Source organism: Cydia splendana, chromosome 5, assembly GCF_910591565.1.
Source record: "Cydia splendana chromosome 5, ilCydSple1.2, whole genome shotgun sequence".
Taxonomy (NCBI): domain Eukaryota; kingdom Metazoa; phylum Arthropoda; class Insecta; order Lepidoptera; family Tortricidae; genus Cydia; species Cydia splendana.
Genome location: NC_085964.1, coordinates 16,233,647 through 16,377,825, shown reverse-complemented (window position 1 = coordinate 16,377,825; position 144,179 = coordinate 16,233,647). Strand labels below are relative to the sequence as shown.

General features: G+C 36.6%; 5 protein-coding genes across 6 annotated transcripts in view; 2 read left to right on the top strand and 3 right to left on the bottom strand.

The window, feature by feature from the left end:
• Window positions 1-4,478, top strand: part of LOC134790826 (cysteine protease ATG4B) — a 5,565-nt gene extending 1,087 nt beyond the window's left edge. Inside the window, exons 5-9 of the mRNA XM_063761786.1 lie at window positions 537-682; window positions 1,263-1,397; window positions 2,182-2,280; window positions 2,670-2,835; window positions 3,142-4,478. Coding sequence (XP_063617856.1) covers window positions 537-682; window positions 1,263-1,397; window positions 2,182-2,280; window positions 2,670-2,835; window positions 3,142-3,200 — 605 coding nt within the window. The 3' untranslated portion in view covers window positions 3,201-4,478. The remainder of the gene's footprint in view (window positions 1-536; window positions 683-1,262; window positions 1,398-2,181; window positions 2,281-2,669; window positions 2,836-3,141) is intronic.
• A 3,212-nt stretch (window positions 4,479-7,690) lies between these two features.
• LOC134790825 (protein phosphatase 1L) lies at window positions 7,691-9,702 on the bottom strand. Its single transcript, XM_063761785.1, has 2 exons — window positions 8,516-9,702; window positions 7,691-8,409 (listed from the first exon to the last, which is right to left on the bottom strand). Exons 1-2 carry the CDS (start codon window positions 9,521-9,523, stop codon window positions 8,026-8,028), a joined length of 1,392 nt encoding a protein of 463 aa, XP_063617855.1. The 5' UTR covers window positions 9,524-9,702; the 3' UTR covers window positions 7,691-8,025.
• A 5,782-nt stretch (window positions 9,703-15,484) lies between these two features.
• Window positions 15,485-72,465, bottom strand: LOC134790839 (dedicator of cytokinesis protein 9). Its single transcript, XM_063761806.1, has 34 exons — window positions 72,202-72,465; window positions 70,901-71,020; window positions 69,995-70,167; window positions 66,277-66,574; window positions 65,734-65,905; window positions 62,197-62,404; window positions 61,474-61,777; window positions 60,846-61,063; window positions 60,312-60,502; window positions 59,214-59,458; window positions 58,568-58,767; window positions 57,970-58,090; window positions 57,470-57,742; window positions 57,028-57,144; window positions 56,268-56,450; window positions 53,440-53,577; window positions 53,167-53,362; window positions 53,003-53,073; window positions 52,477-52,636; window positions 51,344-51,583; window positions 50,766-50,886; window positions 49,308-49,451; window positions 48,680-48,897; window positions 48,064-48,300; window positions 47,007-47,167; window positions 45,776-45,896; window positions 45,167-45,265; window positions 44,547-44,677; window positions 44,059-44,200; window positions 22,477-22,889; window positions 21,686-21,899; window positions 20,033-20,198; window positions 19,465-19,590; window positions 15,485-18,670 (listed from the first exon to the last, which is right to left on the bottom strand). The coding sequence occupies exons 1-34, from the start codon at window positions 72,247-72,249 to the stop codon at window positions 18,457-18,459; spliced, it is 6,183 nt and encodes a 2,060-aa protein (XP_063617876.1). The 5' UTR covers window positions 72,250-72,465; the 3' UTR covers window positions 15,485-18,456.
• LOC134790345 (uncharacterized) lies at window positions 25,013-43,260 on the top strand. The gene is made up of 18 exons (XM_063761113.1): window positions 25,013-25,215; window positions 26,275-26,382; window positions 26,636-26,875; window positions 27,239-27,421; window positions 27,504-27,624; window positions 28,068-28,279; window positions 29,040-29,195; window positions 30,292-30,346; window positions 31,836-31,923; window positions 32,557-32,672; window positions 33,092-33,159; window positions 34,753-34,860; window positions 36,594-36,675; window positions 36,894-37,051; window positions 37,983-38,165; window positions 40,227-40,347; window positions 41,947-42,170; window positions 43,000-43,260. The coding sequence occupies exons 1-18, from the start codon at window positions 25,087-25,089 to the stop codon at window positions 43,147-43,149; spliced, it is 2,502 nt and encodes an 833-aa protein (XP_063617183.1). The 5' UTR covers window positions 25,013-25,086; the 3' UTR covers window positions 43,150-43,260.
• Window positions 72,466-75,671: 3,206 nt separating the features above from the next.
• LOC134790824 (NT-3 growth factor receptor-like) lies at window positions 75,672-124,617 on the bottom strand. 2 transcript variants are annotated; one of them, XM_063761784.1, is made up of 9 exons: window positions 124,109-124,617; window positions 83,927-84,005; window positions 81,351-81,443; window positions 80,807-80,956; window positions 80,243-80,340; window positions 77,684-77,896; window positions 77,331-77,499; window positions 77,038-77,196; window positions 75,672-76,922 (listed from the first exon to the last, which is right to left on the bottom strand). In XM_063761784.1, exons 1-9 carry the CDS (start codon window positions 124,154-124,156, stop codon window positions 76,162-76,164), a joined length of 1,770 nt encoding a protein of 589 aa, XP_063617854.1. In that variant the 5' UTR covers window positions 124,157-124,617; the 3' UTR covers window positions 75,672-76,161. The 2 variants fall into 2 exon arrangements, with proteins under 2 accessions (XP_063617854.1, XP_063617852.1); XM_063761782.1 differs by having other exon boundaries at window positions 75,673-76,922; window positions 77,331-77,553; window positions 124,109-124,616.
• Between the last annotated feature and the right edge of the window lie 19,562 nt (window positions 124,618-144,179).

Here is a 144,179-nt window from a genome sequence, read left to right as displayed (position 1 = left end):
GACACAAGTGAAAATGAACAGTAACAATCCTGTTACAATCTTATCAGTTCTGACCTTATTGTAAACTAGACCATGTGTTTGGCAAATGTTATCATCATAAATGTTACAATTAATGCATTGCTAACATTTATTCTAAAATTGCAAGTAAGTGTAAGTTTATATGAATATAATTCACATAAACATAATATTTAAATAAGTTTGTTTCTAATAAAAATCATATATTTCATTACAAATCAGTATCTGACTGTATAAAACAGCACACTTCTGTTAAATTTTGTATTTTTTCTAACAATCATAAGTTTATAATTATGGATAGAGAAACAATATTTTCAAAGACTTATTAACATTGTATATGTTAATTGTACAAGTTATTTTTCTTACTTTTTATTAGTGTTCAAATTATTGTTGTAAATTGCTCATTTTCTATCTATTTAACTAGAATTTGTAATAAAATTCTACATGCATCATCATCCCAATAATACATTTTCTTATTTTTCAAATAGTATTTAAGTATTGATATTGAGTTACTTTTGCAGTACAACAATGTGTAGTCAAGAATGACAGAGGGGACTGCTCAAGCTCTCCGGACAGTGTAGTTACCGACTGGATGCCTTTGTTATTGATTGTGCCTTTAAGACTTGGCCTCAGTGAAATAAACCCAGTTTATATTGAAGGACTGAAGGTAGGTTCTGTGCAAATGAAAAATGGGTTAAACACATGGTAGTTTTTTTGCAATTAAAAGCATAACTGTAGTCTGTAATCTCCCAACTATGATCCAAATTGCTCCAAATATGGTCCTTGATTAAAATGTCTCCAGAAAATATTATAAAGAACAATGCTACCATACTAAATAAAGCATGAAACTTGACGGCCATTGTTGTAGTATTGGACAATAATTAGGTAAGTTAGGTGGTTTTACCACAGCTATTTTTGTAGTTTTATGATAATATTGAAGGTGCCAACCATTGGTGGAATGTTGATAATATGGTAGATTACCATGCATCTTATTTTAAAAACATTGAAACCTTTTATACAAGAAACTTGCACTTCCATTTTAGAAGATGACCAAGGTGACTCTATTCTTAAATGAATCTGATTCAAAGTTCCTTGAAAACTGTTTGTACAAATTTTTGAGCACTCTTGTACTTGTACATATGTAGGTACCTATGTATAAATTATGCTTTGTAATCTGACCATCATCCCATCTTGTGAGTGATTCCTTTTTCATGTTCAGTTTAATAAATGTAAGCTTTTATTTCCAGATATGCTTCCAATCACCACAGTCTATTGGTGTGATAGGTGGCAAACCCAACCAAGCTCTGTACCTGATAGGATGTGTGGCAGATGAAGTGATATACTTAGACCCACACACTACCCAGCGCTCAGGACTAGTTGAAGTAAGTACGATGTTTTGATTTGTAATTTTATTTGACTTTACTGTGTGTCAAGATAATATTTTTTGTTAGGAAATCGTATAAGGTTTCCTTGTTGTTAGGTAAAGGCTTTAGTTTAAATGAAGTAGTTGTGGAAAAATAGTTCTGTATAACCTTCCATCTCACTGTTTATCATTTCTAATCATCGACCACCCAGTGCCACTACAAGAACCCTTTACATAGATAAGATAAGATAAAAGATAAAAAATAGTTTATTCAAGTAGGCATATTACAATGCGCTTATGAACGTCAAATAAAACTATACCTGCTCCAACCCTACACCTCTGCCTCGAGAAGATTTAAATCCCCCCTCAATTGGAGGAGGGATTTAAATCTTCTCTAAACTCGGCGGGACACATCTTTTCAAAACATTATTACATCTTATAATTAACATGCATTACAAGTAAATAAGAAAAATACATAACCTCCTAAGACCCAGCCATGCAAATGAATGCTAGTGAAATTTGAACCTATAGTCAATGAATTATAGTTCGAATTGAAAATGATTTATATTTCAAAGAACTGATAAGTCTATTAGGACTCTATCTCTCTCTCTCTCTCTCTCTCTCTCTCTCTCTAGGACTAGGAGGGTCTATTAGGACTAAGTCTTAGGAGGATAAAAGAATGTTGTGAAACTGAGCAGAATTTATCAAACCTTGAGTTTTAACACTCCATTGATCCCCATTGTTACATTAGATGGTTACTGGTTACATTAGATGTGTAACAACATTTTAATTGTCTTTTTCAGACCAAAATTACTGATGACCAAAAAGAGATGGACTGCTCTTACCACTGCAAATATGCATCGCGTATCCCAATGCTTGCAATGGATCCTTCAGTGGCCGTGGTAAATATTTCGTTTACATTATGAGTTAGCCTACCTATAAAAAAACGACATAAACAGAAAAAACTTGATGCCAGATGGCATTGATACCTCTAAACCGCCACTACCATTTTATACAACGAGGGGTCGTTCCTTAACCTAATCTTAGTGACCTTGTTGGAAGGTCTTTAGGGGTTTTTTCTACGCATTGTAACAAAAAATATGAGATTTTAAACTTCCCTTCCATGTTTTACAACACCATCTAGTAAAGTATTTATTGAACGAGTTAATCTTTTAACAAATATTTCACTGATATTTGTTTATTTTTCTTTTTACAATTTAGACTACTTATTATATGTAAGTAATTAGTATTCTCACATACTTGAGTTAAAAATATGTATACATATTTTCAGTGTTTCCTGTGTAGAACAAGAAGTGACTTTGATGAATTGTGTGCCACAATACAGCAAAAGCTGATGAAGGAGACTCAACCCCTTTTCGAATTATGTGAGAAGAGACCGTCACACTGGGGCCCCAGCACTGCTGATATAGATTTACAAAACACAAGCCTATTTACTGGTAAATACATATTCCATATTAATTTTATATACTGGTATGCCACGCAGGTTAAAAATGTAACCACTTTTGATACCTGAACTAGATGACTCCTTACGGAGCCATACCTAGCGTATGACAATCTAGTTCCGGGAAGCGCCATTTGGTTTAGCTGCCAACGATCCACAATATATTTTTCGACTGTGTTTGTTTACTTTATTCTCTACTATACATCACATAAATCACATTCTTATAGGATATAAGGTATTAAGCGGTGGTCGTCCGACCCCAAAGACCTTGTTTTTTGCTTAAATGTATTTTTCTTTCCAGAATTTGAAGATGTGGACCGTCAATTTGATGATTCAGATGAAGAATTTGAAATTCTATGAGAGGAGTCTGATATACATGTAGAAGAATATAATACTTGGAGTTTTACAAGAATAAAATCACAAGGACTTGATATTACTATGGTAGAGTAATAATAGGCTAGTTATATTGTCGCCATCTAGCGTAAGCTTTTTAAGTTTTTATAAACTTAGCTTAGTTCCCAGAAAGCCGCATAATTTATTTGTAATAAATGAATTCATAATTATGAAGTTTGGATTCGCGTATTGCAGTGCCTTGAATTTTTTTTCTGTAAAATTGTAAAATATTGCAAACTTGTCATATGTACTGCCATTCCTTGAAACATTTATTTTACAGAACGCATTTCAATTAGAAGCACTACCATCAGTTTTAACATTGACATATTCACTCACGTTTAAGTAACTTACTTTCTATGCATCTCGCTCGTACTCGCATATTAGTGCAAGCGAGATGTATAGAAAGTAATTTACGTAGACGCGAGTTAATCTGTCAATGTCAAAACTGGTGGTAGCCGTATAGGTAGGGTAAACTTTACAGTCCACCCCGCCTCCCTCACTCTTAATGACCCCTTAATTATTTTAAGTGGGCGTTCAGACGAGACAATCAAAATTGGCGTCAATCTCGTCAAGCATCCACACGCACACAATTTAATCACCAATTTGAGATTTATGTGGATATTCGAGCGCTCTAAATTTTAATGCCATATACCCCTCCTCCCATACTAGCTTCGAAAATTGGTATTTTTGCGTCCGTCCTTCCTTCCGACCTTCATTTGATCAGTTATAATCTTATATACAATCGAATCAAGTGGAATCGATAAACCCTCCACACTACCTGATTAAGTTGACAAATTATTCAGATTGTGCGACATATTGACCTGTCTGAACACCGCTTAAGGCTAAAGTTGTTACTTTCCTACAAACATAGGGGCCAATGCCTTCTCCATTGGATAGGCATTTGTATTGAGTACTGATGATAAAGTGAAATTAATTCAGTTATAGTTTTCTAGTCATGTGTTGAGATACTGGTACTGTAGATGGCAAGCTTTTGTGGATGTTATATATACTTATGGAATATGTTTTAGGGCACCAAGCAACTGAAGTTCAGTTCGAAGCGGTTGTTAAATTTAATAAAGTTGCAGCTTTAAATACAAAGAATTATGTAAGTAGTTGGCGAAACAATAAAATATGCACTTACTCATTTTATATGGAGATGTTTTTTGCGTTTAACATAATTGTGTCACATTTAAGTTAACGCTTGTCAATGATATTAATAAATAGGTACCTATTTTTATACAATGAGTAGAATTTTTTATTTGTCCAAGATGTATGAATAATTGAATATTACCTACTTGTAATGTGTTATCAAAATATTTTTATAATATCGTGTATTTTGTTGGAAGGTTAACCAACAACATTTATTTATTTATTGTATGTATTGCTTCTCATAATTTGAATTGAATAAATGTTTTAATTACATATATCCTTAATTTTCTTTACAATTTCGCTAAAAGTAAATGTGTGCGCGGCAGTGGCGCCTGTAGACACATTAGTTTTATCAGATAGTTGCAATATAAAATCACTCCTGCTCCATGTCTCTGTTTGACTCGATTGAAAATACCTAGAGAGAGAGAGAGAGATCTTTATTTTGCATACCAGGTATTTTACTATTTTATACATAAACATATGTATGTTTATGTATAACCAGCCTGAAAAGGGTGTAGCAAAACAGGAAGTTTATAATATCACAAGTTCACTTAATAAGTATGTCTAAGCACTGATCATTGCGAACGAATTTAAACCTATTGTATTAAACAATAGTTATTTGTTTTACAAGGGGGCAAAGTTGTTGTTTAACCGCTCGTGCTAATATTGATACCCGAGCAAGCGAAAGATTCCAAAATTGAATCACGAGCGTAGCGAGTGGTTCGAAAAATGGAATCTTGAGCGTTGCGAGGGTTTCAAAGCACGAGGGTTAAACAAAATTTGCCCCCGAGTGTAACACAAAATTTTTCACCACACCAACCCGAACCAAATATTAAACGTAAAATATCAAACAAAATCAAACCAAATCAAATCCAAATGAATGTTATTAAACATTTATCATCCAAAATTTTCATTTAAAAGTCAATTCTACCAGCTCAAATAACATAACAACTCAAAATTTGCATTTGATTACTTTGCCTCACATGTGAATAAAATGCAACTTTGCTATCAGTTTTTGAAGCGCAAAGTAAGCCTTTCCGAGCTGGTGTGGTGAAAAGGATTTTAATTCGTGCGCACTAATCAGTGCTTAGACAGACGAAAGGTTAATAAGCTCTAATTTATAAAATAATTAAAAACTATAATCTATGTATACCAGTCTTGCATTTCACCCACATGTCGATCCTTGTTGAAATAGGTAGAATAATGTCTTTGTTTGAATGTCTATCTACAATTTGCGCATTTAAATCTATTGTTAGAATATTGAGACATCCAACTCATTGAACGAGTTTAGTTAGAGAAATGTTGACATCTACATTAAAGTAAAACGCACATTTTATTAATACATATTTATTTACGTACAATTATTACACTTTGGTAGATGGGCAAATCACAACACTAATTCAAACTTACTCACCAAATTATATACATTAAAAAATGTTTAGAATGAACAGGTAACGGTGGCAAGAATATATAACACTCCTGCGAGTCAACAGGGGGCCAACCGCGAAAAGCGAAGTTCGCAAATTCGAGGGCATCTTTTAAGGCGTAATAGAGTGACAGAGAAAGAAGCCCGCAACTTCGGTTTTCGCGGTTATAGCTCAGGGCCGAATTAGGTCAGAAAAGCAATGAGTAAGCGGAGACGAATTAATCTCATGTCGACATCGTACATTCCCGTTGGTGCTAATTTTGTAGCTAGCAGCAGTTCATTTTAGCAAGACTAGGCTTAAGTGCCAATGCGATACTTCGCTTTTTAGCCCCGCAGAACTATATCCTCCCTTAACCTACCTACAGTCAGCCAAAGAGAGCAGTATGCACCCCTAGGTAAAAATATACGGGAACCTACTTTTTTCTGCAGCTGACTGTACCGCAATCCATTTACGTTAATTATGGACATTCAAGAATACTGTTTGGCACTTTTATCACTTTTCCATAAGATGTCACTGTAAATTTTCTCATGCCACATTTTCAATGAGTTAATTTGCGAACGTGAATTTTGGCCCCTATTTAACATGATCTCAAAAAGGACTTAATCTTGATATTTTAGGTTGACAAAATATTGTACTTGTTAGTTATGTGGGCTACATTAAATTGTTATATTTAGTAAGAAACAACGTACAAAAATATTTTATAGTAATATCTACACACTGTATTTTATACAATGTTATTGCACAAAGTATTGAAAAAGCTGCATTAAAGTCGAAGAACAATAGGTATAGCGCCGTTTACATGCTGGTTTCACTAGATGGAGCTGTCACAGCAATCAACATTACTAAATATATAATACATATTAATATATATACATATTAATTAATGTTAGTAAACCTTACTGTGGCGATATGACAATGCAATGTTATGAAATTGCTACAAAGTTAAGACAGTAGATAGCATCTTATTATAAAGTTCTCTGAGATGTAGCTAAACATATTTTAACTGTTACTGAAACTAACATAAGTAAGAAATGATGACTAGCACCAGAAGCAAAAACTCGGTAACAGCTTCCAAGTTTATCAAACTAAAACATGAGTCACTTCAAATGCAACATTTTTTTAAATATTACAGTCTGAACACAATTTAATATTATGCAAGGATAAAAAATATATTTGTTTGCACAGCAAATTAAGATCACTAATACTTGGTACTATTTAAATACTAATAAGCAATTATACGATTTGATACTAAAAACATCCCAAAAATCTTACAAATCATAACTATTCTATACTATAACAGGACAAATAGATAATAGGGTATTATACTGTATTTAAAATAAATTATTTTACACCATGCATGAAATAAAGCACCAGATAATTATTAGAAAAATACAGGTAGGAGTTATTTTAAACACAAGTTCTATTTAATAAATCGGATAGAAATATAAAAATTAGGTGAGTTGACCGTGACGTCACGTAATGTTTCATATAAATTCCATATTAGCAAATCGTTTTGAGATACATAAAAAAGTAACTGATTTGACTAGTAGGAAAATACCCTATTACTCAAACAAGATTTATCTTTTTTTACTTATTTTTAACAAACATTTCTGTGACCATCACAACCATGCATAAATTCAAAAATTTCCTTTTTACACGACAATATATGTTCAACATTCAAAAATATTATACATTCTTTGTTAAAGCAATTTAACTACTGGACAAAGTATGGACATATGAATATGTTATCATAATCACATACTGAAGTTGTTTCAACTAGAAATGTTAGGTATATACAAATAGAATACATAATTACATATTATGACTTATCAAATAGACATCAAGGACTATATATCAGCAAATCTTTACAGTACATTGAAATGCATGCTATGTCATTATATTTATTTACTTCTCACGCCAGTTCCCATTTATTATATTTGAAGTAAAGACAATCTGGCAAGTTGCTTGTATTAGGCCACATTTCTATTTTATAGGAAAATGTGTAGGGAACCAAAATAGATATAATTAGGAACTTGTTACAACAAAAAAGTAAGGTCCAACAAAATTGTGTACCAAACATCTGTATATTTGTACCAATGGCTTGCCATATCATATGCAGTTCCAAGCCACTGAACCACACAGTGCCAGCCTGTGTGGGGGTTGCATCCTTGTCTTTCATTAATACAGATATAATGCAGTTTTCTATTGAGATACAGTTACTGTGTGGCAGAAGACGCAACTTTGTTGTCCAGGAAATTGATTACTAGCACTGTTATGTTGTCAACAGAACCCCTGTAGTAAGCCTGGAGAGTCAGACTTTTTGCTCCATAGTCAGGTTCATCCAATCGTTCCTTAATAAATTTAACTGCTTCTTCATTGGAAAAGGTATCCCATAAACCATCAGAGGCCAGAACAAGGAACATAGGCTTGTGATCATTGAGGTTGAACGTGAGAATGTCTGGGTCCGCAATAACAAACTTTTTGTCCTTCAGTGGGTAGTCTCCCATCGCCCGAGAAGTTGCCAGGATGCCCGCGACACGCCAAACACCATTAAATGCTATGTAGCCTCCAGCTGCTTCTATTCTTTTCTGTTCCCTTACCTGTTAAGAAAATAAATATTGCATTACACATGTTATTCCATGTATTTAGATAAGGGGAATGAGATAGTTTGAACAAGGAGTTAAAGGTAGTTGTAAAAAAAATTACCTGTTGAGGTTTATGGTCAAAAGATACAGGAATGGCATTTCCTCTTGAGTCGCACATGACACCCCTGGAGTCTCCCACATTGGCAACTATCAGGTGGTTGCCCTCCATGATAGCGAGCAGTGCAGTGGTTCCGGCAACATTCATGGACCTCTTTGCTGCCTCCACCAACAGTCTATCTGCGGCCAAAACCTCATCTGTCAGCAACTTGCCAAAGTTAATTTTCCCTTTATCTAAATAACTGCTCAATGGTACAGGAACATTTTTAATTGGTTTTGTTGGTCTCACTTCCCTTGTTATTATTGGTCTGGCCTTTGAGAGCTGTGCCAGCAATTCTGGGTCCGTTACTTCCTTTTTAGATGTGTCATCAGCAGTGCTCACTGATTTCTTAAAGCTAATTTTTCGTTCAACACTTGTATTGCTTTCTGGTTCTTGTGGTTTATCCTCTGCATTATCTTTAGTAGGAGTGCTAATGATTTTCCCCTCCTTGAAAGCATCTATTTCTACTATTTTGTTGTAAAGATTTTGTATTAGATGGTCTTTGGCGTAGTTTGCAGCAAATTCTCCACCATGCCCATCAAATATGGCAAACAGGGAGATACCTGTATTGTTGATGTTCTCATTAATGATGAATCTGTCTTCCATATGCATCCTCCTTCCTTTGATTGCATAAGCTGCACTGAGAGAACCTTTAAGTTCCCAGCTTTGTTTATCAGCCTCAGACCCTTCCATAAACTTCATACGCTGAACAGAACTGATAGGGCTCATGGCCTGTGAGAGTCGACTTAGTAACGTGCGACTCCACTGTTCAATTGTTTGCAGATACATAATAAACAATATTATACCCAGAGTGATCACTGCTACCTCAGACCGCAAAAAATAAAGACGCACCATCTTCCATAAATAGCTCACCGGAGTATCATGCGGAGCACTGCTCGTGAGGCGCGTCACGATTTTCATAAAAGAAAGATACGTTTGATGCAAAACTCTATCCTCTAACTCGTCTTCCATGTCCTTGGCGCGAGTGTGAGGTGTGTGGAAACAAAAGTCTTATGACTATTTCACAATTTTTTTTATTTTTAACTGTATTTTCCTTGCGTTGGCACCCACATCACGCATATCTACATGTTTTGGACTGTCTGAAAGCACTGAAACGAATCTGAATTAGGTAGAAAATACTTTGCTTTGACAGTAATAAAAACGTCAATTACGTCAATTAGGCTTGTATCGGTCATGAACTAAGAACTGTTAAGAATGAAATCCCATCAAGGACCGAAAGGAACTAAATCTTTTTGTACGCTCTTAATCGGTCTTTAGGTCCTTTAGTTCAGTGGGATTGGTGAGCGCTTGACATGAGTGAAACAGAAAATAGACTGAACGAAATGGTTCACAATGACGCTGGCACGAGTGCGAACGAGAAAAAAGAGTGACAAACAGTCCTAAACCTGAAAAGTATGAAGAAAAATCAAATATTTTTTTCTGTATTTTTTATATTATTTTATTATGTCTAGCTTTTTGATGTTTAATCGTCATATAGTATCGTACAACTTGAATCGTAATTCAGTTGCCAAAGATTTAGGAAAAAACTACTGTAAAATCGATTCATATAGTGCGTCAAGCAAATCTTGTCAGTAGCAATGTAAAGCAAACTAAAGTAGGGCAACACTCAAAGAGCAGTATTGCGCTAAGAAAAGCAGCAATGTACGTCGAACCAAAACGAATATGATTTTTTTTCCACTGAGCGCGCCCTACGTACGTCAATTCAAATTGTCACTTGCGACTTATTGAAAATTTTAGAAATTGTTATTTAATATGGACGGACAATTTAAAAGCCATGTTAGTCAAAATGATTAACAATTTTGAAGATATCAAATTACAATTAGAGGCGGACTATGCCATTAAACCATTCTGAGAGAAGTCAAAATCAACAATCTGCCAGGAGAGGGCTCTTAGATTCTTTTGGCACATAATGCGGTCGCCACACCACAGCCTCGAACGTGACATCATACTGGGGCAAGTTCAAGGCAAGCGCGCTAGAGGAAGAGCCCGTGCAAGATGGTCGGATTCCATAAAACAAGCATGTGGTTCCATGCAGAGGGCAGCCCACATAGCCCTTGTTCGCGATAAATGGAGGGACATAGTTATTGGTCACGATCCTCAGTCATGAGGGAACGACATAGAAGAAGAGATGCCCTTAAACTAGAATGTATGAATAAAATCATTGCTTCCGCAGGTAGATGTCCTACTGGATTTTAATATTTTATTAGATTTCTCAGTTGGAATTTAATTTTAATCATAGCAAAATGGAAATTGTGGAATATTTGATACTTACAATATAATATGCCACTTGTTAATGTAAATTAGTGTACTTTTCTGGATCAATATCACATACCTACCTGTGTAATATTTTGATTGGTATATATTGTACAATATACATAATAAAAATAAAAAAAACAAATGATATTTGGGTGCTTATTTAATTTGAATGTAAGAGAAGATAAGGGTCACTTTAACTTACCTACACTTTAATTCAGGGCATTCATTGAAAAAATATGAAGTTACCAAGGTTACCTGGTCACTTCAACCAAGCATCATAATACTCTGTAGTCATCTATTGCATCTTAAGCATAAAACAGATTTGTTACAAAATGTGTAATTTAAGTTTCCAAACATAAGGAGTTAACTCCTTTATCTTCCATAAATAACTTTAATTAACTTACAATAAACATTTCTTGGGTAAACTAAATATTTTTAGTTTAGTTTAACAGTAATTTGTCTAATTTAACCCTTGGTACCTATTCTATTTCATGGTGCTAAGAAATTCTATTCTTCTATTCAATTTATAATTTGTAGGGTTCTGTGGCAGGCATAAAATAGATTCTTTATGTAGTTTGGCCCAGGACTGACTGTCTAAAGACAGAGGGAATCATACTCTTTGTCTTATGCTAAAGCTATGAGTATATTTTTTTTGGATCTGTCTAACTGGCTAGTTGTATTTGCCAGGCTAAAGTTTAGGAAATATGTTTGAGAAATATAACACAATTATAATATTGTTATGTTGTATTTAGTATGTATAATTATAGTTCAGGGATACTCTTTACATGCTAGTTTGGTAACATTTTGCTCATGCTGCTGTTTTGTGTATGAGCTAAAAATGTTACACATATCGGCTAAATTATATTTGGTATGCTGATAATTAAACAAGGCAAAATTTTAGGAAATTTTATTAACTTGCGCATTAGGCTATACAAGACTTGTCATTTTGGAAATATGAAAATACTTTTCTAAAATTATACCTACACTGCGTCTGGTGCTCCATATGAATGCCGACTACATTATTTTCTTTTATTGAACAAACAGGTATGTAAAGCGTCAAAACATCTTTTAAAAAGATACATAGGTACAGTCAGCAGCAAAAGTTGCTAAGCGGGCCAGGTATTCAAAATTACCTTGACACACTCTTATTCTCTTAATAATAAAGTCGCGTCAAGATCATTTTGAACACCTGGCCCGCTTAGTAACTTTTGCTGCTGACTGTACCTGTTTCAGCAAGTATAAACTAGGATTTCCCATAGGAATATATGTGCAGTAGCTGAGCAATAGCCTAAATAACATATTTTCTTGATGACTAACATAAGGACAACTTATACAAGAATAATCTATTCCATCAATATTTAAGCTCTCTATATTTTTGTTACATTTTTAAATAATAAATTTATTTTTCGTCTTGGTTGCGCTGTACACGTATATAAACCGGCGTAGGTAAGTATTGTCTGACTGAACTTCTGAAGAGAAACTACCTACTACGAACGCCTCATATTGAGCGAGATTTAATCCTGCAACAAACATATGTAAGGATTAGGTAATGTTGCGAAAGAACGGCGATATAATCAAAGTACTTAATTAATACTGTTTTAAAAGTTTACCTTTGTAAATTATGTAGTCGAATCAGTCGCTGAAAATATTAAGATATGTGGGCCTATGGACGGTTTCCAGGACACAATGTGTGGTCTTATTGGATAGATTTAGGCATACGTTTTAATTTTATTTATGCCTTTTAACCCTAAAACAAAAAAAACTGCACATAATCTTAAAAGTTCCCAAGTTCTTCCCATGTTCTTCCAGTACTTGTCATAACCTAAAATTTTAGTAATGTTTACTATCAACGAGTATGATTATACATTGCAGGCTTAGCTTTGCTTAAGGTAATGCACAATCTTATTAAATATCAGAAAATATCACATGTCACAGCAGAAATATCTCTTGGAGATCTCTTGAAATAAAAACGATTCAGAATGTCAACAAACAAGTTGGCCACAGATAAAACACAGATGACACGCGATTTTGGAATTATTCGAACACAGTGTTGCTAGCCCGCGATTTTTCAAATTTGCCGCCTTTTTCTACTGACAAGATTTGCTTGACGCAGTATACATTCCCAGCTCTCAAAGACCGAACTGAACTAAAGGAACTAAAAGACCGAACTAGTTCGTTTGACCGATTGACCGAGAGCGAAGCGCTCTCTGTAGTGACCGAGCAGGGCTATAACCGCGAAAATCGAAGTTCGTCAAATGCGGGCATTTTTCTCTGTCACTCTAATTACGTCTTAATGAGAGTAAAAGAGAAAGATCCCCGCAATTGACGAATTTCGGTTTTGGCGGTAGCCCCTCAGGCACAAGCCTAACCAGGGGTGCGAAACTCCTGACTTCGGTCAAACTCGGCTCCGCTCGGCTCAGCATTGCTCCGAGCAATTATTAGGGTTGGCACCACTTGACTTCCTTTTGCGTGCACGACCACAGATAAGATAATCACTTGATTTTTGACAACCCTAAATAGCCGAAAGGGATAGTGCCATCTATTAGAAAGGGACAGCATTATTCGACCCTGAACCGCTGTCAAACTTCGTTTTTGTAGGAAGTTTCCTTTCTGTACGGTAGTACTATTAATTATTCTGTGGCCTAACGTCAATCATTTTTAGGTGCGTTCAGTACGGTTACCATCAGTTTGTCACTGACATAAACGCCGTCGAGAACGTAATTTACTTTCTATACATCTCGCTCGCACTCGCATATTAGCGCAAACGGGATGTATAGAAAGTAAATTACGTTCTCGACGGCGTTTATGTCAGTGACAAACTGATGGTAACCGTACAGATACTTGAGTAGGGGGGTATCGCAATTTCAAATTGAACGCATGAAAATATTCCGTTGCGTTACTTTCATTTGACATATTGTGGAAAGAGATGCAAATAGCGCAAACCGATAACAAACCACGAAGTGAATGTGTATATAAATATAGCCGGTCAAACAAGTATGTCAGTATACAGTTATAGTCTGTCAAGCTATTTCCGTCAGTAGAAAAAAGCGGCAAATTTAAAAAAAATTGGCGATAAGGGTAAGGTTTACTCGGGTAATTCCGAATGTCGAAAACTGTCGGATAATTCCGAAAGAGACTTTTATTATGATGGAATTAAGGGTGATTTTCATCTGAATTTCGGAATTATCCGACATTCGGTAATACCCGAATACACCTTAATCGTACCATAGAAAATTTTAATTTCGCACCATTTTTACTGACTCAGTTGTCTGACAGACTATAATATAGACGGTCAAGCAAATCTTGTCAGTAAAAAAAAGGCGCGAAGTTCATATTTTCTATGGGACGATATCCCTTCGCGCCTACATTTTTCAAATTTGCCGCCTTTTTCTACTGACAAGATCTGCTTGACCAAGTATAGTACTTTTTTTACTGTTAGGCCTCATACTAACGAGCACTTTTTCAGCGCGCTTTAAAAAAGTGCTCGAATTAAATAAAAAATATTAAAGAATTAAAAGTGCGTTAAATTCGATTTAACGACCAACGCTTAAAGTCAAAAATCCAACAACGCTTGATAAAAACTCATATTATCGCAGTGCGCGCGGGGCCATACAACTCCGCATGCTGCAATTCACTTTGCGACAATCGGGTCGCGAGCAGTCGCGGAAAAATGTGACAAATCACAATTTTAAAATCGCTGCGATTTTTTTGTCGCATATGCGCGCACTGCCATATAAACACATATGTTACATTTCTGCGACTAAATTATCGCGCGACAAAAAATCGTGGTGCGCGCTTGGCCTTAAGCCCCCTCCAGACTATACGCGTGAATCGCGGGCGAAGCCGCGAACGTGAGTGTGGAGTCGATTTCGCTGTCTGCGACAGCCCCCTCGGCTTTACAGCCTGGCAAAAAAGAGTAGAAATTAAAAAGTGGCAATACTGTAGTGTCGTCCCGTTCTCTTATATAAATTGATTTGAAAGGGACGACACTACAGTGTTGCCACTTTTTAATTTCTACTCTTTTTTTGCCAGGCACTTGTTTAGTTCCAAGTTAATAGACTTTAATAGTTATTTGTTCTACAAAGATGCAATGTTGTTAATATTGATACCCGAGTAAGTGAAAGATTCCAAAATTAAACCAAAGTAGAATCTTGAGCGTTGCGAGTGTTAAGCAAACTTTGCTACCAAGTGAAACACAATATATTGTCAAGGGTGGTATTCCATCTGTCCAACATCTTGGTCCAATGTCATTGCGTCTCACTCTAATCTGAGACAAAATACACATTGCACAATGATATTGGTAAGGGTGGTAATGGTAACATACAGAATTTTTGGATTATCTATTTCTATATTATGATGATGGCAAACAGCATTCAACTACTACAACTACACTACGATTTATTGTCGTGCGATAATTTTGTCGCAGAAATGCAACGTAATGTGTTTATATGTCGGTGCGCGCACATGCGACAAGAAAATATGTATGACAGCGCGATTTTAAAATCGCGTCGCAAAAATTTCAATCGCAGTGCGCGGAGGCTCTAACCACATACCAGTGGACAGGAGAGGAGACGTTAGTCCCCGGCTTTTTGATGTTTATCTTAGTTAACTTTATATTTTTGGTAATATTATAATATCGGTTAAAATTAAACTCAATTTTTGGTTTTATAAAATGTATTAAAACAGTAAAATTCTGATTATTTTTATAGGAAGATACAATAGTTTGTGCATAAATTGTTACAAGTAATAATGACAAGATAATCTTATTTAATAGTAATAATTTAATGGGATGCGTGTACGCATGACGCGGAGGGATTATTGCTATAAAATAAATCAATACATTGTTCAATTGTAATAAATACGATCTGCAAAAATCTAAGGTGATTCCTTTCACTATATTAATGACTTCTCGTAATAATGAACAAAAACAACATATATATACTATGGAATGAACAGTAGTGATAAAGTGAGAAAATCAGTCACATATATACAACATAACATTCTTCATCTCACTATGTGAAAGATTTATTCATATAAATCTTGAATAGGATATTGTTACAAAAAAAGGAAATAATAATATATTATATTCTAGAAACATAGAAATAATTACTATTTGTTCAATGAGTTATGTAGACAGAAATAAATGAATTCAGCCTTAAGTTACTAACAAAATAAATTAAACATGCATAAATCTTTGTTTAAAATTAAGTCCATAATATAATAACGTGTCGCAAAATACCACCTACCCACTGCAATGTGTTTACCTGTGATTGACAGATGATTTTCTACCTTATTACAATAATTATAATGTCAATATTACAAGCATCGTGCTATTCGGCAGCGTGATTTAAATGTAGTCTTTATTTGATTTGAGTCAAGGTTGAAAATTTATTAAAACCATCTGCCAATCACTTACTGGCTCTATAACTCTTATATTTTGATTGATCGTTTAAACAAGAGGAAATTTTTACAAGATCACAGAATAAATAATAGTACTAGGTAAGTACAGAAGACTCACTCTCTAACAAAACGCGTCTGTTACGATTAGGACAGATATGACCGCTAGGTGGCGACAGCGCCACGCGCGGCCTATGGCTAGCCACCAAAATTGGAGTGGAACGGATGTACTTGTAGCTACTTGTTACGACGCGACGAAATCGCGGAGTGAGCCAGGCCTGACAATATTAAAAAAAAAAGAACTATTACAATCTGGATATATTATCATTATCACACTGTTTTTATAAGTATTACGCTGTTATAAAATCGTCGTTACATATATTTTGTAGTTAAATTACATCCATATTTTGCTACAGTACCTACTGTACTCTGTAGCTACCTACAGATATAAGACGTAGCCGTTATTCAAAAATGTGGAAAAGAGTCGTAGTGTTAGAAATATTGACATGTCTTCTTCGGAAGTAATATTCAGTCTGATCATTTTGAGCTTACATAGCAGTATTTAGAGCGAAAAGACGCTTCTAGGATATTAAAAATCATCGTCATTCCTGTGTACCTATTGCATATTCTCTCACTACAGAGTACAACATTTTCCGTTTGAATTTCATCTTAAGTTATAGTTCAGCTGTTATCAAACCTATGTAGATATATGGGATTGCATTGTAAGTACGGTACTTGACAATTCAGAGTGTTATTCAGGTTCGGATAAAATATTGACGTGTGTTTCTTTGGCATAAAGTTTGCCAGCGACAGCAGAAATGTATCTAGGGACATTGTAACTCTTCCATACTGCCTCCAGCAGACCTATGATGGACGCTGTCATCCACGTGGAAAAGCAACTGTCACTTTTTAACACCGTTAGATAGAAAAAGGCAAACGCCATCATTATCGCTATCACGAGGACAACTCCGACCATCATATCCGTACAGATTTACTAAGATAGGGACATATACAAAATTACTAACTACGGACGTACCTAGCTGTGATAATCACTTCAGGGCTCAGCCCCATTTTAAAAGTATGAAATGCGTGTATTTCGTTTGTGTTCAAGTTTGGATTTTATGACTATAAAATGGACTAATGGCACTTATTGAAATATTATTGCTAGCACTGCGGGCTAGCTTTCATAATGTACTAGCCTAGCCTAATGAAAAGACTGCAACTTCTGTGGTCAAGATTGTCATTATATTAACTTTTTGTAGCAAAAATGCTAAAGTTTTATTTATGGCGTCAATTACGGGATAAAGGATGGAATTTTTAATTGACTATATATGAGGTTGATTATATGAGCAGGTCATTTATATTATTTTTGGTAAATAAATAAATATAAGTGCAAACTAACACGGTGGACATACGTAACACGAAATAAATTGCAAAACAATATCTAGAATATAAATGTCCATTTACACCTAGAATCTAGAATAAAATTTTGTTCGAAGTACATAGAGTATCGCTAACTAAGAGGGGCTTGATTATCCATATCTAGAATAAATAATAGTTATAAGAATATTAAATATAATTTCGACTATAATCACCCGAAACATTACCATTAAAACTCGAAAGTCTATATAAAATTTTAACTAAATATCCTGACCAGATCACCACCAGCATTTGTCACTTATATCTAACATCTCACTCCCTTACCTTGATTTTCGCTGCCTAATCTAACACATTCAGTGCCGAAAACCCGACTATCGGATATTTTATGATTTCGTTCCCAGGCCGGACGACCCGATAGATCGGGATCGTGGTACTACTGCTTTATATGGCGAAATTGTTGTTGCCTGGCGCGGACGTCTTGTTTGGCTGGGTGGCAATGAATGTGTTAAACAACATTCAATAATTATTTCATCACTCCTTTTGAAACCATAATCATTTGACCACCAAAGACGTCAACCGTCAGTGCCCAATATCAACCTTCGTGGATTCCGACAAGGTTTCCGATGGCACCCAAAGGGTTAACCTTTTGAACGCCAGACGGTGAAGGAATATGCTGAGCCCCGGAGGCCATGCGATCGCGAATATTTAAGCGAAATTGAACTTTACGGAGTCTCGCGTAAGTCCCTATTGCATTGCCGAAGCTGTCGGCTGTAGTCGTCCTTGGGACGAGTTTCCGATGACGGCCACAGCCGTCTGGGGCGGTCAAAAGGTTAAAGATTCAAATGTATTTTTTAGGCATTGCTGGAATCCAATTCGACACCAGTGACAGTGGTACTAAGGTTTCCGTTGACGAGTATATCGTGTAGCGGCTGTCCCAGTACAGCGGCAAGAGAGTCGCTAAGTTTCAAGTAGTTGGCTTCTAAAGCCTCGTGATACGAGACTTGGTCGGAGCTGATGAGCTTTGCGTTCAGCTGGAGGGCTGCGTGACAGACTGTCAGGAATTCCCTGAAAAGAAAGTGACACGTTGACTCATTTTGGTAGCTGTAGATACCAGCCTTCATCCTTATTGCCTAGGCAATAAGAGTTCAATGGAAAAAATTAAGTGACAGTCTACAAAGTTACGAATTTCTTCATAACCTTGTCTTATGTAAGCTGACAAAAGTTTACTGGGACCACAGAGAGTTCTTATAGGCGTATCGGTATTTTTTTTGCAAGAAAGTACAATAGATTAGTTCCATCGAGTTGTCATCGAGAAGCCAGAAGGTACACAGTAGAAATCTTCAGTGGCTACTAGCAAACACCTCGAGTTTGGACTGGATAGATTCGTTTTGACCATAGAGGTACATTGTACAATAATATAGAGAGGAAACGGGGGAGGGGCCAAATGACCCAACGAGATACACTTATAGAACTTTCAGTAGGAGTAGCAGAGAAAGCGGTATTATTGCTTGTCCTTGTCACAGTCTCACTTTTTGTTTGTTCCCCACCAAAAATTTAGTATGGTTTATGGTGGGCAACAAATAACCTGACCGAATTACGTAGATTGTTTTTGGTATATTGTCAGGAATGTTAAAACGTGTTTTTAATATTGTAGCATTGCGTATGTTTTGTCCCTCACGGAGGGACGCGTATACCACTTCTATAGGATGCTACCTGCTATGGTTTTGACGAGTCCAATACGTTGGGGGCGCAAAGTACAGTCGCCAATAGAAGCGTGTATTTAAAAATTAAATGATTTAATTCGGCAGCTTAAATTCCTTTTCTTTCGAAGTAAATTTTGGATGTAAATGGGTACTTACTTGAAAGTGCCTTTGAGTTTGTCGACTAAATCGTCTGGATACATGGGAGCCAATGTGGGATCAAGGAATGCGTTGGCATAAGCTATCGGACCAGCGTTAACTTGCACGCACACACTGCCTTGCAATCTGAAATGAAAGCACAATTTTAAAGAAAACCAATAAAATAAATAGCGGCTAAAATATATTTAGTGTGAAAACAGGCTAAAATTATACACACAACCTATTCGCACGTATATCGTACAACGTTTTACAGTACATATGGCCCTTTAAACTTTTGACATACGCACGAAAAGTGTTATTTTATGCACTAGTGCGGGAAAATAGGACCATATGTACTGTAATAATTATTTTTATAGGCAAAATACCTACAGATCTAGTCAATTTTCTGTTTGATATGGCGGAAGTGTAATTTCTTTCAAAATTCCACATGAATGGTGTGCAGTGCCGTGCCATTAAAATATGTTTTCGGCGAAATTGTAAAAATACAACGCCAAAGAATTGGCATTGAAGCTTAATAAGCGGGATTCAAAGCTAATAGTTTTGACGTAGTCGTAAAATATAATGTAACCTGAGTTGCAACTTCTTGATATCCGGCGACTTGGCGTTGACGATCTCCGTCAGCTCGAGCACCTGGCCCTCCATCTCGGAGACCGCCACCTCGATGGGACTCTTCTCTTCCACCTGCGTCTCGATCACGGGCACGCGCCGTTTCACGTACGGGAACCAATTTTCAGCTGGAATTGTTAACCAATTATTAATTAGTGATTGTATAGGTGGAATGGCCACACTGAGAGAAAAATCATCACCAGGAATTAATAAACAGTTCTGTACTGGGGGAAAAAATGAAGTTTTAGTAGTAATCATGGAAGTTTCACTATTTCTGTAAAATTTATTTATTCCTACAAACAGCTCAGTAATACTAAATCTAATTTCAGCAAACAGACTTTAGTAAATGGAGCATTAAACAAAGTTCAGTATTTGTTACAATCCATTTTTATTACTACTAAAATTCTCCGATTTTTACTAGTAAAGTTTGTGATTTTTGGAAAAAAGCATCTGTGATTTCAAGTTATGATTTTAGTAAATGTCTCACTTACATAGTTTTGTAATATCTAAAAAACGAGTTCGCGGGAATAACATTACCCCATTTAAAATAACAATTCAGTTGTTACTATAGCGACATTACAAAGTTTACTGGTATTTAGTAGATAAACTTGTTGTGTTTATTTTCATTGTTGTACCAATCACTAAACGAGTTTTGTAATACCAACACAGCGAAACGAATGTTAGTGATTTTAGTAAAATTTACTACTTGCTACGTTCATTTGGTTAGAGTTAGTATTGTGTCGGATGTCGGGCGGGCGTGTCTCGTGTCTTCTTTGTTTAAAACATACTTAAGTTAAATAATAAATTTAGGATATATTGTGGGCCATGGACATATTAACCCGCGACCTACTGTGTAGTTGGGGTCTACAGGAATATATTGTTCTGCAACTTCGAGCTAGCTGTTGTTATTCTAGTGATAATGACATCATAATAGGTAAATCTAAACTGTTTGCAATTCCAACCTCCCTAGCACAGGTGCGCCGCGAGAGCATGTTGCGCGCGTAATAACTACTAGTCTCTTTCTGACTGTATGAATAAGAAAGGAATGGGTAGAATATCTCGACAGGCTTTTATAGTGCCTCTTTAGTACAGAGATCTACTACCAAATGCTTCTTTATTCATACAGACAGAAATAGAGACGGGTAGCTACCACGCGCGCGACATGCTCTCGCGGCGCCCGTTTGCTAGGGGCGGAGGAATTGCAAACAGTTTAGTTTTTGCCTGTGACGTCATTATCTCTAGAATAACAACAGCTAGCTTGGAATCGCAGTACAGTTTAGTAAAACCTATGACGTCGTCGTCTCCGATATTGCTAAAGCACGCTTAGAATTACAAAACGGTTAGTTTTCACCCATGACGTCATCACCTCCGATATTGCTAAAGCACCTCTCGGAATAACAAAACCAAATTTCTGAAATTACTCTAGCATACTTCAAATTACAAATATAGAAGTTGTGTTTCCTACTAAATGGAAATTGCAAAAGTCAATTTGTTCCTATTAGTTGACTCTCCTTGTCCCCGGATTAAGTTTTATTTTTGTAATTCTAAGTGTGTTTTTGTTAGTTTTTTGTCTCAGTGCAACGTCTTAGCGGACTAAATGATGTGCAATAGTGACCGGTAAGCTTGGTGAGCCTCAGCCGCTGGTGGTGCACGGGTCCCCTGGCGGCGCCGTCCCTGGTGAAGGGCGTCTCGAACACGAAGCGCCGGACGTTGTGCGCGCGCTCGAAGCTCTCGCCGCTGCTCGCGCCCAACGCCACGCCCGAGGGCGCCGCGCGCACCCACGTCACTTGGATGTACGCTAGTTTGCTGTCCAGTTCCGATCGGTTTACCTGAGGACAAATATTACATAAGTAATACTGGCGCAGATATACCACACACATATGACGGAAATTTCAATTTTTACTATTTTATCCGTCTGTACAATACTTTGTAAGCAGTATTAACGCCAATAATATAAATGAATAACACAAGGTAAAAATTAGGTTAATAAAGCCCTAATAATGTAGCTCTAGCCCTAATAATAATTAAGCGAATTTCTAGACATTCTAAAGAGAATATCGCTTAGTATGTAAATCGGGGAAGTGTCTGCTGTTACTAAATTGTTTTATTTGTAATGTATCAAAGTATTTTATTACAGCGGTTGACAACACAATTACTTGATGTATATGATAGGTATCATTCTTTGTGAGAATTATGTGCCAAACCACAATGAACAATATCATTAGTTACGGCTCGGTAAATTAGTCTTCGCGCTATTGTATTGTTTTACGGTAATCTATATTTCAAATCCGCTTCGATACACAGCTGGAAATGTCACAATAGAAAATTCACGCCAAAGATACACCGAACTATTTGACGTGAATGTGAACGCATCAAGACTCAATGACAACAAATAATTATACTTACCGGCGCTGAGTCCATAATCATCTTGACATTTTCCGCCCCGTACTTGTGTTCGTAGTAAGTTTGCAACTTCTCCGATATCTCGCTCAGTGAGGTCAGTTTCGGTTCCTTATATATAAACTCCACTCCTTCTTCGTCTTCGCCAAAGTGGGCCTTGCCGAAGAACGCCACCCGGTAGAACCTTCCGAGCATTCGTTTTCCTGAGTTCGTGACTTCTATAACTTTGGCATAAGCTTTGGTGAGGTGCTGGTAGCATGTGAGGAGAGCTTGGTAGTCCTTCCTCCGTTCGTAGATGGGGATGACGAGCCGGTAGAGGGGCCCGAGGAGTTCGTACCTCTCCGCCTTGTCGACGAATTCTGTGCAGATCATCAGCTGATCCAGAAGAGCCTGTTCGTTGTATTGGACGTCGGTCATACCTGCAAAAGAAGGAAATATTTGTGCTTAAATTGATAACATAGGAACTTCATTGGTTTGAGGTTGTTAGCATCGTCTCAATCCGTAGTAGCTAGATGACGATATGAGCTTGAATCAAAAATGAACAATTATATATTAGTTAGTTAAGTAGAAAGTGTAGAAATAGTAAAGAGTTCATTAGGTATGTGAATTTTCGAGGGTCTGTCCAGGTGGAAGTAAAATAATTTGTTTAGTTAATAGTCCGATTTGCCCTAATCTCTCTATTGTACTTTTGCCTTCAACGGTTGTAAAACGACAGCAATATATTATATTATTTACAAAATATATATTTTATTGCGATAAAATCTAGGTATTTTATGCTCCCTCCATGTATGGGAAACTTCCTTTAGAATTGTTTTACTTTGAGGGCCTATTAGCTTAGAAAAGTAAGTTTTGTTGGGCAACCATGGACTTGCGAGCCAGCTATATCAAAAGCAGTATCATAAAAAAAAATAGTAAAAATTTTACATTGTTTGACTGATGTTTTTCCTGCAAACGAATACTAGAGTTTTTATTATCCGGGGGTCAACATAATACCTACATGTCTGTCTCTGTCAGAGGGCTCTAGCTCAACCGTTATAGATAGAGATTGGTAGTTGAATTTTTCTATTGCCGCTGTACTATATATAAATCGTGATTATTTGGCGTTTTAATACCGTTATACTATAACAATCGTGACTTTGTTTTAATGTTTAAGTCCATCGTTCAGAGCACGCTATATTATCACCCATAATAGGTAGATAGTTAAATTTTACACCAACTGTGTACCTATATCTGTTGAATTTATAATAACAAATAATAAACATAAAATAATAAATGAATCTTCTATTACAAGAACCGTATTTTTTACATTACAATTTGTTTAACAGCATATATTTATAACCACTTTTAAAACGGGTATTTACAATATTTATATCTTTTAATAAGTTCCCGATATTGGATTATTCTTCATTTACCCAGTGTCAGATCTCAGTACGCTTGGATCAAGGCCATAGCAGAAAGGAGGTTGGAATTGAATTAATGTGATCTCGGCTCTCCTGCTGGTCGGCCATTGTTCTTGCCCGAAAGTGCGACTTGCTGGAATGCTTTTGGTCTTCGATCTTTGACCCCAACGCAGGGCTTGGACATTCGGACTTCGCGGGGCCCTGCAGTTTTCTTTTATAGATATTTGACAATTAGGTCGTAGGTCCAGGCTTTGCAGCAACTCAGCCTTAAATCTCGAGCAGAATATTTTGAGGATCTGGGCCCAAAAATAGCGCGTCCTTTGGTTTCTCATGGCCTCGAAGCTCATCATCACCTTGGGGTTCGTCAATTTGTTTTTAACATAACTCCTTTTGTTCATCTTCGAGCTCTTCTATCCTGCAATTTGACCAGGCACAAGGTTTTTTCGAGTTTCTTTAGATTAGCTGCCCAGCCTCAATCCCGAAATCGTTCGGTCGAGGTCGGAACACGAGGCCCCCCTAGGCACGCGGTTAATCAACCATTGCGAATATTATACCAGTAGCTATTAAATAAATACTCAGTCAGTATCCACGTGTCAATAACGCATTTTAAATGAGATTTTAAAAACCTTACATTACCTTTGCATTACCAAATCATTAAGCTCACTTCAACTAGTGTTTTAAAAAAAAATATATGTGCAAGGTACATAATTATAAAGTGAGATCTAAGGTGTAAAACTGTAAAAGTAGCAATTTAGCCATAGCCACCGAAAGTAGGACATATCAAGGTAATGGTATCATGGCTTATTATTTATATTAGAATACTTAAATGTATAAAAATTTAAATAAATTTGATTCTAATGTAAATTCATTCGTCGCTTTATCTACAACAAATACCTACATATGCATATAGCGCAAAAGTGCCTGTCATATTTAGGATCATATAATCGTTCAATCGGTAGTTAAACCTCCGGAGGAGGGATAAAAAAATAAGGGTATTCGGAAATAATAAATACAACAGGACACAAAAGGTCTTCTTCCTACTGGCGGCGTTGTTCCGCTATTATTTCGCACGGCAGCAGGAGCGGTGCGATCCTAATCGCTCTTGAATAAACTATTCTATCAGTATATAAATGGAGCAGAGGCTCGGCGCGTTGCAGTCGAAAACAGCTCGCGACCGCGCGACGCTGGCCTCAGTGTTAGGCGGGAAATTAAAAACATGAGTTTAGCGACTGTCGTACTGTTTCTGGTCGCGTTGACGTGTGGTCAGGAGATACACCAGGAGGTGGACCAACCTGTAGAATTAGCGGATGAGTTGGCCGATACCGATGTGGTGCTCGCTTTTGTGGTACGTCGGATGATCGCTATTGTTAGTCACGCTCGCTTTGCGTGTTTCAGACTGCCTGGGTCGTGGTGCGGATTACCGCCAAAAGCTGTATAAATAAGTATATATGTATATGCAAATAGTTTCAGAGCATTTCCTACACCTTTATGAAAAACAAAACAAAAATTTTACAGATCACTATTCTTTGACCTGCCTTAATATTGGAAAATGTTTTCGTTTTAATAAAATCGGATATTATAGAATTACGTATGGCACAGTTCAGAATGATTTGGTACATTTTTCATATTACAAAACCGCGATTTTCGGCAGTAACTATTGTTTGAATAAAATTATCGTATAATTTAGTTCGTAAAAGGTCACACTCAATGGAAACTGAAGGGATATGTCAACGTACGAGTCAAACAAATAAACATGGGTCCTGAAACGCCTGCTTGACATATTAAATACAAAATAAATACTTAAACAAACTTACGTTTTGTTTCTATTTTATACAAATTTAAAAAATATAGTTTTATTTTATTTTTCAACAGGTTATACAAATAGAAACACGATAGCGTTAAGAATATTAGTTGATGTACCCAACCGTTATTAACATGAACGGGCCAACACGTGCGTGAAATTTATCAACCAGCCATGAGATAAACTGATCATGTACTAAATTTACAAGTACATGGAAAGGGTGGAGTTTCCGGAACACAAAGCATTCATAGTATAGTATATTATTTGATTCCAAGATTTGTAACAATAAAGTGGTTTCGAGTGTGTGACATACTCGTTCAATTTCGTACGACACGATTTGCAAAATTCTTGTTTTGGGAAGACACATCACATCAGATCCGGGAAAAATTTAGGAAGTTCTTCAAATATTATAGCAATACCTGCATATAGTGAGTTGGGTATATTTTTATAGTTATCCGTTGATTTGTTCTCGGAAAGCACCAATACTCGAAGTGGATTTAATACCAATAAAGATTCAAAAATGAAGTTACATGTTGTGGGTTCTGTCGCAATGAAGTTGGTTTGTATTTAGTTAAAGTTTATTCAAGTATAATTTTGTTACAGATATTCCGTCACGGCGACCGCACCCCTGACGAGGAGGAGCTGGCGCTCTCAGCGGAGGTCGTCAACAAAAACGTCTTCTTCCCTTACGGTACAAAAGCGCTAACCAATGTAAGTAAGTGGCCTAGTGGTTCAATTTAATTTCCGTACCATTTTCATACCAACGAAAACAATTTATTCGAAGGCCTAGGCAACCTAGGCCTAGGCCTAGTTACGCAAAGATTGATTACCCTTTTTTCTTAAAAAAAAAACGACCCAAAATTATTTAAAGACGAAATATTTACGACTGAAAACAAGTATCTAGTAAAAAATTCGATCCGAATACTAACGTTCACGCTTTTAAATTGAAGTTTTCCCGATATAGCGGGGTAAGCAACGTGCCTATAAAGTCGGGCAGTACATCAGAAGACGCTACGATGGCTTGATATCGAGGCTGTACCTGCCGGACGAGATTGTGATCCGAACAACGGATTACGCGCGGACAAAGATGACGGCGCTTGCTGCGCTGGCCGCGATATACCCGCCGCCGCCTGCGCAGAAATGGAACCCTGCGTTGGACTGGCAACCTGTGCCATACAATATGTTGCCGTACGATGAGGATGACGTGAGTATTAAATGACGGACACTATTAGAATGCGCTTCGACTAGAGCTGACGCCTTATGGCATTAATGAAAATGGTTAAGATCACTACAAATTTTACGCCACCTCCCACTCCCATGTCAACATTTTGTCTTGGTTATAGTCTTCATTTGTCCTAAATTTCAAAACAACTTAGTCCCAAAATGTCTAAATCTAAAATTGTTTCCTTAGTTCCATCATTCAGACATTTTGTTTCACACTGAAGAGTCACTTGTGATAGGTGTAGGTGTCTAGGAATTTTGGTAAATGGGTAACACAAAACCCAATAAAACCAAAGTAACATTTTTAGGGGCAAGATATGTAACATTTTAAAAATTATATTTTCAGCTCCTATACTGGTACAACTGCCCACGCTATCTCTGGCTGCGAGACAGAATATATCAACTACCTGAAGTGGCACCTACTTTGAGACAATACAATGACCTATTCCGATACTTGAGCGAGCACACAGGAACAAACATCACTACACCCGAACAAGTTTTCTTTTTGGATAACCTTTTCCAAGCACTGGTGATTATTTAACGTATGAATAGGGAGTTATTAATATTTTACCTTTAAATAATGCTGGATTAAAATAAATGTTACGTTTCAGAACAATGTTAACCTAGGACCACCTAAATGGGCACAAGACGTAATGCCCCAAATCAAAGCCATGACAAAGATTGAATATGCCATAGAAGTTTTTAATGACGAATTGAAGCGATTGTCGATAGGTAAATATTCATTACGATGGTTACATTATTTTTCAGTATTTTGGTGAGTAAATTCAATTAGAAATATGATGACGAAAAGTTAAAAATGTCGGTGTATGTGAAACATTAACAAGAATTCAAAATGTGTGCTTGTAATTTCAGTAAATTTGCTTGTCTGCTTGTAATTTATTTTTCTTGTATGTATCACGATGCCATGGTAATGCAAACATGTTTTTAACTTGCACACAGGTTGATGCGTACCTATACAAAATGTCATGCGCACATAACGTATGAGTAGAGCTCATAGTACTAAACGGTCAGCTTAATAAATTTCAACTATACTATGATTTGTTCGCCATGTGGTATAGTACAATCCCAGCCACAATGATGGCAATAACGTCAGTAATCTCTTCAGCTGCTTGCCTAAACAAAAAATGTAATAATAATGATAATTAACTTCGTAGGTGTGCTGATGGCCGAAATCGTCAATGCGACGAACGCTGCGATAGCCGGCTTCACCGACCAGCCCAAGTTGCGGCTGTACTCCGCTCACGAGAACAACGTAGCCACCCTGATGGCGGCTGCCAGAGTCTTCGAACCGCACCAGCCTATGTACGGAGCTACATTCTCGTTAGAGCTGCGACGTCATCAACTAACCGGGCAATACGGTTTTACGGTATGGCTAAACAACGTAACGTAACTGACGAAACGTAATTACCCTCATGGTTGTAGCAAGACCCTTTGAAGCGTAAGCCTAACTACGGAGTTGCCTTCTAGATGGATTTAAGCGTCATTAGCTAACCGTAAAATATAGTTAACTATAGCATGACGGTATAGGGTAGGCCGGTGGAACCGGATTGTTAAAGAATTTATATTATCAGTCAATTCTGAATGACAAATACTATTTACATAGTATTTGTCATTCAGACACATCATCATAGTGTAGACACATCATCACAATAATTACTTAATCCAAAGTCATATTTAATTTGCCGCCTCGCCTTGTCTACGACTCTACATTGTTATCTCAGTTATCTGTAATGTTTGTTATGAACAGATTTATATATTATCCCATCACTACAACTTATATACTTCAAACAAAGTCCCCCGCCGCGTCTGTCTGTTTGTGTGTATGTATGTTCGCGATAAACTCAAAAACTACTCAACGGATTTTCATGCGGTTTTCACCTGTCAATAGAGTGATTCTTAAGGAAGGTTTTGGTGTATAATATGTTACGGTTTGTGTAACCCGTGCGAAGCCGGGGTGGGTAATAGCTAGTTGCCAATAATTTAAATTTCTACGCTTTCTGCGTATCTGTACTACATACCTATATGTGAACTTTCGAAAGATTTTATTATCAGCAATCTATCAACATATGTATGCTTTATTGTTCGTTTTTTTATGAAAATTAATATGTCATATAATTATTTGACAGGCCGTGTACGCGCCGGTCGCCGGCGAGCCGGAACAATACCTGAAGATAAACGGATGCGGCGGCACAACGTTTTGCTACTACACCAACTTCCTCGAACTGACGCAGAACGTTTTGTGGTCCCGGCAAGATTTCCAAAACCAATGTCCGAGAAGAAATTGATAGTCATAATAGCTACAAATGTTTTTTTTTTCAATTCAGTACTGTTGAAAAGCGAATGTTTTTTTTAACTTGTATAACAAAAGTAATATGCCATATATTTGTTTTAGTTATTATGGCTATCGACATTCGTTTGATATTTTTTAAAGTCAAAATTATGAGGCCATCAATGCACTGAGGTTTTCAGGCTACGATGTGTCGACTGCTCGAAGTACAAACTATATTTTATAGTAGCTGAAATAGCGAGAAATAAAGAGGCTGTGATTTATACATACTTTGTTTGTTTTTTTCCCCGAGTATTTTGATTTATACAGGATCTAATTACTAAAGAAAAGTATTGTGACGTAACCCTACAACATAGTCATCATAGTGCAAATTAACTAAGAACTAATCAAACTAATTTAATTAAATATTTTGATTGGATCTCGACTGCCGATGACTGAGTAACTTTTTTCAGTAAGTATACAGTTTTTTTCTTTCATTGGGGCACTGAGGGCAGCTACCCGATCCCGTGCTGCTATGTAGGTAGCTAAAAAAGGTCTTATGGGAACCTTATGTCGATTATATATACCCATATCAAAGAGAATTGATTGTAATAGAGAGGTAAAGTCTAAGAAAAAAACGTACCAGAGTTACCGCAAAATATATGGATCTGTACAGCGCCATCTCGTTTACCTGTCAAATTCGAATTCGAAGCACGAAATTGTCTAAGATTTTAGGCATCTTATTCAATCAATGTGTCTTTGCCCATATGTAATCGGCATTTCTGTCGTGTCGTACGAGGGAGTTAAAAGACTGGCGCAGCAAAAAGAAGAGTGGCGATTACTCCACCGACAAGAGCATAGCTCTTAAATACTGATGATGAATCGGCATAAGGGTGTCAATGTATCTTTGTTACGATGAAATAATAAACACACTGTCCAGGGGAAACTAGGAAAATATACAAGAAGACATCTATGATAGCGTGATGGTCATCGCCATTCTGCCAATTGGTTACGGATGTTACGATCAGTCGGCAGAAGAGAATCTCTAATTCAAATCACTCAGGGTTTCTCAAATTACTACTACTAATTACTATTACTACGTGAACATCCAGGTGTATGTCAGTGGTTATACAAAGATGGTTCACGACGAGACACAGCATGTGACAGGTAAAGGGCAACTGATGGTTCTCTTACGCTTTAAAATACGGCATTGTTAAACATTCTTGAAAAATTAGTTTGCAGATCGTCTCGGAAATTTAATAGGCGTAGGTACGCAGGATTAGACGTTTGAAAAACCCTATATGGCATAAAAATAAACAACATTTAATGAATAAAAAACATTAAATAACAAGGAAACTGGAAAATATGCTCATCACGCTTGATCATATCACATGTACCTATTTATCTTTAAACACATACGGTATACGGTAGAGTATTATTGCCACACTAGCTCAATGTTTGTTAATTACAAAACTACAACCTAAATTACATGTACATATAATAAGGAATGAATTATCTTCCTGTAGTTTAATTACATCTTGATTAGAGATAATGGCAAATACCTGACGTGTCGACGATACATCCTCCGAGATCACAATTATATCATTTCTGTGGCTCATGTTGTGCGCGTGTTATTTATGTTATTATCGTGTGTTAATAGTAAAACAGATTAGAATATCAAATAAGCCAGTAATAATAAAATGTGAAAAATATTAGTACCTGTCTACCAAAGTCATACCACAATCTGTAAATAAATAAGTAGTGTGAGAGTCTAAAATGGTACATTTGTCGAGCATAATCTGTATCAAGTAAGTACGTTAGTTTAGTAGTAAATATCTTAGTTTCAGTAAAAGTGGTTTAAAGCTACCAACCTTACGTTTTAAGAACTTATCGATAGAAACGACATACTCCGTAATATCGCAATTTAAAAATAGTATAAGCTAATCAAAAATAGTGCCTACATGTGTCGAAAGGTAGCATTTTTTTATGTTTACTTGCACCATTTTATTTCAAATTTCTACCGGTCCAAGGTCCAACGAAACTATAGCTGTACAGTTAACTGTAAATAAATATGTAAATCATGAAATGCATTTAGCAACCCTGAGCAGACGGAAGGTATCGCACATTCGCGCGGAACAACCGAGTGCAATTGTTTAATGCTATCTATCAAACAAATCACATCACCCTCGTAGGGTACGGGCTACAGGCCCATTCTCTCTTCCACGATGCTTACGAGGAATGGCTTACATTCATAGCTTTAGACAGGTTCTGTTTATATCGCGTACCTTAATGATGACACAACCGACAGCATGCTTTTCTTTTAAAATAATTAACTGAGCATTTTGAAGTTGGTATAAAGGTTTACCACGTGCATTAATCAGCAAGTTCTACACGTTATTTACTTATTTGGAAGCGATTCGGTATATGGCTGGAATCGTCCAACTGTAACCGTATAGGTCAAAGCGTGCGCATGAGTAAATAGGTGCCGTGGTACAATCGATTGGACAAAGTTAATCATCTGAGCGGACAGGTCGCGGCGACCGTGAATCTGCCTGTCCCGCGCCTCAGTGGGATCTCGGCGGGCGATCCGTGCGCTTCCTGTTACATTACATTGCACCCAATACTGACCACGGACAGTGATATAGTGACATATGACTCTATTGTGAATGTCCCAAAATATTACCGGAAAAACTGACTGCAGCATCAGATTACAATGTAGAAGTGCCTACAAGGCGGAGGAAAATGTGAGTCACGAGTGATGCATAAATCCCTTGCTTAGTTATTCAAAAGGATAACAGCTATTCGTGGCTAGTTAATGTTGTGAAAGACATTGTTATTATGTCATTAACAGTAAATTACGGAAATTTTAAGTGCAGTAGTCATTAGGCTAAGAAGGCACTAATACAAAATTAAATCTCGGCTCTGTAAAAGTCGTTATGGACTAAAGCAGCGGTCGGCAACCTTTTAGCAGCCAAGGGCCAAATAGTAGTTAACAAAGTTGACGCGGGCCGCACTTTGTTAATTATTATAACTTTATCAGACATTGTCGTTTGTCAATATTACATACAAAATAGCCAGGTAGGCTCGCGGGCCGCCTGTTGCCGACCGCTGGACTAAAGACTTGAGTTTACTAAGCAAACTTTTTGGGAGTCGATTAATTGGTATTTGGCATTCATTACACATGTGTAAGTTGTAGAAAGCATCCTAAAAGTTGGAAATGTTCTGAGATTTTTTTGGAAAATTTTAATCTCCATACTAAAATATGAGAAGTTTTCTAAATTTGCTTTGTAGACATTTCGCATTTTGGAAACTTCAGCGGCACATCAGTATTTGGTTTAGTGCAATGGGTGGTTTAGTAAATGGATGCGTTTGCGCAGGAAAGAGGGCGGTCGCGAGGAGGAGCCGACCAACGCGGCGGAAGCGGCACCGGGCCTGCGCACCGAACACACCTGCTGCTGCCTCGGCGTGTTGGTAGGCGTCTCGCTCATCGCCGGTAACTTTCTACCTTATCTAACACCCGCCTCATATTTTTTCAAACTTGACAATCTTAGAATGCGTGCCTGTAATTTTGGCAGTTATCTATGTACCTAATCAGTAGCAGTACGCTGTTGGCTTCAATCACTTGGTTGAGGCGTGTATAGAAGAGAATCTTTTTTTAATAAATGAAGTCCTATTTGAGTTAACACGAAATAAGGTCTTTATCTCAGATTGAACATACTTTATTTATTGGCTGACCGAGTATACATTAAAAATCCTAACAACTTTATTTCATACGGTAAAAAACAACCAAGTTTAATACCACGTATGACACATTATTTCATTTGTTTACAATTGCAACGACCCTCTTTCCGCACTGCTATTGATACTAAAATATTGATTATAGTAATTTAAAATGTTTCTATTTCTATCCAGCCCTCGTAGCCGTGATCCTAATGAAAGATAACAACATAGAAGTAACCGTCTTACGACAAGTACATGTGGTGAGTTCACAAACTTTTTTTTCTCAAAAATGGACGGCAAAGTCGACTTTGCCGTTTAAAAAATAGGTCGCGAAGCGCGTAGTTTACGGTCAGTCAAAAATTAAAAAGTTAAAAAGTCTCGATTTTGGGACTGCAATGTTGCATACAAATTCCATTATTTGTCGAGTTCCAAACTTTTTAAAAGTTGAAATGGCCATATCAAACGAAGGCACAGGCCCATTAAACAGCCAAACAGATGATTAGTACCGCGACTATTTAGCTGTCTCAAATAGGTTGGCGTATTTTCGGCAGAAAAATACATTTCTATTTTTTTATTAAAAAAATAAAAAGGCGGACAAGCAAATTTTTTCAATTGTTTCTACTTTTTTCTGTGAAAATATATACGTAAGAACGTTGCTTTTGTAAAATATTTCTATGATATGTATTTATATTTCTTGCACCATTTTTGAGAAAAGCACTATATATGACTCGGCTGGAAGGCTACTTGCTGGCTTCGGATTCAATTAAACGGACTCCCAAGGTCGTCCGTTTAAAACGAATCCTCAGCCTGCAAGTAGCTACTTCCGAGCCTCGACAATAATGTACTATTACATGATTTTTCATGCAAACAAACTTATTTGTCCATAGGTACAGTCAACAGCAGAAGTTGCTAAGCGGGCGAGGTGTTCAAAATTACCTTGCCACGCTCTTATTCTTTTAACAATAAAGTCGCGTCAAGATCATTTTGAACACCTGGCACGCTTAGCAACTTCTGTTGCTGCCTGTACAGCTCTTAATAGTATCTTGGTAGGTACTAAGAAAGTGGGTAAAGTGGCATGCACTTTCAGGTAATAAGTAATAAAGAAAAAGATAGATAATATCAAGAAATAAATAATAGAAAAAAGACCATATAGTATATGCAATAGAATTCATTCTGTATAGGAGTTAGGTTGATAAACTCATGAACAAATAATTTTAATGGAGGCAATTTCACGTTTTCATTTCTGGGGCGTGATAAAACTGCATTTTGTAGGAGCAATATATGAATATATGCAGCCATTAGGTACATTTAATCTAACTTCATACTTACATTATTGGATATTTGTACATATAATATAATTATAAATATATTGTAAATAATATAATTGCGTTACTTGCATTGCGTGAAGTAGGGCGCGAATGCGCGAATTTATTATAATTTTGTATTGTAACTAGATTCTTATACCATTCTGTATTCATACAGAGAAAACTGCTATTAATTTGGCAGATTACAAGTAAAATTAAAGTATTATGAGATTATGACTGCCTCAAAATTGTAATCGAAAAACGTTCGATTATATACGGTGGCAAAAAAATAACTGCATTCCTGTTGCCATGGAGGTTTTGGGATTATGAGCAACTGAGCAACTTTTACTATGGGACCAACCCCGAAATGGCGTAAAAAAATGTACCCTCTCATAGAAAATGGACCAGCCAAAATGTATGAAACAGGCGAATTCTATGTACCTATAGATTAGTCTTAATTCAGCAAACGATATATTAATTTCTGGTTAAACATTTGTTTGGATTTAGAATAAGGTTGGTATTCAAGTACATATTTGTATAATGTTTCAGCTAATGTCCCATGGTGAACGCACGCCCAGTGAACGTGAGTTGGCGATGCTGGGGACTCCGCCGCCGGACCACGTCTTCGCGCCCTACGGTGCCGGTGCTATTACTAATGTAAGTTTTTCTAAGAATTATGTTTGTTACAATAGAATACGATCTTTCCTAATCTAATAACTCTTTAGCATTCATGAAACTTTAAAATCATTCGCTAATATGAAAGGAGCTAGAAATATGCATAACTTTCCTTGCTCAAGTGGCAAGCGTGTATATGTATAGGTTACAATAATTATGTTGAAAATCAGTCCAACCGTCCGCTTATTTGCCACCATCGTAGTGTTATGTACAAATATGACAATTTGTAGAAACTTTTTATACCGTAATTGTCTCTATAAAGACGGTTCGACCGCTCGAACATGCATAAAAGGATATCAAAGCTTTATTCAGGTACCGTGGGATTTTAATTCCATATCTGCACGATAGCTCCATATTAGTGTCATAGCCACAACCTAATTCAATTATTACTTCGTGGGAATCGCCGGAATAAAGTTTTGACAATACATTTTTATGAGCGTAGTTCCTCGATTCAGGAAAATTGGTTATCCGGCGGCCGTAACCAATCGCTGGCGTCATTCAAAACTTGAGGGAATCGCGAGTTGTTTGAATGATGTTTCTGATGCATTGGTGCTTTATCCCGTGGTGACGCTATGCCATTCAGTCGGGACAAACGACGTGCCGTCCTTGTGGTTAATGCTCTCAGTGCATTACAAAGAATGCAGCTGATATAATGTACCCCTACAATTCTTTTACGGGATGTCAACAATTGGATCAAGTTTATAATATAACTGCGCTGCACGAGTGCACGTGTTATAGCGGTTAGGGATCTGTTTAGTTTTTATTATGCAGAGAATTAGTATAGTTACTTTTTGACCGAACTTTGGGCAAAAATACTTTTCTGTGTCCAGATATTCTTCTACTCTACAAATCTCTTAAAATTTTGCAAGTACATATGTACAAAAATCTACATGAACTAATATTAGGTTCATGTAGATTTTTATCACCTCAGTTTTTTTTCTCAAAATGGCGGAGTCATAGGGTTTGTCTACACTTCTACAGGTTTCTACAGGTAGAGCCATTAGTTTATTTAAGTTATGTATATAATTATATAAGTTATTCAATTAAGTATTAAGCGCCATTAAACTATTGATACAACGGTTTATATCTCTCTATAACGAAAGATTGAAAGAAAGAGAGGAATGCTGGCATAATTTTTATGATTGCACCCCGCGTACTGCAATGATAGCCCGCATCTATTTGCAAGTATCGTAACTACCAGGAAGGGTAAATGTGACGAGACAAAACGGGACAAATGAGTTTGTAACGAAGTGTCAACTTCCCGGTCCGGGAGGGACCTGGCGAAGGTCGTGAGGCTCTAAACGTGCTATTTACAAAGATTATCTAAATTCATCGCCAGCGGAGAACCTGCGATTACGCATAGTTCGAAAGGACCTAGGGATCAGGATATACTAGAGGCAAGCGCACAGTCGAAGCAAAATGTTTTGTGAATGATAGAACAGGAACGTGGTAGCTCAGAAGACGCAGATTACAGCCGACACTAATAATGATATATGACTTGTGGCTCCACGTGACAATGTGTTAAAAAGTGTACGCATATACGAAATGATTTCAAGGTTCTGCGCACGATGATAGACGTTTTATTTCCGCTTCTTTGGATGACCATTAGCTACTAGCTTTACAGGTTCAGTTCCTGGTTCAGTATTTTTCGTAGTTCGTGTTTACGCTCATATCTTAGAACTTTTATTGTGCCTAATTAAGTTTTGCATTTCTAGGAGGGCAAGATGTTGACTTACGAGATGGGCGCATTACTTAGAAAAAGATATAATGACTTCATGGGACCTTATTATGAGCAAGGTAATTTTAGCTTATATTTATTAAATTTTAGTGCCTTTGTGGACCTTTATACACATGTAAGTTGGTTATCGTGACGATGCTATAGTTGTTATGCTATACAGCTGGTCTTATGACAAAAACGGAACGAATTCTCTAATGAAGCATTGTGCTATTGTACGTTTTCATGACAACAGATTTTGGGCACGCTAGAATCGTCACGATATTTAAACATTTTACAGAAAACAGCATCGTAATAGCGTCGAACACGAATCTAAGCAAGATGACAGCTCTCCTGATATCGGCGGGGCTGTGGCCGCCGCCGCAGGAGCAAGAGTGGAACGACACGATCAGCTGGCAGCCGGTGCCGTACAATTACCCACCGAGTGATAAGGATTTTGTAAGCTTAAGTTTTTTTTTACAAATACATAATTAAGTATATATGAATTGAGACGTGCTCCATTTCTGTTCTGGTTGCCGCCAGCCCTTTATTACATTCGTAATGGTAAACCTATGTACGCACTAAATAATATGATGTATTAGAATTATTAATTGGGCATTTTCACTTAAAAGTGTACCATTTACTTTTTTCGAAAATCCATCAACTTCTAGGTTATTTCTACTCAGAATCACGAGGAGTATCGATTTAAAAAAAAAATGTGTTTCAAAAAAAACCGGGCAAGTGCGAGTCGTACTCGCGCACGAAGGGTTCCGTACCATAATGCAAAAAAAAAAACGAAAAAAAAAAGCAAAAAAAAAAACGGTCACCCATCCAAGTACTGACCACTCCCGACGTTGCTTAACTTTGGTCAAAAATCACGTTTGTTGTATGGGAGCCCCATTTAAATCTTTATTTTATTCTGTTTTTAGTATTTGTTGTTATAGCGGCAACAGAAATACATCATCTGTGAAAATTTCAACTGTCTAGCTATCACGGTTCGTGAGATACAGCCTGGTGACAGACAGACGGACGGACGGACGGACGGACGGACGGACAGCGAAGTCTTAGTAATAGGGTCCCGTTTTACCCTTTGGGTACGGAACCCTAAAAAATGACACTTTTGTAACGCATTTGCACATACATTTTGTACCGGACCGTTACAAAAGTGACACCCAAAATTTGTATTAAAAACTGGGGACAATTTTTTTCGTTGTCTCATTCAAGAGTACTCGTGATTCTGAGTCTAAATACCCAAAAGTTGATGGTTTTTCTAAAAAAAGTAAATGGTACCATTTTTTCTGAAAACCCCCATTTATGTTTGTAAAATCATTCTTGATTAAACACTTCTACAATTCAGGCCAATTGTGATAGTTCTTATTTTCTTTCACAGCTTCTGTATGAAGAGAACTGTCCGAGATACAATCAAGAAAAGGGGAGAATTTTAGACGCATACATAAAAGAGGGATTGTTGCTGCCTTACAAAGATCTCTTCTACAAGATCGCGCAGATGACGAACATCAACTACAGCACGCCGCAAGACGCTTACTATTTAAACAATTTGTTCCTAATACAGGTAAACAATTCAGAATAACATACTACGTTTTAACGACACGTCAATTGAAATTAATTCATCTTGTCTACAACAATGCGAAACTCGATTATTTTAACAGCTATACGAATGCTGGGGTGAATAAGTAAACCGATAAGTGCTAGTGTGTAGCTACGTCAAAATGATTATACTTATTAGTATGGGAAAGCTTAATAGTGGCTTATTATAACAGAAAGTCACTGGTACGGTCAGCCAAGAAAGTGGTTTACCACTTTTCGACTCTATCAATCAGATGATAGAGTCGAAAAGTGGTAAACCACCCAACAAACAATTAAGCGACACTTAGCACTTATTTTATCACCTAAAGACATAGAACGGCTGTAGAATAGCTACATATTCTAAGCTTACAGGCTCTGGTGACATCAAGGTCTTTAAGAGGTCCATGTATAGCTTTAAGATCCACAGTAGCCGTTTTGGCCGCTATAATGCATCTTAAGCCGCTAGTGTTATAGCTCAAAGTGAATTCTACCACCTTAATATCTATATGAGTGATAAGCAGCTGCAATTTTCACTTAAGGTTCTAAACAGGCGATAAAAAGTCTTTTATAGCTCCGTGTATCATAATCGCTACTTAACTCTCTTGTATCACTTACAGTCGTTAGAGAAGAGAAGTTATGAGTCACCATTATCGATCATGTAGTCGCAGACGAGCGTTATTCAATACCTTAGTACATCTTATACTGTTATTAGAGTCTTACTTAGAACCTAAGCCTATAGCGCCATGTTAAATTGACCGATGAGTCAATAAGCAAAACAAAAACTATTAATTAGAACGTAAATACTTCATAAAAATCGATACTTTTACTCAATATTGACCTAATGTTAGTATTGTTATATTTAAAACCGGACTTCACGTATATTGAGTAATTTTTCGAAAATTAAATACGGTGGACCACAAATAAAAAAATATTATATTCAGATAAATATGCAAAGGATCAGAGGCCCATTAAAATTTTGTTAGTAATACATATAGTTTTTGACAGTGTAATTAATTTCGCCATCATAAATCCGCAGATAACTCCTGCATCAGTGAACTAAAATAATTATTTGCTTTTAATTATCCGCCATTACATTTCACTTCAAGCTGTCACAGAGCAAGCTTACGAATAATAATACAAAATGGAAACATCTGCAACCAAAGCAGATAAGGCTAAGGAAAAAATGTGCAATTACCTTCTTGAGTGTTACAAATATTGACTTTAAATGCTAATATACCATCTAAAGCTGAAAGTATCATCTATACGGCCCTACACTACTACTCAAATAGTTAGTATTCGCTTATTTCGCACCCTTTTAAATCCTAAGTACTTAATCAACGCTATTACAACACTACTTTAGCGCTCTTCTACTACAACAGTTTGTAGTCACCTATATGCAACCCATCTAGCTCGTAAAGAATTAATTAACACTATTGTACCTCCACTATACCGCTCTTATGTCTCTTTTTTTATTCGCTAACCCTACTGTAGCACTGTTATAAATCTTATGGTGATAAAATTTGTGCCCAATCCGGGGTTAAAACGGGGTTATAGCCGGCTATAACTCCTATTTTTAGAGCACTAACAACACCTAAAGAGTAAATAGGCGCTTATATAAATCTCTTCTAACCCTTAAATTTTGCGCCTAATGTTAGTTGGGCACTTTCTTGGCTGACTATACAATGATACATGTTTTTCGTTTAGTAATTCAATTCAGACGTTCTCTTGCCTACCCCTTATCACTTTGTCGTTTGTCCAGAATTCATTTGCATCTTTATGCGTGTTGCGTATCTTGTAATGGCGGATATAATGGTTTGCCTAAGAATGACACATTGTACTTCAAGCATATGACTAATGCTAAATAGTTGGCACACAACAGAATCTACCGAATTTATAAGATTAGATAAAAAAATAATATAGCCTATTTTGTGTTCCACTGCTGAGCAAAGGCCTCCCCTTTCTTCCGCCACTCATGACGGTTGAATGTATATGTACAAATAAAAATAAATACTCGCTATATTGTATCTGACGTTATTCGCATTTTCAGGACGATATCAAAGTAGCGAACCCGAAATGGGCAAAACATGTGAAAAGAAAATTGATCGCGGCTGCGCACGTGGAGTACCAGATGATGTTTCACGACAATTTGTTGAAGAAGCTCAGTGGTGGTAAGTTATAAACAAACATAACAAGTTACTGGAACATTAGGCTAATTATACGTCAGTAAAATAACTTGTAGTAGAATAAGAAATAGGTATAGGTATCGCCAGGAGAGTTGAGGTGTATGATTACTCACAGTTTGAGTAAGTTTCGCACGGCTACACAGAGTACTAATGGCAAAAACAGTATTGCATAAATGAATAAATGTGCACGATATAAAGCTAAAAAAAATTAAGAAACTTTTTGGTCCATCTTGCAGTTGGCAGTTCAACTCGCTATCAGTACAAAGAAGAACATTTATTTCAAAATCTCGCTGTCATTACATGATTTTGTTGTTGTGTGCGTGACTTCAACTCTAGTGGCGATAGTCATACACGTGTAATATAATTATTAATTATACAAGTAGAATATGTACCTATTTACACTTTTACAACATAACTATGATAAAAGATGGATAGTGTTTGCTGTCGTTTTATATGATATACAAATCGATTATTGTTTTATTTATTATTTGTATTTTTGTATTTTATTTATTTGCGTTAAGTACATGTACATGCAAATACAGTTTTATAGGTACAAAGTAGGTATATACAATTATTTACAATATTTACATTAATTATTATCCATTACAATTTCAATTATGTTTATAATTTAATTGGCACAAAATTAGAAAAACATTGAACATACATTAAAATTAAAATCGATATAAAATAAATTTAAAGTTACACATACACACATAAAACTTACAAATTACAGTCCAAACTATATAATAATTACAACTATTACAGTCATAATATCTTAAATCTAGCTAAAAATATAAATGTATAAAATAATGTCGGATGTTGTATAAATGTCAAGTTATGATGTAAAAATAAATAAAAAAGTCTACGAAGTTACAAATACAGTTCCTAAAATAATTTTAATCAAGTGCGTTGGCAAAATATTCGTCAATTGTGTAGAATGGTCTATTTATGAAATAATCTCTTACCTTTATGTCAAATGTTCTTAGGTCACTACATTGTTTTATGTCGGTACTTAATTTATTAAAAATTTTAATTCCGATATTGTTAAGGCTGTTATTAAAATGGATAAAGTTAGATTTAATTTGAACAATTTTTGATTTGTTTCTGAGATTAAAATGATGGGTTTCTTCAGCCTTTCTATAATTATTTTGATTGACATACATATAAACGCATATTCGATATAAATACAATGCCGTAATTGTAAATATTTTGTGGTCTATAAACATATTGCGATGAGTGACTGGTATGTGTTTAGATCCCACAATAATTCGTAGTGCCTTTTTTTGCAAGAGTAGTATAGAGTTTATGTTCGTTCCGTTACCCCATACTTCTATACAATATCTGATAATACTCTCGAAGTAGGAAAAGTATACAGTTTTAAGTATAGTTACATCAGCTACTTTCGAAAGTGATTTTAAGGAGTAACATGCACTAGCCATCTTTGGATTCAAAAACATACTGAATGATGGTCAGTGTTTTCCGACGCTTCTCCTATTAAAAGTAGTTTAATCTCTCGGAATCCTAAGAAACTCACGAACTTAACGTCTCTATTATAATTTAATTTATTATTTATCCTAATTTCAGGGGCTCTCCTCCAACAAATAATAAAGGAGGCGTCCAACTCCAGTTGGCGTGTGATAGTGCGCACAGGCACCCCGGTAAACGTGGCCGCTCTGCTGGCCGCGTGCGTAGCAGCACCCCCCCGCATGCCCGATCCAGGCGCGGCGCTTCTTTTCGAACTACACGAAAAGCTACCGCAACCGAACGAAAAGAATACATTGACGTATGAGCAGCGGTTTGGTTTTAAGGTTACATTTTTTCTATATGTTATAGAATCTGTGCGGAGAGTCATAGAATGTATTGGTCGAGCTTAGTACACATACACGATGTATATTTGTACATACACCGGTCACTAAAGGGGCCCACAGATTACTAGTCCGCCGGACGATATCAGCCTGTCAGTTGTTCGGAATTGTCACCTTTTGAGCTTAACTGACAGGCCGATTTCGTCCGGCGGACTGGTAATCAGTGGGTCCTTTAACTGCTCTCTTGGTCGGATACGTAATACTACGTATGCCAGATCCGATTATGCCGCTTTCTATATTACAATAAGTTACCACAAGCAAAGATACAAGATTCAAAATATTATTCTGCAAGTAGGCCTCAAGGGCTCTTTCACCTTGTCGTATGAGCGTTTCGGTGTTAAGGTTCGTTTCTGATTAATTAGAATACTCGTTATCGGATATTGTACAAAGGGAGTGTACCCAAATGTGTGTCAGTGTTTATCTCTAACGACGTTGTTTTCCTAGTTGTTTAAATTCGAAGACAGGTTTTTTAAAATTCGGAATATTATCAATGTTCATTAAGTATTTCGCGACTGATAATGATACAATCATTAAACAGGCTCAGATCGCAAAGAATCATTATATTTAGATGGCAAGAATTGGGGTCTTTATCATTTCATTTCCAAAATTACGATTGCCCTCGGTTGGCTCTCTAGGGCTCAATCTTTCTAGATGCCAAATTGATTCAAAATCGGTTCAGAAGTTCAGTTGTGAGGTTACAGATAGATCGAGTTAGGTACTTTTACATACATAAAAACAATGTGTCTTATATTTATCGCATTTTGTTTGGCAGATCTACTATTGGGACGACGATTCGGCCGAACCTCGCCTGATGGAGGTTCCAGGCTGCAACGCTTTCTGCCCCCTAGAGACATTCAAGGAACTAACCGCACTAATGGTGCCGGTCGACTTTACCAAGGAATGTGAACTTGTTGCCACTTGATATATATAGTGAAATAGTGTAGTGTATAGTGTGAAGAAGTGCATAAGGCTGTGGTTTGTATTTAGTATTCGGATTTATGGCTCAGGTAATAAAGCACATTATTGTATTGAGTTTTTGTTTGGTTTAATTAAACCGTATAATCAGCCGGAGAAGTAGCTGCGCGAATACAGTATTAAATATGTGTTAAAACCAACCAAAACAATAAGATTTCTGCTGATTTATACTTTGAAATTATATGGGGCTACTTCTTATGGTGATAACAAATTGGATTGCAAAGAATACAGTACATAGATGGTAAGAGAGGCTGCCTACGCATTGTGTTTGTCTTTGAATTTAGTAATTACGTAAATGGTGACGAAACCATCATTATGAGCTATCTGCCGAGGTTCAAATTTCGTTCACTTTCGGTTTATGTAAGCGCAATTTCTATCTTTCATATCTTTTGTCCACTTCTAATCTCCCGGCTTTACGCCAGCCAGGGGTTTGAAAATTATTCAAGAGGGAATAATTTTCAAACCCCTGGTTTGCTTAGTTATTTCTGCTGTTGGCTGTACCACAATTTTAAAATAAGCTTATTGCCTGAAAAGAAAATTCTGCAACTACAGGGACTTTGAAACGATAAAAAAATCCTTTACAGTACATATGGTCCTATTTTCCCGCACTAGTGCGTAAAATAGCACTTTTCGTGCGTATGTCAAAAGTTTAAAGGGCCATATGTACTGTAAAACGTTGTACGATACACGTGCGAATAGGTAATTCGCAACTCGTGTCGATTTAAAACACTCCCTTCGGTCGTGTTTTAATTTATCGCCACTCGTTTCGAATTTCGTCTTTTCCGCACTTGTATCGTAAATAACTATTTCCTCTCTCTTCTCTTCATTTCATGGTATATTAGCTCGTGGGACTTACCTTCGTCTATTTTGAGCCCGGTCTCGTCTTTGGGGATATTCATGGAGATCTCGGCGAAGGCGTCAGCGCCCCACGCGAGGTTTCCACGCAGCTTCAGGTATTCGGATATCAGTGCTGCGATGTGAAGTTGACAGCACATAGCCTAAAAAAAATTGGTTATGTTAGTTAGATAGGATAAAGTCTTTTGCTCTGAGTCATGAAAAATTAAACATACCTTCCGAATGAGTTTGATACTCAAACGCAACATGTAGCTTTGCAAATTGTAGAAAAATAAAATTGTAGGTACAGTAGAATCCGTTTATTATGACTCCGCTTATACTGACCAACCGCTTACTATGACGTAATTACTGTGGGAAGTTTCGTTTTCTTATAACATTCTTTGTGATAAATTCGGATAAGATGACTTCGCTTATAGTGACAAACCGCTTACTATGACCTAAAATTATCAATAATTTATCTGATGGGGAATGTATACATAAAACAAGTACCTCATCATGGTCGCCCTGCCTTGCGTTGTGTTCAGCCAGTGTGGCCAGCCATGCGTGCCGCAAGCGCGGCGTCGCGCGGCAAGACGCTGCAAGCGCATGCTGTAGCTCCGCTAAATGCACACTGCCCGCTCCTATATAAATAAATAATTGTGGTAGCCTGTCCAAGTTAACTCTGCACACGTTTGGCAAGCGACTAAATATCAAATTCCCATAAAAACATTATGATTATAGTGGTGCTGCCACTATATCATTGCTATGTCGGTGCTGACTCTAGTATACTGATTGTTAATGCGTAGTCTGAATTAAACATCCTTTCCTTTCTCGAAACAATTCAGTGCATTTTCGACTACCTTTTAACTTCATTAAGAACAAAGCTTTAAGCCCGAATTTTCAAGAAGGAGTACCTATAATTTGACGTATGATAAGATTTTTTTGAGCCATGTCTCATTTTTGGGGATATTCACAGAGATCTCAGCGAACGCGTCAACGCCCCACACGAGGTTTTCACACAGTTTTACATTAAGCTATAAGAGATTTTGCAATTTCTGGAAGTTGACACAAACGTAGGCATCAAAGAAGTACACTGGAGCAGCTACAGAAGGCCTATGTAATCAAATTACCCGCCGCGCCTCCACTGCCGCCGACGCCAGCGAGTCTGGCCCGCGCCCCGACCACGGTGCGCACGCGGCGCATCAACTCCGCCACCTCCGTTGACAACCCTGTGAAACCAACATTCTATATTCTGTCTAACGATCAATGTCATACATCTAGTATACTTTGCGAGCAGAATTTATAGGTCACGTGAGCAACTTTGAACCATGGGACCAACCTAGAAATAGCGATAAAAAATATTTAGTACATTTTGGCTGAAAAAATGTCGATGTTTTCTATGGGGAGCCAAAATTTTTTTTGTGATTTCGGGGTTGATCACATAGTAAAAATTACTCAGTATCTATACTATTCGCTAAAAAAAACACTTCGTATTGCCAAGGTATTTTGTAGTTTTTATTAGGTATCATTTTTCCGCGAGTTTCACTCACACTTTACTTTTACAGGACGTAACAATAACATTGACGAATATTATCAAATTTGCCAATGTTTTATTGCAATGACATATAAATATTTAATTATCAGGGACATGCTTTGACCCTTTGAATCAAATATTATAAAAAAGTTCAATGAACAATCTAAACCATGACTATAAAATGCAGAGCATAATACAAACATACCTGTCCCCTTCATCGCCTTGTCGCCGGTGGCGAAACAATTTATCACAGACAAAGATTCTTGAAAACGTTTGCAGTTGAGAGCCGTCGATGTATCGAGTAGCTTAGAGACTGCTATGATGACCTACGGAATAAATAAATTATTTGAGAAGCTTATATAAGTTATATAAATATATCAAGGCTCACTACTCTCACTAGACATCGAAACAAAAAAGCGTGTTTTAAAAATATAATTGAATTACATTATTTATAACCGATAAACAAATTAGAATTTCTTAGAAAATCTTAACGTACTTGTAACTCAATGAAAAGAAGACAACTGAACAATGATCTCGTAAAATATCGGTAGCCGAGTAAAATAAGAGAACTGCTAAAGTACCGTTAGCGCTTGTCATTGTCCCATGCACTGATCGATTTACCGCGTTTTGGTGAGGCTGAGGTCATTGGTCCAATCACAGTTGACGAGGAAAACCGAAACATGTTATTGACAAATGAATCTTAATTGTTGCGAAAACTAGGTAGGTACATATGTTATGTAGTAGGTATATGTATGTCGAGTATTTTGTAATTTGTGTGCCGATACATACGTCCTATATATTTATAGTTTAAGTTTATATGCTACATGTTTATGCCTGTTACACTGTTATTAACATTAACAATTTTGCTTAGATTTATATTATAACAAGCTTAAATAAACAAAAAGCAGTAAGCAGATTTATCATACAAGTACATACATACATGTATATATCAAATTTTAGTTACGGACTATGTAATTCTGCCAACCCAAAAAGGCCTCTAATAACAAATGACATGTTTTTGTAGAAACCTGTGATTATCTTGCGATAGGAGAACAAAGTGGGGTTTATTATAAATAAAGCAAATAAAGCAATTCAAATAAAGCAATCCAAAAACTTTTATTAGTAAATAAATGAATATGAATATGAATAAATAACAAGTTTGACAGTAATGGAGATAGACTATTTCATTCTGACCTGACTTCGTCATAACGAGTATACCTGGGGCCGTTTCTCAAAAGCTTGTAACATGTAATACAAGTGGAAGTCCCTTTCTAACAAAAGCTGCCAAAAAGTGACATCCGCTTGTATTACAAGTTACAAGCTTTTGAGAGACGGGCCCCTGGCGCAAGCCGTATCCACTACATCACTGACAACGCCTGCGTATAGCATTGTCCTTATGGCATCCTCACAACCTCCAACAACAATCCTATATTTACCTGTAAGTGTACGCGGGTGAGACTGCCGCCGCCGCCGTGCTGGTAGTTGGCCCGCATGAGCAGGTACAGCGCGGCCGCTGCCTCGCGCCGCAGCCACGCCGCACGCGCCTCGCACAGCCTCACTACGGCGCTTACAACGCCCGCGCATAATGTGCTGCCACCTGTCAATACAAATTTGAATGTAACTGCTATCTTGTTGATAAGAACTTACACACGAGGAGCACATCTGAGGGGCGAATCTGCCGAGTTCTAGGCAACCGTCGCAGAAAATTAAAAAATCGGGCAAGTGCGAGTCGGACTCGCGCACGAAGGGTTCCGTACCATATTAAAAAAAAAAACAAAAAAAAAAGCAAAAAAAAAACGGTCACCCATCCAAGTACTGACCACTCCCGACGTTGCTTAACTTTGGTCAAAAATCACGTTTGTTGTTGTATGGGAGCCCCATTTAAATCTTTATTTTATTCTGTTTTTAGTATTTGTTGTTATAGCGGCAACAGAAATACATCATCTGTGAAAATTTCAACTGTCTAGCTATCACGGTTCGTGAGATACAGCCTGGTGACAGACGGACGGACGGACGGACGGATGGACGGACGGACGGACGGACGGACAGCGAAGTCTTAGTAATAGGGTCCCGTTTTACCCTTTGGGTACGGAACCCTAAAAAGGCGCGTTTTACCCGAGGCCGAGACCCGAGGTACTTACCTGAGCTTACAAGCGAACTTCAAATGGCTCACAACCAGTTTATTCCTTTTGAGAGAGCCGCTTAATTTTTTTTCTTGTTACAAATCATATGCTCCTTGTGGAAGAATTTTTTAATTTACAAGTACAAGTCCTCCTATATATATGTTACCTTCAACCGAAGTCTCCGAGAACTGATTGATATAAGCCCTAAGGCCACAAACAGGTGCTTAAAAAGCGATTCTTTCTGAGGGAACTGCAGTAGCCTCAGGTTCTTCTTGAAGAGGCAGGTGTGGCCGATTATGGTGAGACCGATTTCCAAGGATTATGTTTAGATATGTGTTGAATACTAAGAAAAAGCGAGGTTATATCTTACCTTCAAACAACGTCTCCGAGAATTGATTGATATAAGCCCTCAGGGCAGCAAACAGGTGCTTATAAAGCGTTTCGCTCTGAGGGAACTGCAGTAGCCTGAGATAAGGCCGGGCCGCGGCCCCTTCGGCCGCGCCCAGGTTCTTCGTGAAGAGACAGGTGCGGTCTATTATGGTGAGGCCGACCTCGGTGGCTAGGCAGCCGGCGGATACTACGGCGTGATCTGCTATGGTTTCTAACTCTGTAGGGGAAAATAAATACAATTCAAAAGTACATTTAACAAAAGTTATACATGACTTCAAGCCAATTGACAAGCCTAACGGGCGACGTTTGAGCTTTGAGCGGCTTCGGTTTGCCGTACAGTTTACTCTATTCATACAGTACGAACATAAGACTAAAAGCACTAAACTAATTCTTACCACAGGTAACGGTCGCAGTAGCAAGATTCTCCCTATTCACGGTATTATTCTTCTCGACGATAATAGGCGGTTCCTTCGAGAAGTCCGGTGGGCTCATCCTAGCCGGCAACGTTCTAGCTTTGAGCGGCTTCGGTTTGCCGTACAGTTTACTCTATACATACACTACGAACATTAGACTAAGAGCACTAAACTAATTCTTACCAGAGGTAACGGTCGCAGTAGCGAGATTCTCCCTATTCACGGTATTATTCTTCTCGACGATAATAGGCGGTTCCTTCGAGAAGTCCGGTGGGCTCATCCTAGCCGGCAACGTTCTAGCTTTGAGCGGCTTCTGCTTGCCGTTGCAGTCGGGCGTGCTCGCCTTTAGTTCGGACAGGATGCGCTTGCGGCCGATGTACTGGAATTGTTCTGCGCATATTCTATAAACAAAAGGGGCTTGTCAGAGTGATATCGCAGGAAGAAAAGAACATATCAAATTATTGCGGATTAGTAAGTATATTTTCATCACACTTGCTCGAAAAGGATCTTATTTCATACGGGTGTACTGAACGACAAAGGCCTATGTTGTTCCCTCGGGAGTTATGGATAAAAAAAACTATAACTCCTCGGGAGGTTCGAATCCTGCCGGAGGTGATTTATTTCCATTTTACCTTTAATTAAAAAAAAATGTAGTATCGCTGACAGACGTTTCTGCTTGATAAAAAAAATAGCCAAGTAGGTTACGAGGCACGAGTTTACGAAGTTTAGGGAGATTTAACGAGCAAACATGTGCGTATATAACTTTCTACAAACTAACTCTAAAAACACATGAGTGATACACAAAACTTACTCTAAAACATTGAAAAACGCTTGCTGCTGCGCCGTGGTATGCGTCTTCCACCACTCCACGAGCCTTTCCTCGTCTAGGTACTTCAACACAAACAGGAAACACAAAAGCACATCGCGCACCTCCTCCGCGGACATCACACCAAATCTGGACACACACAGGACGAATACACGCTTTAGTACGGGGACGTAAGGTTTAATTCAGCTTGATGCAGGTACCATAGGTATCGCAACGTAAGAGACCACGTATATATAGAAAATAAAGTCATGACACAGTTATCTCCATGTAACGTTTAGGGGCTTTCTTTCCCTGTGTGTTCCATAACACTTCTTAAATTGCGAGATCTACATATAACAAAATTGACTTTACTGACTAATATAGACATAATCTCGTTACAAGGCTTGCAAATGGTCAGTTCCCGTATTCTTGATGTTGTGTGGCGGCGGTTGCAGGGAAACGTAGTAGCATGCTTACCTAGTTATATTTACAAAAAAATCTAAAATACTTTTTTTTATAGAAATATAATGTATGGTGTTATTTGGGTAGTTGTAATTATTAGATTTGTACAAGTAAGAAAAGTTTCACTGCAACCGTAAATTTAGATGTGTGCTGTGCCAAACATTTAGTCATCTCTGATGTTAACAACACTCAACACGTGGCCGTATCTTCCCAAATGCATGGCATGAAATAGGTTTTCGTACCGCATACTTATATATAATTGCTTTTTTCTACTCGTCGACTAGACTGTAATTCTTGAATTAAGATTTCTTATACCAAACTGCTATTGGGTATTTTTAATGTATGGGCTCCCAACTCAACTATAATATTCATTTCGATACAGTTTAGTCAACTATAATGAAATTGAGCTCGCCGCGATCAAGAGGACGAAACAAAACCAGAGCTCAAAATAATTATTTATTTTAGGTTGTATAGTAGAAACAATTGCTTCATAAGTCAGAAACGCGCATGTGACACCCTTGATATAGCAACATCCATAGACTACGAAAACCACTTAGCGTTGCTTGTTAGTCTCCATATCTATGGTCTCCATAGGCTACGGTGGCCGAAATCGAGAAAACAACTGTCTATAAATTGAATTTAGCGCGGAGCAAGTACCAGGGCCTCATGAGTTACGAGAAGGTGTTGTTGACCAGCCCGCCGGGCCGCGTACCAGTATGAAGGTATCGCAGCTGCTCGCGTATAGCTTTTGGTTTGATTTGTTTGTATGATTCTACTAGTTTAAAGTATTATTTTTGTTGACGCGTAGAAAAAGTATTGTTTACAATCTCGTACCTTACTTAGACAACTCAGCAAGCTTCGTTGCCTAAACACGGTACTCGACTGAAAAGCTCTCTATTATATCACGATTGTATAAAATACTATTGCGCGAATGCGCGGTGTACCCATGTTCGGAGGCGACTATATGTTTGGTGCGATTCGAATGTGTGTTATTGTGGTTACCTATTGACTTGATCCCCGATATCGCTCAAGTCCAACCGGCCGGCGTTCCTGGGGAGCGAGTCTCCGCCCGACATGGTCGACACGGACTCTAGAGAGCTTTGTGACGCATTGTTTGCGTTATCTACAACACACAAGTGCATACTAGATAGCTTATACAGTGATGTAAATGCACTTGAAGTTAACCCTTTGACCGGTATTCGTCAAGTGGAATGTCAAAATAAATATAAACCTTTATAGCTTTGCTCAATTCCAATGTCATGACAACTTTAGGCAACTTTCACGTTCAAAAGGTTAAGGGTCACGAAGTAGCAGCGGCGAACGATATATGAGAATTCGTCTGAGCGAGACAGCACCGTCCTCTTGTTCATATTCACATCTCACCCTCGCTCGCTGCTGCAATCGTCGCGCAAAAGATTGACTAGTCCGTAAAGGATACATGTGTATATGTAAATATTTACTGAAAATTGTGACACTGACAGTGTGCGTTAGAAACAGGGCGACATTTCCAAAACCATTTTACTAAACATTTGAAGACAAACAAGTGTAGCAAGCAACAAGGAAGTTAGAAACATACTAACCTTTGCCGTAACTGTTAATTTGCACGACCGGCGGATCTTTGAAATGTGCAGAATTCCTTACTGGCGTGTGGTCAAAGTGTAGAGTGAGCCGGTTTCTTCGGGGCGTGCTATTTGCAGACGCAACGTCTTTATTCGTATTGTTGATGATTGGGTTGACGGTCGCGTCTCCATCGACTTTGTCATGGCCATTTTCTAATACTGGACTGGCTAGAGTTTTGGTTACTAGGCGGTGGGCGTTGTCTATAATGGAGAAAGTATTGATGAAGCAAATAAAATTAAACAGGTAAAATAGGAACATGATTTCTCTAGTTGTAATTCTTGAATATGATACGTGATCTAGACTAATCAGTATAAAATCTATTTATGTATTAAGAATAAGAGCTATCGTTCCTAATAAAAAGCTTTAATAAAATCTACGAATACGAGGGATAGAGAGTGAAGTACACCTAGGGTTCGTGCGCAACATCAGAGCGCTTTTCGGTGGAACTACTCCATCAATAATGATCTAAACATGCAATATACTAAAGTCAAGTTGATCTCGAATGATCCAGCACAGCGAGCATTGCCATTATCTAATCACACTTAGTACCGAGCGCCATGTCTGATGCTACTGTCGGGAATTACCCAACCCCAGAGAAAGAGCGAGAAATCCCCATCTGGGCATTTTCACTTAACTGTGTACCATTAACGGCCGGTTAGCAATCGTCACAAAACTGTCGGTCAATGTCAAACCCCATACACTTCATACATGTCAGGAATGTGAAGGTTAGACGTTACTGAAACACGACTTAAGTCGCGTAAAGTACAAGCACAGAATAAATAATAGTACTGCCGTACAGAAAGGAAACTTCCTACAAAACCGAAGTTTGACAGCGGTTCAGGGTCGAATCATGCTGTCCAATTCTAATATAAGGCACTATCCCTTTCGGCTATTTAGGGTTGTCAAAATTCAAGCCATTAACTTATCTGTGGTCGTGCAAGCAAAGGGACGTCAAGTTGTGTCAACCCTAATAATTGCTCGGAGCAATGCTGAGCCGAGCGGAGCCGAGTTTGGCCGAAGTCAGAGGTTTCGCACCCCTGGTACAAGTTAAAATGAAAATGCCCAAACGCATGCACACTAGGACACAACTGACCTCGCACGACAGTGAGCCAGGGCGCGTAGAGCTGCGCGAGGCGTGCGCGGCACTGCCGCGATCGGTAGCGATCGTCGTGTTCGTGCTTGGTGAGTAGGGCGCGAAGCACGCCCAGGGCCGTGCGCCGTTTTTGAGGCGCCTCTCGGAGGGATTGCTCCACCTGAAAACGTTTTTATAAAAATAAAACACCGGACTATTGTTTTCCCTGATATGTTTTCATGAAACTTAATGTGTGAATCGAAATATGAAAATCAAGCATACTTCAAATTTTACGCCCTTATTCATAACATAAAACTATACGGGCCTGATTTAAAAATAGTTAAATTATGTTTTATCCCTTTTTTACAAATAGATAAGTCAAAATGACAGATAAAGACGATTATTAGCTAACTGAAGCTTGTAGCGCGTTTATAGCGCGCGAAGCTGGTAGGTGTTCTAAAAAGAAATTTCGTGTTACATTCGGTAACTAAATACATTTATCGAAGACAATCGATAGAGTATGCATATAATTGTAACGGATGCTTACTTGTTTGAGTAATACTCCTGACAGAAAATGCCTCATAATAAATTCTTCCGAGAGTTTTAACTTTGCTGGGTCTGCAACAAATGTTACAAAACTTAGTCATTCATGTTACAAAAATTATCCTACTGATAAAAAGACATTTAAATTTAGTTGTTATTCGTTATTACCTTCATCCATATCTTTTCCCAGCTTGTTTGAGTGCAATGGCAAGTTGAATGGCACATAGTGTTCGTGCGAACATATCGTTTGGAGGAACGTGAATTTAAACTCGAACAGCGCTTTAGGCTCGCACGCTTTGAACTTGTCTAGGTATCTTTTGACTTGGCGGAATACGAAGCCACGATCCATAAACGACAGGCAAGACTGAAAGGTATAATTTTTTTTTTTAAATTAAATGTGAACTCTAGTGAGATACAATAAGGTGCAATTTTAATACATACCTTAAGAAATAAGGCAAGATTTTTGTTAAATATGTGAGTCTGCAAGGGCTGTTGTAGAATGTATGACGGCTCAACGGTTGTGACCAATTTTTCAATGTTGTCCAAGAGATCAGCGTGAAATCTTTCGTTTCGAGACATCTGTAACGCAAAAAACAATTTATTATAGATTTAAAAATGTATTATTAAAACTAAATGAAATAAACAAAAACAAACATACTAAAACTTAATAGGGTAATTCGCCAGTAACTGGCCACCCCAAACTAAAAATGAATTCTATTCACCTATAAATAGAATTGATTTTAGTATAAGGTGGCCAGTTATTGAAACCTTATACTAAAATGAATTCTGTTTATAGGTGAATAGAATTCATTTTTAGTTTAGGACGGCCAGTTACTAAACGTGGCCTGTTGCTGGCGAATTGCCGTACTAAATACTTAACCTACAGGTAAAAAATTTGGCCTAAATCGCCATTTATTATAGACTAGACGGGCCCGCAGCTCCGCTCGCGTAAATGAAATAAAGAGTCTTATGTTTAGTTAAATACCGATATTATTATGTATTGAACCCTGCCAGGGTTTATAACTGTGATAGGAACTTCTTATTTGTAACCGATATTTGGATAACTTAATTCGCAAATTTCTCAAAAAATGATGTGATTTGATAAAAGGCAAGATTGTATTTTTTCATCTACGTAGGTATTTATTTAAAACTTATTTCAACATAAAATTATGCGGTTGCATTTGAATTACGCATTATAGGGAGGGGGGAGGGAGTAGGAACCCCCCCGAACCCATCCCCAAAGTTAGGAAATCAATAGTTACCACGAAATTTTTATTTTATTTTTTGAGGTTATGTTCAATAAAACAACAAAACGTACGAAAGGGTAACCAATTTGGACTTAGAAAATTTCGTATACATATTTTTGAGCACTTTGTCCGTATATATGTTTTTGAGCACTTTGTCCGTATACATGTCTTTGACCACTGTATTTCTTTTTTGACACCGAGTCGGGTGTGTTGTGAACGCAAGATACCTAACACTCCTCCTCGCTTCGCTCGTCGTCGTACCTAACGGTGACTCTGGCAGTGTATTTCGTTCCGTCACTTCCGTCACACGTAATTTCAAACACTTATAAAAAAAAACTACGCGTCTCCTAGACACAAATCAAACCCCTATAAAATGCCACCCTTCCCCCCGCCGCTCCTTATAATGCGTGATTCAAATGCTAACCCAAAATTATTATTTATTTTTATAAGCCCAATTGCAAAAACGTTCATTAGATTAATTTCCGCCTTAAGACGAATATGTACGACCACCGCCCATAAATCGCATTTTCATACAAACGTAAATAGTCCCCATTTCCCTGTCTGGATATTGATATTACTTACGACGGCTACGGTGACGCAACGACCGAAAATGAGTCCTGGCTTCCGACACCAGATCACACCATGTTTCCCGGTCTTGCGATAGCTCTCGCCAGTCGCCATGACCGAGGTTGAGCAGATCTTGAGCAACCCTTGAGCTCCAAAATATCTGAGCATACACTTTAACTACATTATAATATACATTGTTCAGATATTTGTGAATACCTCGGCCGTTCCGATATATCTGATGGGGACTGTTCAGCAAGAAGAAAAAATCCTACCTGGTCGAGTCGTATCGTATTACGCGAGAAAACAGTTCCCGAATTGGTTATATCTGTAAAGTCATTAAAGTATAATTATCACACACACACATTATTACGGGCACCATCCCTTGGACTGATATTTTTGGCCCATCTTGGCAGCCCGTTCCCCGGACGAATGGTAATGTTTGCCGAAGCCGTGAAAGTCAATCTGAATAATATAACTCAAAAAGAAATTTAAAACAATAAAATACAAATTATTAACACGATAATCATACGATAATACTAATTTGATTGATAAGTCATTTATGGCATTTAAGTCACTCGTATGGTTATAGACTAAGGTTAAGGTTGTCAGCACTTTTTATTTTACTTCGTGTAACAAAACGCCGCAATAACTGTATACCAACATGACAAACATAAACATTGGGTATGTCTGTAGCACCACATCAAATAATTTTGTCTGTACCACCACCGAAACGAAACTAACCGAGAGTTGCCGAAAATGGTCGATCATCGTAAAATGAAGATTGTTATGAAATTTTCTTTTGCTTATTGTAAATTAAATACGCATCGAAAGCGATAGTTTTTATGCTCTAGTTCTATTCTCATATTTAGATAATAGATTTAAACAGTTTTTTCTTATCATACGTGCGTCGTATTCGAGATACGTGTCAAAAACTTTTTTAGAAATTTGTAAGGCGCCATCTCGCTTCTTCGCTCGTTTTTTATCCCGTTCTGGTTTTTCGATTTTATATATATGATAGGTAAGAAGCGCTGGTGGCCTAGCGGTAAGAGCATGCGACTTTCAATCCGGAGGTCGCGGGTTCAAACCCCGGCTCGTATCAATGGGTTTTTCGGAACTTATGTACGAAATATCATTTGATATTTACCAGTTGCTTTTCGGTGAAGGAAAACATCGTGAGGAAACCAGACTAATCCCAATAAGGCCTAGTTTCTCCTCTGGGTTGGAAGGTCAGATGGCAGTCGCTTTCGTAAAAACTAGTGTCTACGTCAATTCTTGGGATTAGTCGTCAAGCGGACCCCAGGTTCCCATGAGCCGTGGCAAAATGCCGGGATAACGCGAGGAAGAAGAAGAAGAAGTATGATAAATAATAACACTCGTTTTTTCCAGGAAGACTTTTAAATTGATTACACATTTTGTATTAATTCGATTAACTATAATAATGCTAATGGAACTAACCTTAATCCTTCCAGTGTTAATAAGATATTGCGCCATGCTTTTGATGATAATATCGAAGAAGAAGCTGGAGTACTGCATGAACTTGTGCCCAAGTAGGAAGTCTTGCTGGTTCGGGTCCACGAACATGTGCAGTGGAGCCGTCAATACTGTGTGCAGTTTGAACTCGACGCAGTTGAACACGTACTGTAAGGGAGTACAATTTTATAAAAAACCGGCCAAGTGCGAGTCGGATTCGCGCACGAAGGTTCCGTACCATTACGCAGAAAACGGCAAAAAAAATCACGTTTGTTGTATGGAAGGGTCACTTAAATATATATTTTATTTTGTTTTTAGTATTTGTTGTTATAGCGGCAACAGAAATACATCATATGTGAAAATTTCAACTGTCTAGATATCACGGTTCTTCATAGTTACGGCCTGGTGACAGACAGACAGACGGAGGGACGGACGGACGGACAGCGGAGTAATAGGGTCCCATTTTTACCCTTTGGGTACGGAACCCTAATAGTACGTTTTCATCATTTTGAGACGTTAATACCGCCATTTTCATGTTTTAATGAAGATAGCAAAAGTAAAAAAATAAATGTTTGTTATTGTTAAAATTGCCAACTGGTTTAGACATTAATAATCAGTTAAAAAGCAGTCTTCCAGCTTAGTTCTTAGTAAATTGTTTTTTTTATTTTTTTTTATCATGCAATAGGTAATAAATATGTACGTACAGTAATGGAAGCTAAATGAAAGTAAACAATTATAAACTTACTTTGACATAGCTATCCAGTAAATCTTTCCGTCCATAATCGTGAACCATATGCACAAAATGCACTATCAACTTCACGATTTGATAGCCCATATCTTGTGTGTAGCTTTTTTCTACCGTCTGAAATAGAAAACCAGCCTTAGATCATAAACTCTGTCCAAATCATAACAATTGGCATATTATAACATATTTAAACGAACGGATTCGCATATTTGCTTGACTATTTGTCACTTACCATCAACTCAAACAGCTGGTTCAATATCGTCGGCAAGAACGCCACTAACGCACTCAGTTTGATCGCATGCGCGGCTTTCAAAGCATTGCAGACGTCATTCCAGGGCGGAGGCGTCGGCGACGTCGGCGGTGAGTTGGTTTTGATCAGTCGCTCCGCTTGCACGAACAAATTATGTAGATGTAGTAGGCTAAGACACTATGTACTACTTACCATCAATTCAAACAGCTGGTTCAATATCGTCGGCAAGAACGCCACTAACGCACTCAGTTTGATCGCATGCGCGGCTTTCAAAGCATTGCAGACGTCATTCCAGGGCGGAGGCGACGGCGAGGTCGCCGGCGAGTTGGTTTTGATCAGTCGCTCCGCTTGCACGAACAGGTTGTGTAGGTGGGTGTCACGGGTTGCTACGGTGGAGTCTAGGACCAGTTGGCAGCGGAAGAGTTGCTTTTCGCCTTCCACCCAGATTACTTCGGGGCCTGCGTTCTGTGAAAATAGTTGTCAGAATATGTTGCTTGAACTTTGAACTAACTAACTTTCTAATGCTAAAAAAAACGAACTATAGAGTTACACAATTCAAGTATATCTATCATACCAGTCCAAGAATTACTTCGAATCTTCGGACGATTATATCCAAACGCCTCTGGTAATCAGAGGATCTTATCCCATTGCAATAAGGTTTCGTTTTCAATTTTAACTAAAATATTACTTACCCCTTTACCAAGTCCGAGTGGTTGGATGGACAGATAGCCCGATGGCAAATGCGTGGCTATAGACAAATTCACGATCTCGTCCACAAACTTGTTGTTCTTCAATAAGGGCACCCACGCGTATCTGTAAAATCAAAATTGCAATTAATTAACGTCTAGACCATCGTGATACATTTAATCGAATTTAATCTGCCGTCACACATGCTAATACTTGCAAGGGCGGTGTGTCGCCAATCCGAACGTGTCTCGGCACTCTAAGTGCTTAAAAATAGAGACCTACATGTTCCAAAACTATCTACCTAGCAATAGAGGGGCTAGAATCCGTATGCATATGTTGTAAAGTATGATCCATTGGTCACTGACAGTTTTAATATTTTGTACACTGCGGCGCACATCCGCAAACCTGTCTAAAAAGGCCTCACGTATGTAAAGGTGGTATTCTACATGTCCAATGTGTATTCTGTTTCACATATTGCTTAATGAGAGAGTGGGACGCTGGGACGCAATGACATTAGATAAACATATTGGACAGATGGAATATCACCCTAACATGCAACAGGAACAGTCTGGTAAAACTTTTGATGAAGTTGAACAGCCTTACCCAATGCATGTCTCAACATTAGCGTCATTCTTCTTAGTCAAGTCGCACGATATGTGGTAGAATGTGAACAGCAGATGGTGGTTTGGGGTGATGGTGGTCGGTAGGCGGATCTTGGCTTCGTCGCTCCATGAGGGGTTGGCGTTGTGGTGCAGCACTGAACATCGGTACTGCGTTGTCATGCCGGCTCGCCCGTATACCACCTTCGAATAATATAACAATTATAACAGCGCAATCTGTTGAGTTCATATACCTGAGAACCATAGATGGTGCACTACAAATCGTTCAGAGAACACCGCAACTCAGGTCGGTCGGTTTTAGAGATACATTTATATGTATCAGCGTCTCACCAAAAAAAGGAAATAAACTTTGAAATAAAATATAATCTGGATACAGTTTTATTGTAACAAAACTTCTGTTTTATTACACCTGTTCTGTTTTACTGCTAATTTCACCAGCTCTAAATTAAAAGTATTGTTCGTTTTAAAGTGACTTGGATGCCTTCCTTAACAACTGGTTGAATGAAGCACTACATTAGTCGTGGAGTACTGGGCAAAAGTACAGACTTACAGTTGAGTAATAAGGTAAGCGAGTTGTAATGAAGATAACTGAAATTGAAACATCTTAAAAATCAGGTAACACCACCAACCTGTAAGGGCTTATTGTCGCCCGTATCACTCTCCCTCAACTCAATAGAACACGCGATATTTCTCGCTCGAGCGAACATTTTCTGCGACTCAAAGTTCAGCGACAGAGGCCTGACGTACAAGTGGTGTATGAAGGCCGCATACGGCTGTTCTGGTTCTATGTTGAGTGTGGCTAGTTCCAGGGTGAGTGGCGAGGTAGGTGGCAGTGGAAATGGCTTGAGTGCCGCGTATGCTGTTGTCATACAGTCTGAAAAGTATAAAGCAATTATTATGTTTTACATCTTGGATATGTCGTGGCCAGATCATAGATTTTGATCATTTCATGAAATGCCATGTTAGAATTCATCACTTGATGATATGGTTAAGTTAGGTTTGACTTTTTAATGATGTCGATTGCCGCCAACCGATCATATAATGAAATGATTGTCACATCATGAAATGATCACTGCTAAGATCTCGCCACGACAGATATGTATGTGTTGCGAGCGAATATTTGTTTTTATTCATTTAATTTTCTACTTTATCGCATTACCACTATGTTCATATTAATCCTTAATATTGGATTGGGTAGCCTGTTTTAAATTTCGCCCTTATTGTGATTCCGCTAGGGTATAAAATTAAATGTATAGAAACACGTGCTATCATAGATTCCGGGAGTGGGCAGTCAACGTGAAAAAATGTTCAATCGCTGGAAAGTGCAGGGGTCAAAATGTCCATACGGAACCGGCTGTCTATGTAACTAGACGTAACGAGACGGAGCCCCGCTTCGCGGGGCTCCTTTTTCTGGGCGGTTTGCCCTTCGGGCATCTGAAGCTACCTAACGAACCTAACCTACCTACTTTTTGCCACATAGACAGCCGGTTCCGTATGGACATTTTGACCCCTGCACTTTCCAGCGTTTGAACATTTTTTCACGTTGACTGCGCACTCCCGGAATGCTATCATATGGCAACCTCGTCATAACTTATGCTGAAATCAGAAATTTTATTTGCTGAATATCATTTTGGTGTCCTTTAATTGTAATTTGGTTTTCTGTTGGTAATTTTATATCTTTTCACCAAATAATCATTTATTATTCATACATACTAGTATTTACTTACTTGGTATTTGTTCGTTGCTATGCGAAATGTTGATATTGAGCCAACCCGGTATTGTACTCAACTTTCCCAACTTTTCCGGCTTCCGGAAATCTGACAGGATCTTTAGCAAATCATCGTCGGACATTTTGTTCGGCTCTTGACGGTAAATGGCGGGAAATTCGGGAGTTGTATCCAAATCGTTGCTGTATAATCTAAAATTTAAAATAAACGAAGCAACTTAGAACTCATGGAATGTTTATCGTCTAACATGTCTTTGACTTGAAAATATCATATAATACCTTTTCTTTGCTTTTTTTTCACTTTTTACTTAATATAGTGATACATTCAGATGTTAACCTTGTAATCGCACACTAAAGTCTAAATTTTATACTTTTTTGTGCGAGATTAAGCATTAGTACATAGGTATGTGGTATGTGTGGACCATTTTATGAAAGCCCTTTTATATAACAAAGTAAAAGGTTTCGCTAGTTTCACAGCTTTTACTCACAGCTAGTAAACGGGCCTAGTTAAACTTTAATAATGCCATATCCTTACTTAAATAACGGCTTCGCAGTCCATGCAAACGGCATCCTATAGGTTCCAACACGATGGGCGTACGACTGCACGGTTTTGTGGACTTTAAGTCCCAGGCGAGGGTCCTTGGTGGCTTTGAGGTAGGGCTCCAGAACTTGACTGACATGACCTTGCAGGATTTTGTCAATTTTCACTACTAAGAATAGGTCTGGGTGGGGATTGTTTATTGACAATAGGGCCTGAAAAAAAAAAAAAATGTTTTTTTTTATTATTCCGGTGTTCGAGAAAGTCGCGGTAAAATAATTAAAACTTTTGGAAAGCGCAACAGGAATTCAAATTCATGTTAGGCCTATTTTCCTTACAAAAACGATCATCTTCTTAGCTACTGACAGCTGAAACAGATGGCGCTGCATGACCCCGTACTTTTAGTCTGTTCAGAATGAGAAGAGTCGTGAAATGTATTGGGCCCCATACATTTCACGACTCTTCTCTTTCCGCACAAACTCTACTAGGTTGTCTTTCTATAAATCGTATGGCGTCGTACAGCGGCATCTATTTCAGCTGACAAGATTTTGTTAGTGCAATACTTTGCAGTATGCGGTATGCGTCTTAGGATACCTTTGCCTATGATAGAAAGTAAACTAATTACCTGTCTCTTTGACTTAAACCATTCCTCAGGGATCAATTTAACATCTAACTTGACGTCGTAGCTAAAATTCTCGACCAGCGAGTGGGTATCCTCGACGTCCTTGACTAGATCCTTCACCGCCGCGTGGTTCAGGTCAAAATGGAAGTTCTCCGTTAACTTCTTGCCGCTCCTTGCGTCGTATAGCGCGAGGTAGGTGAAGTAAGGTTCTACTTGGCATAAGAGCTCTTTATCGCCATCTATTGGCGCTTGTAACCTAAATTTTAAGCTTTCGCATTTGAGCAGTATTTTTTGGCCGAAGTGTTCTCTGAAAAAAGCAATGTCATTGTATTGTAGAGAAAACTACTCCATTGGTGACATATTTAAAGGTTTCGGAATTCGGCCCCAGACCAGGTATCAAAATTCGTTACTCATTTCTTCCCGGGCGAATTCGTAAAGTAGTTAAGGTATGATTACGATAATCATGACGTTTCATGAACATTAGCTGTCGATTCATTGGTAGGTTGAGGAGCGGTAGCGCTCCAAACACGTCGTAAAAACATACCTTTAGTCATGTTTTCCTGATTGAGAATTCATCAAATTACAAATAAGAATATATGTGCCTTAAAGAAAAAATGGTTAGTCACTATAAAGTGGTGGACTATGGACCAGATGGTGGTTAGGTTTTCTATCTACACCTGAAGATTTTTAGCCACTTTTGGCTATAAATCTTGTAAATAAACCTACTTGAATGGTTCCAGCTGTGGTTCAGGCGAGGGCGTCCTTTTATACGGCATGCTGAATATGTTAGCGCGGCACTCGTTGCGCGCCGCCGCTATGGACATGTCCGTCTCTCTGGAGTACCGCATCAGGAGCGGGTTCATGCTGTGCTCGAGGCCTTTCAGCGTTCCGTAGGTCGGAGGTGGCGGTTCTGCTGTCAGTGAGACATCTGCATCTGTAAAGACACCGTTGATATTCGTAAGTATTCCATAAAAACTGCATAGAAATGAGCTTTACACCTTTATGTTGCAAATGAGTAAGCGCCCTTTCGAATAATACCTACATATGGACGTAGTTCAGGGAAAAGGATCGAATCCACAAAAATCTGTTAGTAAAATTTGAACTTTCTGTCAAACGGAAAAGTCATTCATTTAAATGACAAATTTTAGAGGATGGATCCTTTTGGCTAAACTGCGTCCATATATTTACCTCGCTTAGGTATAGGTCTGTTTTTTATTAATTATTTTCAGTACGTATTTTATAGTTTAGATCGGCGGTCGGCAACCTGCGGCCCGCGGGCCGCATGCGGCTCGTGAAACTGTCACTTGCGGCCTGCGAGCCTCTCTGGCTATGTAATATTGAGAAACGACAATGTCTGATAAAGCATAAATATTAACAAAGTGCGGCCCGCGTCAACTTACTCATCGTTAACTACGCTACTAAAACTACGCAAAAAAAGGTTGCCGACCGCTGGTTGAGATGGTTGACGTAAGATGACTGTTAATAAGGGCTGATTAAGACGGCGCGCGAACTCGTATGCGATTTTAGTTACGCTGAGGACTATTGGTAACATCCAATTCAGCCGACCAATCAAATACCGCAATGTAATGAAGCTCGCATGCGCATTCTCGCACCGTCTAAATGAGCCTTAAAAAGTCCGATAAGCGGGTTAATCAGGAGGAAACTTATTCCTCATTGGTAATACTGGAAGTAATTAGCAAACAGACTTGGCCAAGAGGAAAAAGCGGAAAAACGCGACAATAACGTGTAAATTCCTCTCGAGCACGAGGCAAACCTTACAGTTTCAGCTTTAAATTTTTTTCAAACTACATAATATAATACTAAACAATAGGTATTCATGGGCCTTTGATGGGCAAGTACAAAGAGAAATACTCATTACGCATTTGTGGCACGTGGTATTGTTATGTTATGACGATTTGAATGTAACAGAAATACCAATTTAACACGGTTTGCAGATTGCAGAGAATCTATATCCTCTGCAAGCAGTGTTAAACTGATATTTTATATTATATATTATTGTATTATATTAGTTAACATGGACTAAACATTTCGTACTTTCGTCTATTTGCCTTTCTACGAATATTGCCGAAAATGCAAGAGCGGTAGAGAGGGAGATAACGAAATTTCGATTGGACTGACCCCAGTATCTATTTAATTAAAAAAACATTATTATGTTGGAAACTTCATCGATTTGAATTATTTGAACATTTATAAAGCACCCGATTTGATTAGCGCAGCTACGAGCTTATTGTTCATTTGTGTATTATCGGCGTCCTTCGGGAAACTAATGTATTACGCGATAAGATAACACTTCACAGAGTAGCCGTTTTAGATGTTTTTAAGGGTATTCATTTAGTAAAGTTTATTTATGGGTATGATGTTTGTTTTCTTGGTAATTCGTCACTACTATGAAGTATTTGAACAAATTAAATTATTTATTTCAGTTTATAATTCGTCACTACTTTGAGAAAATCTCGTATCTCGTACTGCTACACAAAGTTAAAACGCAGTAACTCTGTATGCATACCATACATAGTTACCACATTTATATTTTTATTGACAGAACAAGATAAGAGTTTTTTTCAAAGTAGTCACGAATTGTTCTCTGTAGTCACTATTTTCGATTCGTAGAATATGGACAATTCCTTTTTAAATAATTTTGAGACAGAGGAAGGTTATAAATTAGGTAAATAAACATTATAGGACAACCTTACACCAAATTGATCCAGTCCCATAGCATAGTTAGTCAATAAGGGTTCATTTAAGGCCCATTTACATGGTACGAGTTTCTCGCCTCGAACGCACGATTATCGTAGCACGAGAAAAAATATAGTATCATGTAAACTAAACATACGATATCGTACTAGAAGGAGCGATAATCGCCTCGCCTTTGCTGATTGGATGTCTCCGTGTAAACAGAATGTTAATGCGAGAATCCCATTTCGAGATTTTCGAGTTCATGTTTGTTGGAGTCCCAATTTTATGCGTTTTTGGGACATTTTAAATGTTTTATTAATAGCCAAAACACACAACAATATTTTTCTTTTCATACAGTGTCTTTTGTGATGTTTGACCATATTTACTCTGAGGGGTGAATTATGTAGGTCATATTGAACAGCTTTTACTGTGGTGTGTGGAGCCAACCCCGAAATCACGAAAAACAAATCTGCTTTTTCCATAGAAAACATTAACGTATTATGACTCTTCAAAATTTATGACAACCTACCTACCTACCATGGAGTAGGTAAAAGTTCTTTTGTATGACCTACATATGTCAGAGTATAGTCAGATATCAGATATCACAGCAACACCGTGTAGGTATACTTATATGTTGTCGTTTCCCGGCAACTTATTTATTCTTAAAAGCAACGTCACGTTATTTCAGCCAATATTAAAGTACTCGTAAATGCAACTTAAAATATATTAAAATTAAAAATAATGTGAGAAACAAGAAATATTTATTAAGAATATTGACAGTATAGTGAAAAAATTAGTAACTAATCACGTAAGTTGACAGGTAAAACTCGTATGAAAATCGGTTCGCACCGATTCGTGCGATACTCGCACGCACGTGAAAAAATGTCATACGAGAACCAGTTTAGACGAGTCGAGAAATCGTATGCAAATATCTCCCTCGAAAGCAGCTCCCCGTGTAAACTATTTCGCCTGGCGATAATCTCCGTTCGAGTATCGCATGACATAATCGTAGGCGAGTTTTTATTTCTCGCATGAGTGTAAACATTTTTATACGATAATCGCCTGACGATTATTGCATACGATAATGTCATACGATTTCTCGCCCCAAAACGTGCGAGAAACTCGGACCATGTAAATGGGCCTTTAGACTGCGCGCGAACTCGCATGCGATTTTAATTACAATGCGGACCATTGAGGTTACAACAATGCAATCGACCAATCAACTAACGCAATGTAATGAAACTCGCATGCGAGTTCTCGCACCGTCTAAATGAGCCCTAAGGCTCTGCTGTGCGAGCGTGTTAACCCTTTGAACGCCGCGCCTAATGTGTGTTGTCGCAATGCACGAAGCTTGATATTCGACTGTAGCCGCGCGCGTCAGTTGACGTCTTTGGAGGTCAAAGTGTTAATACCGTAGCGAATTTACAGCTGACTGTACCTCTTATAGCAGTAATTATAGTTACTAGTAGTAATTATACACTTGCACATCCCGGGTTAGTGGGCTGGTGCAAGTGGTGCTTATAGTTTATCCTGGATAAAACGGTATGTGTAGTTTATACAAATTACCTTTGTCTAATGCCTCATCCTGGTTGATTTCTGGGCAGTCCTGGTTCTTCTTCAAAGCCGCATTAAATGCGGTTATCCACTCATTCATTTCCTCCTCATTATCGGCCGAAAATGTGTAACCTTTTCCTCCGGACATACGTAGCTCGAAACAGTGGCGTCCACGCTTCGGGTTCTGCAAAAAGAAAAAATGTCGTAACACAAATCTTTACTTTAGATAAGGTCAATTACAAAGAACTATTGGTATCTACGACACTAATTACATGGCGCCGAACAACATACATACATGAATGCACGTTAATGTATATTTCTAACGAGTTCTTTTGCGTCTGTACGACTTTTGCGACTACTTTTAAATTTTGTGTTACCGTATTCTCTCAACTATTCCAAAAAATAACCTACGAGGCATACGTGTTACGTGCAACTCGTGCAAGTACGTACCATTGACCAAGAAACCAGTAGATGCCAGTAAGCATGCTATATGCATATGCCAATAAATTCTAGAAGTGGACACTACTAACACCTCAAACAAAAGACATAACTTACTTTGACAACATCGGAGCAAAAATCCATGACGATAGTAAGCTTCGTGTCGGTTTTCTTTTCATCCTTATATACCTCGAGAATGTAAGCACCATCGGCTTCTCTGACCATTGAGCAATAGCGTTTTTTGAATGATTTCGAAGCAAGATTGCTGAATATTCTGTCGGAGCCGATTTCGGGTCCTTTGAGCAGATAGCCTTCTTTGGTGCCAATGTCCACTTTGGCTGCTTGAGCTTCATTGTCGCTTTCCGTTTCAGCGTCTATGTCGTATATTTCTTCTATTAATTTGTTATCTATTGGTCTGATAAAAAAAAACAATTGTTAATTGTTGCTTTAACAAGGTCAAGGGAACAAGTACAGCAAGATACGTGGGTTTCCCCTAACATTATTTGTATTGTACAGGTAATTTGCGCAGCATGGACATATTTCATAATTCTTCAAATTTCTCACTTTCTAAGAAATGTTGATGACCGCATTCCTGAGAATGTTTAGTTTCTTAAACCTCGACAAGCTGATTTTATCACATTATCATTAATTAAAAAGGAATTTAATCGCGTCTTTTAATTACCCCCGACGTTTTGATAATATTGCGGTCGTGGTTCCGTACACTGAGAGAAAAATCATCACCAGGAATTAATAAACAGTTCTGTACTGGGGGAAAAAATGAAGTTTTAGTAGTAATCATGGAAGTTTCACTATTTCTGTAAAATTTATTTATTTCTACAAACAGCTCAGTAATACTAAATCTAATTTCAGCAAACAGACTTTAGTAAATGGAGCATTAAACAAAGTTCAGTATTTGTTACAATCCATTTTTATTACTACTAAAATTCTCCGATTTTTACTAGTAAAGTTTGTGATTTTAGGAAAAAAGCATCTGTGATTTCAAGTTATGATTTTAGTAAATGTCTCACTTACATAGTTTTGTAATATCTAAAAAACGAGTTCGCGGGAATAACATTACCCCATTTAAAATAACAATTCAGTTGTTACTATAGCGACATTACAAAGTTTACTGGTATTTAGTAGATAGACTTGTTGTGTTTATGTTCATTGTTGTACCAATCACTAAACGAGTTTTGTAATACCAACACAGCGAAACGAATGTTAGTGATTTTAGTAAAATTTACTACTTGCTACGTTCATTTGGTTAGAGTTAGTATTATGTCGGATGTCGGGCGGGCGTGTCTCGTGTCTTCTTTGTTTAAAACATACTTAAGTTAAATAATAAATTTAGGATATATTGTGGGCCATGGACATATTAACCCGCGACCTACTGTGTAGTTGGTGTCTACAGGAATATATTGTTCTGCAACTTCGAGCTAGCTGTTGTTATTCTAGTGATAATGACATCATAGGTAAATCTAAACTGTTTGCAATTCCAACCTCCCTAGCACAGGTGCGCCGCGAGAGCATGTTGCGCGCGTAATAAATACTAGTCTCTTTCTGACTGTATGAATAAGAAAGGAATGGGTAGAATATCTCGACAGGCTTTTATAGTGCCTCTTTAGTACAGAGATATACTACCAAACGCTTTTTTATTCATACAGACAGAAATAGAGACGGGTAGCTACCACGCGCGCGACATGCTCTCGCGGCGCCCGTTTGCTAGGGGCGGAGGAATTGCAAACAGTTTAGTTTTTGCCTGTGACGTCATTATCTCTAGAATAACAACAGCTAGCTTGGAATCGCAGTACAGTTTAGTAAAACCTATGACGTCATCGTCTCCGATATTGCTAAAGCACGCTTAGAATTACAAAACGGTTAGTTTTCACCCATGACGTCATCACCTCCGATATTGCTAAAGCACCTCTCGGAATAACAAAACCAAATTTCTGAAATTACTCTAGCATACTTCAAATTACAAATATAGAAGTTGTATTTCCTACTAAATGGAAATTGCAAAAGTCAATTTGTTCCTATTAGTTGACTCTCCTTGTCCCCGGATTAAGTTTTATTTTTGTAATTCTAAGTGTGTTTTTGTTAGTTTTTTTTCTCAGTGTAATTGTGTGAATTTAGTGAAAATTAAAAAAATTGCATAATGCTGAAAACAGTAACTACCTACTTTTTGCATGTTAATTGTAGTTACAAATGTATTCAGGATTGAAGGTCAGGGTTGGAAACTAAACTGAACAGAGGGCCTACCGCCAACATCGTTAAATCGAATTTTGCCTCTTTATCTCTCTTGCATGTTCGAGTGATAGAGAGTTAGATAACGATTTTCTATTGTTCGATGTTGGCGGTTGTCTCTTAGTACCTATATGGATCTGTTGGTCAACCTGATATGCTATTCCTAATAAATTGATATTTTACCGAGAAGACGAATCTCTTTTAGTACTTATACATGCCATTTCTGAATTTAAAAACTGTGACCTTAACCTGCGGTCAAATAACGTGACTGACTGCGGTCAAGTGACGTGAATAAAAAACTTTGATGTGTCTGAGAATTGTTTTGCTGCGTGCAAGATTTACAATGCAAAGGAACGAAATTTTGTAAATTATCTAAGTACTAACTGATTATCATCAGTGTTATTTTAAACTATTCTAATTTTGAAATTGACACTATTTAGGCACAAAAACTTGTTTATTATCCTTTTTTTCATGCAATTAATGGGAAATGAGTCACAGATCAGATAGACAGCCGACCTTGACAAGTATACTAGAGTTAGAACAGTTGCCTGCTCTCATGACCATGAAATGTTATGTTAATTGTGGTGCTAATGAGCTCTTCTGTTGTGGTTTCATTCAATCATAGCTAATTATTCGATACTTGCCCTGTTAAGCTTGTAGTACTCCTACATTACTGTGGATTTATAACAATTATACTCATATGTGTATCAATCCAGCTAGCTCCATTTAAAACAATTTGCTTTCAAACTGCATATTGTTTTGAATCATAATACCATTTAACATGATTACAAATCACTGTCATTACAATAACATATAATATTGTTACAAGGATACCTACACATTGAATTGTGTTTCTGTTTTCTTTTGTATTGTTTTCTTTTATTGAGGTGTTTAATAAAGAGTATTTGTATTTGAATTGTTATTAATAATAAAATTATGATACACAGTTTATCCATATAATATTGAATTAGTGAATGATATTGGCACCACAAATTTTAGACACCTATTAGGTACTTTACAAGTTATCCTTATGGTGTATTAGATAAGGTTTGGTTGGTTGGTTTGCTAATGAAATTTTACAATAATAAAGCGAGAACTTTTAACATGCAAGTGAAGTAATAATGAAAAATATAAATTCAGCCTATATACGTCCCACTGCTGGGCACAGGCCTCTCATGCGCGAGAGGGCTTGGGCTAAGTTCTTACGCTAGCCCAATGCGGATTGGAGACTTCACATACACCTTTGAATTTCTTCGCAGATGTATGCAGGTTTTCTCATGATGTTTTCCTTCACCAAAAAGGTAGTGGTAAATATGAAATGATATTTCGTACATAAGTTCCGTAAAACTCATTGGTACGAGCCAGGATTTGAACCCGCGACCTCCGGATTGAAAGTCGGATGTCGTATCCACTCGGCCACCACCGCTTCGAAGTAATAATAGAAAGCTTTGTCAGGTAGGTACAAACTACAAAGGCTACAAATGCAAAAAATAAATGTCACACAGACAAAATAATTTCGTAAAGACTTCCATTGAACCAGTTATGCTATAGTGTACAGAAAAATACTGTTGAGATAGTTAGTAGTACTTACCTGGGTAAATTGAGATATGTGCCAGAATAACTATTATACTTGAAGTGTATAAGATTCCAACTGGAAGCATAGCTGAGCAAGGCCTGTCGAGTGAGCAGAGGGCAAGTGGAGGCAGTCCTCACGTCAGGCACCGCTGTTGTAACTGTTCGCCAGCGGCGTGGGAGGACCACACTCTGCAGATTATAAAGGCTGGCTTAACTTACTATATTGGACGTGATAATCATTAACTCACATCATTAACAATATTATTGCTTAGTACCACTAATTCTGTCTAATATAAGTTCTAGTCCTGATAAAATTTTTAATTGGTGATGAAATGAGACCTCCATAGAAAACTCTATGAGAAAGGATCATTAGAATACATTTTATAACTCTAGGGAGCATGTGTGAATTGCAAAGGACATCACCCAAAAAAAGCCACAAAGTATTAAAGCCTATAGTTGACTGATTGAGTTATAATTATGGTTGAGAGGTTAGTACCTTTTTCTTTCTTTGTGCAACAGTCTAAATAAATAAATATATGCTACAAGATAACACACCCTCTGACACAAAAGTCTTGCAGCGGGCAACACTTCTCTTTTGGTTAAATATGTCAATTTGAGTTTAAGTTTTTGATTTAGGTTATTAGGTGCTAGACTTTCAATGCCCATTGTTTAGACTAGAAGGATAATGCTAACACATAATTATGTCAAAATTTTGATTAAATGGGAAGCATATTTTAATAATTTATATGCCTGGACTGGTCGACTCATTTGTGATTTTATGATGATGAGGAACATACATGTAACTGTCAGTTTAGTCTAATTCTAGATATGGGGCATTCCACAAAAAGGTTTACTTTGTTGGGAACCTGCAATAATCTGTATTAATGCCCCATATAAGTATAGGTTCATGTTGTGTACTTACAGAAACATCATCAGAGGGGTATAAAAGAATGTCTCTAAGAGGATCATTCAGAAGCAGAGTCTTGTTTTCTTGAATATAGCTCTCAAAGTCCAATGCTGTGCATTTCTTGGCTATGATGTTCTGAAACAATTTATAAAACATGTTACATTCTTTTTATTATAATAAAAATAATATCACACAAAGATTTGTTTTGAGAGAAAAATTTTGTACCTACCTACTTTGCTTGTTATGATTAGTGTACGGACAAGTGGTGGCATTTTGAACAGAGCGGGAAATAGAGTCGTTATTATCTACTAACTTTTTATGATTGAATGAATAAATTCAAATTTTATATGATATTTACTTTACTTATAAAATCTATTTCTCTTGCTCTCTCACATTCAATCAGTATACTTTTTAACCATATACAACAACCTTAATTAATTACTGGCCAAAAACTTTATAAGCTGTAGATATGACAAAATAATTTGATGTTGTTGATTTAGACAACTGTTTGCTATATTTGTTGTTGTAATACGCTAGGCTAATAATTGAAAACAGCACGACAGCAGAAATGTAAATGAAACAATATGAATGACCCACCAGAATCGTCAATTTTGAAGTGGATTGAACCATACAATAATCTTGTATATAACGATAACAATAGCGTGTACTGTATATCATGTGAAATAGTTGTGTTAGCACAATTAGGTAAACATCGCAGCAGATACTTGAATAAATAAATAAATAAACTTTGGCACTACTTGAATAAGAATTAAAAAGTGTAATAAATATGTTTTCGAAAAATCATTTAATCGTTATTCATCAATTATAAAATGCACCTAGGCGACTCCATTTCCCGCTCTGTTCAAAATGCCACCACTTGTCCGTACACTAGTTATGATACCCAACACGGAAATGCTTAACCACAAACACTGAACAGGTTTCTCTAATCTTATTTACAATATTCTAGTAATTTAATATTATGTAAAATATTTTTCATATTTTAATATGTATTTAAAACAAATAAGATATCTTATTCATAATTCTTATTGGGAACACAAATTTGCTAGTATATGAATCAGTGTACGTAACACAAACGTGTTTGTTTATTAAATATAAACAATAGATTTTTATTGTTCCAACAAAACCCGGCACTACTTTCACCGACAGAACACACCCTACATCATGGGAAGATTGAGAACACAAACAATTATATAACATTATGTATAAAACTGATCTTTCTTATGCATAATATATAAATCGAACTTTCTAAGCGTTAATTAATTCACAGTTAAGTCATTAAATTAAACAATATTTACCTCGTACTCTGCGCCGCTACTCTTCCCCTTAGAGTTTATTGGAGGCATTGTATTTATTTTAAAATACGATACCTAATATTAATTAACTATGCATTTTCTACACAAATAAGCAATATAAATGTATTCATTGCGAATAAAAAGTCGATTGAAAACACTTAAATAAGCAGAAAAATGACCCAAGAAAAACAACGACCGCCTCTCCTCAGAAATGGAGGAATAGCACAGATAGGATAATATTTTGGCATTGACAGTTGTTTGCCTTACCACAGATAATTAACAATGGTGCGTCTACACCATCTAATGAACGGCCAAACGTGGGTGGATCGCACTGATACTTGCAAAATATAGTCTGTAGGATGAATTAGTCAGGAGAGAAAGGGGAAAAATTTGTAATAAATATTGGTGCAAACTTTTGATCTCCATTCAAATTTTGAGTATTAGTTGCCACTTTTTAATATACTTACTTTTTGGTATTACAATATGTATTCAACGTATCTCAGAATGTAAGTACAGACCCTCCTCAAACTGAGTTAACAATAGGGTACCTAATATTAACATGACTATGACTAACTTGTCAAATTAGCTATTCTTTGATAATAGCAAAGACATTATGTAACTTCGTATTTACTGGTGCATACAAACTTAATATACATAACTAGAAAAAAAAAAAAAAAAAAAAACATAATTAAATAACTAACCTACAAAACTTAAAAACTAAATCTAAAAATAAATAAAACTAAACTTTTTGGTTGCCACAATATGCGCAAGTCATATCTTTGAGTTGTCTTTGAGTCATATGCGCTGGATCATTTTGGTGATCATGCTAGCCCTTTTACATATTGTACTAGTAGATTGGCAGCACTGGCTAGCTGTCACAGTCAAATTTTATAAACTGAATTTGCGATTTTTTGTTTTGTTTTGAACACAATAACATACGTTTCATATATTATTAAGTGAATATACTGTTCGGCAAATAGTCGTAAATAATGAAGTTGAAAGAGGTAGTCCTTTCCTTAAGGTTAGTGTGTTTAATATTTCGTTTACTTTTCCAAGTTTGCAGGGTTCCGTTGCTTTTCTGCATGGATATTAGACACAAATACGAATTTAGTTAATCAAGTGTAGTGAAATAAAACTACCTCTCTCCTCCTAAACGTTATTTTTCTGAGTTGGCTTTTAAACATTTCTATTTCATCAGTTCATATCAGCAGGGGTGCGAAACTCCTGACTTCGGTCAAACTCGGCTCCGCTCGGCTCAGCATTGCTCCGAGCAATTATTAGGGTTGGCACCACTTGACTTCCTTTTGCGTGCATGACCACAGATAAGATATTCACTTGATTTTTGACAACCCTAAATAGCCGAAAGGGATAGTGCCATATATTAGAAAGGGCCAGCATGATTCGACCCTGAACCGCTGTCAAACTTCGTTTTTGTAGGAAGTTTCCTTTCTGTACGGTAGTACTATTAATTATTCTGTGATATCAGTAGATATTTCCGATGTTAAATAAAACGCCAAAAGGTTATTGCTTGAAGTGTATAACTTTTGTAAGGTACATAATACATATGCATTTTATAATTCTTGCAAAGGGTTAATAATGATGAAGATACATGATCAAGTAAAAATATTCTGAAACATTTGATAAGTTTATATGTTGCTTGGAAACTTGAGACTTTATATAATTAACACTATTTCATTTCCCATGATACCAAAGTTACCACGTTAGGCAATATGTAGGTAATGTAGGTACATGTTATTATGAAAGAACTAAAAATAAAGGGTATATGGTTTACAGTCTACTATGATCATTATCAAAATTACAACAGTGTTTGACAAAAATAAAACAAAATATTTTTATATTTTGAAAATATGTATGCTTTTATAAAAATATTATGTACAATGCATGTTTATTCCATTCTCAAATAGGCTAGGTATGCTCAAAATGTAATATTGATGTAAGTAAGGTTAACCCGCCTTACATAGGTGGTGGCAACCTCTTATGTTGGCCACAACCCACAACAAAAACTTTGGTAACTAAATGCCCAATATATGGGGATATTGGATGGCCAGTGTAAGGGCAGATTACTAAACTATCTATGGGAGTAGATAAATAATTTAACTACAGAAATTTATTTCATTTTCATGCAATAGTAATAGAAAACACCACTTTTATTAAACAAGCAAATAATTGTTAGAATTTTTGTTTACCCTTACAAATTTGAATTTTCTACTTATTTGTAGCTGAGACCTTACATGCAATGGCTTCATTGGATTTATAACCTAGCATAAAAATGTATATGATACATCATGGTGCAATAGGGATTAGAGTGTTGAAAATATATTGAGTGAATCTGTCACATGTATGTAGTGGCAAGTATATTCAAATTTATTTATAATAATGTTTTGGCTGACTACATCAATTCCAGGAGATTTACCCATGTATGTTATTTTATTTAGGTATGCAAATGTATGTTCATTTAATATCTAATATGTTATTTTTCGAGATACAATATAAGTGACAATTCCAAATACATATAAGCCAAGAATCTGACATTCAAATATAATTGCTTAGCTTTTTTCTTACATTTTGTTCATCAGTAATAAAATTGATCTAAAGTTCATCTATTTAGTCACATCACTTATATTAAATATGCCCCATTTTACATAATAATGAAAAATTTAGAATTATGTATTTCTAATCCCCACTGAGGACATTATAAAACGGTACAAATACTTACAGATGTAGTGGATAATTGTTTTCCATCGTATTTTCTCGGAAACGTTCGTATTTGTCATGCTAGTTCAGTCAGTGTCAGTACTTTTTGTACCGAAGTTGACTGAAATAGCAAGATACGTTCGTAAGTTTCCGTGAAAATTCAATGGAAAATAATAAGTACATCTGCAGACAGATTTTACTAAGAAAAAATTACAACACCTATGAACATTGAAAAATTTACATTTGATTTTTTATTTATATTAATAATTAATAAATTTTGAACATTATGTTAATGGTATCTGTTTTAATAGTTATTACTTATGTACAAATTGCATGAACACTAATAAATTAGAAACCTTATACTTTATTTTAAGTGTAAGAATAATTCTGATACCTATCTAATGATTTGGTCAAAAATAGTGTAGATAAACAACATTTAATTCTTACATATATTATAGGTACATTATACCCACCTACTTTCATTTTTATATGTTGTGATGTTTTTCTTTTGATCAAGATTAGGTATTGGTCTTTTTACTAAAATTACTATGTACTGCCATTTATATATTCTTTATATAACTATGCATGCAGTCACGTATATACTACAGCATTTTTTTAATCATTATTTTTAAATAATGACTGTACTCGCCAATTACATATAAAATCTACGAGTGACTTTTATAAACGGTTTTCTTTTCTATATATTTGACCAATAAGAATATCTCATGTAGATTGTATATGTTATTGGTCAGTTATGTTATATGTAGATATGGCACAACACTTAAGAATTCTTTTCATATAGGTAATTTAAAGTCTTAGCCTTAATCAATACAAAAACAATTATTTCCGAAATTTGGAGTTTTTCGCGTAATCGTCAATGTGTAATGTCTCTTAGTCTGACCACGGTAAGTCCTAATTAGGTCACATATTCCTCGCGATTCCCGAAAATACGGAATCTTATTTAACACCGTTTGTTTTATACTTAATTATTATGAACATTTTGGCTACAAATTATTATGGAAATATCACACTATAGGTACTTATAATTGAGTATTATTCCATCGAGTCTCCTAGACGTCCTTTGTCTCACGCTAATCCGTTTTAACATTCGAAATGAGCGACGGTGGTTCGGGGCAGAAATGAGAAGGTGAGAGCGGATACGGCGGGCGGCGAGGTGCGCGGCACGTACTGCGACGCGGGCGCCGAGGGGCGGGCTTCCGCCGGGCTCGCGGCGGCCGCCGCGCCTCGTCACGTGTACTCGTCGTCCTCGTCCTCCTCCTCGCTCGACTCGGGGTCGGGAATCGTAGCCAAGTAGTCCACTGGCGGCTGCGGCGCGGGGATCAAGTATCCGGCAGAGTCCTGCGGAGGCGGTGGCGGTCGCGGTAGCCGTATCTGTGTTGCTCCACCTGCCGACGCAGCTATCTCCAATTTTCTACAGATCTCTTCGAATCCTATCCTATCCCGCGGATCCGTCCTCCAGCATCCGCGCATCAGTTCGCACGCGAAACGTGGACAATTCTCCGGAGGCACTAGAACAATACCTTGGAGAATAAGTTTTGAGGCATCGAAATTAGTATGTCCGTAGAACGGTTGTTTGCCGCGGCTGTATATCTCCCAGAGGACTACGCCGTAGGACCACACGTCTGACTCGTGGGTAAACCTGGCATAAACTATGCTCTCGGGGGACATCCATCGCACTGGCATGGGCCGCTCGCCACCCATTTTATAGTAGTCGCAGGTGTATACGTCGCGTGACATTCCGAAATCGGCGATTTTGACAGTGAGATTAGCTCCAACGAGGCAGTTTCGGGCGGCGAGATCACGATGTACGAAACGGCGGGAAGCCAGGTACTCCATGCCGTGAGCTACTTGTAACGCCACGTGCAGCAGAGCGGCGTCGTCCAGCGTGGGACCGGCGCGCCCGCCGCCGCGGCAGCCGCGCAGCACGCCGGCCAAGTCTCCCCATTCCATGTACTCAAACACCATCCATGGGCTTGTGTCGGTGTCTTCTGTAAACGGAAAATTTGCAGTTAAAGTAAAATGTCTGATGTTTCACCTCCTTTCAAATATTTCTTAAGCAGTAATATTAAATTTGGGAACAATATTATATATTCAACTACATACCTCTGTGTACCACTCCAATTAGGCTTAAAATATTCGAATGTCGGAATGCAGACATAATAGAGACTTCTCTCACAAAGTCCTCTTCCGCGCTACGACCAGCGCTCTTTTTGAGAACTTTAATTGCGACCACCTGCTCGTCATTTTCCAGACGCAGCAACCCTGTGAAGGTATAAATAGAATGTTATCTCTTTGTTGTTATAACACCAGTGGATCGTTTCAAAAGAGAAAAGGACGATGATCATTGTGGGAATATTCTATTTAAATTGTTTTAGAGCTCATGTCTATAACCTTACCCTTATGAACTTTCCCGAAGCATCCTTCGCCGACTTCTTCAAGGAAGGTTAAAGCGTTTCTGTCCAAAAGCGGAACTTGGTCATCCGTTACGTCCGTGGTGACAGCCGGGAGCGCCGCGGGTGTCGCCGGCGCCGGGGCCGCCGCCGTGCCTGCGCCGCACACTCCGTACTGCGGGTTCGTTATATACCGTTCAGCAAGCAGAGGTTCTCCTGGTCGCACACGCTACAATAACGGAACAAATCGTAGTTTATGTAGCTGTACAACAGGAAATTAGCACAAGCAAAGTATTCAGGAAATACAAACAAATAAACATGCAATCTTTGAAGGACGTTTCTTATCAAACGTTTCTTACCGGTTGGCCTTTTCCTGCTACAACACATATCCGTCTTCTGAGGTAGCATATGACCACCAGAGCGAACACGATGACTAGCATGAGAGCCCCCACGATAGCGCTGGCAGCTAGCAGAGCTGAATTGTTGCTAACGGTTCCACTGTACACCCCTGTTTCGGTACCCGCTGTTCCCACTGAATCCGGCAGTACGTCACTGATCAATGAGTTGGGCACCTGCAGAAGAAAATAGGTTTTGACTGAAATGTATTTTTATTACAACATCATATTTAGTTCCATTGTCTCGCTGTTTGGAAACAAAACTTGTAATTTAGGTACAATTTCTGGTTTTTGTGCCTAAAATAATAAAATTCCCGCTTCTTAGTAAGAGAACGTAGGTTCCGCGAAAATACCTACTCTCTTTTGCTTGCTTGTTGTTTCTTATAGGATTTTTGTTGTATACTTAGCGCGGAACCCTCCATTACACGTGGTTGGACTTGGACCGGGTTTTGTGTGCAGAAAGAAATTTAGTAGTAGTAGTAGTAATAGTAGTAAACACTTTATTGTACAAAAATCAAAACAAAACCGGAAAAATAACATTCGTCATTAGTACAAAGGCGAACTTATCCCTTCAAGGGATCTCTTCCAGTTAACCTTTGAGCAATTGAGGGAGAATTGGAGACGGTAGACATCCGTACTGTACCAACAGCGTAAATAAAAGAAAAAGAAAAGAATAATAATAATAACAACGAAAATTTCTTAGTAATTTACCAATCGAGGCTGACGAAGTCTAAATTAATGGTTTCCCGTGGGTTTAGGTAGGTACTGATTTCTTATGGACAATTTTAGACTCGTGTCATTACCATTATTACCCACGCTTGTATGAAACTACATTACAGTCATTATTAACTCTAAGACAAAACATTCATGCACTTGTACTGGACTAGTTTGACGCCTACACTACCCGTAATTGATCGCTTTGACATCACTCCCAATTCGGATTACGCGAAAAACATTATCGCCCGACCTATCTATGAATATTTATCAGTTGTGATGGAAAACAAACTGTTCTGAAATAAAAGCACCCATCACGGTTCCAGCCAACACACAAAATCGATACTATCTACCTTTGTTTGATCAATCTGATTTTGTAGGAAAATAAAATTTATTTATATCTCAAAATCTTTGATTAATTACTAGTCTATGAATACTAATATTGTGAGGAAGTACGCCATTGAACTAAAGATAACTTCATAAAATATAGATAAGTATAAGATTTTTATCACAACCCTAGGTAATATTCTTAATAAGTATCTACCTATATATATATAGCAGTGTTGGCCGAAAGTTAATCCAAATTGAAAATGCTGGCCATTAACCATTATAAATTGAACCGTAATCTGTAATCGTCCGTCACGGTTTAAGGTTCAATTTATAATGGTTAATGGCCAACATTTTCAATTCGCATTAACTTTCGGCCAACACTGATATATAGTTTAGACGTGATACCAAGAACGTCAGTTTTAGTAGGTAATCTAATTAAGCAATTTACCTATTTGAAAACTAACTTTCTCTCTTCATCTGCTAAGATACGAGTAAAACGCGACTATTAGACACATTTATTGCACAGTAGTAACAACTAGAAGAAACGTAATAATGATGGATGATAGAGATGGGCCGCGGGTATTTACCCAATTTACCCACCCAGGTAAATACCCGGTAAATACCCATCTACCCGGTATTTACCCGTATCTACCCAAATGGACGGGTAGATTCATTTCTTGTTACACATGTCGATTTGTGTTAAAGTGGAGATATAAACCGAGTTAATGGTTGTAATTATTGTGTGTCATTTAAAATGAAATGGTTTAGTGAAACCTGCAGTTGTAACTAAAGAATTTTTAGTACAATTTTGATAAATATTAAAAATAAGGCCGTCATAAGAGTATTTTTTTTTATTTGAGTACATTAACGTACTTATACGTTGATAATACACATTCGAACTTCGGTCGGCGGGGGGTGTGGCTGGGGGGAGGGGGGTAAAAGTGATTTTTTTCATATTTCTTGGAATCTGTCATTAATATCGAAAAGTGTTGTATGTACAAACTAAAGAAGACAGAATTTCTTAAAAAAAAGGTTATATACATTTTTGTCCTAAAACTAACTATATTTGACTTATGAGCTTCCCAAGTTGTGATACTGCACAATTTTTTTTTATTATAATTTATAAGTAATCTTTATTTTCATCTTTCTAATGTATATTAAAAGCGTTTTAAAACAGTTCCGGAAGCCAGGGAATGATTTAACACGATTTTCATAATTGGACTGATATGTTAAAATCGAACTTCACCTCATAGCAACCTTTTCGTAATTAGTTTGAACATACATTTCATGTAACATTATAAAAAAATACTTAAATTAATATTATTTATGCTCACATACCATTAAACACATCAAACTTAGAAGAAAAACGAAAATACCCGCGTATTTACCCGCGGGTAGGTAAATATCGGGTATATACCGGGTAAATACCCGCTCTCGGGTATTTACCCGGGTAGTTACCCATCTCTATGGATGACTCACTTCTCCCGTTGGCGAGAGGGTGAACCTCGCGCCGTCTGAGTTGTTCCGAGTGCTGCTCGGAGGCTGGACGTTCAGGACTGGCTTCAGAACTACTGGCACTGTAAATTATATTATTTTAAGAATAGGCACTTGTTCGTTGTTGTCTTTTCCCTTTTAAAGATTCTTACTTATATCATAAAGCAGTTAAAATCTGCAGTCAAAAGCATAGAAGCGAGTATATCTAGAGCTTAAATTCACCGAAAAGTGTATATGTAGATAGCATTTGAGTAGTTGAGGGGCTCCTCAAACATAATACCACGTCATTAGATTTTTTTATTACGAGGGTCATGATCTCATAATGGGGCATTCCACGAGACTGTCGCTTACATAACGCTTTTGCCTTTTTGTATGGCAGCTACCTCAATAAAATACGTGAATCTCGAGAATATACTGCCAATTTGTTAGCCAAGTCATGAAATATTACCTGACCCAATATCGCTTACTCAGCATTTCCAGAAGTATTAGAAGAATTGCGTTAGCTTACATAACAGTCTCGTGGAATGCCCCTAATACGTCTGTACGTACCTGTGTTCCTTGGACATTTGAAGTCTTTACTAGGCGGTTCACCTCCATTAACACATAAGCAATAATGCAGTGTTGTGCCATTGGTTTTAGGTACAGGCACACAAGCTTCTTCATTAGCACAAGAATGCCTCTCACATTTACCCTGTTTGCCTGAAAAAAAAAAACACCAGTTGAATGTGAATGAAACATCTCACGAAGAATCTAATAACATCTTACTTTCTAAATGAAGCCGTTTGTTGGTTATGTCAAAGGAAAAACACTCGAAAAAGCATTCTCCTTTTTTGCCAGTTGGGAAAAAATATAGGGACATTCTTACACAAATTGACCAAGTCCCACGGTAAGCTCAAGAAGGCTTGTGTTGTGGGTATTCAGACAACGATATATTTATATAATATATACATAGAAAACATCCATCAATTAGGAACAAATATCTATGCTTATCACACAAATAAATGCCCTTACCGGGATTCGAACCTATAGGACCAGCATCGGCTTCGCAGGCAGGGTTACTACCTCTAAAAATTAGTAAGGTGAAAACATTTACTTTTAACGCAGTAGTGTTGATCTGGACTATCTTTGACAGGCACGCAGACCTTCTCCTCTTCGCATGAGTGAGGTCCACATCTTCCAGGTATGCCTAAAAACATAAATATTAGTTACAAGCGGTTTTTGTTATGATTTCAAGTTAATTTGCATGATCTCTGGGTAAATTGAGTAGCAATATTTAATTATTTCGTTGGATCACCAAAAGGACAATGATTCGAACTATGCTCGGACGTTCCCTACGAAATCTATTTAAAAAAAATAAGGAGACCTGCAAGTCAAGACATAGCTTGTTTACCTCCTACTTAAGTGGGGGGGCAATCGTCGGGTAAAATTCTCGTAGAACCTATGACGACCAAGGGCGCTGACGCAGAAAGTTTGGTCGTACTAGAAAACGCTGCGTAAGATTGTAATAAATGTGGGAAGCACATAAGCGTCGTCGAGATCCTTGAGAAGGAGGACGAGGCCTACCTCGGCAAAGGACGTCTTTTAATTGGCTGATATGTTGCTGATATTGTTAGAGAGATCGCGTTTGCATTTAAACATTCAAAAGTTGAGCTCGCTTGAGGTTTGTGTGATATATGTTAGGTCAGTAGATAGCGAGCAATTTGCTAAGCTGTTTCAAGTTCATTTGGCACGGCCTATCGATAGCTCTAAATTGTTTTGCGTCGCTGGAACTAGAACGTTAGAAACGTTTGCGTCATTCATTTCAGTGTAGGCGTGTAACGAATGGAAATTTCAGAAGAAACAGTAACATGTCTTTAGTTGAGACACAAACTTAGGAAACAGAAACACGGGAGTGAGAAAAAGTGCCTATGTAGGGGCCTAGCTAAGGTGACTATTGTTATTATTATTAAAGCCCGCTACACGACGCAACGACTTAGTATTAGGGTAAGACCTCCAGTGAATGAACACTTAAGCAATTATCGAAGTTAGAAAAATCATTTCTCAGCATTCATTAATAATTGGAATAATTAACTGCAATTTAATCAATCCTCATTTAATAAATAAGAAAGTAATTTCTGCGATTTTTTATTACTTTCATAGTTTTTGAGTAATAGCAGAATTTATCAAAAAGTACCCAAAAACCTAATGAATGAACATAAAAACTAGTGAATGAACACCGCAAAACCCAGTGAATGAACATTATTTATATCTTTTTAATCAGCATTAAAAAAACATTTTTAACACAAAAACCGTTTCTAGCTCTATTTTAGTAGGTATATAGCGAAAGCGTTCATATCTTTTTATCCTTCCATATTGATTTCAATTTAATAAAATGATGGTTATATACCAATAACACAGAAACCTGTTACATATTAATAAGAAAAAGAGAATCAATTTATAAAATAAGAAATAACCTGCATATTTTGATGAAAATAGGTCAGGCTTAGCAAATAATGCTTAAAATAATAAACTTATCATTGCGTTGTTCGTGGTTACATTGTTCATACATAGAATTAGTAGAAATCTAATAAATGAACAAGCCAAATTTTCTATTGTTCATACATAGGCATGAAAAAACTAGTAAATGGACTATAGACATTTGGTTTGTTCCAATACTGGCTGAATGAATCAGAATCGTTTTCTATGCAGAATCACAAAAAACAAGCTCAATACCATTTCGTTTACATATAAATTTAGAAAAAAATGTAAATCTAGACTACACCAGTAAATGAACACACCGTTCATTTACTGGTTTCAGAACATTTGATAAGCCAGTAATGGAACTATAAAAAATAAAGACTTAATCGCATAATACGCCGACAAAGTGTACATTTATAGAAGGTTTAACTCTTAATCTAACCAAATAACTAAACTTTGTACAGGTAAACATTAAATAAGCACTTCATATGTTGCTCCAAACGTACACTGTTCTTACCTGGGATCTAATTTTTCCTTACAAAACTTCAAAACCAGAAACCTGTAAACTTCAAATGCCAGTTACATTCAAACTGGTCGAAAATAAATTTATCACGGGTTGCCATTGCATAGACAATAGAGTTGTTAATAAGAAAAAAAATACGAAAAGTGGTGGAAATTGCTGTATTTCTTATTTTAGACAAAAAACGTGATTTTGTTCATTCATTGGGGGGTGTTCATTCACTGGAGGGTTTACCCTACCTACTATTACTGTGCAATTTGCGCAGTTTTATCGAACGTGTCTATGGCAAATCATTGCGGATTATATCGTGGTCGTTTGATCGTTGCGATTTATCGTTATTATAAACTATGTTGGTTTTTGGTAAGGACCGATGCAGACGGACTACAACCCGACTGCGAGTTGCATGGGGACTGCACGCCGACTGCACGCTAGAGTCAGACCTACAAAAGTCTGCAGCGATTGTGATAGCCCACGCAGTGCAAATGTTATTTTTACGTCAAAATTTGATAGAAGTTTGACTTTTATCGAAATGACGTTGATCGTTTATCAAAATCGCTGCAGACTTTTCTTGGTCTAACTCTAACTGCAACGTCGGCGTGCAGTTCCCATTCGGGTTGCAGTCCGTCTGTACCGACCCTAACGCTCCAGTGTCTTCCAACGAAAATCTTAAACACTTTAAATCGGTAACTTACGAGGTGCTGCATGTGTCGCCTGGTCTACTGGTACGTGTTCATTAGGTGCACCATCCAGCCTTTCACTTCTCCTTAACACCTGAAAAAATAGATTGACTCTATTATAATAAATAACTCGTTCGTTCCAAAAATCAGTTGTGATTCGGAGGTTGACTGCTACTCGTAATATATGCTATAATGTATAATTAATGTGTTGTTAGCCATTATATTGTGCCGTGTCTAGTAGTTACTTAGATAGGGCAAAAACATTTTACCCCCAATGAAATTTGAAACAATGAAAATGGACACAGCTTTATGTGAAATATCTTGCAAAACTGTACCATAATATTTGGTATTTTTGTTATATGTTTTGTTTACACTTTTATTACGTTTGCGATAAAAAATCACAAATAGATACTTCCATGCCGAGACCTCATTACCGAGAAAAACAACATTACTGTGCGAAATCCTATCAAAGCATGTCATTAGAATGTAGGACCATTATTGCAGACTACCCGTTGTCCATAATAAGCGAGCATCGGGCAATTAAACTTCGTTTAGAGACGATTTAAATACGCTTTCATATTAATTGTCACGCCTAGAGCCTTGTAATCCGTTCAACAAGTACTGAGTGGTAATGATTTGTTTTAAATAAACGTTAATTAAGTTCATTTTTTCTTTTAAAACTGATCAACTGTTAAGTCTCCCGGTGACATGTAGTGACAAGGCTAAAGATGGTCAATACGGATAAGTGTGGCATAGGGGTAAGTGGGGCCTTCACATAGGGCATGTTTACACATTGATTAGTGTTCATTGCGAGTTCATACATTTTCTACTTGCTACTCGCGTTTAATGTAGCAATGTGAAGGCCAACCACAAAAACTAAACCTGCATTTTCGAAGAAACGCCTGCTGGAAAACTTAAAAAAAATACTTTATACGAAATATGGAAGTGTCACGGACTAGTTACGATAAGATTCGAATTCGTGTAGTTTGGACCGCTTGCCTGACACACTAATACACCGATACTGATACTAATTTTCAAGTAATATATGACTAGCATACGCCTCAGCCCTCAAAGACCAAAGAAAAAAAAGCTTGCACGTACCTTTGTTACGTAACTTATAATTTCGTGGGAATCCTCACCTACTTGAACTTACCTTACCTTACTTAAGGTTAAGTAATAAATCTATCCAAGGACAGAGTACCGTTTTATTCCGTGCAAGATTGATTCACATTCCCATCGTGACTGGACGTTCATCAAACGGTGGTGTGTGGAATGACTAACTTACGAGTAAGTACCATAAGATACGAAGCTTTTTAATTTAGTTCTGAACAAACGATTAACGTTGCGTTTCTTAACATTTCAATTAAAATTTGACCCGTGTAAAGGCGTTTTGGCGTGACTGTTACTAGTTATTAATTTAGTTAATATTATGTTAAATGCCTTACGTGGCGTTATATCTCATTTTAAATTAGTAACGGTTAGGTAACTATCGACAGGTCCTGTCTCACTTATCTATACTTAATATTAAAATTAATTTAACAGATAGGTAGTGAAGATATTAACATTACAACACCTTACAAATATAATGTGCAATGCATATAGATAGGTACTCAAAAGAATCGTTATTTCGTCGCGCACCACGAAAAATGGCAATAGGTGCTTTCTCAAACTCGTAACTTACTCAAAAATATGTCCCATAGTTCTTAATTAACTGACATAAGGGCTATGGGACATATTTTTGAGTATGATGAGTGCACACATATTTTTATACTCGACTGTTCCTTTATACAAGCGCGCTTACCTATTTTCGATTCAGGCGTTACTAATTTGATCCGTACAAATTATCCCTTTTTTGTTTTACTTAAACGCCAATTAAAATGCGGCTGTTACGAGCGCTTTATTATTTTTAGCGAACCGTTTTAATTTAGGCAAATCTGTTTTGTATTTTGAGCCTCGAGTGGCTCATGATTTACCGATCTTTTGCACTTAGATTAGGAGTATCGCTGCCCGAGTGTAGTCTATTACAAGCTCACCATTATATAAGTAATCGAATAAAAATAAGGCGATTAGGCGTGCTCCCTTATCTCAGGAACGTAGGAGATGCGAGCGTGGAGTTATTTTGGCCACCTTATCGTGAGTGGCGCACTCTACAGTGGCCCGGGGCTACGATAAATCATTAATATCAATAAGTGAATTATGTTTATTTACGTTAATAATAACGTAAAGTTCTATGCGATCACGCTGCGAATACACAGACTTAACTACCACCTATGATGTGAGTAATGGCTGGCTACGACGATGTATCTTTCATCGACAAAGTTGAAGCCTTGGTTTGCTGAGTTTCTTGTTTTATGCTATAACTATAAGGAAAAACACACCCCGTGTGAATGATTTGTGATTGTTTGAATGCCACAAATAACATATGTCTGGTAACAGTCTTGACTCTTGGGGCCTCCTTAACTTTCTATGCTGTTCGAAGTAATTTGACCCTGTATAGGGCACACTTATGTAAATATTATATGGCAAATTTGACCATCCTGTAACATCATCTTTTTGTTATTTTTTTCTTAGGCAAAATTTTTTAAACTTTAAATAAGGTCACTGTGGGCAAGTCCGTCTACAAGGCAAGTCCGTCAACACGTTATAACTTTTGAATTTGAAGGCGTATGCGACTTTGGAGTCCAGTCGAGTAACCAGTTTTTCACGCTAGTTCCGTCACTGTAAAACAGATGGCGCTGTGACAACCAACTTCAGAGCAATCCGCCTCAACAAGTCATTTCGTGTTTTGAACTCGAAGTCATAGTGCGACAACCGTTCGAAAATTTTCTTTTTAAATAGTTTTTGAAAAGATTGTGCATCAGAAAGTAACTACGTAGGTAGCATAAGAACCAGTTGTCTTTATTCTATTTTTAAAATATCAGAAATTAGCTTAGTTTTGTAATTATACGTTCCACAATTTATCATATTAAAATTTGACTAAGTTGGAAAGTCCGTCTATTATGTTCAAGGCAAGTCCGTCATATGCCGGACTTTCGTTAAATCAGAGATTACCAACTGTTTTTGCGACTTTAATATTATAACCATTTGATAAGGTATCAAAAAATCCTCCTGACTTTGCACATGATGTTACTTTATTAAATTTTGATCTCAGTAAATTAAAAGAAACGATTAAAATTCATTTTAAAATTACTATTGATCTTTTATTTCGAAAATCAAAAAAAAAAATATGTTTAAATATTTTCCAAAAAAGGTTTACTACCCCATCTTGGTAGTATATGCCGGACTTGCCTTTGTTTTAGAAAAATGGTGTTTATTTAGAATCTGAACCGTATATTGACAAGTTTAAAATACACTTTTCATTGTCTTGATCCGTTCTTTTTAGGAATTTGACTACGAACATATACACACCCATAGATTGGCTGATATCATAACTATAGACGGACTTCCCTTAAACTGCACGGGAAGTCCGTCTATTCGCCGAATTTTAAAAATTGTCATTGTTTTTGCTTAATTTGTGCTTGAAATGATCTGTCACTAAGGCTAAACTATTAATTATTAAATTCTTCATCGTATGCGATTACAAGCAGTAACATAGGTGAATAATTAACGGAACTAGATCACTCCAAAGTCAAAAAAAAATTAAGTATGCCGGACTTCGCCACAGTGACTTACCTAGGTGGTGTGGCTTGAATTTTTTTTTATCTGGTCCGTTAGTCGGAACCTAATGCCGTTCGGCTCTTTCCGCAAAAAAATATAAATAATTAAAATATAACTTGATCTTGACTGAACACTAAACTAAGTTCAATTGATGCTTAGAAAGTAAACTCACTGCATGAGCTTTTAGTAACAAATTTAACAATATACTCTTGCTTATTAATCTTGTAATGCGTCTTCCCATACAACCATTTCCAGTCGCCGTTACGACGCGGTGTTGACACATCTTGTGTCGACACCGTCTGTTTCGGTCACAATTCCAGTCGCAGAGTCGTCGCCGTGTCGACACAGTTACCAGAAATGGGGAAGGGTCGACACATGACACAAAGTGACATAAAGTGTGGTCGCCGTGTGCACACATTGTTTCGGGTTTGCGACTACTTTATGCCAAAATCATTCGTTCATTCGTTCATTTTGTTCCTGTCAAATGGAAACTGTCAGATGGAAAAATACTTAAATAAAAATAAGTGACATTAATACGCCATCTCTAAAACGGATTAGAAGACGTAATTATATATTGTTTGCATTTATATTACAATATGACTTAAATTATTATGGGGAATTAAACTGCTCGAGTGATTTGATAAACTAAGTGTAATATAATCAACGCGCCACCACATTGTTTTAGTTTAGCCGGAAATGAAATTGTTTACTTCTCAGTGCCTGTGTTCATAACTATATTATTTGAAGCATTTTTAGTACTTCGATGCGTATACTATACTTAAATAACAGAAATAACGCTTTACATACTACGAAACTTGTTAATTATGATGTATAAATATGGTTTAAGGCTGAGAAATATTGCAGTCACAAAGTAGTTGCAATGTTTCGACTTTGTGTCGACTCTGTGTTGACACATGACACGCGCTGTCAAAAGTAATAACAAAGTTACTGGTATGTTACTGGATTTGCAAAATGGCTCCTTGTGTTGATTTGTTTTCAGATATTCTCAAAGTGTAAAAATGCCGTGGTCAGAGATGGGCATTAATCGATTAACTGTTTATTCGACTAATTAATGGAATAATAAAAATTAATTCTCAAATTTTAATCGCGATTAGTTTAGTCGACCTAACATAGATGATAATATTTATATATTATATGCAGTCACAGATACTTGAAATAAATGAATTTTAATAGATTGAAATTTAATTAATCTGAATATTAATCGAATAAATTATTGATTAAATCTCGATTGAAAGTTGACAGGGGGCCATTTTTGTACGTAAAAATAATAGAAATGTCTTGCATGCAGATGGTAGCAAAACACTTTGTCATAAAAGTCGAGATGGGTGTCGATATATAGGTTTTAGGGAGTGCCGATTTCGAAAATAATGACCATTTTGGAATCCGAAATGGCGGCCATGCACTGTGTCATAAAAGTCGTCATGGATGTCGTTTTATACGTTTTAGGGGGCCCCAATTTTGAAAATGATGACCATTTTGGAATCCGAAATGGCGGCCATGCACTATGCCATAAAAGTCGTCATGGGTGTCGTTTTATAGGTTTTAGGGAGCGCAGATTTCGAAAATGATAACCATTTTGGATTCCAAGATGGCGGCCATGCACTATGTCATAAAAGTCGTCATGGATGTCGTTTTATAGGTTTTAGGGGGCCCCGATTTAGAAAATGATGACCATTTTGAAATCCAAAATGGCGGCCATGCACTAGGTCATAAAAGTCGTCATGGGTGTCGTTTTATAGGTTTTGGGGGGCGCAGATTTAGAAAATGATAACCATTTTGGATTCCAAAATGGCGGCCATGCACTATGTCATAAAAGTCGTCATGGGTGTCGTTTTATAGGTTTTAGGGGGCGCAGATTTCGAAAATGATGACCATTTTGGATTCCAAGATGGCGGCCATGCACTATGTCAAAAAAGTCGTCATGTATGTCGTTTTATAGGTTTTAGGGGGCCCCGCTTTCGAAAATGATGACCATTTTGGAATCCAAAATGGCGGCCATGCACTATGTCATAAAAGTCGTCATGGGTGTCGTTTTATAGGTTTTGGGGGGCGCAGATTTCGAAAATGATAACATTTTCAATTTAAAAATGGCGGCAATGCACTATGTCATAAAAGTCGTCATGGATATCGTTTTATAGGTTTTAGGGGGCGCAGATTTCGAAAATGATGACTATTTTGGATTCCAAGATGGCGGCCATGCACTATGTCATAAAAGTCGTCATGGATGTCGTTTTATAGGTTTTAGGGGGCGCAGATTTCGAAAATGATGACTATTTTGGATTCCACTTTTATGACAAAATACGTAGCCGCCATCTTGGATTATAAAATGATCATCGTTTTCGAATTCTGCACTCCCTAAAACCTATAAATCGACATCCGTGACGACGCAAGTTATCTTTATTTTCAGATCTAACAAATTGCTACAGAATACAAAGGACAAAAAAGAAGCGAGGAGGTAATGAAACAAGCAAAAATACAGATGATTCCTCGACGCAATTGGGTGATTCTTAAATTGTGTCCAGATTTTTTTTGTCATAAAAGTTTATATTTTTCACATATTACTCTCACAAGTTCCGTGACATTTCGACCTTGTAATTTTTTAAGTAAATGTTTTTGTTTATCTATGAGGATCTCACTAGAATAGTATAATCAAGGTATGTTTATATTTGATGAATGAAATAGTAACGCAAAAAAAATATATATTTGTGTCTTATATTCCTGCCGAAGACTTTTATTTTACCTTTTCCTTCTACACAAGTTTGGCCAAGTAATAAGAATTTAGGGTTCTCAATTTTATTTTGACTTCTACAACAGTAAAGCTACGAGGCCATGTTTTGGTATCGTTTTCGTATAAATTCGCAGTACCAAATTTAGTTAAGGTATCACATTGACACCATTCCGAAGTAAAAACATATAAACTTATTAAAATACTTTCTTTTAAACTCCTCTTCACGCTTAAACTGCTGAACAGTTTTAATTTAAATTTGGTACACATATATTTTGAGTCCCGAGACAGGATATAATAAGTTATCTCAAAAATCATCCTTTAAAGGTGTGAAATGAGGTGTAGGGGGGAATTCAGAATTGACTTCTTGAAGTTAATACTGTTTAAGTTTAGGTTTGAAGTCATGTTTTTTCATCATTTTTAACTAAATCAAAGATGTAGACCATCCCAAATTTCATATAAATCGGTTCAGCGGTTATTGATTTCCCGTACAAATTTCCACGCCACTTTTCACACCTTCAAAAGATGATTTTGGTTATAAGATCTATCCTATGTCCTGTTCCGGGACGCAAACTATTTCTATACCAAATTTCAACGAAATCGGTTCAGCGGTTAAGCGTCAAGAAGAGTTTCAAAAAAACCGGCCAAGTGCGAGTCGGACTCGCGTATTTAGGGTTCCGTACATTAAGTCCGACTCGCGCTTGACTGCACATTTCTAATAGGTTTTCCTGTCATCTATAGGTAAAGAACTATTTTGTGTATTCAGACGGACATACATACAGACGCACGAGTGATCCTATAAGGGTTCCGTTTTTTCCTTTTGAGGTACGGAACCCTAAAAAGATTTATTTTTATTTTGTGGAATGGTGTCAATGTGATATCTTAAATGGATTCAGCACCCCAGATTTATACGAAAACGATACCAAACACGGCCTAGCACCTTCACTGATATAGATATATCAAGATAAAATTGAGAGCCCTAAATAAACTTTCAAGAGCGGATATCTCAAAAACTATTCAACATATCGAAAAAATTGACTGAATAAACTTGTAACAAATTAAATTAACTTTCATTTTGTATAAGTGGCCATGTCGCTGAGATGCATAGTTTCCGAGATATAATCGAAAAACGGGAAAATGGGACCTTCAAAGCCCCCTCTCTCCCCCCCGCTCAAGGGCTACGGCCGGGGACTTTTGATATGTTCACCTCCTAACTTGTCAAACCGAGTTACGGAGTCAAAAATTGTGTTCCGAGCATTTCCCTCTACAACTTTTGGAGCATTCGTTGCCTGACCTAAGTAGCTTATTGAATTTCTTTAAAAACTTTTCTGTAAAAGGTTGACGGGCGTTGGGTGTTTATATGGTTTCGGTCGATTATTATCATTTGCATTGCCCATGATGACTTACTAGAATTACGAGCACACGAGACACTAATAGTAGTTTGACAAACCTTGGTTTTCAAGAGGTATTTTATATTGACATTTGCTGTCACAAATTTGCTGTCAGATTTAGTCGCAAACCGCACGCAAAGTGCACACAAATGTGTCGACACCTTGTTACGGAAAAGTGTAGACACGGCGACGACACTTTGTTTCGAAACAATTCTAGACACATTGTGTGGACTCTGTTACGACACATCTGACATTTAGTTACCACTTTGTGATTCTGCGACTGGAATGGTTATATGGGTTGTTTATTACCTTATTAATTCGCTGTTAAGATCGTTCGTAGATATTGTAGCCAACCACCTGTATTAACATTAACTATTAAATAAGTAGTCAAACGTTGTCTAATAAAATAAAATATTAAAAAAAAACCTTTTCACCTCAGTGTGCCTAATACAGTGAGAGATACATATTTTGTGAAGGCGTGTTAAAAGCACGAATAAATTGCGAAACCACGTAAACATAATTAATTTGTTCCACAAGACTATATAAGTACCTATCCATTGCACTGGGCGTATTTTTACAATTTCATGGAAAAATTTATCACGTTTCAGGTTTTTTCACTACACTGGATATTTATTATTAAATGCTTTCGACATAGGAAAATTTGATATTCTCAGATATTTGTATCTCTAAGAAGATCTTCTTAGATATAATATATATATGTATGATACATGTATATGCGTAATATATATGTATAAAATTGTTTATACCTAATAGTCATCTGATATTTTTCTTTACAGAAAGGCAGACAGCAATATAAGCTCAAAAGTGCCAAACTAATAAAAAAGTAGGTGGTTCTCAATTCAACTGGAAACTTGGAATTAGATAAATTTTGAACGGTTTTTGGTTTTGGTTTTTGATTTTTAACATATTAATATTTTATTTAAAATGCAGAATCCCTGGATTAATCAATAATCATTGTTTGTTTTAATGCCAGGTAAACTTTATTTTTAAATAAGTAAAGGTTTGGTAGTACATATATACTTAGTCCATTTTGTCACATGTAATTCGATTGTTTGATTGATTGGTAGGTAGTACATAGTAATTTATTTATGGATATGTAACGCTTGATAATCTTGTCTGTTTCCGAAATACGCGCATCGTAGCAGAGACGTGATTCAATTAACAAATGTTTGTCCAATTACAATCACATTGGGCGTGTACACCCGAAGTGGATGCATCTACACGTGTAGTGACACACTCAGAGTATCCACCGAATGTGCATTTAAAAACCCATCCAATTATACACCTTATTCTCAAGCAGTAAAGTCTCTGTTCGAAGTAGTTTTCAAATGCACATAATACGACGGATACCTATAGGCGGCAGTGTAGTCGTGCCATGGACCAGAAATTAAACAACGTGGCTAGTGGCTACTGTTTCCAGTTGTGTATTTATTATAAATTTCAAATGGCAAAAGTAGAAATAGCACAAGTTGTAGGCAACTGTGTGTAAACAACGAAATTAGTTACATGAGTCACACAGTTACAGGTGTTTAGAATTCGTTATCGAAATTTGGATATATGTAGTTTGAATTTTTTTTTTATAGATTTACCGTTGTACTTACCGTTTACCGTACCGCGTCGCGACCGGTAGTGATATTTTATAAGTACCTAGACAATACCTCCAAGCTCCAAGCCCCTCTACCAACACATACAATTTTAGAAATTGTTTATATTAAAAACATTTTATATTCTAAGCAGTAATTAGAATCCTCCCTTTCTATTGTAGACGCAACGAGATTTTTACCATTCCTTTTTGGTAAGGTCAAATCGTCAAAATTAAATTATAAATTGCGCCTCCGTCCGCTGTTTCGTATTCATATTATACGCGCGGTAGGTAAGTAGGTACTCGATCATCATAATAAAAGTGAAATCTCCGCTTTTATTCAATAAATACACGTCTTTTGCTAAACATTCCACGTAATTTAAACAACCTTGGCCTTATCCGCTAAGCCTAAACAGTTAGCTCAGACATTGCCATTAACTGTGTCCTATCGAACGCTAGGAGGTGGTCAACAATGTAATGGCTACCGATCGTAAACCGTAAATATCGTTATAAAGTAACATTAAGCCACACGATAATGTGGATTTACGATCAAATATTGTTGTGTGTTAAACATAGAGTTTCTCAAATACACTCCGCATTATAACGCCCATACGACTAGCGGTTAACCCTTTACCAGGCTAAGGGATATATATTTCCCACATACGGCACTTCAAACATGTGTTCTATTTTTGATGAGTAAGACTGACATTCGACTGTCATATTTGAAATGTCAGCCTGGTAAAGGGTTAAGCTACATAAGCATCTTCAGCTCCGTTTGCTAATGAAATTACAATTATTAAAATAAATAAAAAACAGAAAAAATACGCATTGTTGCCTAAGCTGGCTCAATACGTCTGGGGACTCATTTGCCGCTAAGTAGTGTACTTCTCTTACGGAAAAGGTGCTCTACCAAGGCGTAAATAACTATTAAGAATAAATATTTTGGAAATATTCGCCGCATACAGGTAGTCTTGGTAGTTCAGTGGTTATAGCCATACCAAAGATATCCCGAAGTTGTGAGTGAGAAGTGTGCGAGTCTCGCCTGAGGATTATTTAAAAAATTGAGCCATATTATACAAGTATGATAGCCCTACGTCGCGAGCTCTGGCTCACTAACCACTCAGTTACCTAGTCAGTTATCTCATACTATTTTTTATCAGGGACCGTTACCGGTATAACTAAAAATCAAAATATCACATAGCATTCACAATATATTTAATTTGATGTTATAGAATAGTATTTACAGGATAATGATTGATCAGATTAGCTAATTTAAGTGCAAAAATATACATAAACAACCATGGTACCGAAATTGAATACCTAAAATAGTTAATTTATATGAAAAATATACCGGTTTGCGGTCGCGCTTTCATACTTTGTATGGAGACCACTAGTCGGAATTTATACTCTCTCTAGTGAAGTGATCTGCGGAGTAACAATATCCGTCTTCTTAGATCAAGATTATTGCACAATCAGTGGGCATTGGGCATTCATCTAACGGCACTGTTTGTTAACGAGCCACGGCATTGTGGTCAAAGTGAAATGTGATCGATCCCTATCAGAAGCGATGGCTTTGCTCTATCTATATCAGTAGAGACAAGTCAATAGTAAAGACTGATCGTTTATAAATAAAATTGCATTCATCGAATTTTGATACTCGTGAATGAATGAATTGCGGTCTTGTTCAACTTATGTAGTCCATTCGTGTGACATATTTCGCGCGTCGCGGGTAGTTGTAAATGCGAACGGGTCTCAGCACTGCTAGTGCTTGACATTTTAGACGAAGTACGTTTTCCGAAAGATGTCACTCATAGTAGTCACTATCTCGTACCTATTGGAACAAAAAACTTTTAAATTAAAGGAACGCATATTGTATTGTTGACATTTTTTAAGCTGACCGTTTAGGACTATGAGAGCTCATAGTCCGAAAAGGTCAGCTTAAAAAATGTCAACTAAGTATATGAAGGTAAACATCAGTCTTTACTATCTATCGTCTATGATTTTAATTTGGAGCTAGCTTCTTGCCGGAAGTTGTGGGCAGAAGAAGAGGTAGTGTTGATTACGTCTAACGTTGACGATAATTAAAGTAATTTGTGTGAAAGAGCCTTAATTTATCATAGTTCTGTTGTACTGCCACTTAAATAATATTTTTTAGTCTGAATCTTCTGTTATGTAGCAAATGTAGCAGCGATCGTTGGCTAGCTATGGCTAGCGAGAAGCGTGATGAATTGATGATACCAATCTGATAATACCTAGCAGGAAAATGATAAAAATCTACTTACAACTACTCCGTAAAATGATTAGGTACAAATGGAAAAGTGACGATTTTTTAAATTGGTAGAAATAATTCATCGACCTAACACCTTTCTATTATAAACAAGGGATTAAACACAAAATTAGATGACATTCAATCATAAATACATGAATGCAATTATGAAAGAATAAAGAATATAGGTACCTAACGGTTAATAAATACTGAACTTGGCAGAAGTAGGTTTCAAATGATGAATATAAGATTTCTTGGAAAAAGTAATACCTACTCTCAAAATAGCTTAGGTAACTTACCTTAAAATATATTTTTAATGTATCTCATAAATGCTCTTTATGCAACGTATTATTAAAGCTAGAGTAGTTTTGAATTCTTAACTGTTCAATCAATTAAACATAAAAAAGTAGTACCTAATAATAACACATTTTTATCTATACATTACAAGCCATAAGTTTATTCCATGTTTATTGTTTACTTCCGTTGTATTATATAAAATACGTTACTATGATAATATAAGGTATTTAATCGTTTTATTTTCTTAATCTTGCCTTCTAATTTTATTAATTACAATTCTAATCGCAAATTGTATTCATGTAAGTAGGAGTTACATTCTTAATGAAACCTAAACCTAACCTAAGTCTCTAATGAATTACTCTCATTTATTTTACCAAAATTGTTTGTCACTTGCCTCCGAAAAGGTTTCCGACCGCTGATACGTTTCAAAGTTTCAAGGTTTATTTTGCCGCGACAAATTTTTCGACAAACGGCGGTGTCCGCGTTCCGTACGTGGATGAAAACCGCATTTTAGCAATGAAAATAAAAGTTAACGACAAAGTTTTCCATGTTCGTGAGAAAATCCGAGAATGCTAAAATTATTCTTGTCTCCGGCAGTCCGTTTGTAAATCCGACCGTTTAGGAATATAAATTCTCGACGTTAATGTGGCTTTTCTCAAACTTGGGACTTACGAATGAATTGGACAGTTTTAAATTAAATCATGTAAATTACTGAGAAATCTTATTTAGAGTACTATTAAATATTCTTCAATAGGGCTAAAATTGCCAATTGCTTACTCCAAAGTTCGTTAAGGGGAATACGTTATTTTACAAATTTGTGAAAGAACCCTGGTATTATGAAAGCAAAGCATTCATTTCTTTAAATTCAAACTGGCGTGATCAATGAACACGTTATTTTCTATTATCTGACCTGTGAATAGGACGTACAGTTTATCAATGGTGTCATCTAGATAGAGCTTTACTAAGTACCTATTTAAAATCACAATAGCAGTAACTAATTACAGATTTCTTGATGAAATCTAGGTTTTATTTTCATATAGGTACCTACTTAGGTACTTACACAAATTACCTATGTATAAAATAGAAATAACAGAGTCGAGATTGCTTATGTGTAGGTACAGTCACCTGCAATAATATGTTACTCTTCGAAGGCCGCAAAAATATGTGACACGCTTTTATGGCTCGATAAATAAGATCGTGTTAGATATTTTTGCGGCCTTCGTTGTGTAAAATATTATTGCAGGTGACAGTACTATACATTTAATAGAAAAAAAAACAGTCTCAAACCATAATGCAGCAGTTTTGCGTCGTTTTAATGTTAAATAAAATTTCTTACAGTTGGATCATTTCTTATAAGTAATTACAAATTTATTTTAGCTCATACTTACATTCATCATGTATTTTCTTACCTTAAAAGTTAATTCATTTTTGAATGAATGTTACAAGACTGCACCAGTATTACTTTGTTCCTATTTATTATGTACTCATGTTGAAATCCTCGTAGGTAGTGAAAACAATACGTGAAAGTCGTTTACAGTTTAATGGCTCAACACGACAGCTTGTTGCACGACAAATCAATTTGAATCAGTCCTGCTCATATAGACAAAGTAACGGCCTAAAACAATTTTGCTACTGGAAATTTCGTACCTAAATATATTGCCAATACGATATGATGAGTTAAGGGACATTAGATTGTCCGAGTATTTGGTTATGCTCACGATAATGTTCACATTTACCAACCAAATTTATTGACGAAGATGTATTTTTTTTGCAAATGTAAGTAAGTTGTATGCTTATTATTTAGTGTAAATCAGTGATTTTTAAAAAATATTTACCTACTCAATATCCACACAATGGCGAACAGACACAATAATAGACATAGTAAGTACCTACCTGCAACGGAAACCCCCCATATTGGTTTTCATTTCAATTTCGATTCCGCAAAAGTTTTTGATTAATCCTTGACAGAGGTTGCTATCTAAAACAAAATACTTACCTACCACTTTTCACTCGAAAGTGTGTTGCAGAAAAACAAAAGTTATCAAATATATTGTGGATATTATTGCCAAGTTAATGCTAATATTGTCGGACACGTATACCTTAAATTTACAACTTAATCCGTTCCGTTTTTGTGCCTTAGGTAGGCACGGAAAAATAAAAAACACGTAAATGTAACACGATAAAATTTCTCCAACATATAAATCATGATAAATTCCATTATTAGAGCCCCGATTTAATACACAGATCCCAAATTCTATTTGTTTTCTGTTCGTAATAGAATTTATTTCATTGTAGGCAAGCCTTTGGTTCATCAGTGGGCTTGGTGCACCCACGTGACACGGGATTGATGCATTGCCGTTGAAACGATTGTCTAACAAGTTCTAGCCCGCGGATATTGTTACAAAGCGCCTGAGGACGAAACAATACGAATTACCGAGACATTGTTAACAGCTTGCATCACCTAAGGTGCCGGGAATGTTGCTGTGTAAATCATTCGGGCAGTGGCTAGACTAATTAATAATTATGTATTTGTGTCTTAACTTCCTTTTTCTTCCCACACGCTTCCCACTATGGACCTAAAATATTTAGTAAATTCTTATAAGGCAGAGGGAATATATTTCCCACATGATTTTTAACTTGGTTTCAATGTGATAGGGTTATTATACCGCTGTCAAAAAACCGCTCCTATACAATCGAAGTTACGCTCAAATTTTCTTTATTTGTGACGTTATCTATGAAAAGGGAGCTTATTGTCGATGGCGCTTACGCCATTATTAACGATGCTCCGATATAAATCCAATGCCGCGCGACGCTGTGCGGCGTACGCGCCATCGACAATAAGGTCCCTTTTCATAGATAATGCCCCATTTAAAATGAGAGCGAAACTTCGATTGTATGGCGGCGACGATGTTCGTGTGACTCTTTAGGTAGACGTCCGAGTGCTTGTCACTGTCCTAGTACATGTCATCTTTAAACTTAAGTCATTGTCAATAGAGGTAACAGCAGGGTGTCCGTTATCGAACAATATCATGTCGAGCACTAGGGCGTTCATCTTAGTAGAACTAAAATTCTGACTATGATTGATATTAACTTTTTAGCGAAAATTCTAAATCACATCTATGGGTATGCTACAGATGGAAAATAAGTTAAAATAATTATTACATAGTAATAGATTAAGCATGAAATGAGATTATTTAAATTTATCCCATTCAGTCAGTTATTTTATGTGATTCAATTATATGTTTTATATGTTTTTTGTAATTATAGATTTCACTGAGCTTAATGCATTAGTATCTAGGTAATAAAACTAATAAACATGGTAGTAAAGTGGGTATAAATTTAATATAAAAGAACCTAGGAAATGAACGCCGTATAATCACTTGATAGGATCGGCATACTTTTGTTAGTTCTACATTTCTGTAAAGCCAGGGTAAAACCCGCAAAGCCTAGTCTCGTCTCTGTACCTAGTGTTTAGAAGCCTTAAAAAATGAGCTTTTTCCTGAAACTTGTGGTAAAATCTTTCATAACAATTGAATGATTATTACTAGCTATGATTATTATTAGAATTATTACTAGCTATGAGGTTGGTTAGGCGCTAGACGCTAGAGTGACAAACCCAAGTAACACACAAGCAGGATAATAGAGTAAAATTATCATCTTATTCAAATTAAGATTGCATAAAATTGCATAAGATTGCGGTGGAAATTACTAAATTAGGAATAAGAAAATATGTGGGCCTAGTGGGGCCTATATACCAATAAATGCTGAATAAATTTTGCATAGTATCGGTTTTGCATATTTAAGCTGAATAATACTTATTTCTTACACAGTTAGTCAGACATTATTCAGCTTAAATATTATATCGCGTTTATAATATTAGTAGGAAGTAGGATTGAATATTGCCCGTGTTACATACCTATAATGTTTCTCATCAAACTAGTGAGGATCTATGTGGTTTTTACTATTTGTGTATAGAACCCTAATAGGCTTTAAGATTGAGAAAATAATTACTATTATACTGATGTTATTCAAAACTTGTTGTTCTAAAACCATTATTATCTAACATGTAGCTTAGTAACGCGAATAATGTGAATGCTTATTCAGAAATTTAGCACAATAATAGCTGTGGCAGCAGCTTATATTCAGCACAGTCGGACGCCATTACGGTTGCTCATATTCTAACCTCTACAATTATATAGGAATTGAAAATGAACAGAAAAACCCATTTTTATTCATTTATAAAAGTAGTTTTATCGTAGCATAACTTGTTAAAGTACATTTTCTATCACTAAAACCTCTAAACACCGCAAAAAAATTACAAATTTAAAAGTGGAGTAGTAAATTTTCTATATTTACTTTTTAAACAGTGCATTATTTACGCGGCGCTTTAAAATTTTAAATAAAATGTATATATATATATATATTAACAGTAAAGTCGCATGCGCAATGAAATTGAAGTTATGTAAACATCAAATAAATATATGGGTGATGTCCTCCTTATTTTGTAAGTATTCACTTCAGAAACTACACTTTGACACCAGTTCACAAATTAAAATGGAAGACAAATCATTGATTTAACACAAATATCTGAATATATTTTCTTTAAAAATGCACTTTGGAACCAAAAGCTTCATAACGTGTGAATAACTGATGCATTGTGTACAAAGCTGGAAAGCGGTATAGAAGCTTTTGACAGCCTCTATACAAGTGTTATTCAGCGATTCAATGTGTGGGCACACACTTATACAGCTATTACATTACTGTTATTCAGTAATAAGCGGCGTGGGCACTGCCCACTTTGCGGCCAAACCTTCTGTATAACGTCTGTATAAGCGCTTATACAGACGATATACAGCTACCTTATTCAACATACAGTACGGCATGCTCTATTATTCAAACAATATTCAGCTACTTTTGTGTTACTTGGGAAGGCCTACTGATTATTTAAAATTTTAATTACCTATTTAGTTTTAATTATAATCTTATATAGCTTTTGTACCTATTAAATGTAAACAAATAAGGTAACTAAGTTCACAAATATTAGATATACCTAATTAAAACTTATATTATCAAATAAATATTGATGCAATATGTCCAAATATTGCAAAAGTTTTGCTTATATTGACCACAAATTTTATTAGAAAGTGACAGCAGATCAGTTACGAATATACATACGTATATTAATAGCAAAATATATCCATAGTTTATCGCTAAAATGCAATTTCGTTTCCTACTTTGATATGGAAGACGTCCGAGTAACTCTTCATTGTGCGAGGACATGCCATATTACTCGTTGCGTTTACCTTACCTAGAGTGCCTAGAGTCAAAGATATTGACTTCGCTTCGCTGAAAATGTGATATTCGAAATACAACGTTTATTTGATTTTGAGATGAACTACTTGACACCTAGCGACGAAGTTGTACCTCAAAATTTATGGCGGAGAGTCTGTTATTGAGCGTGTCTGAACTATTTGCCCTTTCTTTTCTTGCGAACTACTGAAGAGTGGAAATAACTCCTATCGTTCGTGTTAAAAAATAAATTGAATCTGGGTCGTTTCAAGGCGAGAGTGAGCTACATTTTGGCCCTGTCGTTATTTTCAAAATCGGTCAGACTGGCGACGCATCCAAAAACCTCATCAGTGTGATAAAGTGGAGATGGTCATGAAGATTATAAAATGGTAAATTAGTAAATCCCCACAATGAAAAGATGTTCCCTCTATCTGGTGTAGTGTCAAAACAGACCAATTGTAAGTGGTTTTTATTTTGCCAGTAAACTTTATTTATGTACGAAACACAGGTAAAAACATAATAAAATACTTTAAATTAAAGTAAGGTAAACGTACTGGTGCTCGACGCGGTCCCAGTACATGTCATCTTGAAACTTAAGTCATTGTCAATAGAGGTGACAGGAAGGTGTCATCTATTGGGCATTAGCATGTCGAGCACTAGTACGTTTACCTTAATTATGTATAAATTAGGATAAAATTTTTTGCAAGACATGAAATGGAATCGTACTAGCGCATAACACATGTGTGATACGGAGGTCGTATCGGCAGCGTTATGCTATCTAACAGTGATCTGAAGAGAATTGCGCAAGCTCCATTTAAATAACATTATAGTTATTTCAACTGGTCCACATATATTTATCAGATAAATAGGTTACTGTTTTAGGAACAAGAGATCGAGAGTGGGTGCGCGGACGCAGTATGGGCGCACCTGGCGCAGGCGCGGGCCGATCATTAAAAATGTTTATTTAAAAATCCGACCGCTTAACGCCCGTTAATGCAATGTCAAAGTGAACCAATCACTTTAACTATGACTTTACATTTTTTATCTTAAGAACTATGAGAATAAGAAGTGAAAACGATTCTTTACTTTGTTGAACGTACATATTTAATGCACAATGTTTTAAGCATATATTTTATTAACTTTGTATATTACAGCATTAATCCTTATCCTTCCAATCGATTATAAGAAAATACATATTAATGTTAATATATTTTTCCTTTTTCATTGTGGGACGTACCACATTACAATAGTTGGATTGCAATGATTGAACATAATTCGAGTATGAGGCTTAAAATTTGGCGTCAGTTGTTAACCTTTTTTTATACTAAGTTAACGAACAATACCGACATGCACCATGTTGCATAAAGCTATCCAATCCCTAACAACGTAAAGGCCTGTCTATTTTCCTAATGTGTCGGAGTACGGGCCCGACAGATCAGGCTGGGCTTTTTAACAAAACATCAACAACATTTCAACGATTATACGCGTTAACGGCTTAGATATGCGTTTACAAAACAAAGGCCTTTATTTATTTGTGTTACCATTATCCTTACTCGATAGCAGGTATTTCAATCAATTTCTTAGTGTTAAACTTATATGTTTAACATAGTACGTTGAAATGCAATACGACTTTCGTTTTAAGCTTACATTATGCGCTTATTATGCGTGACGTAAGAATTTCATTCAAGTAACAGAGCTGGGTTGTTCGTAAAATGCGATCAAGAGATCATATTGAGGATATTGAGGATTATTATCACGTATGACTGTTACTTTTATCGGATTACTTACGTATACATGGTCATTCGAATAATCTATTGATTGTTTTGTATTCCTAAAAGTTAATCAAATAATATATTTTTCTAGAGAGCTCGGTCAAGTTTAACTATCTATATTCACCGTAATTACTCTTTCTAAGTTAAGAAATTCCTTATGGACCTCGTTAAATTGGGAAACGACTGAAATGAATGTAAGTGTCAAAAAGATAGCGCAAGCACAGACTGAATAATCCTTAGATGTTTACTAAGCAATAAAAGGCGCCTAGAGCGCACTAAAGTAAGACATAAAAAGTTTAAAAAGCTCTCAGTAGATCAAACAAAACGAGAGTTGGCGGTTGTCAGGCGGGCCGGTGTCGGGTTTCGGTCGGCGGGTCACATTCGTCCTAAATAATAAACACCAGATCGGTGTCAAAATGAACACATTTTATTATCTCATCAACCCGTAAACCCCGGTTCCGTGCAAACCGACTGTTTATTTTTAATAAATCTTCCGCGAAGGTTGAACGCCTGAACGGTCTTTGATCTAGTAATCGAAGTTTTATGTTTTGCTTTGATTGTTATAAATTATTCTAATGTATTACAACTTTGCAATTGTGTTGTGGTTAACGGAATGTTTTATTCAGATTTATGTGCCAATAAACCTATGGGGTTTAGTGTTACCCTGAAATTCTGTAACATGTTATTTCCGTATGCTCCGCGAAATGTACCTAATTGTTAATCGGTTGGAACTGCGTAGTATTAACAATTAAGTGTCATGTTACGCAATGTTACCACACCTAAAGACTGTGTGATTGATTAGAAATAAAACTTTTGCCAACCAAATTTACACAGGCATAGCCACGATTAAATCAATAGACATATCTTTCCTGTACTGCAAGATTGTAATAGGAAACTCGATAAATCGTTTGTCCTTACAAACCATTCCCATTACTAAAACTTGAACCAGGACTTTTCATCATTTCAACGTTTTATAAAGGTGTACCAATCTAGGAAACGTCTTTCTGTTCGAACATTTATTTATTATCATAATTATCAATGACCTTAAGTTAAACGGAACCAAATTAACCACGTCGTTCCCACACGCCCGAAAAACAATAAAGTAAATAAAAATGCTTCGAGTTAAATTAATGATGTTGGATTTACTAAAAATAGTGCAACATTAACTGAACGGTTGGCTGTTAATCAATTTAAAGGGCTATTCAATAAAGACATCACGCGATTTGCATTGCAGATGCTCACTTAAAAAGTAAATTGCTGAGGAAGTAAGTGCTAAGTTATGTACTTATAAGGACAGCATTCACGCAATCAGAGAGAAAGCGTAAGGATTGAAGATGCATAGGAATGTTATTCTTCTGTCTAAGTACTTGCAAGTTAGCTGAGGAATTATTCCCACAGTTCGCACCGAGTCTAAATTGGCCAATCCCACCATAATGAGGAACCGGTGCAGCCATATCGGGATAGAGCAAGTAGGGACGCGCCAAATTCGGAGTTTTTTTTGCTGCTTTAAATGCTGGCCTTAAATGTCGCGCCTAGCCAGTATCTTGATAATAACAGACGCTGTTAATCTTTTTTACTTCTTTAAAATGGCATCGTTGCTTCTTAGACACTTTTCCAATGTCAAGTAAGTTTAGGTAGATTGAAGTATTTTACAAATGTCCTATATCTTGATGCTGATGTACTTATTTTTGTATAACAGAAAGATCACGTGCATGCAAGATAAGCTGGGGCAAGTGAATGTTTTAGTTACCTATGTGTGTATCTCCAAAATTGTCCATAGGAGTTACTATACTTTACCATAATGAAAAGAATTCCATAAGGCATGCTCTATTTATAAAATCTGATAAACGTTACCCATGTCAACGCTGTCAAGACAGAGATTGTTCACTAATTACCTCGTTTATTTAAGGTCAGTGTATGTTAAGTTAAGCCAAATCGTTTTTTAAATAGTCAAATGTTATATGTACGAGTATCATATACCTAGTTAAACTGACGTTAAGGTAGGTAATAACATAATTGGTCGAACAAGTAGCCTTCGTGACAGGAATGGGAGACATCATTAAATCGGGGAATACACCCTTTTTCGAGGGCGAAGTATAAATTGGGTAATATAAAAGCTAAAAAAGGTTTTCCTCTGGTAACCATCATTTATTATAGTACTTATACCTATAACTCTTCAATTACGTCTTTTGAAAACGTCTATTCGTTTTAAAATACCTATCCAACGACACCCCACATTACCATAGGGTAGAGGCAAAAAAAAAACAATTTACTTGCAGGGGAGGTACCCTAAATATATTTCTACTTTTTATTTTTCTCCTTTGTCGGCATGATTAATTTATATATCCATGCCGAATTGCAGCTTTCTAGCACTAACGATCACGGAGCAAAGCCTCGGACGGACAGACAGACAGACGGACATGGCGAAACTTAAAGGATTCCTATTTAGTTAACAACTTGACTATGGAACCCTAAAAATCATGTAAATAAATATTGCCCGTTTAATCGCATATAGTGTATGCTACCAGCAGTTTATTTGAACTTGACACACACACTGCGCACGAGTGTCACAGGCGTAATGCGGAAACCCGCATTTGGGGCACGCGAATTGCTGGCGCTCTACAGCCGTTCGGAACTGCGTCCCACTTGCAGCTCACGGCCCACATATTTCACACCGTACTTTAATTAGACGTCGAATCGTAACCGATGTTGCATTGGATTTGTCGGAGCTACATATTGGGCGGAGGTACACATTGTGTTTTGACAGCCCGTGATATTTAAGTTTGTCTGTTCGTCTATGTAGTATAGTAGCTAATTACACAAACGGGTCTATCGCGATATAATTTCATTGTTTTTACCTTAAATTCCGACGTTTCAGCTGAGTTGCACCAGCTGTGGTCACGGAAAGACTAATTAAATATGTGTACAAAACGCGAGAGTTTAAAGTGTTAGGTATATAGTATTTAAATGGGCCAAATACGAAATATGTACTTTAATTAAATAAGGCTTAAAAAAGCATCTACAAAATTTCAAGGATTGTTTTTAAAACCAACTGCATTTTCCAACTTTTAAGCTAGTTAGGAATAGGTTTTGTAATTGAGTTTCCATTCGTTTTTTTTTCAATTTGACTGAACGAACGCTGTCGCTCAAAGTTTTCAGTTTTAATTTAAATCTAGAGAAAACATTATACAGCGAAATATTGAAAACTCGCTCAAACTAGCAACTTAAAATCATAGTTTTGAGTGAATACATAAATCGCTGAATTATATGTTAGAGGTAAACTTTTAAAAGTTAGATTTTAATGTTAAATGGGATAGGTATATTAGGTATTGTGACCCATAAATATCAATTAGTACATAATTATAAATCGAAATATACATAGGATAGGTAATAAAAGTTAAAATATGATAAACTTTTTGCATTTTAATTTAACTTCTAAACAATTTCAATCTCAATTCGAGACATTATGAAATGTGGTTTGTATTGTAGGGTATTCCTATTTGTGTCTTATCTTATATAAACGTTCTAATTTGTCCTTTTCATCACGTCACTTTTATTTTTAAGGAAAAAGTATTTGAAAATACTTTGAGGTACAAACTAAAGACATCGCCACGTCCACCACGTATAATTGAAATTGCTATGAAATGCACTAATTAGTAAACGTTCAACTACTAATTGAATGTCTCTTTCCGAAATTGGCCGCGCTGATGGGTATTACGTACAATATACGTTTCATGAATTGCATTAAAATTGTAAATTTTATTTGTGCAAAAACATTTATGTTTACAAAACCCTTTTAATCAATGTACTAACATGCACTTCAGGTTCAATTTTTTAACTGCGAAGAAAACGAAACGTTTTAGCATATTAGTTTGTAAATATGATACCGCTTTCAATGTTCTTGCTATTCGTAAAGTTTATTGTAGGACTGGGCAAGTTAGTATAAACGCATATAAAGTAGGTTCATTCGATGTTGCATATCTAGGGTAAGTGACATTACCTTGAGTATATACCTAAGTTACTGTTTATTTTTATACTGGAGAAGTTTAAAAAATATATAAAAATATTTGCGTTACTTACATTTCCTTTTGGCAAAACTATTGGAATACTTATACCTAGACTTCCATTTTTGCGTAGGTATTTATTATTTACCCTATACCCTAAGTAATGTTTTTCACTTTACAGACATTTATGAAAATTATGATATTACCTGCATGTCGCTATGCTTAATAAAATTAATCTATTTGTTTAGCTATATATGAGTGAATGACATGGTCTGAAACGTTGCCGCCCACACTTAGAGCTAAAGTGTTAAGACAATCAAACAGCCATTGTCTTACTGTAATTGTTATCTATGTATATATCTACCTTTTTCGTCAGTTGAACAGTTAAAGCTGATTACACCTTAGCTTCTTAAATATAATTATTTTCTCTTTTGTTTAGAGTCGCGGTGCCGATGTTCAATTTATGAAGATTGCGTCGAGTGGAGCACGTATGGCTTTGTATGATTGATACCACTTGATTGATTACTAAGACATGTAAGTAATATAATACGTGATGCTTTTCTCATGCGTGTCCGTAATGCTTTCCAAATCTGGCGTCTAGATTGCTTTGTTCGTTTGTATATCACTTAACTTTATACATATTTGCATTGACGATATTGTTAAGTAAACAGTAAATGACAGTATACGATATTGATTAGGTTTTAAAGTAACTCAAATCACTTACAAGTACACACTAGTTGGTCTGTGAGCTGTAGACCTCGCAAATTCGCATGATTCCGACATTTAAAAAAAACATATTATTATAGAACTTGCTGCCTAGAGAAGAACAGCCGGACAGGCATACGAAAGCATTTTTGTCCAAGCAGAAACGGAGACGATTCGCTTGCGCGTAGCACTTGCTCGGTCAAAAAAAAACTAAAAACTCGTTGATATTGTGCCAGTATGAAACTTATGATTTTATATGCTTTATAGCTTTTACTCTAATTAAGTGTCATCTCTCTTAATCATAATGTTAGCATATTATGGACGTGGGAAAGTAAATATTCCGTCTAGTTGACATAGCTTATCTTCGTGTCATTTAAGAGAACCCACCCCTTAAAATATTGGTAATAAAATTAAGCATGAGTTATTACAAAGTTAAAATTTAAGAAATATAGGTAAATTATTAAAATTTACTACTATACCACATCCGGCTTATTATTTGTATGTTATGTTATATCTTATGTAACAGTATCACGGACCGAAGTTGTTTTCGTAGTTTTGCAAAATATGATACAAAAAATAAGAGAGCTTTCCAAGCTCCAATAAAGTACAAGTTACAAAACTTATAAAAGGCATTTTTATACCTACCTTAGGTATGTACTGGGTACTTGGTATCGTCAGTGACAATTTGACAAACCTGCTACAAATGGCCTTAACAGTTGACTTTTTGACCTCTTTATAACTTTCATAGCTACAGGTACAACTACAACTTAGGTACCTTTTAGATAGAGTAGAGAAATAAAGTGAATTAAATCTTTGACGACCGGTCTGGCCTAGTGGGTAGTGACCCTGCCTATGAAGCCGATGGTCCCGGGTTCGAATCCTGGTAAGGGCATTTATTTGTATATTGATACAGATATTTGTTCCTGAGTCATGGTTGTTTTTCTATGTATTTAAGTATTTATATATTATATATATCGTTGTCTGAGTACCCACAACACAAGCTTTCTTGAGCTTACCGTGGGGCTTAGTCAATTTGCGTAAAAATGTCCTATAAAAGAAAAAAAAAATGTCTTTTCACTTCTCATGCTCAAAAAGTGCACCTTTATGTCGTGCGTAGACGACATAAAATCGCATTTTATGCTCTAGAGCATAAAAGTAAAATTTTCTTCTAAGACTAAGGTAATCGGTCTCAACAGCCAAACAGTTAAAACATATTGTACAATTTTACTGAGCAATAAAATTGTGTAGATGACAAAACTTGTTATATTATTTTATTTTTGCTACAATTTATTAGAAATCCGTATTTTCTGTCATTAAATTTAGTAAATCACATAAAATAGGAGTCGATTATCGTTCAAAAATGCTCCGAAATGTTTGACTTGGCAGAAAACCAAGCGTCTGAAACTCTGATCACATGTTGAAAATTAAAAAAAAATTAAAAAGTTAGCTGGCGGGAATTGGTTATGTATTATGTTCTTTCGCTTTACGACAATTTCGTGGTGTAAATAGACGTGAAAAATATAATTTATTTTCCTCGCAATCGAAGTGAAAAGCAGAGTGTACAACAAGGGCATAAATGCCCATTTTTACCCTCGTCTACTATTTTGGTCTGAGCGAAGCGAAAAATTGCCTCGGGTAAAAATGGGTCACGTTATGCGTTATGCCCTTGTTGTACAATCTACTATTGCAAGTTTATTAAAATTAGGTTACAGTATCTATTGATTAAAATTCGATTTTCTGTGCTTTAGAGACAAATAAAGCCTGACAACAGTTTATTTGACCCTCGCCATTTTGCGGATTTTCAATGGTACTAATTTATTTTACTGGCAACAAGTACTGTTTGACAACGAACGTTGGATGTCATCGAATGTCACCGATGTAAACAAACGGAAAATATCTACGAATATATTCAAATATAAACGGTTTTATTACAAAAATGCCAAAAAAATTACCAAAGATGCGAAAAAAATTGTAGTGAATGCAATCAAATACTTTCAGCTTAAAAAAGACGAAGGATTACATAGCATTCCAATAAACAATGTTTTGAAGTTGGTTGTTGACATGACCGGTATTGACATTTTATAGTGCGGTTTTATTGAACTGGTTAGTTGTTTGGTTTAAACTTTAATATTTCATTTAAGGTTTATGTAGATCGACGATAAAAATCCTATAATCGAATTGGAGACTGAACGTTTTATAATAGAGGTTGGTGGTCCTGAAAGCGACACAACATCTGATAAAAATTAGACTTCGACAGAGTCAGAAAACGAAGAATATATGTATAAATATTGAATATTTAGAATCAGATTTTGACGAATAGGTAAATTGAAAGAACCGAATTCTCTGTAAGCAATGTTTTGACATTATACGAGTATCAACATGAAGCCAATGCCCACTACCCCGACTATACATGACGTACGCACATTATTGCCATACGTAAGCTGTTTGCAGCGACACTATCTCAGGGTTAAATAAACTGTTGTCAGGCTTTACATTGTTTGCCAGAAATTGGAAGACTTGCAATTTATATTCAGATTTGAAATAAAGTTGTGCATGAAATTGGTAATACTATCAGACGGGGCACGGTCTGAAATATTAGTGTTTTAGTTGACTGGATTTATTGTTAGAGTTTGCTTTATACAATTTCAAAATTCAGGACCGTTTATTTATTTAATCGTATGGCATAGTAAAATAAACAGAAAACAAACAGTTATAAACACAGATTAAGTCCAATCAGGACCGTTGATCAAGGGATAATTTTATTTCTGATTTATAGCTTTTAAACCTATGCATTGAAATCAAATTCAATTATTGTATAAGTTGAAATCGAAATTAGAACAAACATTTAATTACTATGACCCGATAACCTAAAGTCCTGCTAAGTGTTACATTAGGTTACTAATGCTAATGCTCCATGAGTCTTTGTTTGCGAAGGTTAGAAGTTCCATTCCAGTGGCTTAGCAAATAACAGTGCGGATTCAAATGAATTTGTCTCCTAGGTTTGACTCCGGTTGGGGTGACTCGACGGTTGAACTTGTTTTCGTCACTATCGATCTATACCTACATAACACGGAGTAAATATAGTCCGATTGTCTTAGAAAAATAGGAGGAAACAATGAAGATATAGATAACAAATGAAGGTCGTTAACACGGGTTCGGTATTTAGGAAAAGATGGAAAAATAATAAAATATTGTAAGGTGTGACGGTTATCATTAGGCGGTTGAGGGTGATAAGTAGTGCACGGATGATATGGTTATTGTTGACGTATTGCGGTATTTTTTCCTTAAAAATGTGTTTAGCAATTTTTTTTTTCATAATGTACCTAATCAATTCTCGATACCTACTATAAGAATATACATTGATAATGGCATCTTAAACTCATTTGGCTAAGTACTTTGTAATTGCGATACTTGTACCGTTTCAAAATATGGTCTGTAGATAGTTAGACATTATATCGGTTGTCATTGTGGTCACCTCCCCGTCTTCGGGATTTGGTACAGTCAAGTGTATAAATATGGGGACAGTTCTTAATTCGTCGAAATAAGAGTAGTTTTGAGTAAGATGTGTGCACACATATTTTTACATTTGACTGTAGACTGTCTCCGAAAAATCTTGTTTTTCGTACATCCCCATAATCCCTGAAAGCTCAGTCTGGAACTGCCTTTGAGAGCTAAAAAAATTGCGGGGTGATGAATCAGCTTAATTTCCTTTATACTCAATGAACTACGGATCAAGTGTTGTGTGTCGTTCGTTACTGACAGCTCGAGCATTAATTTGGAATGTGAAAATATGAACGTGAACCGTGTACCGCCTACGCGTGGAGTATTGATGTTTGAAAAGTGACGAGGTTTTCATAACGAGATTGGTTGTCGATGCACGCATGCAAATATTGTCAGGGAAGCTAAAAGGCAAATAAAACCTGGTTATGATTGACATACCAATATGAAACATCATCTTTGTGTTTAACGTAAATCACGTTGTTTTAAATATACATACCTATGTATACTTACTTTTTCCCTTTTTTTTCTTTTCATAGTGAATAACGCGAAAATATATACATAACTGCTGTCTACTATTAAATATTGCAAATATATTTCAACAGGCACTTCTCTATTTTATTCTCTACCACGTACGGGATTTAACTAGGCAACCCTTAGCTGCACATTAACAAAAGTATGTTAAATGTTAGCCAATTTATATGTTAGCTACTTATTACATGACATTTCAGTTTAAAGCAAATAACAGATATAATAAGATTAATAAGAGTAGCAATAAAGAATCATAGACAAGGTTAGGTGTAGGTACTTTTCATATTTGAGTGAATTCAGTGGTTTTTCCTCCATTTTTCAGTCATATGGATTATATGCTATTATCATTGGCTTACACTGTATATACGGTACGGATTCGTAGCCGGCTGCAACCCTACCTTTGCTACCCTTTATTCAAAACCCTAACTGTTCCCTCGTAAAGGAACCCTTACGCTAAACAGTTGCTACCCCAACCTAGAGCTTGCGCATGAGCGCTTCCGTCTGAGATGTTGCCGTGGCTATAACCCAAAGCGAGCGCCCTTGAGTAGTCGGCCGCAATGTTTATTCGACTGTCGTCTAGCACTTAACGCCGACGTCGATATTGGCTATTTTTGCGCGATACAACATGCGAAGTAACATCCACTTTGAAAAATTTAAAGCCACTCTACTTTTACGTCCAGCTATAGTAGCTATTTTACAGACATTGTTATAGTTTTTGTTCGAATCCTTTCTTGGGCCTTGTACAATTTTATATTTTTGTTTTATTATATAGCAACTTTCTTGTCTGATATTACACCTTAATTTAATATCAAGACAATTTTTGAAGAGTTTTATTTAGTCGCTTAATGACAAGCAAAGTATCTGACTAAGCAAGAGCTATTTTATATGGTTTTCTAACTAACCAATACGCATTAGGCCATTAGATTAATTGCACCACCTAAATATTTGCTCAGATAACCAACGCTTTTGGCTATGTCATATTTTATCTAAATCATCTAAATCAGCTAACAGGAAAGTAGATAAGTGAAGCTTGTGATATCTATCAAAAACTTTATTCCATCAGGATATATTAAGGGCTGAATTGGTTTGTTCGTGATATAAGGCCCTGTCGCGAATAGGTAGTTGGTAAAGGTAATATCAGACGGTTTACTTGAATGAGTTCACTTGAGAAATAAATGTTTTATTTTTATTTTATATCATGTTTACACGGCTTGGCTGGAATAAAAAAAGGTATAATACATTTGTTCAATTGCAATCTTGGAACACGATTTCTGTCAGTTCAGTCAGTAAGTACTTATCAACTACATAATTTTTTTCATGTCTAGGTACGTACATTCATGCAAAATGCAAGATCCCAAAGAAGCCCTAAGAGCCCAAATATACCCTTACGCCCTTACGACGCCACCAAGGGGGCCCTAAATTAGTTGCGGTCAGATTGTCTCAAGCGATCCAGGAAAACTGCATGTCCCTAATCAAATGAAGTTCACTTATAGGTACCCAGTGAACGATACCACATATATAGAAATTAATAAGGCAAGTGCAGACTTTAATCGTAGCTTCACCTTTATGAATCTTGTCAAGCATAGGTACCATTACCATTGGTTATTTAATGAAGTATATAGGTTTCATGCTTCAATGGTAATGTTCAATCATTTTGATAGGGGTTGCTCAACATGTCCCTTAGTTCTAATAATCTTAAAAATGTAAGATTAGTTCTAAGTTAATTGTATGTTAATTCTATTTTAAAAATAATTAGTTTTTTTTTTCATTAGACGCCTATCTTAATTTGGCTATAAAAGCCAAAATTAATTTCATTCGCCCTATGATTAAGTATGTCGGTTTCCTCATCGAGTGTGTCGTACATTTTCTTGTAAACAACAATACGGCAAGATATATGGCCGTTTTCTCAATTCCCGGGTCTGTTTGTTACCGTCTATAAATCATATTGACCTCGAGGTCGAAATAATTCAATACCTCTCTCCTTGAAAAATTATCTTGTTAACAGCCCTGGTAAGTTCTGATACCTGGTTTTTTCGTATAAATCAACCGAATTGGTTCTAATTGTATATTTTCAAACATGCGACTGCTACTCGCTTCCACCGTTACTCTACTCAATCATTATAGATTAAACTATCATCGGGGCTATCCATAAACAAATTTAACTTTTAATGTCTTTTGGATAACTAATTCATTGCCGGTTGCTAGTGTATTTCATTACACAAGCTTATCAATCAACACAAGTTAAATTTATTACGTTAAATAATGAAGGTCCGACTGTTGAACATTGAACTTTCTAAATATATTACATGTATAGATTAAAACTTAATCTCTTTTTATTCAAAATAATATCACGACATTTTACTTGTCATAAATCATCAATATCATCATCGTCATCACAGCCGTTTGAGTTGTGAAACGTGAAAAAAAAAATTGACAAGTATATACCTACTCACAAAAACTTGAAAAGGTCAGTCTGGTAAAAATAGTGTCTAAAAATTACGTCCCCTAACGCCCTCGCACCATTTTTTTAGTTCAACATCCGCACCAAGATTGACGCATGGATTGATTTAGTTGTATGCACGGAATTGCATGGCATCATAAGTACATAAGTATCTGTTGAGAAGCAAAAGCGAATTTCGCTTACTTTTTGTACATGAACTGTTTATAAGACTAGGCGCTTATTTAATCCCTTTAAATCAGTATTATACCGGAAATGTTTGTTGGTTTATATTTCGGTCGATCTGTCTTTGTTTTAAAAACCGCTGCCAAGAATCGAGATCGAGGCACTCATTGCCATTACAAGCCGTTTCACGGTTTCACACACTACGTAACTCACTACTGTTACAACCATCATTAGCGCATGTTAGACATCGATTATCAGAGCTACAATGGCCAGCATACTCTACTCCACATAGTATAACGATTCTCGGGACTCGGCGCAAAGACAGCACAGTGAAGACGTCTGTTATCTCTGGTTTTATCTCCGGAACGTGACCCCACTATCGCTCGCACGCCGCCCGCCCATCTCAGACTTCTTCTGAGAGACCAAGGAGAATAAATACTCCCAAGTGTATATTACCGACCGTAAGCCATTAATTTAGAAACGCCGATCTGTCGCTCGATTGTTTACGATTCACGAGTCGGACCACCTTGTCCGTGTTATTAATTGATCGATTCCGATAAGCATTCGGTTTATCTGTAAAAGATTTAAAACGATACGAAGGCGTAATTTAATTGAAACAATAGTAAGTATTTCGAGAATAGTAATGTTTTTAATAAAGCAAGTCTTGAATAATTGGGTTATCACATGATTATTAGTTATTTTAAAATTTCATTTCAATAAATTTTAACATTCTTATTAGACTCTGTAGAACACTCCGCTTTGTTTTTATTGAATAAAAGCTTACCCCGAGTTTAACAAATGTCTGTTCTAAATTCCTTCACGTTAAACGTTTATTTTCCCCGTTGATATCTATTTATTTTCTGGAGTAGGCGACGCAGAAATATTATTTTTCTTAAGTAACTAATTAGCTACCTACTTATTACTTAAGATTGATTTGGCTTATTTATTATTTCTATTAATATAAACAGACGAGGAAATTGGATCATTTGATGATAAAAAAGCGAATAAACTAAGGCTAAACTCGAGTTCTACGGCCTACGTTACTACCACTATTATGACCACGTTATCGTAACGTGAAACTGCCTTCTTATTATGGATATAATTACTCCATACAGTAATGATTCAGACGTGATGCCTCTCAAGACAGATATCAATAGCTTTGAGAATTCCATTCCAATCGTATACATTTTAAAGTGGCATAAGATGGCAGGGTATGAATAATTGGAATAATTAGCACTTAATAAGGAACAAAATTGATTTAATTAGGTTCTCTAGTAAATAGTGGATGTGTGTACAGATAAGAGTCTGTTTTGAAATACCTATAAAACCTGTCTTGGAAATAATAGTAGTTAGGTATTTTTCTTTTGGGACCATGCTGAATAAATGTTATTGAAACCGAATATAACAAGTAGTTTAATATTTTCATAGGATCAAAACTATTCTATTTTTTTCTATATAGGAGTAGTTTATATGTAATTTACTGGACAAATGTTTGTAATTTACTGGAACATGACAGGATTGTTATATAGTTGCAGGAACACTAAGTAATTGTCTGATGATCGCAAATCAGTAAAGTACATAATGGGTGTCTAAATTGTATAATACTCGTAAAGTCTGCATATACTTATTAAATATGAATGCTCTTTAACCTACCTTGACGTCAACCCCCATCATCATAAAAGTGAAGTCAGTGTCAAGATATTTATGAGCACATTATTAGAGCTGATAGAATCTAAAATAGCTAGAACGCTGTCACTAAATCGGTTGTCAGATGACAAATGCGATGGATCCGCGTGGATAGCTCTATCTAAAGCTTGTTACACGTTGCGAGACTACAGATTGGTCGTGTCAGGACCAGGACATTTCTTAAATTACGACGAATGCCTGTTCCTTTACAGGCAGGTTATATAGTATCGGGCATTTTATTCGCACAAGAATGGACAAATCTCTTACCATTTATTATTAGGTACTCAAATCATTAAGGCTACGAGGCCTCATCATGTCGGTAATAAAGACATATAATCCCCATTGACCCTTTCGTTTGATGCGGCGATTTATGGTGTACGAGCAACATCGGAGAGACAACATTTCTGGTTCCGCGAGGTATAAGCATTTGACTAATTTACCTGTATGAACTATGAAGTCTCTAGTCTGTTGTTTGATGTTCAATAGAGGCAACAATGAATACAACGAGTGAACAATCGAAGAGGATTGTCTGTGTGTGCCAAGCTTTAACAGTAGTGAGAGTCTGATAGTAAAGTGAGCAGACACCGGACATGACCACGAGGGGTCCTGCGCGTGGGGCACACGTATCACCTGCGCGTCACAGACTGACTCCATGCTGCCGCATAGCCCAGTCTATATTTAGGAATAGGTAACTCGTCAAGATTGGGTACTCAGATTATTGGCGCTATCCTCCATTGTTCACTAGCGTCACCTTAGAAATTGGAAACCGTGAATAAAGTAGTAAGTATCTAAACTTTTTGACATGGCGAGAACTGCAACTATTTACTGTCATCATTCACTGGAGGAGGCCTTTACCTGGGGTTCTTGCTTAATTCACCTAGTAAAAAAAAATATCAATATGTACCTAACATAAGTGACCAAACATTTACTAAAAACGGACTATTAGAAAAATTAAATAAATTGTATTGTAGATTTTTTAATGTTTGACATTGTAATATACAAGAAATAAAAGGCTTTATTTTATTTTATTTATTTATACTGTCATCATTACATTATCAAAATACTTTTGCTGAATTAAGTAGGTATCATGCAATAATTTTCCCGCTCACTTCGTACGTGAAAAAATAAGTGGTTCTGTTTTTTTATTGAGGATCTTAGCTAAATAGCAAAAAAACTAAAAATAACAATCAAATGTTTATTCATTCTTTAGATGTCAGAGTTACCGAAAATAATAAACACACGAGCCTAAATCCGGCATCACTACTGTTTGAAGAACAATACGTGACTGGTCTGCTGGATTCTCAATGTTTTCCCTGAACATCGATTAGGTCGCTAATAATCACAGAAATCAAAAAAGGAGGAATTTTATTGCGTTAATGAGGTATATCATTATATCTAATTAGAAAGCAAATTTATAGAAATACTAAAGTAACATGTCTAAGTAATTCACGTGCGGAATTCTAATTCAGCAGAACTTATGAAGCAACATATGCAATTTAACTAATATAATGCAATTCTGAATCCTGACGTTTTGAGTGGTCCAAATGTGGAGTTCAAGAGAGTATTAAGTTATTCAGAACTTTATGTTTTAAACTTGATTCCTGGTTTGCAGCTATAACCCACAGACTTCTCTAGGTGCCTAATAAGTTTAGTTTGAAGTTAGCTACTAATTGACGTGTCGATTGACTCCTGTACTCCTGTATTGATCAAAGAGCCTGTCTTTTATGTTATGCCGGCTAAATCATAATTCTTAGTTTAATTAACACAGTCCTTTTGTCATATACATTAGGTATACTATCACGGGATAACTTAATTTTGTGTATATTGCTGGGTTTCTTGCTAACTCATTACAGGGTATTTTTAAGAATTCTATCAGTCTGTGATTTTAACTGCGCCGTCATGTCCTGAATGATTGATTGTATTATAACCCTTTTCTTAATATGCCTTAGCCTGTCTGAACTAAATTAACTTTTACGCATATTTTGGTGAAAATTAATTTTTTGGCTGTAAATCGTATTAATATTGTACGTGTTAAAAATGTAATTTAGTAATTAATTAACTTTTTGAACACGGTTAGAGTCCGTTTCTATAACATTAAATCCGTCTTATTCATTATAATACTTGTAGCTGATATATCAAAATGCGCACAATTGAGCATTATTAGTCCACAGATACGGCAAACTTCAAACGATAATATTGCTATAATTTGTATGAGCACTTTTAGAATTTTGTTACATTTCCCGATAACAGAAGTGAGAGGTCAAATGCAAGTTGTTAATATCAACAAAACTAAATAACCGCCATTATTATATTTATTATCAAGCAAGTTGCCCAATTTATATTTACCTAGTTTTCTGTTATCAATAAAAACCGAACGTGACTTAAAAAAGGTTTCTAAGAAAGACGATAAGTGTTATATTCGGAAAAATATCTGCGTATATAATTATATAGGTATTAGATAACTTATTTTTGTAATTATGTTCTTAATGAGCGACGGGTGAATGGCTTAATGTGTGAATGAAGATCGTGTACAAAGAAGATCCTTTAAAGGAACAGGAAACGGATAAAGATGCCAATTATAAACGGGCCCTCTTGTCGACGCATGCAGTTACGAATTAGGTACCCATTTAACAATATATTATACCGTAGAACGGGGTGACTTTGGAAATTTTGGGATTACTTTGATAGATTTAAAACGGCCATAGAATTACCATTATTCATTATTTACTGAAAATGTTCTGTAACTAGTTAGATTACTATATATTCATATTCACCCACTGTAAAAAATCTCGCATAAAAATATATTATGGCTTAAAAACTAGAATTTTAAAGTCGCCCCTGCATTTGAAAATCACCCCGTTCTACCGTATTATAAAATTTCATACTTATATAAGTGTAAAACGGTTCAAATTTTGTGTTCATGTTCGCTAGACAAAACTGCAAGTTCATAAGAAAAATAAAAAATAAAAATAACGATAGGCATTCTTTGGCACAGAGGTATAAGTACCTTAGCTAAAAAAATAGTTAAATGAGTTTAACTGAATTTATTTAATTCAACAAAAAAAAAACGACAGTTGCAAAATAAAAAGTTATCAAATAAGTTTACCTATAGGTACTTTATTCAGTTTAGTAATAAGGGGCTGCATTAGTAATAAAGTGATAACTTTTTGTTTACCAACATAATTATCACTTTATTGAAACAGTCATTTAGAGAACGACTATGAACACGCACATCTTAACGGAGGGTGAAACCTTTGATAACACCAACATCTCGGATGCTTAACATTTAAACGAACTAAATGACGATTTCTAGAGGTAAGAGAAGATAAAGTAACATTTTTATGGGGAATTTTCGTATTGAGTATTATTGTTGCAGTTTGTATATCAGTGGCGTGAATTTATATGTATTTTATCGATGTTCGGGTCCCACATTTACAATGGCATCATTGGCATCTCAATAATTTAACAAGTAGTCTTACGGCGTGCGAGTTGTCAACCAGCAGCATCTTATTATCTTATTGTATAGGCACATTCAACTTAAATACGACGATTTTGCTTTATTGGAAATACCTAGTATTGAAATTTGAAATGTGTTTATTTACATATACCTAGGGGTTAAAATGCAGTTTTATGTTCAACAAATATAAATTTATTCATGTATTTATTTTAATATTTATTGCACATCGTACAAAAGGCGGACTTAATGATATAAGGGATTCTCTACCAGTATACCCTTGGGCAAAGCAGATTAGTCATAGGCGGTGCAACCTCATATTGTTTTAAGAAAACGAAATAAAACACACAGGCACACACACTTAATTAATAATTAGAAATATGTTTGATATTTAACTCTACTAAGGTTTTACATTTTTCCATAAGCGAATCAAAATTTGTGGCTCCAGTCAAAAAGGGTACAAGTTTCATATAATAACATATACGTGACTTTTGTACCCCTGATCATGAGCCACATTAAGAATCATCTTATAGAAAAACAGACAAACATGGTGAAATTAAAAGGATTCTTAATTAACTACGGACTACTACGGAGCCCTAAAAAAGATAAGATAAACTTGAGTGACTCTTTTCGCTATTATTATTTAGAATACTACGTATACCTAACTATGACACAAGAGAAATATTGGTTTTGCTTTCTCTAAAGCTAGTTTATGATCAAATCATGTTCAGATAGAGGGTATTAGGGCCTGTTAAAAATGGATTCATTTCCGGATAAATCCCTTTCAATCCGAACGACTGCCACGCGTATGTTATTATATACGAAGCCCACGGCCTTATTGGCCATTGAAGAGCCAATGTAACTCTGGCCTGCTATACCACATAGTTGTTACGTATCGTGAAGTCAAATTATACAAGCTACGCGCTCGCGGCCGAAACAAAATGTATTCGTGAATACATAGGATGGATAGCGGGTAGAGTCAAGATCATGAATATTATATACTTTTATCTACATCATTAGTGCTTTAAAATGCATTCAGAAACCGTAGGAAATGACCAGCATTATTACATCCAATTTTACTATGAGAACATTCTTATCTGTGGTAGTAGGTAAAATCTGTATTTTAAAGTTATTACATTATAGATTTTTGTAAGGTTATGAGTTTAAATTTGGAACAGCTGTCAAAACTCAAGTGGGTGTCTATTCTAGTATCCTGATATTAAAACAATGATCAATACGAAACGTCAATTCAGTATATTTTTTTAATATAAACCGCACGACATTTGATCTCGAGTGACATGAGAATAGGGACTTCATTCGTTTGTCTATTAATTAAAAAAAAAAACTACGGATGCGTGACATGTGTGAAAAAACTTTTCATTTACCGCCATTTGACGTACAGTTTATCTTAATTAGTTTTAGGTATAAAATTAATTTTTGTTTTGTGGTTTTTAAACAAATTTTAAGCAAAAGTTTCGTGTAAAATGAGTGATAAAAAGATATTTAGGAGACGCCACCTCTCAAATCTGCGAGTTCCGCCAGAGAGCAACGATGGATGTCGGCTGAAATATGAAATATAAAGTAGTGTATGTAACTGTACATAATTAGGCATTAAAACACTCGTGTGATCGTTTTAAGAAACTCACTTCGTTCGTTTCTTAAACCCACATTCGTATTTTAATGCCTTTCATTATGTAGCAGTCACATAAACTATTAGAAAAAAGGATTACAATAGAAAAAGGCTCGTATACATATTTATGAGTGCTACGGAATGTCATTATCACCTAGCGATTATTCTCAGTTTTGAAAGATAACTTTATTTTTTCTGTACCTATTAGTAAAATACAAAAGTATTAGATATAGCATGTGAAGTCTTCCTATCGAAAGCAGCGGTCTTTCTTCTTCACTAGCTGTATTATTTACAATTTGCAGGTATTTTATTCAAATACAAATCGTTTATTGACCAAATATTTTTACAAGTGACATCACAGATTGAACTTAGCAGAAAATTGTTTTTATTGTTTTTTGTTTATTTCAAAGGGTACAATAAAGTGCATTATCGATTAACCCGGCAGATTAGATCACGCGGTAACTTTACTATTAATTAAGTATACATACGATACTAGTAGTGGCTTTTTGGTTTTAATTTTAGGTAAAGTTTTCTCCGATTACTGATTCCTCACTTCCAATATTTTTTATAAGTACTACTATTGAATAGCCAGCGCTAGTGAATAGATAGTGCATCACGTTACCTAACAGTTCCTTAACCTACATGACATGACACTGATAACGCAACTCGAGTTTATGTTCGTGGACCCGTAGGGTGTAAATTATGATTAGAGAGAGTATTCTGTGCACCCTTTTGTATGCATATGCAGCCTTGTCAAGTAATAATACGTTTTAGTTCAGTTTCGTAGAAGTATCTTAATGCTGGAGCTGTACCCACTGTAGGTCGTGTTCTTGAAGTATTTTATTCGTTAACTTTTAAGTGTTCAGGTTTGGTAGCAGTTCAAGAGGAGTTGAATAGTCAATAACGCTTTGTAGCACGTGGATTGTTGAATATGATTAGTTCACTATAATCCTGAACTAATATTAATATTGTACAAAAAAGAATTGAACTACTTATCACAATTTGGAGTACCTACTTAAAAGTATTTAATTGGAAATTGTTTTTCTTATGATATTAGAATGTATACAACGTAAACATTGATATTATGTTATCAGTCATGTCATGAGACTAAGTATGAACTTACTTTAGTAACACTGATATAATGTCAACTTGTGGAGTGTTGTTATTGTCTAGCGAGTAACTTAAACTTGGAGCCTTGGGTATATCACATCATTTAATTGGCGTCTTAGTTCTAAGACGAATTGTAATATACTAGGTGGCGAAAAAACAACTACATTCCCGTTGCCAGGGAGGTTTTGGGATTATACTGAGCAACTTTACTATGGGACCACCCCCGATATCGCTAAAAAAAATTTGCCTGTTTCATACAACCTCCCTGGCAACGGGAATGCAGTTATTTTTTAGCCACCGTGTATAAGTAAAATGTTAAAACTAACCAAGAATCCTGAAGAGCCCCTATGAATACCATTTGCCTCGCTTGGTTGGCAAACTATAAATAAAATGAAGTAATTTCATTTTGAATGTAATATTTCGGTAATATTGCATATTTCAACATTTTCCCTAGAGATTACGAGCATAATTTGTCGTGCACAAACCTAGTCTAACTCGAAAGTCTAACTAAAGGAATAATGACATAAAAAAATAGGTATATATTTTCTTATCCATTAGAAAAATGGTTAGAGCCAGACCAAGAAAAGTCTGCAGAGATTTTGATAGCCCACGCAGTGCAAGTGTTATTATAAACGTCAAACTTCTATGAAAATATGACGTATAGTATTGCACTTCGTGGGCTATCAAAATCGCTGCAGACTTTTCTTGGTCTAACTCTAGATTATATAATGTACATTAAATTTGACGATTCGACATAAAAAGTTTATTCGAGGGATTGGTGCAAATTATATTTCGTCAACTATAACGAAAAGTAATTTTGTGTAAAACAACGAAACCGATTTTTTGTTTCATATTACTTTAAATCTGCTACCTATCCCACTTATATTTTGACTAAAAGTTTACAAATATGAATACTAATTATTTATTTCAAATCACCAACCCCCACACTAAAGGCGTTAAAGTTAGACCAGGAAAAGTCTGCAGTGATTTTGATAGCTCACGCAATGCAAGTGTTATTTAAGTGTTTGTGTCATAATTTCATAGAAGTTAGTGGTTTAAAATAACACTTTTACTGCGTGGGCTATCAAAATCTCTGCAGACTTTTCTTGGTCTAACTCTAACTACCAGAGAAGTAATAAAACAAATGCCAATTAGGTGTCAAACTTTTTAACCCTGTTGTTCTGAGGGTTTGATTTCATCTATACAGGGTGATTCAGGAGACGTGAGCAGGACTAATACTGCGCATTTCGTAGATTATAAGCAACACTTTCGTATCAGTATTAGTGAGGTTAACGTAAATTTTCTAGTCACGTTGAAAAAAAAAGTTATTAATTTATTTACGACATGCGTGGTCACCCTAAAATTAGAATACTAAACTACCGATATTCTGTGTCAAATTGAATGTCACCACTGTCATCGCGGTCTGGTTACTTTTGAAAACTCGTATCTCACTCAAGTTTGACAGTTTATTTTCTTCGTAATCAAAAATTAAAGAGGTTTTATGCTTATTAATTAGGTCTTGTAGGGTGACCATGATTGTAGAGGATTAAATTTGCTCTCACCAAAAAGTTAAAAAATAGGAAAAAGTGTGGTTGTTTCCCCTAAATACGACGGTGATCGATCATTTATCAGTTACTGAGTGTGCAGGATTAGTCCTGCTCACGTCTCATGAATCACCCTGTATGTACCTATAATTGTATAGTTTTTAAACAGTTAGTTAATATGTTCGTAATGCTTGGAATTTGCCACTACTAACTTATGGATAGGTAACAAGACGAAAACTTTCTTTACTTATATGCATGATGGATTGTGTATTTAAGATAATTTGTATTAAACTTCTTTTTTTCATTCTCTCACAAACTTTTTCTTTTTTCTCAAGCAACAAGGATCAACGAAAATTTAAATATGAAAATCTGTTTTCGATTGTCCACTTACCCTCACTCGCTTTCCTTTCTGCTTTTCCCGTCGATTCCGCTGCCCCATGTTGATGAGCTCGCTCGAAATCCAATTATACGACACGAAAGTTTTGCAAAAAACCCAAAAAGTCACTAGAATTCACTGTGCATAAATCACTATCACACATCCATACGGTACCATTTATCAGTATACGCATTTTAGAATAGTTTAGTTTATCAGTAAAACTTTTTGTATCCAATAAGTTTGTCACAGATTGTCAGGATATAGTTACAGATTGTAACAATGGTCACTGTTTTGAAATTTTCACTTGTGGAAAGCGTTATCAGCGAGTTTTCTCGTGCGGCGTGCGGGAGGCGTCCCGCGGCGGATCAAGCGTGGCGTCGAGTGCCGAGTGGGCATCCTGTACATCTCGGCCCGCCTTCTGCAGCCCCGCCCGCGCCTCTCCCGGCAAACATCTCAAATTAAATCCCTTGCTTACCCCTCGTTATGATAAAGGGGTTGTTGACGATTATTTGTAGCGTTGATCTTTTGTTTATGACGAGCTTTTGTCAAATGTGGAGATTAATTAGAACAGCCTTAAGATTAAGATATAAAGTTGTAAATGGATGTCCATTCATTAGTTAGCTAATTGCCAGTTTTTTTGTTTCATTTGGTATGCTTCTTAAACACCTTTTAGTCACTTATTTATCATCAGTGACAAATTGACAATCCATTTGTCAAGTCCGATCTCCACTCTGTAACAACCCTTCAGGGGCGTAATTCTGCATTATTTTTAATAACTCGTGACATTGTTTCGCTAGTCTGTTAGCTGACATGACCCCCATATTGTGAAATTAATTATGCCCATTTCAGCTACTAGTATCTCTCTGATGTAGTGTTGTGAATAACGCTCATTTCGTGGCTTAAAGACTCGAACCCTTAAGACTCTCGAGGCATAACGCCTCAAAGGCGGCAAAGACGATTTCTTACATCCATACGCGTAAAATAAATAAATGCATTTCTCAAACATAGTCGAGTCTTCAAGACTTACGAGTCTTGAGGGCTCGAGTCTTTAAGCCTAAAAATAAGCGTTATTCACAACACTGCTTTGATGACATCGACTACCACTAGGTATATCTTGAACAATAAATGAACCAAGTCTGAAGTCGAATTGTTGTTCAGTTACGAAGTTTTCCGTTAACGTATCGGTGGATTTGGTGGCCTGTGACGAGTTTACCCTGTCTACAAGCCTACAAAGTTTTGATGCCAAGTTTCCAAGTTATATCCGCTAAGGGCTGATTTCTTTGAAAGAGATCCAATATTTACTAGAGATGCCGTGAATATTTGGCATATATTCGGTATTCGGCTTATTCGGCCACTTTGCCGAATATTCGGTATGCGGCCAAAACCACTATTCGGGGCACTATAGGCAGGTATAATAAATCGTGTAGGTAGTTTTTTGTACATGTGTAAAAAAACTACACGAATTAGCGTTTCGCCGGTCAGTTTCCTAATTCGTCAATTTTGCTGATTCAACAGTTTACCTTCTGGTAATTTTTTCTAGGTTGACAATTTCGCTAGTGGGTCATTTCCTAAACCTTCAGTTTACTCTTTCGCCAGTTTTGCTAGGCTTCAGTTTCGTAAATTTGCTAGTTTCCTTATGTGCTAATTAATTATTCGTCAGTTTGGTCAAATGGTCATTTCCCCTAGATAATCGGTTTCTATATTCGCCAGTTTCACTAGTTTCCAGGGTCTTATAGTCGTGTTTCGGTGTATCAAATATACAAGGTGATTTCAGGGTCGTGTGGCAAGTAGCAAGAGACCAAGGCTTGATGCTGAATCAAAAAATGAACATATTGATGCTTCATTGATGTTTCTAGTCACCTTATTAAATGTTATTTTAAAACTATTATCCGACACCATACAAAGTTATGTCATCTGCTATTCTCCTGTAGTTACAGTCACCTGCGAAATTATCTTCCAGAACAAATACTGTAAAAGTATCTTATTTAAGCAATCTCATTTGTAGAGCCATAAACGCGTGTCACATATTTTTACGGCAATGTGGTTTAAAAATATTAAACTTACATTTCGTGACTTTTAGCTGAGTACAAAAATATGTCTTGTATCGCCTTAAGATCGCCTTAAAAACAGCTGGGTTCCTAGTTTACTACGGAACCCCAAAAAAGTAGCAAATCATAAACATGACGAGATGGGAAAACTGACAAACTAAACTATCAGATGAACAAGGAAAGTAACGGATTAGGAAAATGACGAAATAGCAAAACTGACAACTTAGGATAATTGAGGAATAAGGAAGTTTGCGACTCAAGAAACTGGCTTAATAGGGGCTCTGACAATTTAGTGAAACTGGCAAAAAAGGAAATTGGCGAATTAAGAAACAGTCTAATCATTAAACTGTTGAATCAGCAAAATTGACGAATTAGGAAACTGACCCGCGATACGCTAATTCGTAATAAATAATTAATGACCTCCGCTCTGGACGGTCGCGCTGTCGTAGATTGTACGGCTCTCAAAATTAACTTCAAGTAACTACCTAACATTATTTTCTGGGAAACGCGTTATATTGCCAATGAAACTGGGACCAAAGTTTCAAGCTTTAAAGGTAAATTCGATTTTACTAACAGCTAACTTGCAACACATGTCAAATCAATAGTAATATGTAAACAAAGAGTAGTATTTAATATACACATGACAGTCGTAATGCATGTAGAGTTAGACCAACAAAAGTCTGCAGCGACTTTGATAGCACACGAAGTGCAAATGTTATTTTAAACGTCAAACTTCTATGAAATTATGACGTATAAATGACACTTGCACTGCGTGTGCGGTCAAAATCGAATCGCTGCAGACTTTTCTTGGTCTAACTCTAAGTTATTATAATATATATATATATATACTGATATAATACTGGTATAATACTGATTTAAAAGGATTAAAATAAGCGCCTTATATACAGTTCATGTAGAAAAGTAAGCATACTTCGCTATTGCTTCTCTACAGATATGTAGTATGTATGATCATGCCATGCAACTAACTGCAGTCTTTTCGTGGTCTACCTCTAGCTGCAATTCAAGATTATTATTAGGTACGCTTAATCACTTGTAAATATCGTCTTAACTTTTGTTGGAGTATAACTTTGAAAGATTGAAAATAAAAATAACAAATGAAAATGTAAATACAAATTATAATCCGGCCTTCACCGCTGGAGGGCTTCTTCACTTTTTCTTTAATATATAACATATATTTCAGTTTATAATTTATATATATTTGTAGACTACTTAAATACACAAATTAAAATATTATTTGATTTGTTCCTAAAGTTATTTTGGTAAATACAATTTTAAAATATATTAATTTTAGATTAAATATTGGTCAAGCAGATCTTGTCAGTAGAAAAAGGCGGCAAATTTGAAAAATGTAGGCGCGAAGGGATAGCTTCTCATAGAAAATTTGAATTTTGCGCCTTTTTCTACTGACAAGTTTTGCTTGACCATCTATATGTCGTAGATTGAAGGCCATTATTGTTTTATTAAACCCGGAAGGCAATACTGAAAACAAGAAGTAGATGTTTGTGACAAATATTTGTTTACACTTTACAGCATTAAGCTGCTTAAATTACTTTCGCTGTGAGGTACTCGGAAGGATAAGCTTTCAACGAACAATTACTTGCAGAGAAAATCAACCCTCTTTGCTTGGTAACTTCCATTGTCTATGCAAAGTAGGTATATAAGGTGCTTTTCTCTACAGGCGATTGTAACACAAATACGTGAAAAGTATAGACAGTAGTATGGCAGAAAGTGCAAATGTAGACATTTATTTGACGTTGACTGTACGAAAATTATAGTTTAGACTTTAGATATATGGTACATTTTAAATTCGATTATTGCCAGGTAACAACCTATTCAACCTATACAACACATATGTAACATAATCTACCTACTCAAAACCTGAATAAATAAATAAAACCTAAAAAAACAATTAGGTAGGTATTCAACATCGGGAGTCCGAAAATGCGCAGGCATTCAGACTCAGGTCATGCAGTGCTTAGTTGTATTTTTAAAGCTTTTTTTTATTGTTAAAAGTCTAATACGGTCAAATCGTGTAAAGTATAATGCATATTTTTAAAAACACATTTTTTAATTAGCCTGAATTAATGTCCCACTGCTGGGTCTCTGCAAAGGCTTCTCCGCGTTTTCTCCACTTGACCCTGACGTTTGTAAATTCCCGCCATTCCGGATAGAATACGTCTATAGATCTGCTTTTCGGTCTGCACGCACCCCGGCCTGCACCTTCTAGAGTCTGTGCGGAAAGAGAAGAGTCGTGGAATGTAGATGTTGCGAACTCCTTTGTAATCAAAGTCAGATATTTTAAATTTGTATTTTTTTATGATTCTTGACAATATGTCACTCTAAAATAAATGGCTAAACGTTTCGTGCATATTTTCTTTCGGGCTATATTTTCTCTTATTTCCTTCATCTGGCGACCGTGACAGGACGCCTGTACCCGCTTGAAATACAATCTGGCGAGATCTAAAGAAGAGTTTTGGGCCTCTTGCCCAAAAGGCGGGAGGATGTTGCGAACTCCTTTGTAATCAAAGTCAGATATTTTAAATTTGTATTTTTTTTATGATTCTTGACAATATGTCACTCTAAAATAAATGGCTAAACGTTTCGTGCATATTTTCTTTTGGGCTATATTTTCTCTTATTTCCTTCAGTATTGGTTCCCATAAAATTCTCGACTCTTCTCTTTCCGCACAGACTCTATCTATGGTATACCGTGGGTCGCAATCCGTAACCATTTTGACCCACCTTTCCGGGCCAAAGAAATCCACATATTTTTTGTCAATAACGCTGCTTGCTGTTTGCTGAACTAACTATTGTACTCGTTAATGGATGAATGTAGAGTTTATTTACAGGTGTAAAAACTGAAAATCATGAAGAAATACATAAGTAAGTACTTACATACCTGTACCTTATATTTTTTGGAATGTTTAATGTCTTGTTGCAATAATTAACTGATTTATTAATCGTAATGTAGATTTTCATATTACACTGTAACGAATGAAAATACATCCATTTCGTGAAAAAATTACAACTGCTGAAAATGATGACTTGATAAATAATAAAGATCAGTTGATTTATCCAAACTTTTTCAACACTCAATCGTTATATTACACGTTGTAATCCTTGTTTGTGAAGTGTTGCAGTTTTGTCATCTCTTCCCTATGCAGTAGCACGCACAATTAGTATGCGGTGGCGATGCAAGCCGACGTTTATTGCAAGCTCAGTACTCGAGCCATTAGGTAGCAGCTTTAATGTGAGACTCGGCTGCTAAATGAATATTGACGTCGACTTCGATTAGATTCTTAAAACGACCTCGATATCGCAATTCGTGTTTAAATTTTAGGATTTTTCGCCTATTTTTTCTTTTGGTTACTTATAATATGTACTCGTATCGTATAGAACATTTTGGCATTCATAGTATCTAAAAGATACCGAAAATTCGCTTAAACGTTTTTTGTTTTAATACCTCGGCAGGCGTGGCTCACTCCGCGATTTCGTCGCGTCGCAACAAGTAGCTACAAGTACATCCGTCCCACACCAATTTTGGTGGCTAGCCATAGGCCGCGCGTGGCGCTTGCGCCACCTAGCCGTCATATCTGTCCAAATCGTAACATAACAGACGCGTTTTGTTAGAGTGAATCTTCTGTACCTAGTACTTTTATTTATTCTGTGACCTCGGTGGCAAATAAGTATAGGATCAGCCTGTACTCTAATTAATGAAGTGCCCCATATCTTAGCTTCTCTTGTGTCTCTGTTCACAAAAGACAATTCGGAATACTGCATTAATGAAAATTCACTTTCAGTGCCGAGCGCCCCATTTCCACATTAAGAGGGAGACCACTAGAACTGTTCAAAATAGTCACATTAGGTACATTGGCACAGAATAACATTGGGCCAGATTATTGTTGTAAATAATAATAACTAGTAGTTCGCCCCGAACTGAGAACTCGCGGTTAACCAAAAATTATATAGCGATTGACTTCGTTGCACCTACTTAGGTACTCGTATAGTGCGACATAAAATAATAGAAAATAAATGAGGGCGCCACTTTCTACGTAACTGTCACATTTTTGACGTAAAATGCTTACACATGGCAACAATTTAGTATGGACATTTTTGAGTTCCATTTTATATAGGTAATTTAGGCAATGGATCAAAGATCGCGTGGATTTATTGCAAGGTCTGTGGAGCCCTTACCTGATAGATTTAAGCAAAGACTAGTATGTATAATATAGTTGGCCAAGCAGATCTTGTCAGTAGAAAAAATGTAGGCGCGAAGGGATATGGTCTCATAGAAAATTTGAGTTTCGCGCCTTTTTCTACTGACAAGATTTGCTTTTTTGCATCAATTTTGAAGCGCCATTTACAAGTTTAGCGTTAAGTAATATAGATGGCGCTATTTTTTCGAATAAAGGGCTTCGTATACGGCTGTCCCTCCCCTGGATTTAAGTCACCACCATATGTAGAGATTAAAATAAACTGTATCTGTGCTAAGCCGAAATATTTCCTGTCAAATGTCAAATACATATATTATGTTTATTCTATTTTATTTTTATCTTGCTAATTATTTCAAAATGGTAAATTTAAAAACGATATTATAAAAGTGTAAGTCGAGCACTTTCATTTGATACTAAACTCGACCATGTTTCTTGCAAAAAAAATGTCCAGAATAGCAAGACCTCACACAAACAGCTTTTTGGCCTTCTAAGCTCTTCTAGCTCAATAACCCCTTGATCGGGCCTGCTCATAATTTAATGACTAAAATATAATGCCCTCGACTACACGTTAACCCAATTTCATTTAAATTAGAACAAATTTACTTAAGTTATTGAGTATCAAACTATCTTCTGAGAGTTCAGCTTAAAAACATCGAAATGTCGGGACGTGCCGCTAGCCAGCCGCGTGTTCAAAGTCGAATGTAAGAACTTCGCTTCGCTTCGCTCGCTCGTTCGATAAATGTGTGTAAATATGTTTTTGTAAAATATAGCTCATGGAATTCTGTAAATATAGTTGAAAGCTAAATGTTAGGTATTAGTTTAGTTTAGTGTTAGAACATTGTTAATATTGTATTGTATAAATAGTTAGTTTTAGGTTGTGCTAACTATAAGAATTTTTATCTTTATGGTAATGAGAAATAGGGCCGGATTTTTCCGGCCGACTCAGATTACAATGTTAAAAAAAAAATTCGATGGCAGTACTCGTATTGGTCAAAAATAGGTTATCATGTATTATTTTATTGTTTTTTATGTGTTTTTGTATTTTACTTTTATATTCATATTATAAATAACCTAACCCAAGATATCAAATGAATAAAGATAATAACATCAAACGGTTACCTATAGATATTATCCAAATAAGCCGTATTTGGATAATATCCAGTACAATGGGGTCCGCAGCCCCTTTTTCCACAGGATAAATAGAAGCTTAGGTCCTTGAAATGAACGCTGCATGCGTTCAAGTCCCAGGGCTAGTACTTCGGTAATTTACGGTACTTAACCATCTAATCACACACGCTCATAATTTGAGTTTCATACTCTTACAAGACTATAACCAAATTGACCGAAATCATATAAAATAAATAATTTTGAAATTATATTGCATCTTACGCTCCTGGCATATTTTAAAGAATGGCATTCAATTTCTCTTATTTTTGAAAGAAGCCATAATTGATTCGGTTACTTATGGGTTAAGTTAGTTACATTATACCGATTAATAATACCTATTTAAATTCTATAGACCGCAACTTCCTAACAAATTATATAGGCGATAAAATTATACTGCACAATTGGCCACCGCCACCGCAGAATGTAGGGAACTAAAGCCCATTAATTTGCTTTTACTAATGGTCGACAGTAGGGTTTGCACGACGGATCCGAAATGTATGGGAAGATCCGCGGATCGGGATCCAGATCCGGATAATTTCATACATTTCGGATCCGGATTGCAAACCCTAGTCGACAGCAATTTGCCATGCCCGCACTCAATCATTTATAAGTCACATAACATTTATTAAACTTCAATACGTGTTAAACTTGCTACTTAGTTGAACCAGAGAAAGTTCTGTTAATAATTAATATTAAGCTGTTTATTCTATACAGGGTGATTCAGGAGACGTGAGGACTAACACTGCGCATTTCGTAAATTATAAGCAACTGTTTCGTATCAGTATTTAGTGATTTAACGTTAATATTCTAGTCGTGTTGAAAAAAAAAGTTATTAATTAATTTACGACATGCATGGTCACCCTAAACTTAGAATACTAAACTACCGATATTCTGTGTCAAATTGAATGTCAGCACTGTCATCACGGTCTGGTTACTCGTATACGAGTATCACTCAAGTTTGATAGTTTATTTACTTCGTAATCAAAATGACGTTTTTGTTTGAAGAAACGTCACATTTGACACTGACAGATCCATATCGTTTCTAGATCTATTAATTGACGTAGGTATCTTAAAGTTCGAATTGGACCGACAGTAGCTGCTGACTTAGTCGTTTCATTAGGGTAGATATACTGTCTTGAAAAATGAATGAATACGCGAAATAATCACGTGCAAGTCCACAGATGGAAAACTTTTCTCTAAAATTTTGGATTGGCACATATCAAAAACTAAGTAGGTATATATATTACCCGGATGGTTATTATTTTTCTATTTTGGATTTAACGGGCCTATAAATCTCGGTCTTTTGATAGGCTTGCGTGGGAATATAGATCCAACACGTAGAGGCCCCTTGGAGAGCTTTAATGTCATGTAGAATTTATTTTTCTTATTATTAGGTAGGTACTAGTATTAACTACTTTTTGGCAGAAATTTGCTTTACGCCGGGATAGGGACTGGATAAGGATAGGGGTAGGGTATATAAAATTGTTTGTGCTTTTCAGTGGGTTGGTTTTTTGAAGGCGGTTCCCTTTAAAAATAAATGAAATAAGTTGTTTTGTTTGTGTTTTTTTAAATTTAATTTATAGGAATAGGTATAAGTTCATCTTTCAAGCTGTGTAAGTCCAACTTTCTCTTCACTCTGGCTTCATTAATTGTCGCAAGCTCACCTTTGTTCCACTAACTTATTAAGGGTCATGGAGGACTTATCACTGTCGCGCGAGAAATACGAGTATTAGCTTGGCTGTGTCTGAGGCCATCTGGGACTTTAGTATCTCCTTGTGGAATTCTGCTCGTGATATTATATATATTTATAATTAACTGAGCGAGCGTGAAGCGTCTTAGTTTCAGCTTGGGCAAAATGCTTTCCATATGTCTGACTGTCCTGCTTTGCTTCTTTTACAGGTCGCAATTTTGTTCTGCGATAAGTCTGTTTCGATTTGTTTATAAACATTTTGATTTTTTTAAGCGGATCTTTATGTACGTCTCATAGGACCACTATATAGTTATAATTTGTTTAGGGTACGGACCTTTCGGGGAATCATATGTCAGTTTATGGAACAACATATTGTTTTTTCGCAATATCAGGGTTGGCTTTAAAAGTTGTTCAGTATGACCTACAAATTTATCCCTAAAGTATGATCAGACAGAACAAAATCAATCTGTAAGCTAATTACGGTTTCACTCACGTGTTTTTAGTAATTAGCTTAAAGTTAGTATGTCTCACGATAGTTTAAATTCGTAAATCAATCTGTATGGTGCCAAATGCTCTAAGTTCTTTACCTTAATAAATGCTACGAAATTTAGTGACGTCCTGATATTAGTGATGCTTACTATATCATAATTCTATTGAGTTATTATGTACTCGTATATCTTACAGACCATATTGTACATATTATGAAAAATATGTGGATATTTTACCGTTACTTAACCGGTTGCTATAGGAGACGTGATTACTGATAAGATATGAGAAAATGATGAATATATGGGAATCTGAACAAAGTTTGTAACAAATATATCATTCTAAAGACTGTATACCTATATTATGTCAAAATATTGTATAACATAAGGTGACTAGAACAAGAAAATATATTTTTATGCTAAATCAAGAAGTATGTATGGGTATATTGTATGTAAACACTTTATTGTACGACAGATTACAAACACAATAAAAACAATTAACAAAAGGGATCTTTTCCAGTCAAACTTTGAGTACTTAATTGATTTGTGATTGAGAAGTGAGTTGCATCATCATCATCATAGTTACGTCTCCGGCCTATTTTACTATGCCTTGTATAATGGGCCACGGCCACACTAAACCTTTTCTCGGTAGCATTACCTATTTTAGTTTTTTGCAGATAACGTGACTCTTCCGTGGTAAAGAAAATCAACGCAGGAACAATATGCCAACAAAGTTGTAGAACCTTTCCGATGACTGAGTAACAAGCCAACTGCGCTGTTGGTCGGTATTCCAAGATTACCAAGCAACAAGTAAATAATGGTAATTAGATTCCTGAGTGCGCGGTGTGAATAGGCAAGTGGCGTGGTCCTCGCAGGGATGTGGGTCGGCGGCGTCACGCACGAGTGCCCTTTACGTAGGGATATCTTCAGCTCGGACTGTGGAAATATTTCTGTTGCTTGCCTTGTCGACTACTCAGAACAAACCAGTGGAAAGAGCTCTTCACCTAGTAGGTAGGTACAAGTTTCTCGCCCCTTCACCCTTCACATACGATTTTCGTGACACTAGAAAAATATAGCACAATCTCAACGGTATTTACGACCTAATATAGTAATCAAATCGCACGATTTTCCGCCCTTTTATGTGCCATGAAATGGGTCTGACATGATCTCGATGTCCGTATCAAATAGGTATTTTATGCGTAGTTAGGTACGTATAGTGGAACGTAATATCAGGAAAACTATTCGGTTTGGAGTGGTATAGTTCGTTTTTTTAGCATTAAAAAGAAGGTAAGCGATCTTGATATGTCTTTTTATTAAAAATCCCCATTGAAAAATAAGTCACAGCAAATTATAATTCGTTAGAATTATAATTCAAATACGATCTTTTTCATTTTTTTGCTTTCATAAGTAATATAAACTAATTTTTTAAAGCGTTTTTTAATATTTTTAAATTAATAGACACGTTAAGATTGTTCACCTTCTTTCTAATGCTAAAATAAACGAACTTTATAGAGTGAAAAGAGTTCGCCGTATATGAGCTCAACTCTCAACTACATATAAATACTATAATCCTTATTAGGCATTGGCATGGCATGGCATTGGGCATGGGTCATAGGTACTCAGTACCTACGGCGTATTTTGCCAACTTTTTCGTTATTAACGCTCGGCTCGGTAAAAGCTCGGTGAGCGTTTTCAATAATATCCCTCTCGACGTCATGCCGCGTTAGGATTGTTCTCGCTGCACGCTTTGTTTACGAAAACATTGCCGACTTGCTACTATTGTCGGTCACAGTCCAGTCGATTGAACAATTATTAGCTAATGTGGAGCAGTACCGACCTGCAGTGCGACACACATTCCCAACAAGAGAATTTAAATGAAGCCAGGCGGTTTGAAACTACCGAGAATCCTTACTGTATGTACGTACGTATACCAACGTTTCACTGCTTGACCGATTTTATAGGATACAATGATTAAAAATAAAGGAAAAGATGAAAAACTGTGCTGGGCAATTTGATGGGCAATTGGAAATAGAATAAAAAAATTCCTGGGGCCCGTTTTTCAAAAGCTTGTAACTTGTAATACAAGTGGAAGTCCCTTACTAACAAAAGCTGTCAAAAAGTGACACCCGCTTGTATTACAAGATACAAGGTTTTGAGAAACGGGCCCCTGGGGCCAAAGGGGGAAATGACAGGTACGAGTAAACTCTCGCGCGATACGAGCTTAATGCATCATATACCATCCCTCACATAATGAACGACTTAATAGTAGAGACCAACCCCGAAAGTCTACATAGTTTCTAATTTTCTATGTACTGGGGTCAGTTATCGTTGCAGTTTACTGTACATAGGTTAAAAAAATGCTGTTCAGTATCCCTGCATGTTAGCTCGCATAGTAACATGCTGGAAAAGTATCTCTTGTTCGTGTCAGTGTAGTAAAATCAATTAATTAATGTAGGTACTAACTCTGGTAATTCTGAGAAATCACACCACGTTCTCATCAATATAATTAATTACTACCTACGTACATCTATCAAATAGCAATAATGTCTGGCACGGAGAGAAATTAAAGATTTCCCAGCAGATACAGTCTCATAAAATATTTATGACCAACAACAAGCATGTTTAACGTATCGTAGGTATGCGCGGGTTTGATTGACGGTGTTGAAAAAATGTATCAATTTACTGATTTAAAACCTTCACGATTTTCACGGATATTTTGTTCATCTGTATGCAGCATGATGGAGAATTATTATAGGTAGCCCAGAACTATAATTTTGTATCATAAGTAACCTGAGTTTATCATTGCTCAATGAACGTAGGATTAATCTTAGAAACATTATTAAATGTTATCCCATTCAATCCCGAGACCACAAGCGTGAAGTCACATTGACAATATTTAGATTTTAATATTTTAAACATTTATGCGAATTAGTTTGTAATAGGTTTTTGACAAAATACATTTGCGATACGCTTGTGTAGTCGACTATACTTTTTTTATTCATACGGTCATTCGTCGTCTAGTACTCATCAAGACTTTCCTAACGACCCGGAACTCAACCAGGCAACTTTTTTTTAAATTTTCTCTAACCAATTTAATTTTCAATCCTGATGATAGAAAACGCCAATCTAAACTTAAATAATGTATGGAAATAGTCACGTTACTTTTCGTAGCATCTGTCATCCCGATGCAATTATCGTATCGTTTAACTTTTCGTTTGACGTTTGTCGATGTACGATTGTCATCTTAGCTAGGCCCCCTGATCAGATGTTTCTGATCATAACATAACATTGCGTTGTCACCAAACTAGCGTAGCGTAATAGCGTATATTCCTTCCTTCAATCCGACATCGGGTACTGTTTCAATAAAAATATTGCTTATAAAAATGTATCAATTCTTGAGACACGTAGCAGAGATTGAGTGATTAGCGGTAATCAGAGCCGTGTGTGCACAAGGGCGCTTTGTGAGATCCAGGCTTAGATGATTCAGGTCAGACGTCAGGCCGTCAGCGCCGCGGTGACTGGGATGCCATGGCGAATTCGACTTGCTGTAATGACAGTTGATAAAATGACGCTATGCGCTTGAGTCGCTCGCTACTGTTTTGGTGATGAGCGAGAATGAAAAGTTTATGAAATGCCAAATTGATTTAGCTATCAACTTAATCTTAGAGGATATCAACACGTAGGAGACAAAAATGACGTAGGTACCTACTTATTAACACCAATAAACTAAGTACTTAAGTCTTTCAAGACAAAAATAGACGGTAATTGAAACGCAGTGTATAATGGAACGAACAAGAATAGAACTTATTCCAAAAAAATTAGTGCTTGTTTCAGGTTGATCGAATCGCACGTGATTCGTAGGATAATTGAAAATATGACAAACTCATGATATGTAGGGCATATCACAACATGTGATATCAGAAAATGTAGAATTGTGCTCCAGTTTACCATTCAAGGGCGATTGATGGCAAATGTGTGATCTAAACGCACTATGCAATCGTGTGTATGTGTAGACGTGTGCATGCAAATTTTACTGTTTGTTTAATGAGGTTAATTATGATGGCGTATACTAGACGCTTCTAAACGGTAAATTTATTCATTATTCCCTACCTAACTTACATGCTGCTGCCGGTATAGCTCTTAAGTAATATTGAAGCTTATGCATTTACTTATTTTTAATGTTACTGTTACTTTGTTACATACCTAAGAAATCTAAGAATCAAGGATCTGAAGGAATTAGGTAGGTAGGCAGTTCGTTAGTTAAGTTAAGAACTAATCGCATACTCCTTATGAAAGTTATGAAGTTAAGACTACACATATTTCAGTGTCGATGAAAAACTAAGGTTTAAAAGGATGGTAAAGGACTACGAGTAGAGCTACCTTTAAGGTACTTTTTCGTTGCGTAAAAGTACGTAATTGAAATGTGCAACTGCTTCTTCTTAAATAGATATTTACTCCGCTATAGATAACCTAGCCAGCCTAATAGCGGGCTTATCCGTTAGAGACTAACTGACAAATAACCTAGTATTTATTCGACAAATAGTGAATAATTAACCGCAGGATTAAAGCGATCCTCCAAATCAACGCGTAATACCTATTATTTTTGGCTATAGGTACAGATCTCTGTTGTATTAAAAGACCGGGTGATTCAGGCTATGTATTAATCCATCATATCAAAACCTAATTAAGTTTATTATTGGGTTCCCAACACGGGTTCTCTTCTAGTGAGGTAAATAAAGAAAATGACCCAATCATGTTTTGGCATGATGCCAAGGATACAGGTAGCATTTTCTTGGTGCATCGCACGATACCGCAACCGGAGAAGCTGCCAGCCTCATTGCCCCTGCCGACGTCGCTTGCACTTGAGTCCTTTGGATATGCAACTCGTCGAAACTATTACATAGGTGTTTAATTCGGCGATGCATAGACATGAAATAGAAAAGAGAAAACCCCGAAATATATAAAGGCATCCAATATAGGCGATACCTACACATATTGGCGATATTGGTAAATTCGTAAAAACCAACTTTGAAGTAAAACGAAAGATTATCTAACTACATAGAACATTCAGAGCAGGTATTGATATACCAAATAGTAATACTAATAAGCACTTTGTTTGTGATAGTGATAGACTACGTAACACAATTTATCAATCTCCAATTAACTTTGCTTGAAGAAATAGGTACAAAAGTTGTTCCATTCTAGTAAAATTCTGATTGCTTTCAACACATGAAAACTATTCAAGTGGAAAAGACTAGGTACTTATTAAATGTGCACGCGATCCTTGGAAATATTATCGTAATTCGTAATTTGGCACTATGACGCAAGTGAACACGGAAAGGATTAACCGACCATTCTTGGAGGCGTCGCAATACAACGTTAGCAGCTAATCGATGCTTCGACCACACACGAAGAAGTGACGTGCGTCGGTTGATGGAGACAATTTCAACCAATCGACAAGGAAGTTAACCAAGTACCAAGTAATGCGAAGATTGTTTGGAATTTTCAAACAATTCTTGCGGCTCAAGTTTACCGGTATATTGATAAATGTTTGTTGCGGTAATCAATTTCGGTATTCAGGAAGGCATTTGCTTGGTTAGGTACCTATGTGTTTAATTTACGACCGTATATTAATGAAGTATTTATTTAATTTAATAATTATCGCAAATACTGTTGGTAAAAATGTATTGGTCTCAATTGGGATAAACATTTAACAGACAGACGTGTATAGAACTTTTCATATTTCATGCTCTGAAAGTGCGTCGTTGTTGTTCTAAAACAATTAATTAATTGTTGTTAATTTCTGATTTCTGAAAAAAGGTGCGTTGAAAGTATACGTTTATGAAGCGTTTATGCTTTAGCGCAGAAAAGTGGTGTACTCCTCTGCGTCCCCGTCCCACGAACAACTGGGTGGAAACAAAATGGAAAAATAGTGTCTTTATTTCCTCGCCTGGAACAATTGCTAATTTGTTGATCCTTTTTTTTATAAAAAATGATGTAAGTAAATTGTTAAAAACAAATTATTCTTGATTTCTTTCGTTGAATTCTATTTACTCGATTTCATAAGGCGGGAACCAAAAGGAATACACAATAGTTATTTGTACAACAAGAGATCAGTTTGATATTTCTTCGAGTGCTTATTTTGAGTCCCGTGCAAGCGAAAGATTCTATAATAGATTCACGAGCGTAGCGAGTGAATCTAATTTAGAATCTTGAGCGTAGTAAGGGATTCAAAAGCGCACGAGATGTAAATAACTTTGATCTCGTGTAGTACACAAAATTTTTCACCCTAAGCAGTGAGAACATACCTAGAGGGACAGAGATAATAGAACCCAAGTATATCGAACTTGTATTAGACCCCGCATGTTGAAATGACATTTGACTATAAAGGTCACTTGAATGTCATTTTGTCTCACTCAGTGAGCAAAATCGCATTTTGCTCACTGAGTGAAACACGCTCAGTGAGCAAAATGCGATTTTGATTTTGAGTTAAAGTAAAATGACCCAGAAGCCTGGCAGTACCTAGTGGAACTCAGGTTTGGTGCAACAAAGGCACATTATGTTTTGGTCATCTTGTTGAGCACTTACGAGAGTAGTAGGTACCCAAGATAAAGCTGATGCCGAACCCTGGCAATAAATACCTAGTGGAGCTCGGGTTTGGTGCAACCACAAAACAAAGAGCGCGGCGCGCTCATTCTTTCTTCCGTGGGTGCAACATATATAGACACGCTGTTTTGGATATCCGACTCGTCATGATGATCACTGGGTAGACCAGTACCCAAGATAGCTGATGCTGAACCCTGACGTACCTAGTGGAGCTCGGGTTTTATACAACATAGGCACACGCTGTTTTGGTCCTGCAACTCGTCTTGATGAGTACTTAGGAAAGCTTTTTTTTGTGCTTTTTTTTTTCTTAGGAAAGTAGTACCCAAGATAGAGCTGATGCTGAACCCTGGCAGTACATAGTGGAACTCAGGTTTGATGCAGCATAGACGCACGCTGTTTTGGACATCCGACTCGTCATGATAAGCACTTGGGAGAGCAGTACCCAAGATAGAGCTGATGCTGAACCCTGGCAGTACCTAGTGGAACTCAGGTTTGTTGCAACATAGGCACACGCTGTTTTGGTCATCCGACTCGTCTTGATGAGCACTTAGGAGAGTAGTACCCAAGGAAAGCTGATGCTGAACCCTGGCTGTATCTATTGGAACTCAGGTTTGTTGCAACATAGGCACACGCTGTTTTGGTCATCCGACTCGTCTTGATGAGCACTTAGGAGAGTAGTACCCAAGAAAAGCTGATGCTGAACCCTGGCAGTACCTAGTGGAACTCAGGTTTGTTGCAACATAGGCACACGCTGTTTTGGTCATCCGACTCGTCTTGATGAGCACTTAGGAGAGTAGTACCCAAGAAAAGCTGATGCTGAACCCTGGCTGTATCTATTGGAACTCAGGTTTGGTGCAACACAGGCACACGCTGTTTTAGTCACTCTACACGTCTTGATGAGCACTTGGAAGAGCAGTACCCAAGATAGAGCTGATGCTGAACCTTGGCAGTACCTAGTGGAACTCAGGTTTGATGCAACATAGACGCACGCTGTTTTGGACATCCGACTCGTCATGATGAGCACTTGGGAGAGCAGTACCCAAGATAGAGCTGATGCTGAACCCTGGCAGTACCTAGTGGAACTCAGGTTTGTTGCAACATAGGTACACGCTGTTTTGGTCCTCCGACTCGTCTTGATGAGCACTTAGGAGAGTAGTACTCAAGAAAAGCTGATGCTGAACCCTGGCTGTATCTATTGGAACTCAGGTTTGGTGCAACATAGGCACACGCTGTTTTGGTCATCTGATACGTCTTGATAAGCACTTAGGAGATTAGTACCCAAGATAGAGCTGATTCTGAACCCTGGCTGTACCTAGTGGAACTCAGGTTTGGTGCAACATAGGCACACACTGTTTTGGTCATCTGACACGTCTTAATGAGCACTTAGAAGAGCAGTACCAAAGATAGAGCTGATGCTGAACCCTGGCTGTACCTAGTGGAACTGTGTGTGTGTGTGTGTTTATGTATGGAGCAGCGTGATTACCGCCAGTAGGTGTCCAGACGGCATAGTTTTTCGCTCAATTGTGTGGTATGGACGCAAAAATAAATTCAAGGACATTGGCTCGCTGACCCAACATTATGTAGGATGTAGGAAAGCCAGTTGGCTTCCTTACAAAAAGTACTGGGAGACCGTGTAGGATGTAATAAGCGCTTATGAAATTGTATACGTGTGGATGATATTGGCAATTTGATTTTATCGTCTGGACACGCTTTTAATGGACAAAGTAAACGCTGTAACAGACAGGCGTACCGGACAGTAACCGGGGTCCGGTTAGTATATTTCTTTCTTGTTCTCATTTATAGCTGCGTTCTTAACGGACTTATTACGTACCCAATCGATCGAACATGAAACAAGCCTCAGATTGGATCAAAGTCGCGGTCCGGTACGTTTAGGTAGAAAACTCCGCGAGCCCTTACAAAGCTCTGCTTTTTGCTAGTTATGTTATTACGTGGTGCGGCGCACCAAGGTCGCGGTGCGGTCCGGTAGTCTGTTGCGGCTTTTACAACGAAAAAGTATAAAATTAAAAAGTAAGAGGCAATCCCGCTGATTTTCATACAATGAACAAATAATTTTAAAATTACTGCAGTTTGTTAAATAATGTGTGTGTTATTAATTTCACACATGTAAAGTCTCCGATTGCAAGTAAGTCCTAAGGAAAAAAATCATGGCCGTATAGGTCGATTAGGTACTTCAATTACTGATTTTGCGAAATTGCCTTGTGTTGTATGGTTTCCTCGCATTCGATATGAAAAATGAAAAGTAGAGTGCTTAACTCGGGTGAAAGGAACCATTTCTGTCTCGGACTATTGGCGCTCTCACTGCGTTCGAGCGCCAAACTACCTCGACAGAAATGGGTGCCTTTCAACCCTTGATTAACAATCTACTATACCTGATTCACGCAAAATTATCTAAAACACCAAAATAAATGCATCTTTTGAATACACCACACCTAACTAGAGTTACAGGCGTCCATAGCCTACGGTGACTGCATACCATCAGGCGGGCCGAATCCTTGTTTGCCACCAATGTGGTATAAAAAAAAACTTGGGAATGTTTCAATACCTCCATGTAACAAATGGAAAGCCCTAACACAACACGTGTTTTTAAACAATGGGCAACCCGTTAGTTCACGCAAAATTCTTACAAATAGGTATGTGTGCAATATACCTACATAATGTATATTACTTCTTAACAGCAGCTATTACAGTACGGGTACACATTTCAGATAACACATGACATGAATGCGTATCTTGCCCACGGTTCACAGAACTTCAATTAGGTATAAGCATTCGTGTTCTTTCTGTACACAAGTAAAGATACTTAAGCGTATATTGTATACGCTTTTAAGTGGTGTGTGAGTCAATGTCGACTGTCATTACGATATCGTCGAGGTGTCGTTGGGAAATGGACTTAGGACGAGCCGGGACTTTCTTATCGGACACGATGTTTGTCGGACATTTAAAATGCACTCATTAATTGAGGTTCCTGATATTTGTAAACAACACGGTGATAAACATCTTGGGGTATTTCCTCGGTCCGAATTTTTAATTATCAGTCAACCATGCAAGGATAATGATCCTTAATAGGTATTCTTATGATCTTCATTTATACACTATTAACTAATTATCGGTAGTTTGTACGTATTGGGTTATGGGTTATACAGATGGGGGATTCGTGGTCAATTTGCTTTTCCTGTCCACTTTTACCTCAAACACCACACCACAGTAGGTACCTCAAAAAAATATCAGCTTTTAACAACAAACTTTTTTGTTTTTCATTGTTTGCAATGTTTTATTGCATAATCCACCTTTACCTAATATTGATTACAGTTTAAAAATCATTTATTTACATAGGTACAATATAATATATGTATATACAGTGGTACTACTAAACGTAATTAATAACTAGCTTAAATTTAAAATAGGCCCTTGAGGCATTGTACTACGGATGCTGGCGGCATTTCCTCGCTGTATCGCAATGCTGATACGTAGTGCGAGAAACCCGCCGGCTCTTCGGTCACCAGTTACGTCAACCAGACGCTTCGCGATTTCTGCGAACAACTTGTGCCCGCTGGGACCCCATGGACCTAGAGTTTCAACTAATATATAATCATTTTATTACATAGTTAATCTACATAAATTAGATGCATGTCAACATACAATAGTTATTTGTTTTACAAGGGGGCAAAGTTGTTGTTTAACCCCTCGTGCTATATTTATATTATCCGAGCAAGCAAAAGATTTTTGAGCGTTGCGAGCGTTTCAATGCACGAGAGTAAGAACAAAAATGTTCACCACACAACACGAGAAAAATACGAACTGTCTCTAAAACATTGCAAATCAAATTCCAATTAAC

Bases quoted from the DNA above. Each gene is read 5' to 3' on its own strand.
- LOC134790345 (XM_063761113.1), top strand. From the start codon at position 25,087: ATGAGTTTAGCGACTGTCGTACTGTTTCTGGTCGCGTTGACGTGTGGT. The intron at 29,196-30,291 runs TGATAGTCATAA...GTGAACATCCAG, and splicing joins ACCAATGTCCGAGAAGAAAT to GTGTATGTCAGTGGTTATAC. The intron at 37,052-37,982 runs GTAAGCTTAAGT...TTTCTTTCACAG, and splicing joins CACCGAGTGATAAGGATTTT to CTTCTGTATGAAGAGAACTG.
- LOC134790839 (XM_063761806.1), bottom strand. From the start codon at position 72,249: ATGCCTCCAATAAACTCTAAGGGGAAGAGTAGCGGCGCAGAGTACGAG. The intron at 70,168-70,900 runs GTAAGTACACAA...TATAATCTGCAG, and splicing joins ACCCCTCTGATGATGTTTCT to AGTGTGGTCCTCCCACGCCG. The intron at 48,301-48,679 runs GTAAGAATTAGT...TTTCCCCTACAG, and splicing joins TACTGCGACCGTTACCTCTG to AGTTAGAAACCATAGCAGAT.
- LOC134790824 (XM_063761782.1), bottom strand. From the start codon at position 124,156: ATGGGGCAGCGGAATCGACGGGAAAAGCAGAAAGGAAAGCGAGTGAGG. The intron at 84,006-124,108 runs GTAAGTGGACAA...CTATTTTTTCAG, and splicing joins AGAAAGGAAAGCGAGTGAGG to GTGTTAAGGAGAAGTGAAAG. The intron at 80,957-81,350 runs GTAAATGTTTTC...TTTTTTTTTCAG, and splicing joins TCAACACTACTGCGTTAAAA to GCAAACAGGGTAAATGTGAG.
- LOC134790825 (XM_063761785.1), bottom strand. From the start codon at position 9,523: ATGGAAGACGAGTTAGAGGATAGAGTTTTGCATCAAACGTATCTTTCT. The intron at 8,410-8,515 runs GTAATTTTTTTT...TTTTCTTAACAG, and splicing joins TTGACCATAAACCTCAACAG to GTAAGGGAACAGAAAAGAAT.